The sequence below is a fragment of the Coffea arabica genome, chromosome 8c (assembly GCF_036785885.1).
Source record: "Coffea arabica cultivar ET-39 chromosome 8c, Coffea Arabica ET-39 HiFi, whole genome shotgun sequence".
In the NCBI taxonomy this organism is placed as follows: Eukaryota; Viridiplantae; Streptophyta; class Magnoliopsida; order Gentianales; family Rubiaceae; genus Coffea; species Coffea arabica.
Window position 1 is genome coordinate 6,579,508 of NC_092325.1, and position 135,702 is coordinate 6,715,209.

The window sequence follows — 135,702 nt, forward strand, 5'->3', positions numbered from 1 at the left end:
TAGTACGGGCAAATTTGTCAATGCATTTTATATTATTGTGTGAGGGTAAGGTTATTTAATTATGAAAATATAAATTTACATTATTTATAAGGATAAATTAGGCTAAAATTTTATCATCCTATCTCTTAGTCATTTTGGAATGACTAATACCACTTTCTCCATGATATTCGGTATGAATATCGTTTGCATTTGTCTAAAAGTATGGTTATATAATATTCAGTATGAATTTGTATCATTTGCAAGTACAAGTTAGTTCAAATATTGTTATGTTGGTAGTAGGGGTAAATTAGTCAAAAAATTTAAATTAATTAGTAGGGGCAAATTAGTCAACTCATTTTATATTATTGTGTGAGGATAAGGTTATTTAATTATGAAAATATAAATTTATATCATTTATAAGGATAAATTAGTATAAAAATTTCATTATCATATCTCTTAATCATATTCTAGGATGACTAATACCACTTTCTCCATGGATTATTTTATCTTATGAGCAGGGGATTAATTTGGTTAGTTGGCTGCAGCCCGGATGAGCAAGTGCTATTAGTTGATTGTTCATTGGGGCCGGGCGTACGGCAAAATTAGAAGCCTGTGTATGCTCTACCTGCTGCTTGGGTAGAACTAAACAATTGTGCTGTACCATGGCATCTGAAAATTTTGATTCAGCTTGAGAACTCCAGCCCGCTTTGTCAAGTAATCGTGGTTATGGGACTCGGGGCACGGACGGTTGCACACCAGGGCAATTTTGATCATTATCAACTGCGCGTAACTTTCTTTGTACATCGTGTAATTTTTTTTTCACAGGATGTATTTTCACAACAGATAGTAGTGGGCCCCACACTTGGCGCGGAAATCGAGTTACATGGTGTAATCTCAGCAGCCCAAAATTTTGAGGGCAAATCTTGGCCCTTAACCGTGCAGGGACGGTCATACTGATGACCGTCCCTGCCCCAAATCCGTGGTTATGGGCCTCTTGACAACTCTAAATTCGGAATGAAATTTTTTCGGTTGATATTGAAACGTTGTTCATGCACCATTTTGATTAGAAGGACGAAACACAAATTCGAAGTTGGGATATTATTCTAGACACCATTACACGCCCCAGATTGGATTTGAACTAGTTTTTGATATGCGATGTTCAGTGCCTGTTTGAAATCATGGTAAAAAAGTTTTTTTTTTTTTAACTAGCTTTTGATATGAGATCTTTGGTGCCTATTTGAAATTATGGTTAAAAAAAAATCCTTCATTTAGTAGAACTTAACTTTTGGTAAAAGTAATTTTTTTTTTTTAAAAATTTCAAACAGGAGAGGAGTGAGATTTAAAAAGCAATGAAGGGATAGAGGGATTTAGATCTAGAACCTCTAAAGTTTTATCTTAACCACTAGATCAACATCTCTTCGCCCCGATATAAGTACTTGTTAAATAATCATATCATTTGGATATATTTATATCTTTATTCAGTTCATAATTTCTAATAAATAGGTCAAATTTTTATTTTTTATTTTTTGAAACATGAACGTTAATTCAAAAGCACTAATATTGAGTTTATGCAAAAAGAGATTTTGAGACGAAAAACTCGCCATTTTTGAAAAACACAGCATTTCTAAATAGACTCTTACTTAATAAAGAACTGTTCTGTAAAGGTGAATTTTAGGTATAAAGGTATTTATGATGGAAAAAAAAAGTAAATCTATGACATAACACACAAGCATAAACAAATTAAATAGCCACTAATATGTGCCTTTAACTGCCTTTGTGGGGTAAGAGATCAAAGTTTCAAATCTCACTTCCCATCAATTGCCACTAATATGTGATTTCTTCTAAATTTAAAAGATGTACAATAGTACACCCTTTAATCTTGATGTGAGATCCACTCTCTCTAATCCTCATTAACTTGATTGGGCCTTTCCTTAGATAGGCTAGAGTAAAATTAGGAGTAAGATTAGTACAGGAGTTGTTGCTTAACAAAAAAAAAAAAAAAGAGGTAAGCAAATGAAATAGCACAAAGAATCACCAAATCGTGTTGAAGATGCATGAGGGAGGGATGAGTTGGATGATTGGGGAAGAGAGAATGTAAATGAGAGGTTCTGAGCTCGGGTCCTTTCGCTTGCACTAAAATAAAATTTAAAAATTCATGCTAAGGCAAGCAAATATGAAATTCAATAATCAAATATTTTGGAATTTTCTCCTAAAAATCGCATTAGAGGTTTGAGAGGATAGTAACGGATTCGGCACCTCTGCAATTCCCAATTCTAGTTATCCCTACAGTGCAAGCACTAATATAAAAAATGTAAAAACTAAAACAATAAATATGCAAAGACATTGAAAAAATAACTCACTAAAATTTGTATTCCAAAATCAATCTAATCTGTCCAATTTCGAATTCATCCATTCCGAACCATGAATTTCATAGTGCTATTACTGTTATAATTGCTGAGAGTCCCTTCAATATTAACTGCAAAAACACAGCCCACATATCATTGCCTCTAAGACCGGTTAAACCTCTATCAAACTGTTGCTTCATTGGTGACTTTTTTCTTGGAGTCCAAAACTCTTTCACTGTTGCAGTACTAATTTTTTAATTTCTGCTGCTGCATGACTTCAAGAGCTAAGAGAAAGCTGGAATGTCTTTGGAGCAATTCAAGTAAAAATTCATTCCAAGTATCAACAGGCCCTGGCAAGCACCAATGGAGGCAATCACTCAGTCCCTTGTTCCATCGGTTATCCCAATGTAATCCAGGATGGCCATCAGGCCTCATTAGCATAGCTTCAGTAACATCTATAACATCAAATGCTCTTCCCTTTTCCTCTCCCAATTTGCGGGCATTATCAATCTCCGCCAGTTGGGCGTTCCTGTAAACCAAATCCAGGCCACCGTTGTTAATCTCTTCTGGAGCAAATGGGCGTGTTCTCTTGCAAGTCCCTCCCGTGTTCCAAGTGCCGTTCTCGAATTGGGATGGTGAGAATGTTCTCAGTAAAGTTACTATCCTCGAGCAGCTGTTGCAATCGTTGATGGACTTAAGAGCAAGCCTAAAAGCTCCTTGTATGACAATGTCAGGGCCAAGGTGCGTCACGTTTGGGTCCGAGCAGTAAATACATCCAAGAAAATGACCACCCTCGTACACGTAGTTGGGTCGGAAGAACCAGTTGGTGGCTGAGAGAATGGCATAATCTAGGGCTGGTAGTTTTTGCACCCAACTCTCATCAATCTTGTCTAGGTGTAGATGAAAACCGCCGGTTTCGGTGCCGTTGACTGCCATCTCTGAGGCGGAGACGAGGAATGGGGACCACAGCACCATGATGGTGAAGTTGTTACGAGGCAAGTGCCATATTATGGTCTTCCCTTCCTCATCTTCCCTGTATACTTCGTGTGGGGTTTCCTCCTGCAAAATGGAGTTTCTTGTACTAAGTTTAACAAGTTTCTATCCATGAATGCAGCATGGTAACTGGCAAATCTAATAGTTGTTCTTTGGCTAATGAAATGGCATCAATTGAACAAATAGTGCAATCTTATTTAGAGTATTCTTATGGGTCGAACAATAAAGATTTGTCGAGAAATTAGCCAACATTCGGACGCCATGATAAAATTTGTTCGCATGTTAACACATACTAGAAAGTTCAGAAACATGTCACGATAAGTGCGGGAGTGTGGATTAATTTCAGGTGGAGACAAATATAATATCAGGCATTCTTTTTAATCTCTTGATACAATGATAATTTTACAATAGTGCTAACAAGAATTACATTAACTTTTTAAAGGATTTTGTAGGCGGCAAAGCACATAATTGATGAAGTTACAAATTCTCCAAAGGTAAACCAAATATAGCATAATAATCAATAAGAAAAATTTTTGTTTGGGGAGTGAGCCAAAAACTTAAACTATAAAAATACCAATAAAATCAAAAAAGTTTTCAAATTCTTAGAAAGGTGGAAGCAGCAGCTCCCCAGTGTTAATAAATATAAAACACCATAGTACATGAAATTAAAAAAAAAACTAATTAATAAACATATGCATTACTGTTCTTGAATTAGACGAGAATTATCAAGCTGACTCTTCATTGTTTTCAAACTTAGATGGACACTAATATGCAAATTGGTGAACTTAGAAATCAACTGAACTTCTTCTTATGAATTGGGGGTAAATTTGAAAATTAGAAGAGATGAGAGAAATGGAGTACAATTAGTGAAGAATATTTCACTTAATAGGTTTTTTTTTTTTTTTTTTTTTAACATTTGTTTTAGTATAAGTGTGAGGGTTTGAATCCAGGACCTCTCACTTATACTCCTTCCCTTCATACCACCCAACCATCCCTCCCGATACACTTAATAGGTTTTCTTTGATTTTTTTGAATCCCGATCTGCTAGGCATACTTGACATATGGACCTCTTATTTAATTTTTCCATAAATGTTTTCATGAATGGAGTATGAAGTAATCCAATTTACATCCAAAACATCTAAATGATAGAAACAACTTGGTTTTGAATCCTTCACTACTCGATTCCAATCAACTCACCAAATTAGTCATGCGTATCTTTACATTTTATTGACTTGTGGTGGGGCAATGTCAAATATTTACAAAACTACATAGCTAACAGCATAATTTTAATGCCCTTGTGACCCCGCTCAAAAAGTGATATGATAGAAGTTGGTGTGGGTACGACTTAAGGCTTTGTGGGAAACGCGGCCTCATAAGTTTCATTTTGTACGAGTTGGTATAAGTTTATAATTTACTCTCAATATACATTAAGTTGTCCTAAACTTACACTAAATGATACTAATCAACTTATACCAAATTGTACTTGATTTACACTAAATAATAACAAATCAACATACATTGAGCTGTACCTAATTTATATGAAACTGGACCTTATTAATACCAAAATCCTATTGATTTACACCAGAGGTTAACTTGTGCAAAATTATACGAAACATAGATTGTGAGGCCTTGGATCTAGGCTTTATTATACTATATTTTTTTCTCTCAATTGATAACATCTATACTACATTTTTTTTCTCTCAATTGGTAACATCTATACTATCAATACTCTATCATAGAAGAAAAATCCAACTAGATTGTATAAGGAATTAGGGGAAAAGCAGGCTCATATGGACCAAAGGGGTACACACCATTTGAATTTTTTTAACTGCATGTTATGAGTTTGAACTCCCGACCTACAGTGTAAAGAAGGATTTTAAATCCAATTTGGTCTTTAACTTACCTAAGGGTGTGCTTAATAAAACTGAAATTTAAAAACTGAAATTTGAAAACTGAAATTTGAAATTTGAAATCTAAAATCTAAATCCATTGAATTACAGAATTGTTAAGTACTAAATTTGATACATTTAAATGTTATCACATTAAGTGATAGGTGAATAGATTATCACTTATTTTGCTTAAAAAATTTGAGTTTTTTTTTTGCCAAAATAAGACTTTTTTAAAAAATATTCCTAATTTGATTCACTTTCAAATTTTATTCCTATAATGATGTTATTGTTGCCACCTAATTATCCTGATTGACATGTTGGATAACAAGAAAAGAAAGTTTTAATCTACTCTATAGTTTGTAACATGAACTAAAATTTTAAATTTTTTTTTCTTATAGAGGCACAAAAAGATAGCATAACTTTGATAATTTCCTTATAATTATTTAAAATAAATTCTACCATTATTGACCTTGCAATTATTGGTCTCTCCATTTTTTTTAAAATGAATCAAACCTATTGCATATATTTTTTTAAAAATAATTTTTAAAAAATACAAAAATTGCAATGAAAATTTCAACGAAAATTGTAAGCAATAACAAGAGAAGGTCACAAAAACTTTAAGGCTATGATATTTGTTTATGTTATCCTCTATGTTATCCTTCCTACTCCTTGAAAAAAACTTTTACAAAAAGTAATCAAGCTGAAATTTTCTTCTTTGGTTCCAATTGAATATTTTCCATCATTGTTCATGATGTTTTATCTTTATATATTTTTTTTCTGCCACTCTTACTTAATGATTTGTACAATTTCCTAGCTAGTCAGGAGCCATAATTTCAGAATATGAAAGAAAATCAAGATGGAATTATTTAATGGGGTTCTAAAAACTAGTTTCAAATAAGTTGGCAACCATTCAAATAGGTGACAAACCAAAAAAAATAACAAAAGGTTATACTTTATGAGAACCAAGAAGACAAATAAGTATACGTCTCTTCCTTATCTCTAAGTAGAGTAGGATAACTTGAAAAAATACTCAATCATAGTATAACTATAATAGATTTCCAAGAAGAAAAAAAAATTTCCAAGAGAGATAGGTGATCTAATTGCAAGTAGAGTTGAAATATTTGAACCAGTACTCTGCACTTCAAGCTTCACCAATCAAAAGTAACCACATTCTCGTCATTTTCTTTACTATTCATGGCCATTTTTTGAAGGCCATAGGAATGTTCCATAAACTTCACAATAGAAAAGACGAGAATAATGTTTGTTTATCTTGAGATTATCGATTTTAGAATAATATTTTCATCTGCCGAAACAATATTAAGTATGACACTAAAGTTTTAGATATTGTTAATATAAATATTGGCTTTTTAGAATTACGTTTGACAAGAGAAAGATAATGAAAGGAAAAGAAGTGTGGGAAGGTTCAAAGTAAGAAAGAATCATGAAAGATATTAGATAAAAAAGAGAAATAGAGTGCGTCTTTATCTATATCCTAGCACATATGCAACCTATGTGGTAAAAAAAGAATTATAATAGTAACAAATTTTAAAATTAAATTACTTTGGGTATATGTTTTTGAAGGAGAATTATTTTGGCAATAAACTCTAAAAAATTCAAAGCCATATCTATTTTTGGTTATCAAACATATTTAAATATGTTAAAATTTGAACCTAATAAATTTAAATATTAGATTTAGTTATCAAATAGGGTTGGTACTGTACGGTGTATACTCACGTACACTGTTGACCAAAAAGAAAAAAAATATAAAGTCATGTTTTTGTTAACCAAACTTTTCCTAGCTTTGTATCACCTTCTACACTTGCTAGTATTAGTCCCATGTTACACACATTGGTGCCCCTTGATCAATTGAATTTATATGAAGGAAAGAGTGGGTCTACCATCAAAAATCAGTACAACAACTACGGCATTGTCCATGCAGAACCAAACGCACCCATCCCAATTTGAGAAACATGAGACATCCGAATCCTATGTAAAAAGTTGATCTTTGTCACAAACATCTATAGTGGATTATACAAATAGCCAAAATTATGGAAAGACTTCTTGGTGGCTAGCTAGGGAATCGTGCAAGAGCCTGAGATAGTTCTTGGGTTCCTAGGAAAATAAGAAACAGGTAGGAAGTATCAACACTTTTTGTTGTTGAGCCGTGTGCGTTTGATTTGTAAACAAGCTGAAATCTCTTGAAGGAAAAAAGTTTCTTTCAATTAGAAAAGGTTCCAATAAACATTGATTCTTACTCATTTTCTTTCCATTTATTTTGTCAAACAAAGTAGAGAACTATACTTTAACTTTTGCTAAAAAAAAGGTCTACTTTAACTTTCTTTTATGTATCTTTTGATTCACTTTTTCATATAAATTCCTTTTATTCAAATGTAGCGTAATAAGTGGCTATGGCATTCTTTGGTTGGATGTGAAACGTTCTAAACCAAGAAATACTTTCTCAGTAAAATGTTTTGCATGAAATATAGAAGTTTTTCGAAGATTTTCAAGTTAAATGAATTTAAATGCTTTCATTTGTAATACTCTCGATGCAATATCTAATTCGCTTAATAAAACTATCATTTTAACATTTGACAAGTTATAGTTCTGACCAATATGTAGATGGACTAAAAGAGAAGACTAACTAAGTTATAAACAAAGTTTTAACAAAAGCATAAAGCATTGGTAATAAGCCTAAGATATGTGAATGGAAAGTCTACAAATAAATTCATTAACAGAGTTGCATCTTATCCAATTAGATCATATAATTAAAACGCGAGTAAACGTTTGGTTTCATATGTCTGAATATATTTAAGGGAAGGATTTCAAGAACAAACCTCAGATAATAAACAGAGAAGCGAATTCATGTGATTCCTGGCAAGTGAGTCACCTATGAAAGCCATCGTCTTTCCTTTAACAATGTTTAGAAAGCTCCTGGGATTGAAGACAGGAAGTTCGCATTCATCGGGCTTCCATCTCCATTGAAGGAAGTCCCTGTCCATCCTCCCATGCAAGAAACAGTTCCTCTGGTAAGGGAGTGTTTTACAGCTGAAATTTGTATACAAAGGCCCTCTAGCATCTTGAGTCCAACGACCCTTCGATAGGTCACACTTTTCAGTTTCTTCAAAACATCACAAAGAACAGAGTTCGATGTATTGTGAATGCATTTCAGAAACCAAATGGAGCAGGTTTAACAAATTGTAAGACGTTTTTGTCAACAAATGTAAATGTGCCAATGAAACGAGAGCCAATACCTGGCCTACCGTTGCCGGGCTGGTTTAAGGAGTTCCTTTGCTCGGGGTAGTCTGAGTCTCCATGTTCGAAGGTGGACTTGAGAGTGTTGGAAGCAAACAGGAAGCAGAAGCTGAGCCATATGGTAAAACATAATGAGTAGATCAACAAAGATGGTCGCCTAACCAAGTTGAGATATTCCACCTTGTTAGTGAGATTATGCTCATGCATACGTTTGCTTAATTTCAAAGTCGGATTCATTCTGAGTAATAGACTCTCTAGATTCTTTGGCTATTCCCTACCTGCATGATTGTGTTTTGTAGATGAGTGATATCAGATATGAGAAGCTAGGGGGGATCTCATACGACGTTTTCGTCTGCTTCGAGACTTGGCAAATGATCAAATGATACTGGCACAACCCCTATTTGAGCGTGGAAGGGAGCAACTTATCACAAAAATGACAAAAACTACTCATCTTAACTCTCAAGTGAAAATCTGATGTTATTTATAAAATATATAAAAAGAGATTAGGGAGTTTAGTGTAAACATTATTTGTCAATTTGTAAACTTCTATTTGTAAGGAGATTTTACTGTTTTTTTTGGATATCATACAACAAATAAAAATCGTCATTGAATTGTGAAAGAAGTGTTATTTAAAATTTAAACTAATATCTTTTTCGAGAGATACAAGTTAAGCGAATAATACTAAAAAGGAACTGTAAAATTTTCTCTATTTTTGTCCTTATGGAAACTACTTTAATTTTAACTATCTGAATACATATTTATGGTTAGTTATCTTGAAAAAAATATTTTGCTTCAACTATTTATTTTACAACATAACTAACCTAAGCATTGTAACTTCTGATATTACAATTATTATATGAAATACATTTAAGAGATTAAAATTTACTTTAACAATGAAAAATTTATATAAAATTCATTTACTATGACTATTATAAGTTTTCTTTTTTATTATTGTACACACATCAAGCGTGCAAAAAGTACTAGTTTTCTTTAATTTGATAGAGCTAAGTAATTTAGGGGCTCTGACAAGTCTTAAGTGAATCACTGCGCCTTTTAACATGGTTAATCTACCTACCTCGTTGATGGAACAATTTTGAATTCATTCTTCACCCTTTTCCACGGCGGCAATCTCGGATCCGTCCAGCCCGGTGAACACGCACGATGTTAATTTATGGCTAATTACACTAGCATCCTAAACTACTTCCAAATCTCACTATGCACCTTGAACTTTCCATTTCAGCATTTAACTACCTTGAACTACTAATAGTTTGCAGAACAATATCATTTACTAAAATCTGGCAATTGAAAACAGATCTCAGCAGGCCATGGAGTAATAAAACTCCAATTTCATCATTTGGTATTTTCTTCTCCTCAAAACGCCCTTGTTACATCAAAAAGAAAAAGAGCCAAAATCAAACTTTTTCCCCATCCATGGCCAAATAAAGGCCATAATCAGAGGACTTGGCAGGCGTAGCTAGCTACATTGAGCCCAGGTTGGGTCGACAAAATCCCTCGACTTTGTGAAAATCCCTCGACTCGAAATTTAATTTCATTAGAAGTTATATACTTAAGGAAGTGATAGTACTTTGGAATTCTTAGGTGTCTATTAAAGATTTTTTTAGAGTACTTTGGAAGTTCTACACTTAATTGAAGAAGGGCTCTAACATAATGGGCTAAAGAGTAGCTGGAAAGTGACATCCCAAATGATTGTAAATAGTAGTTAAAGAGTCCCAAGCTGACATGTACGTTTAGCTGTAATTGGCATTGCTAGTCATTAGAAAGTGATTGAATAGCCCTGGGGGACCATGAATTCAAAGATCAATGACTATTGTGAACCAAGTCAATATCAATTATTGAGTCTTGAGTTGGCATCCAATTTTGACTGATTTGGATTGACAACATTAGTTCGTAATCAAAAGATGTAGAATGCAATGAAATTCAAGACTACATGGTCTTGGTAAGATCATTTAGTCAATGTTTTTGAAAACCGAATCGAATCGAACCGATCAGTTCAATCAGTTGAACCGTGAACTGGTCATGCCTTCGGTCCGATTCAATTAAAAAATCAAAGAATTAATTGAACCGATAAAAATCGGGAGGTTCAACTGATTTTCATTAAGTTTTTATTTTATAAAATAAATATTTTAGTTTTATTCAAAATTCTTAATACTAATGAATAAAAAATTATTAACCTTTTGAACCGATTGAACCATGAACCGGAATGTTTTCCGGTTCACTCTCGTATACCTTCTGGTTCACTCTTGTATAACTACTTTGGACGTCACATATAATAAATGGTCTCATTTACTAATAAACTCATGCATGGATTACTTTCATTTTCTTATTTAAAGACAGACATTACGGTTGAAGCACAAGAATACTAGTTGTAGTCGACGTATCTATTGATATATCAGTCTATCTAACGGGTGTCATATCGTTAAGATATATTTCAGATGTTATATTTTTGAAAATATAAGATTAATTAAAAATAAATAAATACAAGAGGTAGGCAAGGTTAAATAGAAAAAAGTATATAAATGCAATAAAGGATAATAATTATTAGTATGCAATAAAGGATAATAATAGATAAATGCAATAGTATCGACCACAGCTTTTCTTAGGCCATTTGCCCGTCGTACAAGGTTTGCCTAGTGCGTCTTACCCCTCCTTATGGTTGGCGGGTTATTGCACAGGGTGGAGTTTACCCAATGCTTTGTGTTTGATCTCAAGTCTCTCAACTGCTTTATGGGTGGTTACACAACCGTATTTGACCATAGTTTTCATGATTTTAAGAGCAAAAGAATCCAATGTTCCATGGGTATTTTGAGCTCCAATGGTGTATAATTAACATGGAATTTATATAGGAAATTTATATCAATGATATTTTTCAAAGAATAGGAATTTTTCCGGAATGGAAACCTTCATTAGCCAGAATCCATTGGACCATGGTACAATTAATAATTCGTCTAATTTGTCTACCCCCATCCCCTATTACACATTTTGTGTCACATACCTTGTTACAATGTAGAGCAGCGCAACACACATTTTCTCACTTAATATAAGACAAAGGTTATTACACCATGCACTAGAGTGACTGATGTAAGAATTGGTGAATCATGAAACACAAGGTATCCAAATGCATGATTTAACAAGGTAACACCAAAAGTGTACCAAACGAAGTTTTATAGTGGTGCACATCTCTTTATTTAATATTCATTAATGGTTAATGGTTGATAAATCATGATCTAGATGTATTACTACTCTATCACACAGTGTAATAGTAATGTAATACCAAAAATATAACAAATGATTCAAAGATTGTTTCGTTGTCTATTCGAGGAATAATGTGTAAGCGATGTATTTTATATTCTGATACGTGATAGTGATGTTCGGATTCGAACCATCCAACCTTTTAAAAATCAAGATGATCCAAAGTTGGCTAAGTGGCTGCAGCCTGGATGAGGAAGGCTATTAGTCGCGCGTGCATTTGAGCGGGGCGTAGTGCAAAATTAGGAGCCTGTGTATGATATGCTCTCTCAATGTGCTTTTGGGGAACAACAGTGTTTTGAAAATCGGACTGGACCGGCCGGTTCGATCGGTTGGACCACGAACCGGCCATGGCTCCGGTCCGGTTCTATGCTATAGTTGATCAGGTTAGAAAATCGGTCAAAAATCGGTTAAACCGTGGAAACCGCCAGACCGGATTGAACCGGTGGTTTTCGGTTTTCGAGATTTCTTTTTTTTTTTTTTTTTTTTCATTTTGCAAAATGCAGCTATCAAGATTCGAACTCGAACTCAAGACCTTTGTAATAAAAAACCAATGTAGTAACCATTGCACCATCTCATCTTATTAGTTTTTTATTGATAACTTATTTATATAAAACAAAAACTCATATTTCTTTTTTTCATTTTTTTTACAAAATCTAATCATCTCATGGCTCTTTCTTTTTAATCTTCAACACACACACACACACACACACACACACACACTCTCTCTCTCTCTCTCCTCTTTTTTTTGTCACTCTCTTTTTAATCAAACCACTTTATTTTTAATTTATTGACGTTTTCTTCCATCTTTTAATTTTATTTTTGTCCATTAAATTGAAAAAGGTTAAAAAATAATTATTTTTCTTTAACCCAAATTATTTAATGCCACAACCACTCACTTTTATCTCATTTTTTATTTCTTATCAAGTTTGCATTTCTATTTTCGATTCTCTTGACTTCTTTCGAACTCCAAAATTCCTTTTTTAAATTGCAATCTCTAAATCCCAAAACGTAAATTAAAATTTAAGTTTACAAAATCTAAATTCTCATAGACATGAATTTTGTATAATTTTAAAATATTATGATATTTTTGGGTTAGATCTAAGATTTTTTTGGTAGATATAATTGAAATTGAAATGAAATTTATTTGTTTTAACTTATAATTTAAAAATTTTATTTTTAAAAAATCAAGTTATTCAAAAATAGTAAACTTTTCATCAATTAATCCATTACATGTCTTATTTTGTGCATAAATATTTATATAAATTATTTTTTTTAAAATTCATTGAATCGAGGTTGAATCGGTCCGACCGATTGAACCTCGACCCTTTCACGTCATCGGTTCAATTAACGGTCCGGTTTTTAAAACATTGGGGAACAACTAAACAGTATACTGTGTCATAGCATCTGAAAAATGTGAATCAATTTGGGAACTCCGGCCCACTTCTTCAAGTCAGTGTAGTGATGGGCCTCACGATAACTCTAGTTCTAAATAGAATTCTTTTATTGGAAAAGTCGATCAAAACGTTTGTCGCATTGTATGGAAAAGAATTCTAACACATTTTATTAAATTAATTTTTTTGTCATTCACTTTTAAAATATTAACTTTAAATTCATTACAAATTTAAGTTAGTAAAATTTGATCTCAACCTAAATTTTCAACCACTTTTTAGTCTGAAATCATCACACGACTCACATGCAGTGATTTTTTATGTATAAAAAAGATTAGATGCCATTTTTTTAGTTGCAAAAATGAATGTAAACTGAGTCAAATCTCACTATTTTAGAAAAGATAAATATGATTTGAGTCAGATCTTACTTTTTTAGAGATAAAAATGAATATGGATTGGATCATTTGTTTAATTGCAAACAGAATCTAACCATTTTGTCCCTAAAAAAATGATCATGTATGCATTACGTGATGGATTCAGGGTAAAAAGTGGTTAAAAATCTACACTCGAACAAAATTTTACCGACTTAATTTTGTAAGGGACGTAAAGTTATTATTCTAAAAGTGAAGGATGAAAAATTTACATGACAAAATATCAGGGACATTTTAAATGATTTTCCTTTTTTAATTTGACATAAAAAGTTGTACATGCGTCAATTTTTATTGGTGTTACGGAAATAATATAAAAAATTTGAAGTTGGGATATAATTCTAGACACATTTACACATTCTAGATTGGATTTGAACTGGTTTTGATGTGTCATTTTTAGTGCCTGTTTGATGTTGTGGTTAAAAATGTCATTTATTTAATAGAGCTTTTGATAAAAATACTTATTAAGTACTGAATTATATTATTATTTGATTGTATTTATGTCTTTATTCAATTCATAATTTATGATCAAATGGTTAGATTTTTATTTTCTATTTTTTGAAACATGAAAATTATTTCAAAAACACCAATTTTGAGTTTACACAAAAAGTGTTTTTGAGACGAAAATCTCCACCACTAAATTTACTAACGATATTTACCAAGCACCTAGAAATATTTCTATCACTCAAAAATATTTTCTTTATTAAAAGTGACGTAAATAGACTCTCAATGAATAAAGATTTGTTTTGTAAAGGTGAATTTTAGGTATAAAGTTATTCTATGACAGAAGAGAAGTAATACCTAAGACACAAGTATAAACAAATGATGATTACATTGAGAAAGCAAAGAATGGCCAAATCCACCTAAGGCAATCCAAAATGAAAATTGTAGAACGCAAATTTAGAGTTCTAATATTAATTATACGTTTGGGGTTACAGAATTAAAGGAGTAAAATAACCACTCAAAATATTTATGTGGCATAGAAGAAAATAAATAATTCACACTATTATTAAAATAACAAACAATGAAAGAAAGCCACATGCAATAAAACCTTGCAGTCTCTCCTGCACTCCCTTAAGAAGACACTCCAAGTAATGTCCTATTCCCTCCAAAAAAAAAATAATAATAACGTCCTATTTATAACATATCGGATTGAGTAAGAAACCACTTGCATAAAAAATTATTAAAAAAAAACACAAACTCCTAAATCACACGACTATATACTATATACCTAACTCCAATAAAACTAACAAATAAATAAATAGAAACTTATAAACTTGATTTATTTTGCCAACAAAAATCACTTAATCCGTGATCAAATTTTTGAGATTTTCTCCCAAATCTCACTTCAGCAGTTTGAGAGGGTATTAACAGGTTCGGCATCTCTACAATTATCAGTACCAGTTATGCCATACAATGCAAGCAGGAGCACAACAAATGTGAAAACTAAAACAAAAATATACACATGAATAAAACAATGTGCAAATATATATATAGAGAGAGAGAGAGCTTTTACTCATTAAAAATTGTATCTCTTTTTTTAAATTCTCTTTAAAGTGAAGAATTGAATTTAAACTCTTACTTACAATTCCTCCGCTTAAATTGCATCTCAAAATCAATCTAATCTGTCCAATTTCAAATGCATCCCATCCGAACCAAGAATTGTATAGTGCAATTGCTCTTATAATTGCAGAGAGTCTGTTCCCGGATATTAACCGCAGAAAGACAGCCCGCATTAGGATTGCCTCTCAAATGGGTTAGACCTCAACAAACAATGAGCTCCACTGGCGGCTTTTTTTGGAGTCCAAAACTGTTTCACTATTGAAGTATTTTAGTTTTTAACATCTTCTGATGCATGCCTTCTCAGTGTTTCAAGTAAAATTTCGTTCCAAGTATCAACCGGCCCCGGCAAGCACCAATGGATGCAATCGCTGGTTCCCTTAGCCCAGAAGGGATCCCAATGTACATCAGGGTGGCCATCAGGCCTCATTGACATAGCTCCAGTAACATCTATAACATCAAATGTTCTCCCCCTCTTCTCTCCCAATTTGTGTGCATTTTCAACCTCTGCTAATTGGACATTCCTGTTATCCCATTCCACGCCATTGTAGTTAATCTCTTCTGGAGCAAGTGGGCTTGTTCTATTGCAAGTCCCTCCCATGTTCCATGCGCCATTCTCGAAATGGGCTGGTGAAAATGTTCTCACTAAAGTTAGCATCCTCGAGCAGTTGTTGCAGTCGTTGATGGACTTAAGAGCAAGCCTAAAAACTCCTTGGATGGCAATGTCAGGGGTCAGGTACGTTGCGTTAGGATCGTGGGAGTAAATGCATCCAAGAAAACGACCACCCTCGGACACGTAGTTGGTTCTAAAGAACCAGTGGCCGGCGGAGATAATGGCATAATCCAGGGCCGGTAGTTTTTGCACCCAACTCTCATCAATTTTGTCTAGGTGCAAATGGAAACTGTCGGTTGCTGACCCGTTCACTACCATCTCCGAGGCGGAGACGAGGAATTGCGACCACAGCACCATGATGGTGAAGTTGTGGTGAGGAAAGTACCACGTTATGGTTTTGCCTCCCTCATCCCCCCTGTATACTTCTTGTGGGGTTTCTTCCTGCAAAATGGAGTTTCTTTGAACCAGTTTTAACCAAGTTTCTATCCATGCATGCAGCACGGTAACATATAAAAAGCAAAAAAAAAAAAAAAAAAAAAGAAAAGAAGAGGGTGTGGGGTTCCTTTTTATTTCTTGCTACAATGATATATTTCTTTGAAAAACATAAAAAGAAAAAAAAAACCTATCATAATTACTTTCTATGAATGGTGTTTATGTTTTGATAAACTGTACATAATGTTCTCGTTACCAACTCTGTGAAATACATTTTGCTTAACTGAACTATTATTGATCAATTGTCTACAAAATATGTTTTACAAATACTATTAGAAATATTTCATTAGTGAAAAAAAATGACTGAGTGCCTATTTGCGCATTAGCAAATTAACTCCAATTCACTTTGAAAGACAATAATATGCAATATGCCAACAATATGCAAATTGGTGAATACGAAGAAAGGAATTTGAACTTCTTCCCATAAATTGGGAGTTAATTTGAAAATTGGAAGAGTTGAAAGAAATTGCAATTAGTGAAGAATACTTCAGTTAACAGGTTTTCTCTGATTTTTTGAGTTGCAAGCTGCTAAACATACTTAACCGATAGACCTCTTTTCTTTTATTTTCCATCAAAGTTTATATGACTGGACTATGGAGTATTTGAGTAATCGAATTAACTTCCAAAGTGCCTACATAATAGAAACAAGTTGGTTTTCAATGGTTCAGTACTCAATTACAATCAATTCACCAAATTAGTCATGTGTATCTTGGCTTTTTATTCACTAGTGGGGGCAAAAATCCACCATTTCCAAAAGTGCCTAGATGACAGTGTAATTTAGTGCTTCAGCGCCCCAACTCTAAGAGTAACGTGATTAAAGTTGGTGTGGATATGATTTATGGATTTGTTATATTGTATGGTGTACTTTCACGTACATTGTTGACCAAAAATTTTTATTTATGTCCACCAAACTTTTGCTAGCTTTAAATAAGGTCCTGAATCAAGTCTACTTTATTTATGTATTCTCACCGTTCCAAATGTAAAACAAGTCTAATTTAACTTCCTTTTAACTCCCCATCTCTTGATTTACTTTTTTCATATAAATTTCCTTTGATTCAAATGCAGCCTATGGCTATGGCATCGTATGGTGGGATGTGAAATGTTTGAGATCAAGAAATATTTTCTCAGACAAATCACTACAACAAGAAAGGGCACTAGCGACAACAGTTTTAGCATGAAATACAAGGTTTGATGCTATTAAGTGGCTTATAGCAAGAAAAAGAATCAGGCCTCACCAAAAATTGGACCCAGCCTACACCCAGCGAGGGCTACAACTTTTCTTGCCTAATAGCCTCGCCAAAAGCAACGCGGGAAAGCTTCCCTCCAAATGCTAACAGTAGCGGGCCAAAGTTTTATGTTATTGGTGAGAAATGATGGGATTGCAACTGGTTTACCCTCTTTTGGGAGGATATGTGTTCGCTAGCTTGTTTAAGCAGCGGAGAGGATGTGGTGTTTTTCTTGCCAAAACCAAATTACCACCAACAAAGATCTTAATAGGATTTAAAACTAAAAAACCAAGAATATAAAAGTTGTCCGCAGGAGAGATAAAAGTCTCCACTTCCAAAATTTCCTTCTTTTTTCCTTCTTAGTATCTATCAATTCTCTCTGCAACAATCTCTAACCAGGTATGCTTTTTCATCCTTTGTAAGATCAACTCTAGAAGTAGAAAAGTCTTCTCATTTTTTTTTCAGAGGGTACTGGCTATTCATAGAGTGCAAGATTTGAACTGTAAACACCTTCATCTCATAGTTTCAAAGGAACAAAGACACAATTCAAAGTAACAAATGAGAAAATAACTCTGCTGCAAAAACATTTTTGTTTTTCTCTATAAAAATTTGACAAGGCCTAGAACTCTCAGGAAAATTATTTCTTTTTTTCCAGCCTCGGCAGCATCTCCAGCCTTTGTCTTCTTTACACCACGGATCTTCTTGGCCCTGTTCTTTCTTTCCTTGAGTTGTTTCCTAGACTTCTCTACCTTAGTATCCAGGCCATTCCTGATAAGCCGATATTTGGGCTCATATTTATTAGCATTCTCTATAGAACCATAGATCTATCCAAACCCAGTTGATTTGCCACCTCCACAATGCGTCCTGGACTTGAAAACAAAGATGGCATTTGGGTCCTTCACATCATACATCCTAGCCAATTTCTCCTTCAACTCAGCCTTGGAAAAATTAGGACTTCCAGGATGTGTTCTATCAATGACGAATTGTTTTCTGGAAAGAAGACGATTGGTCATGAACTTCCTAGTACGAATAGTCACTGCCTTGTCTGCCATTTTTTCTTGCCGCCGGCGCAGGCGCCGCTTCCGCTCTTTCTCCTCTGAATGGGCGGTTGGTCAGCAAGTTAATCTTGATGCCGCTGAATGGGCGGTTAAAGAGTGGGCGGTTAACCATGATGCCAAGTTAATCATGATTGCATGTTCTCCTCTGAATGGGCGGTTAACTTGATGCCGCTGCGTTCTAACTTGGTATCAAGATAAAGCTCAGCAATCTTGATGCCAAGTTAATCTCAGCAAGAAAACTCAGCAAGATTGATGCCAAGTTAATCGCAGAGCAATCTTGCTAAGTTTTCTTGGCCATGATTGCATGTTCACTATTTAAAAGATAGGGAGTGTAATTGATCAAATGGTTGAGCCAATAGCTTCAACGTCTTCAGTGTTAGAGAAATGGACAAATGCTGCTAGTCCTTTCAATGAATCAGTTGTGGCATTTTCATGAGCATTACCTTGTGTGAAAAACAAGACTTCTTTTTTCTCTCTATCTCTCGACTTAATTAGAACATTTCTTTAGATGTTTCACCACCGAGCTGGGTGAGGAATTGGTATGGTGCCATAACAGCACTGCTTTCTTGACGTTATATCACTGCTCTGTTTTTCCCCTGTTTCTAGCTGTGTTTCCAACAACTTCTTTGGAACTCTCTAGCTTTTACAGCTTGTGTTTCTGTCGGCCGTTTCCATGACTAGTTGCAGACGTAGCTTCTCTTCTCACAATCCAAAGCCCCAAAATCCAAACACCCCTCGCCCCCCACCTCCCAAAAAAAAATACTCCTGCATGTATGCATGCAGCTTGGTAGGTGGACAAGTGCATGAGCATGCATGACATCTTTCAGCAATAATAATGACTTTCCATCATTCATAATTTGCCCTCATCTGGGGTCCATAGCTAGCAACTCACCGTACCATGCACTTTTTGTCATACATCTCGCATGTAAATGAAGACATCTCTGTCGGTTTGTATTTGGTTTTTCCACAGTTAATAGGAAAGTTGTTTCATTTTGTTTATGATGGGATGTCTGGATTATTCTTTGAGAGTTTTTTTTTTCATTTCTTTGAGAGATTTATGTTAGCTTTGTTCCCAAAACGTCACAAATATATAACTGGTTTCATTTTTTTTCTAAAAGGTAATAAAGGGACCCATTCCAATGCTCTCAAGGCTTAGTACAATTATTGTTAATCAACATTTTATTCAATGACTAGGGACATTGGATGCAGGAAGCATAAAGAGTTCAAGTTCTAGCACTTTATTAATCTTCTTGAGCGGTCCTTCATGGTAAGTGCATTACAGTCCTCAAGTTTGATTTCTATTTGAAGTGAAACTGCCATTATTTGGATCTAACTTGTGATATTGTGAATGCATATGCTTTTGTTGGGTTATGGACATATTATGCTTTATTTAACTAGTTCTTTATAATTATCATCTTTTTGAATTTCAGTGCTATTTTTCCAACACAATTCCTCTGGGAAGGCTTGTTATCTAAACTTGCACCTTGGTATAGCATGTAGTTCATATATGCCAGGTGGAAAAATGGATAAGGGTTGGATGTTCCTGGCTGATAGATGGTGTGTTGAATACAGGAATGGGCTAGAGAAATTTTTGACAATGGCAAAACAGCACAAAGGTGATAAACCAAAGATTAGATGTCAATGCAGAAAATGCAGAAATGTGAAGTACTACTCTGTTCATGTTGTTGAGAGTCATCTGCTATATAAGAGGATGGATAGTACTTATACATATCGGAAATTTCATGGGGAAACTCTGCCTAATGAAAATTCAAATGTTCGTTCATGTTGTGATAATGAGCATGAAATTAATGCTAACAATGCAGAAGTAAATGATGACGAAATGCAAGAAATTTTAGAAGACATCTATTGGGGGACCTTTAATGAAGAAGAATTAAATGGTGGGAGCAATAAGGAGGTTTCTTTTAGAAAAGAAGATGAGTTAGAAAAATTTGATAGATTATTTAAAGATGCTAAGCGGGCCTTATATCCTGGCTGCAAAAAGTATTCAATATTACTTTTTGTTGTAAAATTGCTACACTTGAAGGTACTCAATCGATGGAGTAATAAATCTTTTACCATGCTTCTTCAACTATTGAAGGATTCCTACCCTGATGATAACTTACTTCCGCCCTCTTACTATGATTCAAGAAAGTTATTGGGGGGCATTGGGTTGCGGTGTGACCTGATTCATGCATGCAAGAATGACTGTATTCTCTTTTGGAAGGAATATGAAGGATTGGATCATTGTCCAAAATGCTTGCAATCTAGATGGAAAATAAATGATGGCAAAGGTAAAAAAGTTCCTCAGAAGATTCTTCGCTACTTTCCTTTGAAGCCAAGACTGCAGAGACTATTTATGTCAAGAAAAATAGCATCTTATATGAGATGGCACAAGGAAAAACAAGTTGAAGAAATAGGGGTCTTAAGTCATCCAGCAGATGGTGAATCATGGAAAGAGTTTGATAAGAAATTTCCATGGTTTGCTGAAGATGCTCGAAATGTTCGTCTTGCATTGTCAAGTGATGGTTTCAACCCTTTCAATAATATGTGTAACTCCTATAGTATGTGGCCAGTGGTGCTCATAAACTATAACATGCCACCTTGGGTATCAAAAAGGGAGCCTTATTTCTTCTTGTCACTACTTATTCCAGGTCGTCGGTCACTGGGAAAGGATATTGACGTGTTTTTGCAACCTTTGATTGATGAACTGTTAGAATTGTTCAAAGGTGTTATGACATATGATTCTGTGGCTGAACAATGCTTTCTTCTGCATGCTGCACTTATGTGGACTATAAATGACTTTCCAGCTTATGGGGACTTATCTGGTTGGGTGACCTAGGGAAAAATGGCATGCCCTTGCTGCAATGATAAAACGGACTATCAGTCATTGAGAAACAAGATTGGTTACTTGGGCCACCGTCGCTTTTTGCCTGATAATCATGTGTGGTGAAATGATGGCAAAAAATTTAATGGCAAGGTAGAGAGAAGGTTGAAACCACGGGAATTGTCAGGTGAAGAAATTCTTGAACAATTAAAAGTTGTTGAGGGTGTAACACTTGGAAAAAATCCAAATACTAAGAAAAGGAAGCGCAGTCTTGAAGAAAGAAACTGGACTAAGAAGAGCATATTTTACCAATTACCGTATTGGAAAGATATTCCACTAAAACACAACATTGATGTTATGCACACTGCTAAGAATTGGTGTGATAATATTATGGGAACTTTGCTTAATTTAGAAAACAAGTCAAAGGATACAGATAAAGCTCGGTGGGATTTGGAGGACGTGGACATTCGGCATGAGCTACACTTACATCGAAGAAATGGCAAGCTTGAAAAGCCACAAGCATGCTATAATCTGTTACCAAAAGAGCGACAAGGTTTTTGTGAATTTTTGAGTTCAGTGAAGTATCCTGATGGCTATGCAGCTAATATATCAAGATGTGTCAACATAAAAGATGGTACGATATCAGGATTAAAGAGCCATGATTGTCACATTCTTTTGCAACGAATGCTTCCTGTCGGATTGCGCGGATTCTTGTCAACATATGTGTATACATTAATATGTGAAGTAGCCAAGTTCTTTCAAGATCTGTGTTTAAAAAAGCTTAGATTGGAAGAGATTGAGAAATTAGAAAAGAACATAGTAATGATATTGTGCAAGTTGGAAATGATCTTTCCACCAGTTTTTTTCGATATTATGATCCATTTAGCTGTTCACTTACCCCGTGAAGCCAAACTTGGAGGGCCTGTCCAACATAGGTGGATGTACCCTTTTGAAAGGTAAGTACAATTCTTCTTAATATCACTTCCTAAAAATATATTAGCTAAGTTAGATCACTAACTGCTATATATGCTTATAACAGTCTTTTTACACATATAGGTACCTCGGAAGTCTCAAAGGAACTGTGAAAAATAAAGCCTATCCAGAAGGTTCAATTGCAGAAACATATATTGTCAATGAAAGTTTAACTTTCTGCTCCTTATATCTTGATGGGATTGAAACAAAATTCAATCGACCAGATAGGTATTATGATGGAGAAAATCCTGCTCATGACAGGTTATCCATATTTTCCCATAAAATTCGTCCAATTGGATCGCCTCTAGGTGCCACTTTGACAAGGGATCAATATAATTTGGTTCATTGGTATGTTCTTAACAATTGTGATGAATTGCGACCATTTTTGCTGTAAGTAAATCTTTTTCACCAATAATTTAGTTGAACAATTTGAGAAATGCAGTTTCTAATTATGCACTATGAACAGTGAGCATGAGGAAGAGCTAAAAAGAAGAAATCCGTCAAACCTCTTTGAGAGACAGAAAGTTGAATTTCCATTATGGTTTAGAAAAAAAGTAAGATATGCTCTTCTTATTAATAAGGAAAAGATTGCTTTAAGACTAAAATTTTGATGTTCACTAAGTGCTATTTATGCAGATGAAGAACTTGCATGATCAAGGAGACTGTCAAGTGAACAAAGATCTATATTCACTTGCAATGGGGCCAGATATTCGTACCACCATGTATCCAGGTTGTATAGTCAATGGAGTTAAGTTCCTAACTAAGGAGCGTGATAGTCGTCGAAAGACGCAAAATAGTGGTATACGTACTGAGGGAGAGCACAATAATGAAATTATAGACTTCTATGGAATTGTTACAGAAGTCATGCAGCTAAGATATAGGGGGAATTGCCAAGTTCTTTTATTTGGGTGTGAATGGTTTGATTCTAGGACAGCTCGCTGTGATAAGTATTTCACAAGTGTTAACTTTGGGAAAAAATAGTATGCAAATGAACCTTATGTTCTTGCTACTCAGGCCACCCAAGTTTTCTATGTTAAGGACACAAAATTGGGTGGAGATTGGCATGTAGCTCTTGTTGCATATCATAGACATATATGGGATCCATCACTTTTCCAACCTACTGATGAAAATGATCCTGAAGATGCATTTGGTAATCATGAAGCATACCAACAGAATGAGTGTTCAGAAATCATGTTTGAAGTTCAAGACTATGAAGCATTTTCATTGGACAGAGCTGATGTTGACCCAGAAACCATTGATTTAGAGGATACTGCATCGGGTGACAAAGCTGAGAATGAGTTGGATGATTTCATTAATGATGATATGATTGATGAAGAGTCAGGAAGCACAAGAGAAAGTGAAGAAGAACCTTATTTGAGCTTTAGTTCTGACAGTGACATAGAGTGACTTATGACATTTTTTTTGTAAAAATGAAGTGTATCTGTACCACTCTTGTTTCATGAAAAAGATCTATTTTGTGTATTACAATCATTATCAATTGCTTTTTGTGTCCTTTCATGATAGCTAAAAGTTATTTTGTTTCGCATGTTGGGTGCATCCTTTATACTTGTAATTTTATTTGAGATACTAATAGTGGTCTAATATAGATGCCAGGCAATGCGTTATGGGGAAGGCAATTTGAAAAAGTTGCAGCAAGCAAACAATCTAATCCGGCATCTAAAGCACCAAAGGTTTGCACTGGGGATCAGCTGATGCAAAAGTCTCTCACAGTGAGAACTAAAACCTTTCCTACAATTGCTTAGATTTTACTCACATTAGTGTAATAAATTTAATATGTTGTTTTTGTGTCTATAAAGCAGGTAGCTCCGAGAGAAACAAACTCTAACCACATCCCTCATGGAACATCAAACATGGAACCAGTCATGAATCTTTTCATAGACATGGAATCTGCTATAGTAAGTTTTTCATTTAACGCCTATATCTTAAGCAATTAAGATTGTTATTCTATTACTGAAGATCATAGCTAATGACATTATATCTCATCCTAGGAGGGGGCTAGAGTTCTACAATCTCAGCAAGTAACAAACAAGCCTCCAATTCAATCCTTCAGGACTTTCCAAACAATATCTTCTCCATCTACTAGTCTTTTTGCCTCTCAAAATTGCCCAGCTGGTGTAATGTTGCATTTATATTCATAATGTCAATATGATTATTTTGGCTAAGTTACATTTTTTTTTTCGAAGACGTCTGTTCATAGCTGACATGATCATTTGTTTGTTTGACAAAAGGAGCTATCAGCTAATGAAATTGAAGCACAAAATGAGTCTGCTAACCACAATGCAGCTTCACGAGTGGCAAACCAAATTACTCAATCCACAAATAATGAACATGATGCAGATCAGGTTCATAATGCATCCAATTCAACAGGAACAAATGCAGGTGATTTTAACCTTGTTGATATTATAAATATGTCCTAGTTTTGTAGATGTTAGCAGTTAGTATTATCCTAAATTGCTGCAAAATTTTAGTTTCTAGATACTCACCTTGTTCTTAGATTTATTAGCCCCTAGAAAGCGTGGACCCAATCGAAATATTAGGCTTGAGAAAGAAGCAAGGGCAAGAAGGGAGCAAGATCTAGAAGGTGAAAAATACAGACCACCAATATTAATACCTGAAGATGAGAATGCACCTGTTGGTGAATGGAGTGCATGCTTTGCAAGAGAGCTCGGTCTTATCCTTAGGCAAGATGCACCAGTACGAGTACAGAATTGGACAGCCATGGACAAGTCAGCCAAGGAGGATCTTTATGAACGTGCAGTGGTATGATATATTTAATTCATTTCGTATCATTTACAAGTTTCTAAACTTATTTTTGTAAATTTTACAGGGCACATTTAATTTGGACTGGACAAAGCTGCATGTTCAAGATGCTCTGTATGGAAATTTTAGGAACAAATGTCATCAACACTACAAAAAGTATGGGGGAGGTGCAAATGGAAGGGCCAATCCTCCTGTCCACTTTCTTGAGAGAAGGGATGATTGGGTTTGGATCTGTGACAATATCTTTGACAATGAGGATTGGAAGGTAAGTAAATATCTATGCATTATTTTTTGTTAAAATAATTCATGCATAGAGAATTAAGTTCTTGACAAGATCATACCTTGTATATTAGACTCGTTCAAGAACTAATGCACTTAATCGTGCAAATCTGGAGTATGTGCACAAGCTGGGATCTAAGTCTTTTCCACAAAAACGTCATGAAATGGTAAACTCGCATCCTATATTACCAGTTTGCTGTGACAATGGGGTCAGAAGTTCTTAAATCCAGTCAAAATGAAAATTTTCAAACATATTTGTGCATTCATATGTTGCCTATTTTGTCAGACCAATCCAGAGACAAATGAGAAACCTGGTCTTATTGATTTGTTTGATATCGCATACAGAAATAGAAAAGGATGGTCCTCTCGTCTTGCTGAAGAAAGGCATGTAAGTCATGCATATCAAGCAAATTTGTCAATAAAAAATATATTAAGTTGAGAGCTTATACTATGGTACAAATTTTATATCTTGCAGCAAGAAATGATTAATTTGAAAATTCAACCTATTTCTGAAAATGAGCCACCAATGTCTGAGGTTGAGATAGTTGAACAAGTTTGCCAAAAAAAAGTCCGGTTATATCTGTGGGAAACCTCGTGGAGTCAGACCTCCATCTCGAAGGCAATATATTAGGGGAACCAATGGCAGCAATGATAGACAAATGGAGAGCATTGTTGCTGAGCAAAAGTCACAACTGGAGGCTGCACATTCTAAAATTGAGGAACAGCAAGCTCAACTTCGGCACCTACAAGAGTCAATAGATTGGTTGATGGCAGAAGTAAAAAACAGGACTGTAGCTAATGCCAATAGCTAATTTTATAAATTAGCAAGGTAAGATATTCTAAATTTTGAATCCTGATTAGTAGCTAAAATATCTAGTTGTATCATCATTCTTTCAAACAATTTAGTTTGTGATGTCACCAATTTGTGCTTCTGTGTGATGATGTTAGTACGAATCTCAATTAATATGAATGCATAGAGTCAGTCCTCTGTTATTTCTAGTAATATACTATGACAAAATGATGAATGGATGTGATGCAAGTTATATGTGATTTTGGAAAGCAATATATGGGTAGCCAAATATATGGGAAGTTTTAGTGCTGAGAAATGCAGTTGAGGCACAATGGTTTTAGTAAAAAATTTCATTATGTTTGGAAAATCTCTTACATTAAATTTTTGTTTTGCAGGTTTATTTTGGAGATTTTGGATGGAAATAGGCTGTGCAATCTAGAAGGAGCCACTTGAGCTTGAATTGTTTTTGTAGTTTGGCTTGTTTTGGATGTGGTAGATGATAAAATATTTTTGAAGCTAGGCTTATTTTTGTTTAAAAGGTGTAATGGTATGTGTTTTTCTTGCTCTATGTGGCAATTTGTCTTCTTGACAAAAGTCCTGTAATTCAATTCTAAAAATGCTTGCAGTTAATTTTTTTTTTTGAATTTAGCTTGTTAATATGTGATTTTTCTGGTGCAGGTTAACATTGCAAATTTGGAAATAGGTTGCAATCTGGAAGGCACCGTGAAAGTGTTTAAAATGTTTAGGTGACAAGACCTTTTGGAAGCTCAAGTTTGTTTTAAACGGTGGTTATTTTGGAAGGGCACAATTGCTGTTCATGTATTTTTGAAGTAATGACTTCAACTTTTGGTCATGCATAGGTGCTGAATTATGATTAAATGTCACACGCCCCTTTTTCCATCCTAGTTTATGCTTATTGCTTTTTTAGTTTCAATTTTGCATTTTATTATTTTTTATTAATCCGTGTAATGAAAGTGGGAAAGTCTAACAATATGTAATACAACTGCCCAAGATTTTTGGAACTTGGAGAATCATATAGACCAAATACTTTAAATCAAGCGTATGTATGGATTTTGAATTTTATATCTACCAGCCAAACAATGCAGGCATGGAAAAAGTGTTACACATGGCTCATTAGCTTTCACAACTCTGTCAAGGAACTTCAAATTTCATGAAACGGTTGTTATGTACTTCCTTTGTCCATAGTTGTTATCATATTTTTACTTTATTGATGTTCCAAAATAAGAGTCGCTATTTCAAATTAAATACATACTTTTTAATTTTGCCATTTGAATTTTTTTTTTATTTTGATACACTTCTATTAAAACAATATTTTGAATTCAAAGGATAGATATGTAATTCATCAATGCCACCTCATCTAAATATAATGATTATCATATCTCCATATAAATTTGGATTCCCAAAAAATGACTCTAATATTAAGATTGAGGGAGTACTTTAGAATCTTGTCACTTAACATGGAAACAAGGGGAAATGATATCACAAATAATATTGAAAAATTAATTAATCTAAATATGCATTGGTATTTGACAAAATTGGAATATAGTTCAAAGTCACATTTATTATTTTGGTCTCAAAACAATAAAAATGGAGTTGTTTAAAATGATTAATACTCAATGAAACTTCTAAAGTGCTTTATTTCAATCAATTTTGTAATTAAGGAGAGATTAAGCTATTACACAAGACTTTTTTCTTAATAAATAAATTACATACTTTCGTAACAATTCAAGATAAATAAATTACTCTTTATGTGCATTTTATTCTGAATCATTTAATTTATGTTAAATACATATATGTTTGTAACTAAAATTGAAAAAGTGTTATATTAATATTTTTACGGAAGAGAGATTGGTGGGTTTTGTATTTAACAAAAATTAAATATTTGAAAGTAAATACAAATCTGTATTTGAGCATAAATATTTGTATTAAATTAAATATTTAAAAGTAAAATACCCTTAAAGAGCCGGTACTTTAAATAGTTACCGGCTCTTTATAGGCAAACATGTATTATTCATTTAAAGTACCGGCTTTTTACAGATATTTTATTTTCAAACATTTAATTTATGATAAATATATCAATGTTTGTAAGTAAAATTCAAAAAGTGTTACAGTAATATTCTTGCAAAAAGAAAATCGGTAGGTTATTTATTTAATATAAATTAAATATTTTTTTAAAAAGAAATGGCCCATAAAATATTAATTCTTTATGGCTTTCATCCATTACATGAGTAAAGTATTGGCTCTTTATGGGTATTTTATTCTGAATCATTTAATTTATGTTAAATACATAAATGTTTGTAACTAAAATTGAAAAAGTATTATATTAATATTTTTACGGAAGAGAGATTGGTAGTTTTTGTATTTAATAAAAATTAAATATTTGAAAGTAAATACAAATATGTATTTGAGCGTAAATATTTGTATTAAATTAAATGTTTGAAAGTAAAATACTCATAAAGAGCCGGTATTTTAAATAGGTAATACGTATTTGCCTATAAACTATATTCCTTAAAGTTTATTAATTGTTAATTAATTTGTAGTATTTTGTCATTCATTGGACATGTAGTACAAATGACAAATTTGGTAAAAAAGGGATAATTTCATAAACCTCCCCTGAGGTTTTATGAAATATCACCCAGCTCCCTTGAGATTTTGAAAATCTCACTTAACACTCTTCGAATTGACATTTTGGTAACATTAGAAGCCCTTTTAACCAAAAGTAATATTAAAAAATTCATGTTTGAGGAGAGAGATTATTTTAGTGCCTTTAATACCCTTAGGCTATAAAAAAATGAACATTTTACAAACCAAGAAAAAAAAGTACTAAATCAGAACCATCTTAAAAGTGAGAAGATGAAAATTGGTAAGATTTTATGTTACAGCTAATAGTCACTTCTACAGTAGGAAGAGATAGTAAAAGCAAATATTATTTTTTAAACCATTTCTACAAATAGAACACTTCATAGCGTTGAAAGTAATTAGCATGTAAAATCATACATTTGAGGAAAAAAAAAACTTAGTAATAGATGACATTCAACTTCAATATCATACAAAGAATTTACTCAAAATAGACAAACTTTTTTTATAGGTGTGAAATATGAAAATTTTATTATAGAAAAAGTCACAATTTGAAAAACTGTAGTTTGGAGTTTTAATTACTTTATTTCTCTTACGCTCTACATGAATAGCAATAAATAAATAAAGTTGTGAAACACCAAAAAAGGGAAAAAATAAAAAGAACCTGCAACTATTCTCTCCAAATGCGTTGAATATTTCATTGATTAAATCCTATATTTTATTGACATTTACAATTCAATTATACATACATATATGTATGTAGGTATGTATGTTTGTATAGATGTTTTTAAAGAAAAGTAGGAAATTTAGGAAAAGAAAAACAAGTTTAGAAAATTTAAATATGAGGGTATTATTGACAATTCATCACTTTGATATTAGTATATGGCCCTACTATCACTTCAAGGGTCCTAAGTGAGATTTTGAAAAGTTTAGGGGAGGTAGGTGATATTTCATGAAACCTCAAGGGAAGTTTCTGAAATTATCCCGGTAAAAAATTCTAATTTCACTCCCTAAAACAATATTTTAATCGTTTGGACTGAATTTGCAAAGGATTAGTAACCTCAGGGGAGGTTAATGTAATTTTTCAAACCACAGAGGAGGTCAGTGCAAATGTCAGAAACCTCAGGGGAGGTTTCTGCATTTATCCCTTATTAATACTCAATGAAACTTCTAAAGTACATTATCTCAATCAATTTTTTAATTGAGGAGAGGTTAAGCCTATTACACAAGACTTTCTTTTCTTAATAAAAGAATTACATACTTTTATAACAATTCAAAAAAATGGATAGGCAACATAAAGCGCTTGTTACACGAAATTCTTTTTTATAAATTATGATCAAAAGTTCATCATAGAAATATGAGTTTAGCAAAATAACACATAGTTCAAAGTCACGATACAAATAGATTTAAAAGTTGAGGAACTGGAATTACAAGCAGTTTACTATAATTTCATAGATTATAGTACATCCATATCAATTTTATTCTTTATCCTAGTATTTAAAACTTTAGAACAATTAAATTAAATCATCTAATTATTAACATTTATAAGTGTTTTATACAGTTCCTTGAAAAAAAATACTCATATATGAAATACATAAGAATTTTTGAATTATGCATATGGACATGTATTAGCACAAATATAATATAAATATTTATTGACTAGCACACTTGAAGGCATTCCTCTCATGCTATTTTATGCGTAGTTAAGTTCTTTGAAGTTTAGCAAAAATATAAGAGTGAGAAATAATTTCAAGAAATGGCAATTACATATCATACAACAAACCTCTATTTGAAAATTAAATGCAAATTTATCAAACTTAGTTAATTTGATTTGCTATATATTGAGAATATTTTGATTAGTTTCATTTTCTCATACATGATCTCTTTCAATTTTTATATACTTCTAACACTCAATATTCATTCTATATAATATACTCCAATTCTCCAATTCTTAAAAACTTTTAACTATAACACTTAAACCATCATGAATGTTTCAGAATTTAGGACACGCGCGCTTTATTCCCTCCAAGAATTTTATTTTTCCCGCAACGTCCTTCCGGCAAAATTTGAAGGCTCATTACAGCTGAGGGATAATACTATTATATATATACATAGAAAGGCCCGCCCTCACTTATCTCTCTCAATTGATCGAGCACTCATATGTTCTTCTCTCAAAGGCCAAGATTGGTGGTTTTTAGTCCAAAAATTGAAGAACAGATACGGGAATTGCTAAACGTGAAAGAGACCTCTGAGGAATTGCTAAAAAATGAAGGCCCACCTCCTGTCTATCTCCTAAGAATTGCAAAACGTGAAGGGGCTTAGGTTTTATTGCTGTAAGAAAACCTCAGAGCAACTTCAATACTTCTTCCATTTGCTTCAAATACTGTTAGATCTATATTTTGGTGCCATTTTGTGAGTCTACATTTCCTTCTTGTGCATTCTTATTACCATTATTTGTGTCAGATTTCTAAGATTACATTATTTTCCTCACAATTTTAGGAAAATTGAGTTCCAACCATTCTCTAGACTCTGTGAAGGTAAATTATGTGGGTTTGTGCTTAACATCAAAGATTGTATTTTTCGATTGGTTGAGGTTTAAGCTAACAACCTATGATTTTCATCTTGTTTCCTAGTTGGTTGAGGTTAACTTCTCTGCTTTTCCTAGTTGGTTCAAGCCCCTGTTTTTGTATGCAATCAGTAAATTTCTCCATCTAATCTAATCTTCCCTTTTTGTGCAGCTCAGCTACTCTGAATCTGTTGAGGGCATTTGCAATTGGAGGATATGCTGCTATGCAGAGGATTACACGGTGGAACCTGGATTTCACAGAGCACAGTGAACAAGGTGATAGATACCACGAACTAGCTCACCATGTAGACGAGGCTCTTGGATTTATGGCTGCTGCTGGACTTACAATTGACCATCCAATCATGACGACCACCCAGTTCTAGACATCGCATGAGTGCTTGCTCCTACCATATGAACAGTCTGTTACTAGATTGGATTCCACATCTGGCTTGTACTACGATTGTTCAGCCCATTTCCTTTGGGTTGGTGAGTGAACCCGGCGGTTGGATGGTGCTCATGTTGAGTTCCTGAGGGGAGTTGCTAATCCACTTGGGATTAAGGTAAGTGACAAGATGGATCCAAATGAGCTAGTCAACCTCATTGATATTTTGAATCCTCAGAACAAGCCAGGAAGGATCACCATCATCGCCAGAATGGGGGCAGAGAACATGAGAGTGAAGCTTCCTCATTTGATCAGAGCTGTCCGAACGGCAGGGCAAATTGTAACTCAGGTTAGTGATCCTATGCATGGAAACACCATCAAAGCTCCTTGTGGTCTAAAGACTCGGCCTTTTGATGCTATCAGGGCGGAAGTAAGAGCATTCTTTGATGTGCATGAACAAGAAGGCAGCCACCCTGAAGGAGTCCATCTGGAGATGACTGGCCAAAATGTGACAGAATGCATTGGTGGATCGCGTACTGTGACCCTTTGATGATCTAAGCTTGCGCTACCACACACACTGTGATCCTAGGCTTAATGCTCTCAATCACTTGAACTTGCATTTATCATCGTTGAGCGACTGAGAAAGAGGCGGCTTGGATCCCAAAAGTCAGTAGCATTTTAGGTATTCTAGAATGATTTTGAGGGCGTCAATTATGTCTGTACCATTCTGCAGCATATGTTTCTCTGTATCACTTTATTCAACATGTTTGTTTCTCTATTTAAAAGTATACCATGTATTACTCTGTCAATATTGGTAGAAACTGATGGTTTGAGATTTTGATGAGACAACAAATAAAGCAAAAGCTTTTCTCCCCTAAATAAAAAAAAAAAGCTATTTGCACCTAAATTTTCTAACAAAACCACTCCATAATTGGCTCAAGGAATTAAGATTAGCATATTAAAATGGGATTAAGAAATGTTCACAACAACATTGGAGGGGAACATTTTCCCACCGAATAGTTAGGCAAGAATCAACTATCGCTTTAGAGAGGAAATTTCCTGGCCAAAAATGTTTTACTGGTATGGGGGATTGTAGATTTGTCAAAAAGCTCCTGGCCAATTCTATATTATTGGTGAGGACACACTATTTTCCTCACAAAACACCTTGACTATTTGCAAGGAACCATTGGTTTTTGTGGGGAGTTTTTGATTTTAGTGGAGAGGAAAGTTTTTCTCTCTATAGCATTCTGTTAATTAGCGAGGAGGTCTGCCCCTTGCTATTGATTTGTTCCATTAGTGAGAAAGGCAGCAGCATTCTCGCTAATAACTTTTAGCAACGAGCATCTAGTGACAAACTTGGCGAGGAAGCATTTTCCTCGCTGAAATTCATTGGCGAGGAAGTCAAAACTTTTGGCGAGAACTTTTGTTCCTTGCCAAATCCCTCTTTTGTTGTAGTGAATGTTTTTCGTGAAATATAGTAGTTGTTCAAAGATTTTCAAGTTAAATGAATTTGAATTTGCTATTGCACTGTATGGCTACATCCCTTCCATTGGTAATATTGTCCGTCCAATATCTAATTAGATTAATAAAACTATGATTTTAACATTTGACAAGTAATAGTTCTGACTAATATGTAGTTGTTTTAAAGAAAAGCCTAAATAAATTATAAGAATTAATCTTCTTCAGCAAATTTTCTTTAGCTTTTCTTCTTAATAATGATATCAAGATTACTCTTCTTCGGCAAATTTTCTTTAACTTTTCTTTCAACTTCACTTGTGTTATCTTTTGTAAGATCAGTCCTGACATTGCCTCCCTTCCCTCATACTTTTGGCCCTTTCAAATTACCAAACAGTTTCACAATTGCATCTGCAGCCTTGTTAGTGAAGCACGTCACAGACTCCACCCGGACTTGAATTCCTCGCCTTTCCAACTCAGCTTTCAAAGCTGTGAATTTGCTACTAAGCGGGCATAAACACTAGTATTATATGAAAAATGTCAATCACGTAGTAGTAATACTTTACCCCTGTACTTAGTAGGTAGCTGAACTCTACTCTCTTCAATCTTAAATGCATACACTTTACCCCCATGAAAATTAGTCAAAATTAGAAATAAAAAAAATGAGATATGCTTAATTGATTCACTGTGATTATGCAGCTAAAGGTGAAATCAAACCAAACTCCACTAGTTTTTTAACCCAAAATGCTGTAACTTTATTGACATCTGTTTAAGACTTTTGATTGGTTGTACTAATATTTTTTTTGAGCACTAATATTTTATTCAATTCTACTAACTTAATTTTCTTTGTAATTGTTTAAGAAGATCCACTACTTTAGCTACATAGCTTAAGAATTTTTTATGTTTTAAATGGTTTGAAATGCAGCCAACTGATTTTTAACTAGGTGATATTGTATGGCCAAATCGAGAATCGGTAGGACATTGGCTAGATCAAAACTTTTGGGCATATTAATGGAAAAAGCAGGCACTTGTTACTTTCTTCTATACACACAAAAAAGTTATTTTGATTTACCTATAACTTTGAAGAATCAAATATCTCTTTTGCAGCTATTTCAACATCCCAGTACGACTCCCAGTAATTTTTACTATTTCCACAGTTTCTAACTTATCTATCATCATTGCTACCACCAAGGTTCCCAACCTGACTTATAACCAGCATGTAGTTCATCCGAATGTGGGTGCTTTTCAAGTCCACAAAGTTTAGTTTGTTATGACAATAGTGGTTGTGAACTCATTGATTGTGCCCTTACCAAATTTGTGGATAAGAGGAGACGCTATCCTTTTAGTCTATATCACTCTTATATTCTTATAGTATACAATTAGGATAGAATTAGTTTTTGTATTTCCATACAATAAAGATAGAATTAATTGTATGATAAGGATGGAATTAGCGTAGTATTCTAGTATGTTAAGCTAGAAGTCTACTATTTTGTTTAAATTCTCAGTTGTACATGACACTTATGTATTAATGAATTATTTTTTAAAATTATGAATAACATAAATTGAAAAAAAATATTCTTTTTTTGTCTAGAACTATCATGCATATAATTATTTAAATGGGTAGCTACTAAACTTTGAGAAAAATGAAGAAAAATAAATGCTATGTTACAGTCAATGATTATGGAAAAAAGTAAACTTTGAAGCAAAGCATATATTTTTCTTCCTTGATTGCTATACTACACATATTTTTCTTCTGTTTTCATAAAATTTAGGGTCTACCCACTTAAAGAGATTAATATTATGTGGAATAGGTTGAAGATTTATAATGTAATATTTATAATTTTCTCAAAACTGATGTATTTGCAAATCCTTCAAATTTGTTATTTTTGTAGCGTGTTTGATGTTGTATTTTCATTGGATGTATGACAATTAATCTTAATTCGAATTTAAAATCCAAATTTTACATACATGTTATATATTTAACTGTGATAGTGTATGTACTAATAATGTACTAGATTCGCTCAAATTATAGACAAAAGTATTAACAAAGCATAAAGCATTGGTTATAACTTAGAAGCCTAAGATATGGGAATGAAAATTCTACAAACAAATTCATTAAGGGTGGGATCTTATCCAACTGGATCATATAATTAAAATGCGAGGAAACCTTTTGGTTTCATATGTCTGAATATATTTGAGAGAAGGATTTCAAGGGCAAACCTCAGATAATAAACAGAGAAGCGAATCCACGTGATTCCTGGCCAGTGAGTCACCTATGAAACCCATCGTTTTTCCTTTAACAATGTTCAGCAAGCTCCTAGGATTGAAGACAGGAAGTTCGCATTGGTCAGGCTTCCATCTCCAGTGAAGGAAGTCCCTGTCCATCCTCCCGTGCAAGAAACAGTTCTTATGGTGTGGGAGTGTTTTACAGCTGAAATTTGTATCCAAAGGCTCTTTTACATCTCGAATCCATCGACCCTTCGATAGATCACATTTTTCATTATCTACAAAATAACATAAAGAACAGGGTTCAAATTCATTGCAAAAACCAAATCGAGCAGGTTTAATATATTGTAAGATGTTCTCGTGAATAAATCGAGTTGCACCGATGAAATGACAGATGACATACCCGGCTTACGGTTGCCGGGCTGATCTAAGGATTCTCTTTGAACATGGTAGTCTCCATGTTCGAAGGTGGACTTGAGACTGTTGGAATCACACAGGAAGTAGAAGCTAAGCAATAGGGTAAAACATACTGAGGAAATAAAAAAAGATGGTTGTTTAACCAAGTTGAGATATTCCTTGACAGGACAATGCTCATGAATATGTTCACTAAATTTGGAAGTCGGCTTCATTTTGAGTTTACACTCTCTAGTTTCTTTGGGTATAGCCTACCTACATAATTGCGTTTTTGTGTGTGTCTGTAGATGAGTGATATCATATATGAGCAACTTGGTGGATCTTGTACTACAAACAGCAATACTAAGGGGAAGGGATGGATTGGGAGAAAGAACGTAGATAAGAGATTCCGAATTAAAAAGCTCTTATTTATAAAATTTAAAATTAAAAAAAAAAACGATCCTAGATTAGAGGTTTTCGTCTACTTGAGGATGTGGCAAATGATATTGGCACAACTACTTTAGTATCAAATGATATTAACACAACCCCTATTCGAATGTGAGTAAATTTTCATGAAAAATAACAAAAACTACTCACCTCAAGTCAAACGTGATGTTGTTAAATTTGAGAAAGCTAAGCAATTTAGGCTCTCCCAAGTCAAAACTCAATCACTAAGCCTTTTAAAAATGTTAATCTACGTCGTTGATGGAACAATTTTAAATTTATTCTCCAACCTTTTCCACGGCGGTAAACTCGGATCCGCCCAGTCCTCTATGGTGGTGAACGTGCATGATGTTATTTTTATAGGTCGTTCCCCGTTAGGCATGCGGACCTACACGAGCCCGGGTTGGGGCAACAAAATCCCTCAATTTTGTGAAAATTTGAAGATGTTCTAAAGAGGCATGTTGCTTTTGCAAATTGCTACATATTCTGCATCCCTATATATATTACTACATGAGCCCTGGTTGGGGCAATATCATTTAGCAGATAGAAATTTAAATTCAATGCAATCAATGTTGGGACTAAAAACTTTTGGCAATACTATTTAGTATTTAAAATGTGAAATACAATGATAATCAATACTAGATTGTCTTGCAATTTTTGTTACTAATTACCGTCTCAAACTAGTCAATCAATAACTCTTGTATTTATGTAACTACGTTGGACATTAAATATAAATTATGTTCTTATTTACTAAAACACTCATGCATGCATCACTTTCATTTTCTTTCTTAAAGACGGACACTATGGTCGATGTATTTATTCATTTAGAGATAATTCTTTATTAACACATCCATGCAATCATGTAACACTGTAGACTAGTTATGCATGCCGGTACACAAAAATATGCATATAAAGTAGATAAATATGGTATTTATAACGAATAATCATCATATTGCAAGAAATCAAGCAGGTATACCCAATCTAAAAATTTTGTTGGAAACTGTCATGTATATATATGAGATAAAAAGGTAATTGGAAAGATAAAAAGTTATGTTGGAAATTATGTTTGTAATGCAAGTAAATAATTTGGAGCCAAATAATGGTTTGAAAATGATGTTCCCACTCTCTGTGCTTGCTTGAACTAAAAAATTTTTCTTAAATGTAGAGCCAAAGATTTGTGAAATTGCAGGAATTCAGGATTGGAAAATAAGAATCATAGGAAATGAAATTCTCCTAAAAGATTTAAGATAACACAATATAATCATGGACACATTAAACAAAGAATTTTGCTAATGGAAATTTTATTACGTTTAAACACTTTATGAGAAGTGTTTATTATATATGTTTATTAAGTAGCATTATGTGTTTATTTTTGGTATAAATTAGGATTTTTAAGGTAGAACTTGCTCACTAAATCTCTTAATTTTGCAAGTTTCGTTTGAGTTGGTTACATTTGTAGGATTTGAGACATGATATAAGCGTTGGATCGAGACAAATTCATTTAAATGCTACTAGTGCATGATTCAATGACAATATGAAAAGAAAATAGGGCATCAAATGCAAGTATTATTGGTGAAATATATGAACAACAACATGACCATCTTGCTTGTGATTTTAACGGTGAACTGGAGCAGAAAAGAAGCAAGAAAATGTACCTGAACTGAATATACGACCTCTAATACGCGAGCTCAGGTTGCGTATTCGAAGGTCACATATTGTCCTCTATTTCTCTGTAATTTGTTCTGCATCTTGCCCTATTTTCACACTATTTTCCAGCTCAATTCCAGACCATAATTTCGACTATACATGCTCAAGAATCTTTAGGGAAGAGAAAAGGAAGTTTTATGTCACTTTATTTACCACTTTTGACTCTCTTAACACTGTAAATGTAAAAATCATTGAAAAGAGTAGGAAAAAGAGTTATTATCAGTTTATAGCTCAAGAGCTTAGTTATAGCATTTTATTCTATCTAGCTAGAAACTTGTAAGAAGCACTTGGAAATTTCATTGTACAACTCATTTTGTTGAAGAAATAGAAGATTTGGGAGCTTGTTAATCACCTTGGTTAAGCTTTCTTGATCTATCTCTTTACTTATGATTCATTATGTGCTCATGCAATGAAGTTATGTTCTTTCCTGTCTTATATCACAGGAGTAGCCAAATTTCTAGATGTAGTGAGTAGATGAAACTTATGACTACTTGATATGAGTTGAATATGATTTATACTTGTTACCTCTTATATTAATTTGTCCATTTATGTATGTTTATCACTTATTGTTGTTTGATTACCAATAACAAGTTTTAAGTTGTTATTATTCAATGAAAATTGATAATAATGATGAACAATATAAATGGAACTTAAGGAGTAGACTCATGAGAATAGAAGTGCACTTGAGTGGATGATTTTTGCATTTCATGAAGAACAATAGGGTAGATCTAATCATTCACCATGAGAATAGGAAAGACTAGTCTAGACTAGGCCCTCACATCATGAGAGTGAGTTTTAGTAAATATGGAAATGAATCCTTAGTTAAACAAAAGTAGTAACAAGAGGTAAATAATTTTTACTTGTAACTTTAATGCCATAAGTGGATTCTACATCCCTAGACTCAAGTATTTAGTGAGTTTTCTCCATTGTTTTCTTGCAAGTTATTTAGTTAAGTTGGTTAGTTAGTAAATATTGTGATTTCTATTGCTTTTATTGATAATAAGTCTAAATAATAGAGTAAGGACCTAGTACTCACATTAGTTGCTTCTCATGGGATTGACCCGATATATGCCATAATCTACTAGTTGACCTGCATATTTGCAGTCAAACAGGTATATTTTGAATTTAAACTTGTACTTGTATAAAAAATCCGTCAAGTTTTTGGCGCCGTTGCCGGAGAGTGGTAATATTAGGGCCTAACAATCTTTATTGATTTAGACATTTTTCTTAGTTTAGTTGAATTTTGTGTTAATAGTTAGGATAGAATTTTAATTTATTTTTGTGATATATATATTACCTTATATCTTTTCTTCTTATTTTTATTATATCACTACAAGAAATTTAGTCATTAGTGACAACATTTCTTAGTGATGAAAAAAAAATCGTCACAGAATGGTGTCCTTTAACCACAATACAGCAAATTGTCACAATTGAGTCAAGGGAGCCAACACATCAGTGACAACCTTGCATTGTTGTCACAATTCGATTCCCGCCAGGAGTCATGGAGAGAGCGGGAACTACAATAGTGACGACTTTCTAAAAGTTGTCAGTATTAATAGCACTTTCTTTGACAACTTTGCAATTGTTGTCACTGATGACATTGTATAGCCTTTAGTGACAACCTAGTCTTGTCACTGTTTGATTTAAAATATTTATTACTTTTTTACAACTATTACTCCTAATTTTTTGTAATTATTGTGTGTTCTCTAATGATTTTTTATTGTTATATACTTATGAGCCTCCTTATTAGTTTAATTTTCTTGTATATGTAATAACTTCATTAGAATAAAAATAATTAAAAAATAAAAAATTCATTAGTGTAAATAAACTTGTGACTACTTAACTTAGAATGATTATTAGTTAATATGATATGAATATAAATAAGAGTTTTCAAATGGAACTAGTTATCGAAGTGGATAAATCCTAAACTCCATAGTTAATTAACTAGTACACATTATGTATTAGTTTAATTGTGCATTTTTTTTCTTATTTGAAGATAATGGATTAATAGTGAAGTTTTGTATTGGATGTTAATTGAATGGCCGCTATTTAAAATGTGCTTTGTTAATTGAATATGCTCTATTTAAAATCTACTAAAAATTAATGGCAACCTAGGTTTGTTTTGCAAATTAGTAGTACAATAACTTCAAACAAAATCAACCGATAACATACATGGCTCATCAGTATAAAATAACTAAAGAGTTCATTTACAATAACTGACTTTAAAAAACACTATATACAAACCAATAGACACAAATATATGGGAACTCCTAAAAATTAGGGGTGAACCATCTTTTAGTTTATATCGGTCATATAAGTCATATGTTATTTAAAGTAGAATTTTCCATAACTAAAGACCTATGGTGCTACTAGACTAAATTAAAAGAATGAAAGAGATTTAAGATATAATAATTTAGTTTTGCAATTTTGAGGAAGTGATATAAAGTTTAACACCTGTATGAATTATTTGAAGTTATTCAACAAAAAAATATTTGAAGTTATTACCAAAAAAATTGAACTATTTGATGTTGAACAAAAGTACATTTACCACTTGTATTAATTTAACAAAAACTTGACTCCCATTATGAAATTTTTTGACAAAAATGTTAAAAGGTAGCAATTAATAATATATTAGTAAAATTATACTTCAACTAAAAAAACTTGATTGAAATTTTGAGGAACTCAGTGAACCGATATTTCACTGAAACTAAATAAACAAAGTATGTGAAAAATATATAGTGTGGGTCAAATGTGAAAAACAAACATTTTGTAACCCAATAGAAAAGCTCTCTGCTTTACTCTCCGTTGGTCTCCCCTCTCTCACTTTACACCCTCAACAGAAACCATTAACAAAAAACAATTCTCCTTTCTCCTCTCCATAGATCGATCATGTCTTTGTGATGTTGAACAGAAGAAGTACTCCACCAACTCTTTGCAAGAAAAGGTATCTCATGTCTCTCCTTCTTCTCCTCGATTTTTCCCAATTTTTTTTGCCCTAATTATTTTTTTGGATAATTTTGAGTTACGGGTGAAATCATCTCCACTAGAATTATTTTAATTGTGAATATCATTACTTCATTCTTTTTTATTGTACAAGATAAAGGTTTCAGTGGGGGGGTGGTGGATACGGGTTTGAGGTTGAGCTTGGGGACGAAGGTGATTATAATGTAGAGGGGTTTGTTTCTTGGAATGGGATGGAAAACGGGGACAAGAAGATGGGAATAAAATGAAGGGGGGAATTAGAAGGGTGTGCGTAGGATAAAACAGGGAGCCCCCGACAAAGATTTTAGTAGTACGGACCAGACATCTCATTACTGGCACCCTCTTAATACCCTCTCACTCAAACCCATAAAGAATACCCATTTCCTGGTCACACTCCCTCTAGATTTAAGGGTTCCTTTGTTCTCTAGCTTCATCAGATTTGGGTCTAGCGAAACTTTCGGAATGTAAATATTCCTTAAATTATGGCAAGAGAATAATTTTATTGTAGTATAATCACTTTTGTATTCTTCCTGTCCGGCTTGGCGTTTGTTTGTTGAATGGGTTGGTACTTGTTAGCAGTTAGCAGCACTTGGGTTTTTGAAGAATTATATGATCCTTAAGATCGGTAGAAAATTCATTAATGTAAACCTCTCAATGTTAATGTTTACGTCTTTACGCGACGACAGGATAGTGATAGACTATGGGAATGAAACCTATATACTCATGTCTGGGATGAAAATGAATGGATTTACAAACAGTTTTTCTTTTTCATTTTTGTCTTTTAAAGTACTCTCCTGAAGCAGCCTTCATTTATTTAAAACACCCTTTTTAAGTTTTAACACAAAATTACTACTCTTCCAATTTCTAATTATAAACAATATTATATGAATTCACTTCTTCTTCATGCGGTTTTAAACAAAAAAAAATGAAACAAGAGTTGGCCAATCGCATCTTGGCAAATTTAGTGATTCGTTAAGTTAGGTATGTAAGGATCGGAAACAACCAAGTGAAAGAGATAAACAATGCAAAGATCATAAATGTAACAATAAGTAAAAGGAAAGAATTGCAAACCAATTAACTACCCAGCTCCTTTTGAACTTCAAACAAGCTATTTCAAATTGATGAATTACAATCACTCTTGTGTACAAAGGAAGGTTCACCTCCTCCTTGCCTCGAACTCCCTCGGTCAAGCCAGGACGTTTTACTATCCCTCAGGACAACCCTTACAGAGCTACACTCATGAAGTATTCACTCTCAAATGAAAAGCTTACAATGAATCTCACACCACTAAAACTACAAATCTTCTTTGAAGGGTATTTTCTCACTAAAATCTCTCTAGATCTTTTGTATCTTCAGTGTGCCAAAGTTGTTTGAAATATCTGACCAATCACTATTTATATAGGACCAAGAAAGAGCCTCATTAAAGCTTCCAACGGATATAAAGTAGCTGAAGAGTCAACTAGCCGTTGGAGTGTCGGACGTCCAATAGCCCTGTTTTATGCGTCCGACAGCAGGCAGTGAGTTTCAGAGATTTTCTTCAATTCTTTCAGACGTCCGGTGCAAGCTCTTTGTGCGTCCGACAGTAAAAAAACAGATTTGAGAAATTATCTTGTTTCTATCGGACGTCCGGTAGAGACATATTCAGCGTCCGATAGTTTCGTCGACTTCGAAGGATTCTATCGGACGTCCGAAGCATGCGTCTGAAGTTGTGCAATGATTATCGGACGTCCGATCCTGACTTCTTGAGCGTCCGACAGTTTCAGCATACTTTGTCATCTTTCAATTGTATTTGATCTTTGGAACTAATTTGCTTCATAACTGAATAGATCTTTTAAGAGACATTAGTAACATCCATTTGTTTTGTAAACATCAAAAGATAGGGATCAAGATCAACAATCTCCCCCTTTTTGATGATGACAAAACAATGGATGGAAAGAAACAAAAATAAGTATAAGCTCCCCCTCAATCACTGCAACCAAAACTTTTAAGAGCCAAACTCATAATCTCAGAATAACTCCCCCTTACACATTGCATCCATTTCTCCCCCTTTTTGTCATCATAAGAGTAAAAATCAACTACTATAATCTAGCAGCAATAACAGAGAATTCAATATTCCAAGAAAAAGTAGAGAAATGACAGCAATCACAGCAAATCATCATGAGATCAGCATTATTCTTTTATCTCTCTTTTTGACATCATATAGATTCAGTAGTATTCAAAGATATCAGCGAAAACTCAGATCAAAGTATCAAAAGAAAAAATATTATGAACAAGAATCACTGCAATGATTAAACAAAACCTCCTACTTGTTAAAATTAGTATCATGTCTAACTATCCACGTGCATTTCATGCCTCTTCTCATATTTTTTCTCACATAACAATCACTATTCATGTGACCTTTTTGACAACAAAAATTACACATAATCAAAGAGTTATTTACATGAACAGATTTAATAAATCTTACTTGTCTTCTCCTATGGATAGCAAACTCATTTGAATTAGAATTTAATCTATTCTTTTGAAAACAGACTTGTTTCTTGTGTTTAAACAACTCATTTAGACCATCCATTCTTTTTTTCAAATCACCTTGTTCCTTTTTGAACAAATCACAAAGCTTTGCTTTTCTATCAAGCTCAAAATGTAAAGCAGTCTCACTCTTTTTGAAGTAATCATTTTCAGCAATCAACTTTTTATTTTGTTGAAAAAGATTTGCATTATCTCGAAGCAAAAAACTAATTTTCTGTTTTAACTCCTTGTTTCTAGCATAAGATTCTTTCAAACTATCATGCAATTTTATAATGAAATGTTCAAGATCATCTTCAATTTCATCATTACAATCAGATTGAGAGTTAGAAGATGTTACCTCATCATTTCCAATGGCCATGAAAGCCAATTGAGCAGATTGATCTTCCTCCTCAATTTCACCATCGGAATTGCATTCATTCCATGTGAATTGAAATTTGTTTATTCTTGGTTTTCTTCCTTCTTTCTTCTTCATCACTGGACAGTCACTTGCATAGTGTCCAGGTTGGCCGCATTCAAAGCACTGATCAGTTTACTTTTTGTTGAACTCTAGCTTCCCTTTGTTTCTCGAGTTGTTGAATTGATTTGGAAATGAATTGCTAGATCCACCTTTTCTGAATCTCCTCTTGTTGAGTATTCGTTTGAAACTTCTTGTGATGAGAGCGATATCATTGTCATCACCTTCCACATCTTCTTCATCTAGGGAGGCAGAATCATCTTCATCTTGTGAGACTTTTAGAGCAATATTCTTTCGCACTTTTGTATCCTCTTCCTCTTGCACCTTAGTCTTAAGTTTCAGCTCATAAGAGGTAAGAGAATTAATAAGAGATTCAATAGGCATAGTATTCAAATCTCTAGCCTCCTCAATAGCAGTCACTCTATTTTCCCAATCATTGGACAAGATATTCAGGATCTTTCTATTTTTCTCACCAAGAGAATATTCTTTTTCCAGCACCTCTAAATCTTTAATGAGATCATTGAATCTACAATACATTTGATCAACATTTTCATGAGGTTCCATCTTGAAAGATTCATACTTTGTAACTAGAATGGATTTCTTTTGTTCTCTAACATTCTCACTACCTTCATGAATTTCTTTTAGTTTGTCCCAAATTTCTTTAGTTGACTTGCAACCCTTGACTCTAATGGATTCATTTGAGTCTAATACACAATATAACACATTCATGGCTTTTGCATTTAACGTGAGATGAGCTCTATCCATAGCAGTCAGTTCACTTCTTGTTTTCGGTCTAGATGCATGAGTATTTTCATCTATAAGAGAGGCATCATATGGACCTTCACTAATAATAAACCACAATTCGATATCAATAGATTGCAAAAAGATAATCATTCTTTCTTTCCAACTCATATAATTTGACCCATTAAATATAGGTGGTCTAATAACAGAATGTCCTTAAAAAAATATAGCATTATTGGTTGTCATTTTTACTCCCAAGCCGATTGAGCTTAATCTCTAGGAGACTAAACTCTGATACCAATTGTAAGGATCGAAAACAACCAAGTGAAAGAGATAAACAATACAAATATCATAAATGTAACAATAAGTAAAAGGAAAGAATTGCAAACCAATTAACTACCAAGCTCCTCTTGAGCTTCAAACAAGTTACTTCAAATTGATGAATTACAATCACTCTTATGTACAAAGGAAGGTTCATCTCCTCCTTGCCCCGAACTCCCTCGGTCAAGCCAGGACATTTTACTATCCCTCAGGACAACCCTCACAGATCTACACTCATGAAGTATTCACTCACAAATGAAAAGCTTACAATGAACCTCACATCACTAAGACTACAAATCTTCTTTGAAGAGTATTTTCTCACTAAAATCTCTCTAGATCTTTTGTATCTTCAGTGTGCCAAAGTTATTTGAAGTATCTGACCAATCACTATTTATATAGGACCAAGAAAGAGCCTCATTAAAGCTTCTAACGGATATAAAGTAGCTGAAGAGTCAACTAGCCGTTGGAGTGTCGGACGTCCGACAGCAGGCAGTGAGTTTCAGAGATTTTCTTCAATTCTTTTGGACGTCCGGTGCAAGCTCTTTGTGCGTCCGACAGCAGAAAAACAGATTTGAGAAATTATCTTGTTTCTATCGGACGTCCGGTAGAGACATATTCAGCGTCCGATAGTTTCGTCGACTTCGAAGGATCCTATCGGACGTCCGAAGCATGCGTCCAAAGTTGTGCAATGATTATCGGACGTCCGATCCTGACTTCTTGAGCGTCCGACAGTTTCAGCATACTTTGTCATCTTTCAATTGTACTTGATCTTTGGAACTAATTTGCTTCATAACTGAATAGATCTTTTAAGAGACATTAGTAACATCCATTTATTTTGTAAATATCAAAAGATAGGGATCAAGATCAACAAGGTAAATATCCAAAAAAAGCTTTACCATGACCAGTTGAAAGTGAAACTTTGTGAACTGTTGGATTCTTGTACGCTTTACATCCTAATTAGCTATAGTGATAGGAGTGGAAAAGATTTAAGAGGTGATTATGATGTAGATATGTCTATGAGTGGTTGCAAGTGAGAAAAATAGTGGGTTAAGTGGTGTTGGGTGGAGAGGGAATTGGGAAATCACAAGGTTTAGTGGAATTTTTTCTGATGTAAAAAATTCCCCTTTTTTCTTTTTTTTGTGTTGAAATTTGGTAAATTGTCATGGGAATTTCAAGAGAAAATCTCATCTCCATTCTCTACACCATCACCGACGTTATGTCCATTCAGTACTCCATCCAATAGAGATCAAGTTTTGGTACATGAATGAAATAATTTATTATTTTTTATGTTTATTAATAGTTCTTCAGTTTTGGAAGTGAAGTTCTGATTTCTTTACATTGCAAGAGAAAAGTTATATTGCCTTTTTAAAGTTAGGTAAGTTACATTTGAACTCCCAATGTGCAACTAATGAAGTCAATAAAAGTTCATGGCTGACTGTAATGCTAATTCTAGAGGCTTGCTTATGAACAACTTTTGGTTGCTGAAGTGGAGCATAATTCAAATATAATACAAAAGCCGCATGGGAAATTTGTATATATTGCACATCTTTTGCATTGGGAGTCGTAATTTTCTCAAGTTTTGTGGTTAGTTAAGGAGTATGGACTTTGTGATACTACTTTTAATTGCCTTGTATAGCTAACTATGTTACAAGCAGGTGTTTTTAGTTTTTGTGAGGAAATCATGATATTCAGATTATGGTATAAGCTGGAGACAGCATTTTCCTTGCCAAAGGTATACATCAAGCTTGATTTTCATTGTCCAAATTCTAGAGTTTATTTTGAATAAGTAGTTCTTTCCTACCATTTTTTTTAATATTTGGTGATGGACTACCTGAATGAATATGTAACTTTTGACGATTATGTAGTGTTCTTGGAATGTGTAGTTGTAACGTTATTAGGTACAAGTATAGATTAGTATCAAAATTAAAAGAAGGAAACATATGTTTTATATGCAAACATTTTCTTATAAGCACTATAGCTACCATTTTATTCATTGTCTTTGAGCTTATAATGCACAGTATCATTTCATAGCGACTTCATTGGTTTGTTATTGTCTTGCAGCTTATTATGCTGATGCTATTGGTCCTTACTATGGAATTTCCAAATATTGTGATGTTTTTTGGGTAAGTATGTACTCCTTTCTATCTATGTTAGACTTGTTTCAAATGGTTGGGTCTTGTCAACAAAGTTTATGTAAAAGTGACAATTATAACTTTGTTCTAGGAGACATTTGCATATAAACAAGCTACAGGTGGTGTCTAAGCTAACTAGTAGAAAAGAAATTTCATAATCTAGTATTTCATGACATCTTATGCAAACTTTTCTTGATAAATACTTACTTTTATGCTATTTAAGCTACTAGCATGTGATATTTGCTATTAGAACTTTTGAAAATTGAAAGTAGGTTGGTTAGTGAATGTACTGGTTCGCCTCATAGTCAGAAGCTTCGATTTATAGTGGAGCATCTTTTCCATTTTTTACACAGTTTCACTAAAATATTAGATGCATCATTTTATTATTAAAATCATTAAAATATTACCAATGGGCGCTAAGAATCTCTAGATATGTCGAATTTTATTTGTCATCAAAATTTGGTCTGGCGATAAACAATATGCATTTGCAATACCTGAAAAGTTGAAGTTGCTATGCATAATCTATAGAATGAACCATACAAATGGAGCCTATGAAGCCATAGAAGGAACACTGTTTGGTTCTTAATATGGTAGCATAAGCATATTAATTGTTTTGTGAGTTCTTAATAACGTAGTAAAAGTAAAAGAAGTGTTTCTTGAGCTCTAATGTTCTAAGTGTTTGTCTCTTACTTTACCTTTATTTAGTCATTGTCTAGATTATACTTAAAAGGAATGATTTAGCTTATTTTCTTGCAAATTCTTTAGTTATCTTTATTGTTTCAAGTTTTTCTTATGACCTACTAATAATTGCAGTACTTCACTGCAGATATGTTGCTCATTTTAGCTTTTTGGAAGATCAGCAGCAGGAGTTGCCAATTCACTCAAGGACGATAAAGAAAATCTTATACTTAGGAAATGTCATGACAACACATTTTTTTTGGGACTTGGATTTGTTTTGTAAAGCTACCTCGACTTATATGTGAAATTTAGGCCAAATACCACTTATCAAACTATTTGTAGGGTGTTGTTGAACTTCATTATGATATTTGAATGCTTGATATGATATTTTGGCATTTCGTAATGCAATGGATGCGTTCATTTGCTAATTGTCAAGCATTGTCATTTTTTTTCATTTATAGATATAATTGTAGTAGGAAAATCTGACAAATTTCATGGTGATAAAGTGTTATCACTGAATCAGAATTTTTCATTAATAACAACCTGTTGTCATAGAATTAAAAAGTGTTTAGTGACAACAAAAGTTGTCAGTAATTAGTCTATACCAATGACAATTACGGACCACTTTTAGTGACGACATTGCTTTGTATATCATTGACAAGATACTATGTCATCACTAAAATTACAACAATTACTGACGACACATGTTGTCACAAAACAGTCCCATTCACTGACGACTTTTATTGTCGTCACTATGTACTTTTACCGACGGACCTTCAGTGATGACCCTGTGACAATTAGAAAGTTGTCAATAAAAGTCATCAGTGACGACTTTTTATTTTTTTGTGACAAAAATAGCCTGTCACTGAAGACCAATTTTCTTGTAGTGTATGTATCGGACTTTACAAGTAGTTGCATCTTTTGATTCAGAAATTGAAAGGACACTACGTAGACAAAGAAGGCGTACACCACAAGAGAAGGAAGAACAACAACATATAGAGGGAATATCTATTGAGTTGCCTTTTGAAGAAGAAATGGTGGAAAATGAAACAAATAGGCGAGTTCTTAGATATTTTACTCTACCGGGCACACAAGGGTCACAAACAAGCATAGCAAGGCCTACGGTAAATGTTAACAATTTTGAAATTAAACCATCACTTATTCAAATGGTTCAACAATCTCAATTTTGAGGTAATGCCATAGAGGATCCAAATGCACATTTGGCCACATTCTCGAAAATTTGTGATACAATTAAAATGAATGGAGTGAGTGAGAATGCTATTAGGCTAAGGTTGTTTCCATTTTCTTTGCGTGATGAAGCCAAAGTTTGGTTGCATTCTCATGGTTCAAATACTTTCACTATCATCTTCAACTGATGGGGCAGAGTGAGAGATTAAACCATTGTGTAGAAGCTTATCTGAGGTGTATGATTGGAGAGCTGCCTACCAATTGAAGCAAATGGATCTCATTGGCAGAATGGTGGTACAATTCAATATATCACTCCAGTCTAAATCTCACCCCTATTGAGGCATTATATGGATATAAGTTAGTACCACTACTTATGGGACCTCATTTGGACTCTATGATTCCTGCAACAGCACAAATGTTACAGGAAAGGATCAGGATATCTGCAAGCATCAAGGAACACTGATGAAAGCTCAGCACAGGCTGAAACAAGCTGATCAACATAGAACAGAGAGAACATTTCATGTGAGGGACTGGATTTTTCTTAAATTGCAACCATACAAACAACAATCTGTGGTAGTTAGAAGGACTCATAAGTTGGCTGCCAAATTCTATGGTCCTCTTGAAATAGAAGAAAAGATTGGAGAGGTTGCATACAAGCTGAAATTACCATCAGGAGCTAAATTATATCCGGTGGTCCATGTATCCTTACTGAAGAGAAGAATGGAAGCATCACTACAGATTACACTTACATTACCAAAATTTAATTTGTAGGATTGGTGTTCACTTGAGCTAGAATTAGCTTTGAAGAGAAGAGTCATACTGAGAAATGGCCATCCAGTTGTCCAATATCTGATCAAATGGGAGCAACTAGACTTAGATGAAGCTCTGTGGAAGGATAAAGATTTCATTCAGCACCAGTTCCCAAATTTCCAGCCTCGAGGTCAAGGCTTATTTTGAAGCAGTAGTTAATGTCAGGATCAGAGCTATAAACACCATAGTTTAGATCATTATTCAGTGTAATAAATGGAATTTTTTTAATTTTGAGGGTTAATGGAGTTAGTTAAGTGCAATTCACAGAATTAGTTATAAGATGCTTGTATCCAATTGGTGGAATCATCCATGAAGTAACAACAGAATCATTTTTCTCTCATTTCTCTCCCTCTTGTTCTTCCTTATTTCTCATCTTCTTCTGTCCTTACCCTTCTTGATTCTCTCTTCTCTAATTCGTCTTCCTAATTTCCCAAATATACTCAATTACCTGACATGTTATTAGTTGAGCTTGTGTTTGCCATTTGGGCCGGCGGTACTGCAAAATTAAGAGCCTGTATAGTATGCTCCATGTGTTTTTGTAGGACTTAATAATGAGCCGTAATGTGATTCGGATTCAGTACTCCGGCCCGTAATTGCAGTGATGGGCCTCATGGCTACTCTCAATTCCAACTGGGATTTTTTGTTTGACATGAAAAGTTGTTCATGAATCGTTCTCATTACGACAAAAATAATATTACAGATTCGAAGTAGTTGTTCAATGCCTACAGTTAAAAAAAAGATCCCTTCATTTAATAAAACTTTCGGTAAAAGTACTTGATCATATTATGGGTACATTTATATTTTTATTTAGTTCATAATTTCTGATGAATAGATCAGATTCTTATTTTCTATTTTTTGAAACGTGAAAGTTATTTCAAAAGCACTAATTTTGAGTTTATGCAAAAAGCCAAAAAATGATTTTAATACCAAAACCTCTATTATTAATTTTTTTTTTTAAAACACCACATTTCTAAGTAGAGGTACACAATTCGAACCCTAATCCTAACGATTGGGAGAATTCCAAAAGCCTGTCGCTTAACCATTAGGGCAGCCCTAGTGAACATGCTATTACTTAGCAAAGATCTATTCGTGAAGGTGAATTTTAGGTATTAAGGTACTCCAAGATGGAAATAAAAGTAAATCTACAACACAGCACAAGTGTAAACAATTGAATAGCGCAAATAATGGACAAGGACTCAGAACAATTGTGTTTTGTACAGTTTCGTCCAATCGTTATATATGTTTAAATTTTTAGTGTACAAATTTATCATAATGTTGTACTGAATATATATCAAATATTTTATTCATATGCATCACTTTTATTTCGAATACAATAATGTCATGTAATTGTATATTAAATAATATGAAAAGTACAATTACTGGACTCAACCGTACCAAACCTCAACCGCACACTGGTCCTCTCCCACAAAGAATTGCCAAATCCTTTTAATAAATTGAAAATATATAGAATTATTAAATAAATTGGGTAAAAACTCGATTTGGGAACAATATTCCAATATATATATATATATATGTATGTGTATATATATATATATATATATATATATGAGTCAACTAATTTATGAAAACGCTCATCTTTCTTCTCTTAAAAACAAATACATCTTGCTTAGCATGCAAGTCCATCTTGCTTCCATTGCCACGCCATAATCAATTACCTAAAATAGAATTAAATAATTAATAAATAAGACTGAGCAAGGAACGAACTAATTAATTGAACTAATGTAAATTGGAAGAACTTACACATGCATTGTACATTCCCATGATTGAAACCTTAGATGTTCAAACGCTATCTTCGTGGTGCAAAATTAAACCTATATTAAAAAAAGGATCTGATAAATAAAGCAATTAAGAAGGTACAAAAAAAGTAGGAACCTACCATACATTCATATAGTCAACAAAAACATTGCGCAAACGCATTGTATTTTTAAAAATCATCTTATATACCTGAAAAACCTAAAAAGGTGGGCAAACATTTTTTTAAACGTATAGTAGAAATCATCACTAACTAATACATTTTATAAGTATGGTATAGGATTTCAAATTTGAGGTTAATCTGATATGAGAATAAGATTTTCAATTTTGATGATAAGGATTATTTTATATCTGAATGAATTTTGACAATAGATAATAGGTTTATCTATTCATTATCAAAAGAAGTGGAGACTAAATTCTCTTATAAAATAAGATAAATTCTATCTAATTACATATGAAGATAAAAGTTGGAGATTATGAAGAGAAAAATTAAAAAGATGAGGTGATTTTTTTTTTAAAAAACGTAGGATTTTGAAAGATGTGTGATTAAGTGGATAAAATATGTGTATTTTTGAAAGATATATGATTAAGTGGATAAAATAAGTCTATTTTAGAAGTTTGGAAAAAACAATATTATTAACACTAACCAATTAATTGGGTCAACCCAAAAGAAAACTGGACTCGTCAATACTGCTCAATTAAGCATGCCAACTAGGATGAGAAAGAGTCTAATTAAAATAGTTACTTTCATATATATATATATATATATATATATATATATATATATATATATATACGATAATTTTCTCCTCAATCTCAGATGAGAGGTTTGAGAGGATATTAACGGATCTGGCATCTCTACAATTCCCAATACTAGTAACTAGCATTTTGACCTGTGCCATGCACAGGCTTATATTTCAATTCAAAACAATACTAATATATATACTTATATATTACTGGATAGGGGCTTTATATTTCAATTCAAAACAATAATGTATATAGTTATATATTAGAGTATATGATAAAGTATATGAAAAAGGCAAAAAATTCAAAAAAGTGTAGGCTTAGCATGTTAGAAAAAAGTTTATTTCGTAAGTACAAAATGAACTTTCTTAATTTTAATATCTCAAATAAGTTGAAACCAAATTTTATTTGCCTATTGCCTGTCAATATATGATAATAATTTGCATAAAATAATTTAATTTATAATGATTTACATGAAAGAGCAATTGTAAACTTATTTATCAATATATCATGTTATGCCCATATATCAAAATTTTTAGCATAACATATATAAAGTATAACTAATTCATTTTTGTCAATTTTAGAAAATTTTTTCTCTCAATTTATAATCCTAAAAGTATTGAGTACTTATATAGAATAATTTTCTTCATAAACTTTAAAATAGATTTAAAACAATCTTTTGTATGATGTGTTTTTAAAATTTTTAAAATTATTAAAAATTATCACCCTTCCTATTCTCTCTTAAGTGCTAATTGGCTATTCACTATCTTCTATGACTTTCAGACATCTTGCCACGATGTCATCCTTCCTATCATATTCCCACAATTCCATTATTTCTTCTCCTCTCTCTCCGTCCAACCTTGTAGTAGTTCACCTTTTTTTCGACTTTTTCCGCCAGTCTTTAACTCGTCGTTATTCTCTTTCCCTTGCCTATAGTCAGCTTCTAGCTTCCTATTCTTGCCACCCAATTCCTATTCTTTTCCTTTCACCATTCTCCCAAAAGCCTTTAAATCCATAATTTGTGTTTTAGACTAGTAGTACTTTGTTTTTTATTTAGTGATTTCATAATTTAGGATTCACAAATGGTACCATTCCTGATTTTTTTAATCCATGACGAATGAATATTATTTTCTTTATAATTTGCCCTTTTAGTTAGGATTACTAAATTGAAAGGTAAATTATTATTTACTTTTTTATTTTTAGTAGGGTTGGTGATGTTTTCTCTTTATGTACCCTCACATTAATAGATTTCAAATCAAACTCTTATATAAGTGGGCCACTTCTTACTTTTTAAATTCAAAAGACATGAAAGGATATCTAATAATTAAAAAAATTCAAAATTTTTTAAAAAAAGAGTGAAAAGTTATATGTATGTGTATGTCTGTGTATTCATTCTGATTTAACCATTCTAAAAACCCTCCTTGTAATACATACATACATATACATATATATACACCATATTGTGCAAGCACTGCTACAAAAAATGTAAAAACTAAGACAATAAATATAAAAATGAATACAATAACGTGCAAAGACATAAATTAAAAAAAAAGGAAAATCATCCAAAAAGTCCCTCACGTTTTATAAAATGACTTTTTTCATCCATCACTTTTAAAAGTGTAATTTTATGTCCTTTACATATTCACATCTATCAAATTTAGTCCCTAACTAGGTTTCCGATCATTTTTTGGCCGGAATCCATCACGTGCAAGGCACGTGATCATTTTTGAAGGGTAAATTTGTCAAATTATATTTTACATAATCTAATTTATAGTTCTCCACATTTTATAAAACAAATTTTTTCGTCCCTTACATTTTATAAAATGATTTTTTCATCCCTCACACTTCACAAAATGAATTTCTCCATCCCTCACATTTCAAAAAATGAATATTTCCATCCCTCACTAATTATGTGTGTGAGGGAAACCCTAAATATATGTGTGTGTGTGTGTGTGTGTGTGTGTGTGTGTGAATACATTTTGTTTAAACACATGTATATGTCTATTTGATTTTGCTTAATAATACGAATAGCATAAATATATGTATGTGTCTATTTGATTTCACTTAACAATACGAATACCATATATTATACGTGATCATTTGATTTAATCTGGTATTAGCTAGTAAAAAATCTTGCATTCATTGTCAAGTTGGCCAATAAAGTTATTTTCGGTCAAAATATAATAAGAACATGCAAATTAAGGTTCTATTGGTAAATATTAGTCATAATCATACAAAAAGAGAAGATAGCCCACAAGTTGGGCCAATTACATACATGTGTTTATGCTATTATTATTAAGCAAAATCAAATAGACATATACATATGTTTAAAAAAATTTATTCACACACATAATTAGTGAGAAATGAAAAATTCATTTTTTGAAATGTGAGGGATGGAGAAATTCATTTTATGAAATGTGAGGGATGAAAAAAATCATTTTATAAAATGTGAGGGACGAAAAAATTTATTTTATAAAATGTGGAGGACTATAGATCAGATTATGTAAAATATAATTTGACAAATTTACTCTTCAAAAATGATCACGTGCCTTGCACATGATGGATTCCGGCCAAAAAATGATCGGAAACCTAATTAGGGACTAAATTTGACCGATGTGAATATGTAAGGGACATAAAATTATACTTTTAAAAGTGAGGGACGAAAAAAGTTATTTTACAAAATTTGAGGGACGTTTAGAACGATTTTCCCTAAAAAAAAACCCACTCACTAAAATTTGTATCCCAACATCAATCTAATCTGTCCAATTTCAAATTCATCCATTCCGAACCATGAATTGTGTAGTGCTATTACAGTTATAATTGCCAAGAGTCCCTTCAATATTAACTGCCAAAACACAGCCCACATTATCATAGCCTCTAGGACCGGCTCAACCTCAACAAACCGTTAAATCCATTGGTGACTTTGTTGGAGTTTAAAACTCTTTCATTGATCGAGTATTGATTTTTAACATCTTCTGATGCATGCCTTCTAGAGCTCAGAGGAAAGCTGGAATCTCTTCGGAGCAATTCAAGTAAAAATTCATTCCAAGTATCAACAGGCCCTGGCAAGCACCAATGGATGCAATCACTCAGTCCCTTGTTCAATCGGTTATCCCAATGGTTTCCATGGTGGCCATCAGGCCTCGTTAGCATAACTTCAGTAACATCTATAACATCAAATGTTCTTCCCCTTTCCTCTCCCAATTTGCGGGCATTATCAATCTCTGCCAGTTGGAGATTCCTGTAAACCCTGTGTTTTCAAACTCGGACCGGACCGGCCGGTCCGACAGATTGAACCAGGAACCGGCCAAGTGTCCGGTCCGAGTTGGTCATCAGAACCGGGAGATTCAAGACCCGGTCAACTCCGGTCAAAAACCGGGTTTGACCGGTACAAAATCGAAAAAACCGGTCCAACAGGAGCTTTTGTAAAAAAAGTTCAAACTTTTTTAATATTATGTTTTGGCCCCCTAAATTGTGAAAACTTATTAATATACCTCAAATATTTCATACTTTATAAATATTGTCCTAAAATTTGATGTTATTTTTCAATTAAATCCATAATTTTAATTCTAAACTTGTTAATGTTTATTAAATAATATAAATTGTTACTTGATTGTTCTAATTTCTTTGTATTTTCTTGTTAAATATATTTGAAACATCAAATATATATGAATATACCTTTATTAATATCAATATGTTATTGGATATTTTATATACAATAATTTAATTTTTAAATAATTTTTATTTATGACGTCATCCGGTTCGACCACTATCGACCCCTGGTCGAACCCATTGACCCCTGACCCCTGATCTCGGCCGAGTCGATATCCGGTCCGGTTCTGAAAACATAGCGTAAACCAAATCCAGGCCACTGTTGTTAATCTCTTCTGGAGCAAATGGGCGTGTTCTCATGCAAGTCCCTCCCGTGTTCCATGTGCCGTTCTCGAATTGGGGTGGTGAGAATGTTCTCAGTAAAGTTACTATCCTCGAGCAGTTGTTGCAGTCGTTGATGGACTTAAGAGCAAGCCTAAAAGCTCCTTGTATGACAATTTCAGGGCCAAGGTGCATCACGTTTGGGTCCGGGCAGTAAATACATCCAAGAAAATGACCACCCTCGTACACGTAGTTGGATCTGAAGAACTAGTTGGCGGTTGAGATAACTGCATAATCTAGGGCTGGTAGTTTTTGCACCCAACTCTCATCAATCTTGTCCAGGTGCAGATGAAAACTGCCGGTTTGTGTGCCATTGACTACTATCTCTGAGGCGGAGACAAGGAATTGGGACCACAGCACCATGATGGTGAAGTTGTTACGAGGCAAGTGCCATATTATGGTCTTCCCTTCCTCATCTTCCCTGTATACTTCGTGTGGGGTTTCTTCCTGCAAAATGGAGTTTCTTGAAAGTTTAACTAAGTTTCTATCCATGCATGCAGCATGGTAACAAAAGATTTTGTCAATTATTTGGCAAATCTAATAGTTGTTCTTTGACCAATGAAATAGCGTGAACAAATCGGGACCCCATAATCTTTTTTGAATTGTGTTTAATGTCAAATTAGGGAACTTCACAATCTTATTTAGAGTATTTTTATCGGTTGTACAATAAAGATTTGTCAAGTAATTAGCCGACGCCATGATAAAATTTGTTCGCATGTTAACACATACTAGAAATGTCAGAAACATGTCACGATCAGCGTGGGAGTGTGGATTAATTTCAGGTGGAGAGGAATATAATATCAGGCATTCTTTTTTATCTCTTGATACAATGATAATTTTTTTAACGGATGTCTTATAGATACTAGCTAATATATTTATATTCTACCCAATCTATCATGTATATATATACTAATAATTATTATTTTTTCTTATATTTATACACTTTTCCTAATTAATCACCTTATATTTATATGCTTTCTCAAATTAATTTTATATTTTTTAAAATCTAACACTTGAAATATATCTTAACAAGTGTCCATAAGATACCCATTAGACAGATAGTTAAAATAATATAAAAAGAAATTTTATTATTACTTTCTATTGGTGCATATGTTTTGATAGGCTTGTATACATTACTTCTCGTTACCACCAGCTCTTTGAAATATGTTTCTCTAGCGGAAGTATAATTGATATTTTGTCAACAAAATATGTTTTACAAACTATTTGAAACATTTCACAAATGAAAATAATGATAGAATGCCTTTTTGTTCATGAATAAATCAAGTCAAATAATTCACGTTACACAGTTGTTAGTGCTTTAAAGATATCTCAAAACGAAATGAGAATACCAACAAACATGGTGGAACCAACATTTAGACTATTGGGGGGCAAAAGTAATATGTATAACAATAGTGCTAACAACAATTACATTAACTTTTTAAAGGATTTTGTATTAGGCAAAGCACATAATTGATGAAAAAAAGCACATGATTGATGAAGTAACAATTTCTCCAAAAGTAAACCAAATATAGCATAATAATCAATAAAAAACATTTTGTTTGGGGAGTGGGGCAAAGACTTAAACTATAAAAATACCAATAATACCAAAAAAATTTTCAAATTCTTAGAAAGGCGGCAGCAGCCCCTCCCCAATGTTAATAAATATAAAACACCATAGTACTGGAAATAAAAAAAACTAATTAATAAACGTATACATTACTATACTTGAATTAGACGAGAATTATCAAGCTGACTCTTCATAGTTTTCAAACTTAGATGACAATAATATGCAAATTGGTGAATAAAAGACCTAGAAATCAACTGAACTTCTTCCTACAAATTGGGGGTAAATTTGAAAATTAGAAGAGATGAAAGAAATGGAGTGCAATTAGTGAAGAATATTTCACTTAATAGCTTTGCTTTGATTTTTTGAATCCCGATCTGCTAGGCATACTTAACATATGGACCTCTTATTTTATTTTTTCCATAAATGTTTACATGAATCGAGTATTAGGTAACCCAATTAACTTCCAAAACCAGTGTTGCTAGATCCAGGCTAGCCCGGATGGTCCGACTGATCCGACTGTGAACCGGCATTCTTTTCAATTTAGTTATTAACACAAAATCGCTTCAGTAAAAAATTAGTTAAAATTGTCAAAAATCGGCCAAACCAGTGACTCGGTTCAACTACTTGACCCGGTTTTTAAACTTTCTTTCTTATTTTTTTGAAATGTAATTTGAGTTATCTAACTTGTAAAAATTTCATTTATAAATAGGAATAAGAAAATGCCATTCATTTAGTGTGAACATCAAAATCACTTGCTTCCCTAAATAATCTCTAAATCAAGAAGTTTTCATCCCTCTCATCTTATCAATTTGTCATCAATGATTCCAACTTGCATTATAAAGCCATATTTCTAACAAAAAGATCTCAAATTGGGTATGATTTGTTTTAATTTAGTTTTTCAAGTAATTTTGGATAACATATATATTTTAGATATGAATTCACATTTTTATATATAAGTTTTAGGTGTATATTTGATTGCAAGTCTAATATATTTGTAACATTTTGTATAGTTAGTTGAATATAATCAAAAATTTAATTTCAATATTTCTAAAACTTATAAAATTATAAAATAATTATGACATTCTACTGACGTCAGTGAATTTTTGAGAACAATCTAACCAATCTGATCAGTTGATCCCTAGTAGTTTAGCCGAGTTGCTAGTCGATTTGAGTTTAACAACATTGTCCATATAAACCAAAAGGATATACACCATTTGGATTTTTTTAATTGCACGTTGTAGGTTTAAACTCCCAACTTACAGTCTAAAGAGGGGTTTTATATCTAATTTGGTGGTTAACTTACCTCAGGGTACGCTTAATAAAAATGAAGTCAGAAAACAGAAATCTGAAATCTAAATCCATTAAGTTACTAAACTGTTAAGTACTAAATCTGATACATTTGAATGTACATTATATTAAGTGATAAGTGAATAGAATATCACTTATTTTTTAGAGCAAGTTTTGATTAAAGAATTCAATGTCACTTAATTAATTCAGATGTTCTATTTTTAATTATCAAATATATCTAAACATGTTAAAATCTAAACCTATTAAATTTAAGTTCTAAATTGGGTTATCAAACAAGATTGGTACTGGTTCCATATGATGTACATTTACGTATACTGCTGACCAAAATTGAAAAATAAAGTCATGTTTCTGTTAACCAAACTTTTGCTAGCTTTGATATCATCTTCTACACTTGTCAGTGTTAGGCCCATCTTATACCATATTTTAGGATAACACTGATGCCCCTGAATCCATTGAATTTATATGAAGGGAATGTGTGGTACGCAATATTGTTAAAATCAAATTGGATAGTGACTCGATTAAACTATTGGGTCAGGGGTCAACTGGTCGGATCATTTGACCGTTATAAAAAATTTGCTAATGTCAATATGATGTCATAATTATTTATATTTTTATAAGTTTTAGAAATATTTAAATTATGTTCTTGGTTATATTTCGGACAACTATACAAAATGTTCCAAAATATTATATTTACAATCAAATATATATACACCTAACAATTATATATAAAAATGTGAATTCTTGTTTGAAATATGTCCATTCTCCAAAGCTGTTTGAAAAATTAAATGAAAACAAATCATACCCAATTTGAGATCTTTTTATTAGGAATATGACTTTGAAATATAAGTTTACTGATGATAATTTGACACGATGACAAGGATTAAACCTCTTAGTTTAGAGATCGTTTAGAGGTATGAGTGATTTTGGTAGTTATATTACATGGTGGCATTTTTTATTCTTATTAATAAATGAAAGTTTTATAATTTAGAAAACTCAAATTGCGTTTAAAAAAAAAAGAAAGAAAAGTTTGAGAACTAGGTCATGCAGTCGAATCGGGTCATTAATTTGACCAGTTTTTATGGCTTTAACTGATTTTTGGCCAAAATAATTTTGTGCTACTAACCATTTCTAGAAAAAAGTTGGTTCATGGTAAAATTGGTCGGCCGATTGATCTGATCTGGATCTAACAACACTGGTGGTACGTTGTAACATCTGTCTACAATCAAAAGTTAGTGTAGGAATTACAACACGGGAGACATCCGAATCCTATGTAAAAATTTGATCTTTGTCATCAAGATCTATAATGGATTATATAAGCAACCAAAATTAGGGGAAGACTTCTTGGTGGGTAGCTAGGGAATCGCGCAAGAACCTGAGATAGTTTTTGGGCCCCTAGGAAAATAATAAACAGGTACGAAGTATCAACACTTTTTTATAGTTGTGCCGTGTGCGTTTGATTTGTAAATAAGCTGCAATTTCTTGGAGGAAAATAATTTCCTCCAATTAGAAAAGGTTCCAAGAAGCATCGATACTTACTCATTTTCTTTCCATTTATTTTGTCAAACAAAGTAGACAACTCTACTTCAACTTTTGCTCAAAAAAAAATCTACTTTAAATTTCTTTTATGTGTCTTTTTATTCACTTTTTCATATAAATTTCCAATCTTTTGATTCACTTTTTCGTATATATATATTCCTTTTATTCAGATGTAGCGTAATAAGTGGCTATGGCATTGTTTGGTTGGATGTGAAATGTTCTAAACCAAGAAAAACTTTCTCAGAAAAATGTTTTACATCAAATATAAAGGTTTTTTTTTTTTTGAAGATTTTCAAGCTAAATGAATTTAAATACTCTCATCTGTAATACTGCCGGTGCAATATCTAATTGGCTTAATAAAACTATGATTTCAACATTTGACATTTGATAAGTTATTGTTCTGACTAAGATATGTGAATGAAAATTCAACAAATAAATTCATTAACAGAGTTCCATCTTATCCAACTAGATCGTATCATTAAAATGCGGGTAAACGTTTGGTTTCATATGTCTGAATATATTTGAGAGAAGGATTTCAAGAACAAACCTCAGATAATAAACAGAGAAGCGAATCCATGTGATTCCTGGCAAGTGAGTCACCTATAAAACCCATCGTCATTCCTGTAACAATGTTTAGAAAACTCTTGGGATGGAAGACAGGAAGTTCGCTTTGGTCGGGCTTCCATCTCCAATGAAGGAAGTCCCTGTCCATTCTCCCTTGCAAGAAACAGTTCCTCTGGTAAGGGAGTGTTTTACAGCCGAAATTTGTATACAAAGGCTCTTTTACATCTCGAATCCATCGACCCTTCGATAGATCACATTTTTCATTATCTACAAAATAACATAAATAACGGGTTCAAATTCATTTCAAAAACAAAATCGAGCAGGTTTAATATATTATAAGATGTTCTTGTGAATAAATCGGGTTGCACCGATGAAATGACAGATGACATACCCGGCCTACGGTTGCCGAGGTGGTCTAAGGATTCTCTTTGAACATGGTAGTCTCCATGTTCAAAGATGGACTTGAGAGTGTTGGATCCATACAGGAAGTAGAAGCTGAGCAATATGGTAAAACATAATGAAGAGATAAAAAAGGATGGTCGATTATCCAAGTTGAGATATTCCTTGATGGGACAATGCTCATGAATATGTTCGCTAAATTTGGAAGTCTGCTTCATTTTGAGTTTACACTCTAGTTTCTTTGGGTATAGCCTACATAATTGCGTTTTTGTGTGTGTTTGTAGATGAGTGATATCATATATAAGAAACTTGGTGGATCTCATACTGCAAACCCCAATCCTAAGGGGGAGGGATAGATTGGGTGAAAGAAGAGAGTGTAAATGAGGGATCTTGGATTCGAGATTTCATACTTGCATAAACAAAAAAAAAAAAAAAAACGATCCTAGGTGAGAGGTTTTTGTCTACTTTAGGGAGTGGCAAATGATATTGGCACAACTATTTTAGTATCAAATGATATTGACACAACTCCCGTTTGAGCGCTTCAAATCATTTATTCCGGATTTTGTCTCTGTTCCGTCTGTCCTGTCCTTGTTTAATTACTATGTATATTGACTAATAACTTTTAGGATCTTATTGTGAATAAATCCAGCAATCAATAATGCTTAGAATTTTATTAGGAAATAAGTCCAGCAATACAATACACAATGGCAATTAAGCAAAGACGAGACAGATGATTCGAAACGCTATTCGAATGAGGGCGTAAATTTTCATGAAAAATAACAAAAACTAATCATCTCAAGTCAAACGTGATGATGTTAAATTTGAGAAAGCTAAGTGATTTAGGCTCTTCCAAGTCAAAACTCAATCACTAAACTTTTTAAAAATGCTATTCTACCTCGTTGATGGAACAATTTTGAATTTATTCTCCAACTTTTTCCTCGGCGGTAAACTCGGATCTGCCCAGTCCTCTACGGTGGTGAGCGTGCATGATGTTATTTTTGTAGGCCGTTCCTCCTTAGGTTATAGAATCATGCATAAGGTGGCACTCACGCACTGTTTTGAGTACATTCATTCATCAATAAAAATTATCAGTCACGTGAGGGATCACGTGATTCCCTCAACCCCACGAGGTCTTTTTTTTTTTTGTCAACCCAAGAGTATTCCAGCTTTGCCGGACTAATCTCTTGGACTTGGAGTACCCCCCCCAAGAGCACCCAGGTGATATGTGAAGCCAGACTCGAACCGCGCCCCACGAGGTCAGTGGTGTGTAACTTTCATCAACTTTAATATTTGTCTCGAATCTCCATAGATGGTCATGGTACCCTGTCTTTTGTTCTAAAAAAAACAAATAAAAAGAAAAAATTCAAGAAACAAAGAATCATCTTACAATTATTGTGAAAAGCATTTTTTTTATTTAAAAAAGGCCCTAATTTAAAACGAAGGGGTCGATAGAATTTTGGTTTAAGGTATGCCAATTGCCAACCTAGATTTGCTTGTTTATATCCACTACTCGAGTTTCATTATAAGTGAATTAGTTGGATTGATTTTATGTATTTGATTCTTCTTTTTACTTTAGAAAAGTGAAAAGTGAGAAAAGTGAAAGGTAGAGTGAAAATTTGTTGTTAGTGCTGCAGGGAATTTTCTCTAAAGATATACTAGCATAAATCATTTGGCCAAGAATTGCATAAATCTTAATTAGAAGGGTAAATTACACCAACCTTCCCTCTAGTTTCCAAGTTTTTTTGATGGATAAATGATGTAAAGTAAGATGATGACACTTATTCTTTCAAAGCAACAATTGTTTCATCAATTCAAGAATGTAATCATAAACTAATTTTGCATTATGTGGAATTAATTACGAGATCAAATTTCAGGGTAAGGAAGACAAAGATGACCTAGTTGTTAGTGGGGTCAAAGTGCACCTATGATTTATATGACGAAATCTTCAACAGAATCACATATAAAGTAATGATAACATGAATGCTTGCTAATTTACAACACAGGTTAACATTAATTTACAAATTATATGTGAGCTGAGCTGCCATTTTTCCTCAAAAAACTAGAGGGAAAACCAAATGATTAAGGAGAAATTAATCTCACTTTTGACAAAATCGACATTTTTCTTTGTATGGAGAAATTCTAATTAGAACCCCTCAATATACCTCCTATGATCTCCACCAAAAGCTAGTCATTGGGGCTTTGCTTTATATGAATTGATTTTCTTGAAAAAGAAAGAACCTTAATTTGGGGCTACTGACAAATTCTAAAACAGATGAATTAACACTTTCAGTTTTCTCGTCCAAAGTCAACAAATTTTGGACCTATGCAGCCTTTCCTAAACAATTTAGCAAGTCTCTGTGTGAGTGTGTGTGGGGAGGGGCATGAGGTAAAGATATAGTATGCCACTTCTCATCCCATATTGAATATGGAGGATAAGATCAATCAGTCTATAAAGCCTAGTACTTGACCCAAAAAGGAGGGAATTGACATCACTAATGAACAATTTCTCAAGAACCTGGCTGTTCTTATGCATCATTTGATTAGAATAGAGACACCCTCTCATCTTTTGTCTCCAAAGCTTTAAGAACCACCAGCCCACCAACCAACGAACAGACTTAACTTTTTCTTCAATTTCTGTGTGTCTGTCTAGTGTCTATGCCTAACTAATGTTTTCATGCTGGAAGAGGATGACTTCTTAGCAATCCCACTTTCCCACTAACTCCAAGTTTTCTTAGGGGTAGGGGGGAGGGGGCCTTACACATAATACCCAAATACTATCTATCACTCTGTTGGGATCACGATTTTGTGTATTGTACATTTTCGAAACATACAAAAATTTTGATGCAACATATACCTTATCAGCCAAAAAGGCCCCAAAACCAGCCTTTTGCTTGAAATAATAACCTCAAAAAAAAACTTCAGATTCACAACTGCACAAGATTAGAAGCATCGACATCATATAGTAATAATAAGTACTAGATAGCCATTTCTGCTAATTGAAAGAATTTGAGACTCAGAATTTCTCAAATTTAGCAGTAGCAAGCATCAATACCTGCTAATTACACTAATAAATAATAGTAGCTAGCATTATATCACCACAGATGTTTTCCAACGTAACTAGTTAGTTTTACAAACCAGTAAATGTCTCCAAAAAAAAAGCTGCAAACACAGGTCGAAACAGGGATACCCCAATCTACAAATATCAAATGCACACCTTGCAAATAAAAGTAGCCAAAAGAAGCAGAGAATTTTGTTGCATCAACTTTTCTAGCAGCTGCTCTCTCTCCTCTTCTTGATGCTGCACCAAGTGAAACCCTGCAGAACATTGATGAAGCTTTGTTTAACGATTCAACAACTTGAAAAGTAAGTCAATTGTGACACGGAAAATGGAAAGCAAGGCAAGAAGATCACATGATTGCGAAACAAATAATCACGTCCAGAGGTCAACAGCAACTTCATCCTCCACGTCCAAATTAGGCTCCTTGGCATTCATAATCTTGGATACCATCAAATCATCGAATTCCATATCAATCCTCGAGTGCTGCTTCAACAGTTGTTGCTCCGACTCATCCTCGCTAACTGAATCATCTCCCATGAACTTTTTCCATAGTTTCTGATCAGCACTTTTTTTCGATTCTGCCATTGAAGTATTTGCCTCCTGATCATCTTGGTCCATGCCACAAGCTCCATCATCCATGGACTTTGTTGTGGTTTTAGAGCTTTGTGGTAGAATCACTCTTCTTCTCTTCATGGTCTGAAGGATTTCAAGTTCTGGTTCTTCCTCCACACGCTGAATTATCTTCTCAACCAAGGCAGGGCTGAATATTCTGGCTAAGACCTTGATCAATGCTTTTGACTTAGCTTCCATTTTTTTCACATTTTTCTTGAAGATGGCTATGCTACTCTCAAGTTTCCCCATATGATATTTTGATCTTGTGATGTCTTCCTTCAGTGCATTCATGTGATCCTCGAAAATTTCCAGCTTTGCCTCTATTGAAGGCCTTGCAGCCGTTACGTGTTGTTCCCTCGATTCTTGTCTTTTCCTGATTGTTGGATCTTCATCATTTCGCCTTCTAATGTTCATTAGCAAATGTTCCTGTCCTCTCTGAAACCATTTATTCTCGTATTCATATTGCCTCAGTCCAATCTTCCTGAATCCCTGTTAAGTTTAGAAAGCAAACAATCAGAAATTAGTAGGGGAGGATCCCAATTGCTGTTGAATTCGAGTCTCAACGAGGAATTTATTTGACATTCAAACTGCAAACACAAAGTATGAGCAAAAGTAGCAAGCATAAGTACAAGAAAAAGGCATTACCTAGGTCCATGAGTTGTGATAGACATAACAAATTCTTGCAGAGACTTTCTAATGATGATAAAAAAAATTATCTAAAGAATACGATAACCATGCTATGAAAAAGGATTTACTCTAAAAGGTATGCAATAATCTGAAATGCATCAACTCACATAGTTGTTGAGTTGGTAGATGAAGCTTGACAAATTGCTGTGCTTGAAATATTTTGGTAGAACCTCTGCAGCAAATTTGAGATGGTCCAGGATTATTAGGCTGGTACCTTCAAAATTCCAGGAAATCATGTTGTTTGTCTCTGTATCCTCCACCATTTGAAAGGTCTTCATCAAGAAGGGGGGCGGAGTGAAACCACGCACTCCTTTCATGAATCCCATCTTCTCTGAGACCTGCTTGGAGGGTAGCGAAGATGGCCTAACAATCCCACCATTTCCAGCTATTCCTCTACCGCGTACTTCCATTGTATCTTGACGAGTTGTTTTGCATTCCATGAGGTAGTAGTCAAGACTGTTTTAAGTTTAAAGATGTTCAGATGGGCTAAACAAACTACCCTTCCATGCAGTGGCTGTTCTTAAGTAAAATTCCATCAAAAAGGTTAGCCCCCCTCTGGTGAAATCATGACTCTCAATTCACTATCTTTCAATTACCAATCTTAGCAAGGACGAGTCTAATACTGTTCTATTACTGCCTTATTCACCAAGAATATATTCCTCTTGCAACTTATTTCGTAAACAAAGCACAATCTGATTTTTATCTCCATATTTCAGTGGCCTTGATTGTCCACCTAAGAATCAAAGTTGGGGGAGGACAACATCATTTTTAAAGCATGTTTCTTGTGTCCTTGTACTTCAAAATGAGTTGTTAATAGAAGCTGCATTTGTGTACTCTAGGCTTATATAGATCAGCAATCTACTTCGTCTACTTTTCTTTCCTTTCCAAGTATCATTCGAAAACAGGCGACTAGGATGTAGCTAAGTTTTGTGCCATAACCGGCCTTGTTCCTTAACATGTCATGTAAATTAACTTTGATGCAATTACAAGATTGAAGCATTTTGAAATCTGAGGGAAAACAAATTGAAGAAAAGAAAGGAGACATATGGTATGAATTTTGATCCATCTAGTCATTATTTAGTTTTAAGGATGAATTGGTTGTCTTTTTCATAATCCAAGGCACATCGATGTACAATTAAGACAAGGAGGAATGATGATAAGTGAAACTCCTGTTATTTTTTTTTTTGGCAAATGAGTACAACTTCTGTTAGTGTGACAGAAAAAACTGCGGAAGATTAACAACCATTTCTGTATAGGAAAAGAGATAAAATCATTTATCCATTTACAGTGATTACCTCCATTCCTAATTGATAATGAGAGATAATCACAGTTAACTTGAGAATTTGGCCCATTTCCTAGAAAATCTTGTTTCAGAATGTTTACTGCAGTGGGGAATAAACCTTGCATTTGGAACATTTCCTTGTTTGTCAAATGGGAGCTTTTACAACAGCAGTAAAGCAATAGATAGAAACATGAGAATTTCTCAATTCAAAACAACTTAGTTCCTCCAAAGAGAATAAGTGATAATTACAGTACAATACCTCTTTCCGCATAGGATACAAGTGCAAGCTTAGTAGCTTTAACACTTGAAGTAAAGTTCTGGTTTCATTTACTGGTGTTATTGTGGTGAAAAATAAAACCCAGACCAGATTGTAAACAGACTAATGGAAGCAAATTTGTTCCAAATAAAAGGCACTCGGAAACCATGTTTAGAGATCATTGCTAAGTTCAAACCTTTGCAGTAGCAAGGCATCCAAACAAACTAGAAAGAAATGTAGTTCAATTGATCAAGACATCTTTTACCTTTAAAACACACTAAAGTAATACAGGTCTCAAGAAGTCTGACAAAGTCAGTAGTGAATGAGTTGAAATAGTCTGATGGACAAAGAAAAAAAGAAAAAGAAAGATAGAATAAAAGTTGGACATCATCTGACATCCATAGAGGGAATTGCTCCTAAACTGGTTTTGCAAGAGCTATGGCAATCCCGTGAAACACCATGATGAGGTACCTGACATAGAATAGCAGATAAATGTGATTAAGAGAAACTGATATCTCAATTGTGCAAAAGAAATTACAGGTCTAGGTAATACCAGTAAAATCAACTCTTTGAACTCCTAACTCCTGGCTTTGTTACCTATCCCTTTAGCAAACTCATTCCAATCTGCCGGTCCTTCAATCAAATCCTCCAAAGGGATGACATCATTTTGCTGAAGATTTGCTCTTTTTTCTTCAGCCACATTCTCACAGCTTATATCATCCATTAGCTGCTTCTCTAGTGATGAGTATACTGCTGTATAGAAATTAGAAAATTTTCCCATGGAAACAGTACAATCCTCCTCCTCCTGAATAGCAGTGCTCAAGTCAACATTTGAAAATGTCTTTCCTGTACCTGATTGTGCCCTAGGAGAGTTTTTCTGGCTTCCGTGAGATGTTCCCCCTTCATACAGGAGCTCTACTGAGCTCTCAATGCTTTGTCGACCACCTGATCCTTGATCATTTGCAGCATCATTGCTCTGCATCTCCTTTTTTCTTATCAGAACTTCATGGATCATATACTTCAGCATATTTTGTTGCTTAGATGTAATACACTGGGCTTGTTTCTCAAGGGTTTCCATTTCTTTCACTAAATTTGCTTCCATGTCTTTTAGCTTCATCGTTTCCACCTTCAACGTATCATGTTCTTGCATTAGACTTTCAAATTTCTTTTGCTCTCTAGACAAACTCAATTGTCCTTCAATTTCTAATGGCTTACGTAGATGTGCATTTTGAGTTCCTTGAATTCTTCTCTTAATTTTCTTTAGCCAACTCTTCTTCCCTTTTTGAAACCACGCATTCTGGAATTCCAATCTATCCCAATTGATCTTTCTGAACCCCTAAAATCTCATAACAGCACCAATCAGTTATGTCTCAATCTTTTCTAATGTCAAAATTCTAGTTATTCATCCCATGTCAGTAAAGGAAAAATAGATTGACAAAGAAAGAACCATGATATCAGATCACACGGCAAGAGCAAAGAGGAGATTTTAGAAGATATGCAGAATATGATACCTCATAGACATCTATACTAATACTGGCGGGCAAGTTCATTTGGTATTCAAGTTTTCTTGCTTTGATTTGCAACTTATGTACTACAGTGCACATAAGAAGAGTGAGAACTCTTAATATAACAGTGCCACTTCAGAAGGAAACAATTCGCAAAAGTCGCATACACTAGGCAAAACATTATTAAATAATTAAAGAAGTCTACATGAAGATGGGAAAACAGGAGACAAAGCAAATGGCATGATTGAAGGATACTCACGTATGTGTTGAGTTGGCAAACGAAGCTTGAAAAGTTGTTGTGCCTGAAGTATTTTCCAAGAACCTCAGCAGCAAACCTGTGAGGATCCCACACAACGAAGCTGGTGCCACTGGAACTCCAGGATATGATGGAATCTATCTCAGGATTCTTCACTATGTCATAAACCTTGAGCAAGAAGGGAGGTGGGGCTCTCACCCGTGAGGATGCACCATTAGCATAACCTTCTTTTGCAAGAGGAGTTGTAGAAACTGCAACAGCAGCTGTAACAATAGCATTGCTACTGCTTTCACTAACATCAGTTCCCATTGGTATTGTTGGGTTCACTCTCTCTCCCTCGTTCTCACCATTTTTCAGCTCATATTTGGTAGAGTTTGTTACCTCACTTGTCTCCTGGTTTGTTGCTTTCATAATTGGCAAGCAGATTTCTTTGTTCTTTTGGGAAAAAAAATTACAAATATCTTTTGATAGTAAAAACTGTAGCAACTCGGCAACTTGACATTTGCTAATGGTAGCCAACCCAATTCTCCAGGATGAACCTCTGAAACAAAGCTTTTGTTTTGAATGCCAAACATGCACTAGTTACTATATCATTTTCTTATCCCTAATTCTATGTGAAATATTTTGATGCATCAGAAGACTGTAACTCACCTCATATTCCTTGTACACCACACAATCTTCACTTGTTACTCTATCTTGGTAAAGAAGCAGTACTATCTGTCCTTCATATTCCATTTTTGATTGTGATATTCCAAATGTACATAGATAATCAGTCCACTGTTTGGTTGTAAAAGCTACACTTTGTTCAATGATTATATATTAAAGCAACTCTATTTCTTCCGTGATCTAAACCGCCGAAAAGTTCTAAAATAAGTACACAGAATTTTGCTTTTTTTATAATTATTTATTTATGAAGTATTATTATTCTTTTTCTTTTAGTGGGGATGGAGGAAGGGGTGGTAGGGGCCAGACAGAAGCCCCATTCTTGACATACGGGATAGATTGTATATTTATTTAGTGCTATTACGTGTAACCCAAGAGGACAATATGATTAACCGAATTGAATTGACCAAAAACATTTTGTTTTCTGTTGGTGAACTTAATGCTTAATAGCCGCATTATCCCATTCTTTAACAATAGATACTAATACCCTGCGGGGAAAAATGTTTCTGGAGTAGAACGACATTCCCATCCAATTGTTGCAATTTCAACAAATTTATAGACGAACGGATGTCTTGACTTTTAACAACCTTCACCTTCACGAAGCTGAGGCTAACTTACGAGAGATGACTCGTTCAATTTTGCCCCAGTCCATAATCGCAGCCTTCTCTTATCTTTATTGTTTATGGTCATTTGAATTCTCCTGCATAGGCAGGTAATTAATCTCAACATGTATCTACAAGTCTCTTAAAAGTAAAAAAAAACAAAGAGAGAGAGGACTTGGACTTGGAAAAGCAACGCATCATGCATGCGTCGAGTATAATAAGCAAGCAAAAGCATGAAACCAATTAAACAGAAACAAGAACACCGCTTAGTCAATATATCTCTTGGTAAAAACGCCTGCTTTGTTGCCTTTTGGTTCCTCCGCTGCTTTTGTAACAAACCAAGGAGATTATGTACCCCTATAAACCAACATTTAGATTTAACACCACCAAACAAGCTGCAAAATTGTGATCTCTAATGCCTTTGTTCCAAAACAATTGACACCAAGTTGCTCAAGACAATTGGGAGAAAAATTTGAGATAGATTAATAGCAAAATTTCCGGGTTGGGGCAACAAAATCCCTTGTGAAAATATGAAGATGTTCTAAAGAAACATGTTGCTTTTGCAAATTGATACATATTTTGCATCCCTGTATATAGACATGTCAATAGACAAGGTTTGAGTTGCATCCCTTTGATCCAGTTCTGGACCCATTAAATTTAGTTAGGTCTAGACCCAAATCCAAACCCTTATTGGTTTAAAAAAGTAAATCTCGACCTGGATCCTCATAGGTTTGGGTATTCGTGGATATTTTTCTGAACATACACTGAAGAACTAAAGTAAAAATATTTTGAAAATATATAGAGTTAAAAAATAACATCAATGTCATCCAATGTTTATTTTCCAATAATAAAATTAGCATTCAAGATGTTGAATTTAATATTATAAACTCAAAGAAAGAACTATTATCAACTAAAACTATTTATTTTCAAAGTTTCATCTACATCTACATTCAATCTTTCATTTACTTGTTTTTATTTTTTCTCTTTTTCCTAAAAACATTTGTATTAATTACTATGACATACAATATTAGGTTAATTTATAAATTTACTTTATATATATATATTTATAAGTGGGTCTGGGAAGGGTCTTGTTTGGATTTGGATTTGGATCATCCAAAACCAAACCCTACCCAGATCCATGACTCTTTTACAAGGATTGGGTTTAGGTAGGATCTAGATTTGATGAATTAAATTCAAACTCTTTCCAAATATATTAGGTTTGAATTGAATTTGGATAAAACCCAACCCATTGACATGCCTACCTATATATGTTACTGCATGAGCCCTGGTTGGGGCAATATCATTTAGCAGATAGAAATTGAAATTCAATGCAATCAATGTTGGGACTAAAAACTTTTGGCAATACTATTTAGTAATTAAAATGTGAAATACAATGATAATCAATTTTAAGACTAGATTGTCTTGGCAAGATTTGTATGTAAGTAATTACAGCGTCAAACTAGTCAATCAATAACTCTTGTATTTATGTAAGTACGTTGGGCATTAACTATAAAGTACGTTCTTATTTACTAATATGCTCATGCATGCATCACTTTCATTTTCTTTCTTAAAGATGGACACTATGATTGAAGCACAAGAATGGTTTGTTATGGTCAATGTATTTAGGGAAAAAAAAGTCTCAGTAGTCTTCCAACTTTAGCCCTTCAACTTTTAATCGGATGAACTTTTGACCCTCTAACAATTAAAAGTAAACTTTTGGCCTCCGGTCTATCAAAAGTGTAAATTCTTGGTCTTTCTATCAAGTTCAACAATTACGAGTGATGGAAACGATTATTACGTGTGATGCATGAGGAAATATGAAGCGTATTTTAGTCCACCCTAAAAGCTAGAAACCAACACATCACTTTGCAGATCAGTTAGACTCATGAATATCATCTACTCTGCCAATATTTTTAATCAATAGGGATAGATGGGAAATCGAAATCTCTCCTTATACACAACCTCTTTAGGTTTCCCTCCCTCTAGATTAAGATAGATTAGGTTGTAGATACGTTATCGTTGCCGTAAAAAAAAGATGGGAAATTGAGTCAAATGAAAGCTGCTTCAATCTCTCACCAAGCCCATTTAAATTGGCTTTTGCCAAAACAAGAAGTTGTGATGGTTCAGGAAGCTTTAAGGATTTCAAGATGTTAGAGATTGATTGATGATGACTCCATGAAAGAAGAATCAATGCCCTAGATTGATATACAAGCAATCATGAGTACCAGCAGAAGTGAAATAGACTGAAATTTTATGAAGAACCAAGGTCTTGCTTTCATCATATCATTGTCAATTCCATTAGACATACAACAACTATTAGGTGAACTGACGGATTTCGCTTCATCTATTCCTTGTGCAATTCCTTCACACATGTCTTGGCTAATGGTTTCTTTAAAGGTCTTTGGTTCCTCTTTTTCTTCAATAATACCTTTGAATGATTCCTCTGTAATGGGGTCACTGATGGTTGGCACTGGAACTTTTTTGCCTAAAAATTATAGTGAAGAAGAAAAACCAGAAAAATGAAGATATTTTGAATAGGGAGAAAAAGGAAAAAGAGGGGGCTAGTACTAAGTCGTATTAGCAACAATTAGTTACAGATCTAAAACTACCTTATCTTTCAATGTGTGGATGATGTCTAAGAAACAGAGGTTTAAAATTTCCCAAAAAAAAATAAAAAGGAAATAAAGAAATTCAACTGGTAATTAACCTGTCAATGGGTCGAATCCGAGTCGGAATTCAATATTTCGGACTCGGACCCGGACCCGCTATACTATACCGGTTCCGTATCCAGCCCGTCTACCCAACGGGTCTTCAACTCTATGTTTTGGACCCGGATCTACCCGAAAAAATGGCTGAAACCTGTTTTACAACAAAATTAGAAAAAGTACTACTTTTTATTAAGAAAGGTCAATTTAATTTTGTCCAACAAGTGTTTTTTCAATGTTATCACTTGGTTAAAGTCTTTGCTAGGCTATATTGCATGTGTTAATTAACATCTTCTAGATATAATGTTTAGCATTGATAAATACTTTTTGCAAGATTCAAATCCATGCTTTTGCAACAAGTGTTGTATATGCCAAAGGCTCTGCATGTCCGTGGATAATATTTAGTTGTTTGGACCTTTGAGGTATAGAAATTTGGGGTATATTATTGGTATATATATATATATATATTAATCTATTTTATATCTGAATACGGGCCGGAATGCTATATTTCGTATCCGACCCATTTTTATTTGACAAAACGGATCCGAATCCGAGTTTGGGTAACGGAATTATATCCCTACCCAAACCCATAAAAAAATGACGGATCCGGATCTAGACCCGGACCGTTGACAGGCCTAGGCTAGAGGTGGATCTCCGATGGCAGCGACAAGAGCGCATCTGTTGAGATTGGTGGAGACAGCAACAAAGATCTATTGAGTGGGCAAGTAACCTAACCGAAATCAACCATTTATCTAGGCAATCTCAGTGGAAGACATGAGTGCACCTGGAAAGCTACCTCACCTTGAGCTTCAAATCTATGTGGTCTAGGCAAATGGTGCACATCTTCTATGGAAGACAATCATCTTCTTAGTTCGACGATGGTGGTGATGATTCTGCTTCTTCTTCTCGTTCTCCTCGTTGGAATTTTCGGCAGAATCTCATGGACAAACAAGAATGCCCCTGCTAATTCGTTGTGCATCACATGTGAGGTTGTTTTCTGTCATTCTTAACCGATGGAATTGATGGAATGACCAATATTTTGCACTTTTGATAGATCGGGGACCAAATGTTTACTTCTAATTGTTGGAGGACTAAAAGTTCAAGGACCACTAAGACTTATTTTCCATATATTTATTCATTTACAGACGCATCTTTATTAACACATCCATGCAATCATGTAACATTGTAGACTAGTTAAACATGCTGGTACACAAAAATATGCATATAAAGTAGATAAGTATGGTATTTATAACGAATAATCATCATATTGCAAGAAATCAAGCAAATATACACAGTCTAAAAATTTTGGTTCCTTCAAATAAATTTACTTTGATTAAATTCTACATGATTAGAAGTAGTTAAGAAGATTACATTTAAAGGCCGGAGATCTTCTTAATTTGCAACAGATGATGTGTGAAGTACAAGCTATCTACTTAAAATTATCCATGAATCCAACTTCTAATAGTCAGCCATACAAGCCTCTGTGTAACCAGCCATAATAGTCTGAAGTGTTAACCTTGTACCAAGTTCTCACCATGCACAAGTTGATAGAAGAATAGAAGAAGAAGACCCTAATTTGTGAGAACCTATATAGTTTTACCAAATAGAATAGAGAGAGAGAGAGAGAGAGAGAGAGAGAGAGAGAGAGAGAGAGAGAGAGAGAGGATTTTTGCTCTCTTTCTTAGGCCCAATTTTCTCTACTTTCTCTCTCTAGGTTTTTACTAAAATCTCACATAATTTGAATTGGTACTATGTCTTTCTAGATTAAATTATGAGTACGAGATTATATATAAACAAATTAGGTGTTCCAGTTCCTGTAGAAAATGCCTATCAATTTTCAAAAGAATTTAGTTTCTATTTTCTAATACTACTCTTGTTTTAGAAGAATTACTCTCATTTACACAATAAATTTTTTAGGTTTAATTTGTTTCACAAATTAAATTATAAATTTTAAAAACTTATCGTTCAAGCCTCTACATGAATATCTTTTAATCTTGTATATGAAACTTTTAATGTGTATAACCCAATAACTTCTCTACAATGTTCAAGCCTTTATAATTTTTTATCTCTCAGTTTTAAAATGGTGCATTTTTGAAAAAATGGAATAATTTGATTCTTCACATATGTGAAATGCACCATTTTCATCCCCATTCTATTTTAGTTATATTTGCATCTACAATTCTAATTTTGACCTAAATTGAACCTAAGTTCAAAAAAAAGTATTATGGAGATACCTAAATTTGTTCTATGAATTCTAGATTATTATTTTAAGAATTGAAAGTTCTTAAGATCAAGTGTAAACTAGGGATAATTTCAAAAAGCTCCCCTTAGGTTTATGACTATTTCACTGGCTACCCTTCAGGTTTTAAAAACTACACTAACCTCCCTTGAAGTTTATTATCTTATAATATCTAGGTCTAACCAATAATTAAAAAATGATATTAGGAGAGAGAAGATGATATGATTCCACCATTGCCCCTCATCTACTAAATTGTTTAATTAATCTAATATCAATCCAAACATTAAAGAAAACACTAAATTGGTTGTTTATCATCAAGGAATAAATGACATATGGAAACAAAAATAGTATATCATTCTATATATTTCACTTAATGTAAAATCTAAATTACTCTTTTCAATTACAAACCCATTATCAAACATGATTAACAACAAATAATAAAAAAATTTTGTAGCCAAAATATTACAAAGAGCGATTAATAACATAAAATCTCAATAACTAACCTTAATATGCTGACAAGAATAGTTATGATGTTAACGTTTGTTCTGTGTAATATTTGGTTGCAAATTTTTTAATTATTTGTTGTTGATCATGTTTAACAATGACATATAAATGAAAGAAGTAATTTGGTTCTTGTATCAAGTGAAAATTATAAATTGATATACTATTTTTTAATATTATACATGATTTGATCTCTAATGATGAACAACAAATTTTAGTGTTTTTCTTTCATGTGTGGGTTGATATGCAATTAATTAAATAATGTAGTAGATGAGAGCAATGATGAAATCATATTATTTTCTCTCTCATAATATTACTTTTTAAATATTGAATGGGATTAAATGTTACAAGATAATTAATCTCAAGGGAGGTTAGTGTAATTTTTGAAACTTGGAGAGAGGCTAGTGAAATAGTTAGAAACCTCAGGAGAGGTTTTTGAAATTATCCCTTTAAACTAAGCAAAGGTAAAATATTTAATTTAGTATTTAAAATTTATTTGAGGTGTTTTCAAGGCACAACAAGAAAATTTCTTCAAAATAACAAATTATGAGTGATTTTCAAGAGTTTTCTAATTTATTTTCTTTTCTTTTTAAATATTTTGAAGTTTTTGTCTAAATGTAGTACTTAAACTAAGGTGGTTCCTACTGCAATTAGCTTCAAATGGTACTAGTACTAGTTTTTGTGATTTTTTTGGTGATTTTACACATATAATAACAACATTTTGGCATATTGGTTTTTGTTATTTCAAGTGAAAATTTTATCAAAATTGATTTTTGGGATGAAAATAGTATATTTTTGTGTATGTAAGGGGAAGGGACTAAGGCCGTCATTTTAAAAGTGAGGCATTAAAAATATACAAAATTAAAATATAAGAGATACATTCCTGTTGCTTTAAAAGTAAGGAATTAAAAAGTACAAGCTCAAATGTGAGGGCTATTTCTGCTGTTTTCCTGTAGCAAAGTGGAAGAATCTTCCTTACAGTTGAATGTAAGGTTAAGATTTTACACTTATTAAGCAGTGCAGCAGCACGGGGAGTAGGGCAGGAACAGTTGTCATTACAACTATTCACGAATAATATAACACTTTTTGAACAACTTGTAAGTTTACGTGAATCACTTGTAAAATTTCATAAAAGACACGTAATTATTATCTATGGCACCCATATGAATAGTAACAAAATATTATATCATAATTATATTGTAAGATTGTGCAAATAGTTAAAAAGGTGTTTCACTGTTCATCAAGAATGAGTGCCCTAGTCTAGGTGTCTGATAATGATGATCGATATTCAAGTAAACGTTGCTGTCCTGTTAGTTATCCTGTAATGCCTCCTTGCCTATTGCGTATTTGGTTTTAGCTGTTCTAGTGGTGAGGTGCACAATGCATGCCTTTTGGACAGAAATTTTCCTGCTTGTCATGTATATTTGACTTATAAGTAACGCTTCTACAAGTGGGGTACATAACGTTTGGATTGTATTTTTTAGAAGTAAACTCTTAACACTTTCTTAAGATGTGATGGGTATAATATAAAAGGATAGTTAAAAATTGTGTTTAAGAAATATTTTCAAAAAACTCAAAAAAATTATAAAAAGAGCAACAATCCAAATTTTTTTTTGAAATGTTTCTAAGCACAGGTGCATTTTGATAGCAACTGCAATTGGATAATTGGATGATGATCACTTTTCTAATTCTACTCTCAAGTCCTCTTTGTCCCTTTCTCTCTCCCTTTTTCTTTATAAGATTTAGAATCTCCTTAAACTTTAACACTCTAAAGAAGAACATAAACATTGAGTACATGGAATTATTGAATTCCATAAATTCAAGAGTATTGAGTTGAGATATTTGGATGAAATTATCTAAACTTAGATTCACTTATTTCTTTCTCAAAATATTGATTTGAGCAATAAAAAGTTGCGGATTAGATTGTTAATCAATTGAGTGGCCAAGAGTTCGGCTAGAGGGCAAACTTTTTTTGGGTTAATTACACCAAAACTCTAACCTATTGAAAGAATTTTCTTTGAATGTGTAATAAGAATTCTTAAATTCGTCTACTTGGTTCTTCATATGCCCCATGTCTGCTTATTTCTTGAATCAGCAAGGCCTCAATTTGGTTGGTGCAATGTCTGATCAGAGAAAATCTCCCCTTTCTCTTTCTTTCTTCTAAAACTTGAAGTCTTGTCGATCTCTCTAGTTGGAAGGGCTACAAATGAGACTAATTAAGCCAAGCACCCTACTGTCTAAACATATTTGATTATTTTAACAAATCTAAAATTTTATTTAAATTTGACTTGTTTATTTGTCGAACTGAATTTGAACGAACTTTTATCGAATTTGAATGCTATTGAACATAAAATGCTTTTCAAATATAACTTGACTAATTTACGAATCAATTTCGAACGAACTCTTATCAAATCAAGATCGATTCGAGTATCGAATAGATTGATTCATTTTCAATCCTCCTAGTTGGATACTTCTTTGTCTGATCGATAATACTAGATTGGTCAGAGACCAATTACTAGACTTGCGCTTGCTAGTCCAGTCCAGTAGGTAGTTTGGATCGAGATAAATTTCTTGTGATTTAACATAAATAAACATAGTTTGTGTCTCCCTTCAAGCCAGAAAAATAACATAAATAAACACCACTATGTGATAATTTCAATAAATTTCAACATAAAGTTAAGTTTGACCAAAGAAACATAAATCCGACTGAGGATGAAGAAACCCAATTGAATACACTGATCATTTTATATCCCATTACTTTAATCTTAAAAATTGATAAACAAAAAATTAGCATAAAGTTAAATTTGACCAAAGAAACATAAATCTAACAGAGGACGAAGATACCTAATTGAGTACATCGAACATTTTATATCCCATTACTTTAATCTTAAAAATAAAAAAAAAAGAAAAAAAATAGTTTGAAAGCACAAACACAATAAATAAATAAGAATCTGTACTGGACATTTTTTTAGAGCCATCACTTAGAACATAGGCCCTTGGGACCCAGTCGTTGCAGGCTCAGACACGTTACTTGCTTATTTTCATTATTTTCCTTTTTTTCTTCTGTTAAAAGAATTGTGACAGGTTCAACGCTTCGAACCAACTCTTGGGCCTCACGCAACGTTCCGCAACTTGCTCCCCAAGAAAAACTCAATCCGGCATTCTTTTGAGCTTTTTTTTTATTAAAGAAATATTTCTTGCTCTCCTAGAAACTTCGGAATATTCCTAAATACTCCCCAGCTTATCTTTTCTGAATTATTCTAGTCAAAATAAGTTACGGATTAAGATGATAACAAAAAAAGTCCACCTAATGTATGACATTCTATGTTTAAGATATTTACTCTCTCTTTAGTCCAAATTCCAAATGCATTAAAAAAAAAGGTCCATGATATTGATTTTATTTACTTTGCATTTTCAACTAGGTTATATTTTCGTGCAAATATTTTTTTTTTTGTTCAAATTCAAAGTAGAAACTTTTTAATTGATGTCAAGTCATTTATACACCCTAATTTCCGTATAATTTATCATTTGATTATAAAAACTCATACATAAGCTTTTCCAAATCTAGTTTTATATTTTCAAAAAAATTCAACACGAGAGGATTCTCAAGTGTCCAATGTACATCTGTTAGACAACACTAGATACACGGAGAGTTTCATGAGATTTTTTTTATTATTATTTTATTATTTTCTCCTTTTTAGAGGACAGATTTTACTAGTATCCAAAGTCAAAATTGATCTCATATTGTGATACATTTCTAGAGAGAAGTTCTAGAAGTTTTGGTCATCATAAATTAAAAGACCATTTTGACCTTTACCATACCCTCTTTGTGATGATATACATATGTTAACCCTCAAAACCTTCTAGGCACTTTAGTCCTTTGATGCTTCTCTAGACTATAGTCAAAGAGGGTAGACAATTAAATATATGGTCATTTTCCATAGATAAAAAGGAGAAAAAGAAAACAATAATAGCAACAAAATAATACCACCATTTTCCACCGCCATACAAATTACCATAAACCAACTCATGCACGTGACCCATAGAACCATACTATAAAATCCCCCTTCATCACACAGGGAGGGAAAAAACAAGAAAATTCTACGCCTCAGAAATTTCTTTCCAAAGATCTCGTAAACCTTAAAAACACCAAGAAATCTTGTTCTTCTCTCTTGAAAGGAAGATGATGAGCCGTGGTGCAACAAGGGTTGCCCGGTCGGTGATCGGCCACATGGGGCCGCGTTATTTTTCCGGTGCAGCCATGGGTCCGCACGACACCAGCTTAGGGAAACTTTTTGCATGTGGAACCACGGGTTTCTTGCATGGCAATCCAGCTAAGCCGTCGGAGAACGTGATGGTGGCGTGGTTTGGGTATGGAGGAATTGGTTCACGCCAGGCGAGCACGTTGGCTTTGGGTGATAAGAAGGTGGAGGATGAGGAAGAGGTGAAGGCGGTGAAAAGTGGTGCAGCTGGTGGTGCCACCACCACGGCAGGTGACGGTGGAAATCGGAATAAGGTGGTTGTGAGTTACTGGGGTGTTGAACCACCTAAAGTTACCAAAGAAGATGGTTCTGAGTGGAGCTGGAATTGCTTTAGGGTATGTATGAAAAGAAAATTTTTAACAAGGGATGAATTTGACTTTTTATTTATATATTTTTATTCTTTGGGTTTTTTATGTTGGATTTATTTTGATTTTTGATTGAAAATAATATTTGTATGAAGCCCTGGGAGACCTACAAGGCAGACCTGACAATAGATCTGGAGAAAAAACATGTGCCAGTGACATTCTTGGACAAGTTTGCACTTTGGACCGTCAAGAGCCTTAGGTGGCCTACCGATTTATTCTTTCAGGTATTTTCTGATAAATTTTTGAATTTTTTTTAGCTTGAATTTCTTATTTTTCTCTTAACTGTTCCAAGAAATTTGTAAATCTCAATTGCTAATCTAGATCTAATTCCCTTATTGAACTAAGAAAAAAAAAAAGATTAGAAGAAAAAGGAAATATGTTTCGTTATTCTCATATATTTTTCTAAGGGACTTTTTGTATATCTTTCACAACATAGAAAAAAAATGAAGAATCTTGCAAGAAATACATAAAGAGTGTCTCTGTGTGTGTGTGTGTGTCATAAAGTGTCATAATTGTTGGGAGATTGGATCTTCAAAAACCAGAATTTTGAATTGATGGCATGTTAATCAGTTGCAATTGTCCAAGTCAGGAACTGTACATAACCAGGAATTAGTAGTCAAATGGCATACAATTGATAGTTCAGAATTGCAGTGGTAACAATTACATGCAAATTCTTGATGGAAGTAATTGTTTGATTGTTTCTTGATGGTCTACCATAATACAAACAAAGAAATTGAAAAGTATGAAAGGGGAAAAAAAAAGATCAAGACATTAGGCATGGATGGAGGGACCTGCAATAATCTCAGAGTTGGACCTAACTTGTTGCAAATTGAAACAGAGGAGGTATGGATGTCGAGCAATGATGTTGGAGACTGTGGCAGCAGTCCCCGGCATGGTTGGAGGGATGCTGCTTCACTGCAAGTCATTGAGGCGATTTGAACATAGTGGAGGCTGGATCAAGGCTCTACTTGAAGAAGCCGAGAATGAAAGGATGCACCTCATGACCTTCATGGAGGTTTCAAAGCCAAGATGGTACGAACGTGCACTCGTTTTCGCGGTCCAGGGAGTTTTCTTCAATGCATACTTTTTGACATACATTCTCTCACCCAAATTGGCTCATCGCATCGTGGGGTACTTGGAAGAGGAAGCAATTCATTCCTATACTGAATTCCTCAAGGAATTGGATAAGGGCACCATTGAAAATGTACCTGCGCCTGCTATTGCTATTGATTACTGGCGCATGCCTCCTGACTCGACTTTGCGCGATGTTGTTATGGTTGTCAGGGCTGATGAGGCTCATCACCGCGATGTTAACCACTTTGCATCGGTAAGGGCAGTCAGCATTGTGCTATTTCATGATCCGTCATAGTCATGCTCGTCAGATTTTGTTGCCTGCAGGGCAGTGTTAGGCCTTTTCTTGATGCTTGATTTTGAATTGGATTTTGACGCAGGACATTCATTATCAAGGACATGAGCTGAGGAAGGCTCCAGCACCACTTGGTTATCACTGAAGGAAGAGCAGGTCTGGTGATATTACACAAGCAGATGGTGTTTGTCTTGCGGCATAAAAGGCTGAGAAATAATGATATAGTTAACTATTATACTGAACTAGAATCCTGACTTTGTTTTCTAGAAGTATATATTACAATACAGCACGAGCCCGAGTCTGACTTGTTTGATAACTTCTTTTCCCTGTTGGATTCAAGTTTTTTTGTGCAGTAAAGTTGTTATAAAAAGTGTACTATTGTGGTTTTGCTATTATTTTCAGTTTTATGCTAATATGGTGGTGTATTACTATTGGATGCTAATATGGAGTTCCATTGTTCCTCTTGTCTCCAAATGGCAGGGTGATGCCCTGCTCACAATTTCAAAATGTTTGGAAAACTACAGAGGCTCAGTATGTTTCCAAACAATTAACATCAATTTCTGCTGCTTCCGCCGGTAATTGTATCTGGTAAGAGAACTGGAAGGAAGCTCGCCGGCAATATATGTCACTTTTCAAGGCACAGAAGATTTGCAAAATTGGCAGACTTTTTCCACAAGGAAGATTCTTGAATGTGAGGTTGTTTGACCAATTTGTGCACAAATTTAGGAAGAAAACTTGAGCACGTTATATGGAATTTCAATAGGATTATCATTAAAAAAAATGTTGCAAAGAACTGTTCAAGCTTCCTGATAAGTTCTGAGGGGAGACAAAGTTGACGACTGGACAGAATAGTTCTGTCTTACATCTATCAGATAACTCGTCTCTATTAACCTGAGCCTAAACCATGAGGATCTTGCATGACACACTTGACATATTGGAATCTTGCTTGTTGATAAAGATCAGGGGCTTGGTCAAGTCATGCAGACTGGTTTTTTTGCAATATACCAAGGGAAGTGAAAGGATGTTATAACGTCCTGTCTTGGCATATGTGAATCTTGTTTGGTGATGCATATTAGGAGCTTGATTTCTGGGGCTACGTTTGGATTTGCAATTTTTTTTTTAGTATAAACTGTTTTTGTCTTTGTGGGACACAAATACCATGAACTAATAACAAGTTAGTGCACCGTCTTTGTTTCGCATGTGCTCCTTTTATTTAGTTAATAGAGATCTTAATCATATTAATAACAGGATTAGCGTTTATGCATTAGATATTATTCGCATGAGGAATTTTGGATTTCTCAGTGCTTCAAAGTCCTCTCAAGTCATTACTTGAAATTGTAAGGGGTTTGGATATCTATAAAAACAAATATTATTTCAAAAAAAAAAAAAAATTAGTGTACAGTGAAACCGAGGCTAACCTACGTCGTTTTTGAACAAAGTCCCAAATGTGTTGAATTAGGCTGTACTGACTACTCAGCCCTAAAACAGAAACCATTCCCAATTTGTGCTCGGACCGCTGCTTCAATCCCTACGCTGCACCTCCTACTGTCGGAGATCTAAAGAAGGCTCTCATCCTGATCGAGTGCATTTCCGCCGCTCCTCACAATTAGACAGACATTTGCTCTTCAGCGGCTCATTGCGAGAGTTCGAGAGGAGGACAGGAACTCCTCACCCATTTAGACAAGGTTAGCCGACCCACTCCTCACCCATTGCGAGAGTTCGAGGTATCTGGAAATTTTTTTGCCTTTCCTTTTCTCCATTTTCTGATTTCTTTCTTCTTTCCCCTTTTAAAACTGTTTAAAGGACTCTAGTGAAAGTTTCAGCCACCCGTACCCCGGCTGCTCCCATCTGAGCCCTGGTTCCCCCGACCTCTCCAGCCTCCTCGTCGCCGTCGATACGACATTTCCTCCTGCAAGTCGCCGTCAATGACCTAAGGCCTCCACATCGCCTGCTCTTGGTTCCGTTTTTGTCCTGGCTCAGGTTTGTTTCTTAATTTTTTGTTCATCAAAATTAAAGCTTTTTATTTAAATTGAAATAGTCAGGGCTTTGTTACAGTTTATTGCCTGTTGATTTCTTTAGCACATGGAGTCAGGGATTAGCTTTCTTGCTTTTGTTATGAATTTGCCATGAAATCTTGCTGACACTTTCCTTTGAACTTGCTGTGTGACATCTGCAGCTTATTTATGTTTGTCCTGTGGAGCTATTTTTATATTGAAGGATTTTTGTAATTTTAAAGCCAAACAACGAAAAATCGATACTTTTATCTGATTTACATGAGAATAGGAATGGGTTTCTTAAAAATCGACTTCACTGTGGATTTCCAAGAATTTGCTTGATCTAGTAAGTCTCCCTTTGTTTACTGGGCTACAAATAGTTCCTTTCGGCTTTCATTTTTTTTTTCTTTTCCGTTAAAGAAACGGTTTAAATAACAATTGACCTTTGCTATTTTTTTTTGGGTATAATGTATTCTACTATTAAATATGAGAGCAATTCATCCACCATGTTTGCTGCTTCTTAGTAGAAATTCAACACCCCAATGTTTAAGGTTTGCTGATTCTTAACTTGCTGACCTTATTGAATCTCAATCAATTAGGAAGAAATACTTCAAATCAGTCGTTACTAGTATTGAAGTTGAAGTAACAAAACAAGCCTGTCATATTTCTATGGCGGGAGATTCTGCAAAATCATAGTACAATGGGAGGTTGAATATAGTATTTGGATAGGAGGTGGATGTCTAGCTCAAGTTGGTGCTTTCTACTGTGGTTTTCTACTTGGATTTTGTCTTGCCTTGTTTAATTGCAACCTGAACTCCATTTGCCATAATATTCTTCTACTACTGTGTTGTTTCCGAGATGGCATGGTGTATGCTATTTAAGGCATGTAATTTTCTGAAACCAACTTCTTATACACGTTGTAGGCTGTCTAAATTCGAACTTCCTTGGGTCTCTAAAAAACCGGTGAATCTGACTTAAACCATTGCCGCCTTTTAAGGCTACATGCCTCCTATTACCCGCCGTGCTGCCAAAGGTATATTTCTTGCTTTTATCCCCTTTGCTCAATGCCTTGCCTACTGAAAGTAACAATTTTTTTCCTTATCAAACCAGCAATGAAACTAAATAGCATCCAGACTACTCATTCATCCATTTCTTCTTGGGGGGAAAACGATTTAACGCAGTGCATTTCTAACTACTACAAGGTAATTCTTGCTCCTCCTATTCCTGCTTGGTTATTATTAAGTATGTCCTAGCTGTATCTCTAATTCTCATGCCTGTCAATGCATTTATTTTGTTGTTTCTGGATTTGTCTATGGGTTAATTAAGATGAGAAAACAAAGGCGCAATACATCGGAGCGTGTGCATTTCTCTGAGGATCACTTGATGGAAAATGATCATGATGCACATGGTGGGGAAATTTCTGACGAATCGGACGAGGAAGAGGTCCTTTTGATCTATGCCATGGTTGTTCTTCTAGGATTTGCCTTATTCAACCCGTACCTAAACCCTTTGCAGCAACGACGAATCCGAGATGGTGCACAGTCAGGTGCTCAAAGGGTGGTAGAGCTAATAAATGGCTATCGAGCCAGAATTTTTGACAACCTTCGCATGGAAGCTCCCCTTTTCCTGCAATTATGTGACTTGTTGCTTGAGCGGGGCTATTGGGAGCCGCACCCTACACAACGGGTGGGAATTCATGAGTCTGTTGCCATTTGCCTTTTGTGCTTGAGTCATAATGAGCGACATAGGGTGCTGGCTGAGAGATTCCAACAATTTTCCGAGACAGTGGATCTTCATCTACGACGCTGCCTTCGATCTCTCGTTCGATTGGGACGCGACTTTGTCAAGCCAATAGATTATCACATAATTCATCCAAGAATACAGAACAGTGCGTTGTTCTGGCCATGGTTTAAGGTTAGGGTTTCTTCCTTTAGTTAGTCATTATGAAAACTGGTTCAATATGTAACGCTAGCCCATATAATTAGGATTGCGTTGGAGCTATTGATGGAACACACGTATCAGCTTGGTGTAGAGCCGAGGACAGGGATCATTACCGGAATAGGCTTGGTGGCTTATCACACAAAATTCTAGCTGCGTGTGACCATAATATGAGATTCACTTATGTCAGGGTAGGATGGGAGGGTAGTGCCCGTGATTCTAGGATCTTACGAGATGTTTTACTTGATCCTAATTGTGCCTTTCCAATGCCACCAGCAGGTGCGTGAGATCTTCAATCATAAAACCTGGCCTAGTTGAGTTTTCTTATAACTAAATTTGAGTTGCCATAATGAACATAACTATCTATACATGATATGTAGGCAAATATTATGCGGTGGGCGCGACATACACAAATATGTCAGGATTTATGGCTCCCTTTAGGGGTGCACGGGGAACCCCACAAGAGCGGGCAACAAAAGCACTTTTCAACAGACGTCATGCATCGTTAAGAAATATTACAGAACGCACATTTGGTGTCTTGAAAAAGCGATTTCCAATACTGCAGGGGCCTATGCAGAATTATTTGATGGCAACGCAAAATAACATTGTCCTTGCTTGTTGTGCCTTGCACAACTTTATGCGCGATCATGTTCCCAATGACGCATATTTTGTTGAAGAAGAAGCTGATGCAGCATTGGCAGATAATTTAGATCAGGGCAACCAAATGTTTGGACCACAACCAGTCGATATGTCAGCACAAGGAATTGCTGGCTGGAATGAAGATAGGAGAGCAATAGCTGATCATATGTGCTATCACCAATATGCTTGAGAACATGGTGATCTCTTAATCGTGGGATTTTTAACTATAAGGGGGATTGTTGTTTCTTATTTGTAGTAATTAATGTTTCCACAGACAAATTAAAAACCCATGTAGTCTTATGCAACCACCTATTTGCTTATCTTTAAATATACCGCTCCCAAATTAAGTATTTTAGGAAGGATATGCAAATAAGATTGATTAAAAATTGAACTACTGTTTTTCAAAAACAGTGAATCCAAACACATTTATTTATCAAAAATAATCTGTTCATTTCTCAAAAATAATCTATTTGTGAACGACAGTAATCTAAAAAACATTCGTCTTTTTTGAGAAAATGAACAGCAAATTTTTTGAAAAACATTCCAATAAATAACTAATCCAAACGCAGCCTGGGCTTTTTATAGGCAACTGAGCTTATGCCTGGAGGAGAGAAAACAGGGTACACCATGCACGAACAACAGTGTATATTGGAGCAATTACAGTCTAGATTTTGATCATTATATTAGGCAGCAAGTCCATAGCAGGGGAACAGCTTTAACATATGAAGACATGAGAGGTTGAATTTCCAAAGGAAGAGGAACAGCTGACAGGAAAATAGCCCCTAATTCAATTGACTCTTCCCAAAATGAAGAAGCAATGGCTTGAGCTGAAAGGGGAATCAGAAAATGATGATGGTTGGTTGTTTCTCAAATTTTTTATTAGGCTATTGGTGTAAGATCAAATAATGGGCTTATATTCTGACCTTGTGAGGGAGAGTCAAGGCTAAAAAGTTACAGACTTCTAGTCCAAGAATTGGTCGAGAGGTCGGCCTAGCTGTAACCCAGAGTAGTGAATACAATTTTGATCATAGTTATTAAAGACGACAAGGAACCGAGAGAAGGATTGGGTCAACAACTTATTAAATCAACTAGTAGGTCACTAATTGAACGCATGGGTATTAATTTAATATTTCAAATATAAAATAGTAATTTTAATATATGTAAAATATCTAATAAAGTGCTTTTACATACTAATTATTTTACTCAGACAGATATATAGCGGACATATAAATATTAATAAAAGATGATTTCATTTATCATACTTTTACATAAATAATATAGTCGAATATAAAATAAAATTGCGTCACTTGTTTTCAAAGATATACCATCATTTTTATTATTTTATTTTTGTTTAGGAACAAAATAATTTTCTAACTACTCAAATATTCTCAATTTGAAAGTTAAAATGATTAACCATATAATAAAATAAGTAAACAAGTTTATTTAGAAAAACATTTAGTTATCAAATAAAAATAGGGTAAAAAACAAAAAAAAAAAAACCCCTATGGTAAGTCTAATACACAGAAAAGCCCCCTATGGTTTCAAAATATACAATACGACATCTCATACTTTGAACTAAATTATAAAGGTGATGGAATCCGTTAAACTTAACGGAAATGACTTGTTGGAACCTAAAAAAAAATTTGTATGGCTATTTTTTATCAAATATACCTATTCTACCCCTTAACCCTCAACTCTCTCTACTTAGAGAAAAAAATAAATGATTTTTTTGAGCTGTCTTTTGCTTAATTATATCAGTGCATTTTGGTCATTTCGTCCATTTCCGTTAAGTTTAACGGATTCCGTCACCTTTACAATTTAGTTCAAAGCATGAGAGATCGTGTTGTATATTTTGAAATCATGGGGAACTTTTCTGTGTATTAGGTTAACCACAGGGGGCTTTATTGTTTTTTACCCATAAAAATAAAACAAGTGATAAAGTTTTATGCACATTTAAATGAAGATCCAATGCACAAATCTTGACAAAAGTATATTTAAGCTTTGTTTCAAAAATAAAGACCCATAATCATTTAAAAAAAAATAAGATCAACTAAAAAATCAAATGGGTTTCCGATTGAAATAGTGGGTCAGATGGATTTGACCAAATTTAATTGAATCAACTCCTTGTCCAGTTCAATTAGAGTCATGACCCGAGTCAGTGGCCCAACCGGTTCAACCAATAGATGAGATAGGGTTTAATAACTATGGATTTAGACAACCTCCACATTGAGACTGGATATATTTATAGAAAAAAGACTTTTGGTAGCACCAAATTGCTCTAAAATAATTAGCTTAAAAAGAAAAAAGGTTTGGATGACTAGAATGCAAAACAAGCCAACAAAATTGGATTAGATAAACATCTTATAATCAAGAATCACTTAGCACCTACTAAAGATTACATTTGGTTTCTTTTAATCTTTTTTTCATTTAATTGAATAATCTGATTTCATAAATTTTTTTCTCTTGGGATTAGTCTTACACTTAATGCCAGTGCAAGACTTTGTTCAACAAACTTAGAGAGGATATAGACACGTGCCATGAATTCTTTTGGGTCTCCTATTAACTATGCAATTAAGATAGAGGGATCAAAATGGAAAGCATTTACTATCAATTTATGTGGTACACTATATTTCTAGTTAGACAAGAATTTTTTTTTCTTTTTTGAGTTGCTAAATAAAACAGCTACTCGCAAACACGAGAAGATGAAATTCATAGCATAGTAGCGTACCACTCAGTTTCATGGACAGTTGATAATAGTGGCCGGTTTATCATCCTCCAGCACAAATCTTTCTTCTCAATTTTCAGTCAAATTCCGTTTTTCCTCCCTCAAAACAAAGCCACATGAACCAAATTTATTTCTAACTTCTAGTCCTTTATATGATTAATTCAAGGAAAGAACAAGAATGAGATGAACTGGATAAATCAAAAGTATTTGAAGCATACTTCTAGACTTCTAGTCCGAGAATTGGCCTAGGGATCAGCCTAGCTGAAGCCTAGATTAGTGAATACAATTTTGACCGTAGTTATTAAACTTGAGTCGACAAGGAACCCCGCACAGAGATGAGGTCAATGAGGTCACTAGTTGGTTCAACCTGTGGACTTTAATTTAATATTTATAAATATAAAACAGTAATTTTAATATGCGTGAAATATCTAATAAAGTGCTTTTAGATACTACTAAGAAAGACATATAATGAACATATAAATATTAATGCAAGATTTAATTTCATCTTATTATAAGTTTACATAAATAAATAACATAATCAAATATAAAATAAAAGTGTGTCACTTGGTTTCAAAGATATAGCATCCTTTTTTATTATTTTATTTTTTATTTAAAGATAAAATTTTTTTTTCAACTACTCAAATATTGTAATTTTGAAAATTAAAAGGATTAATCTATAATAAAAGGTAAACAAGTTTATTTAAAAATTGTTTAGTTATCAAATGAAAAATAAGCAAGTGGCAAAGTCTTATGCACATTTAAATGAAGATCCAATGTACGAGTCTTGCCAAAAATATATATATACATATTGTTTCAAAAATAAAGACCCATAATTGTATGCATTAACCTTTTGTATACTGACAATATGGTTATTTTTTTACACTACTTGTTTTGGACAAATGCCACATGTGTATGATTTAAATTTTAAACTTGAATTCATGTTATATGGCATGATCTAAACCTGCAAATGTAATAAAAATTATACACTAATAGTGTATAAGAAAGTTATCCTAATTGTATTTAAAAAAAGGGTCAATTTGAAAACTGAATTAGTTTTCAAATAAATCAGCAGGTCAAACGGATTTGACCAAATTTAATCGGATCAACTCCTTGTCTGATCAACTAGAGACCCAACCAAGCCTGATGCTTAGGTCATCGGGCCGACAAGTTCAACCATCATATGGGTTGGGTTTAATAACTATGGTTTTGATAGCCTCCACGTTCAGTTTGGATTTATTTATAGAACTGAACTTATTTATAGAAAAAAGACTTTTAGTAGGACCAAATTATTTTAAAATAATTTGCTTAAAAAGAGAAAAGGATTGGATGACTAGAATGCAAAATAGGCAACAAATTTAGGTTAGATAAACATCTTATAATCAAGAATAACTTAGCACCTACTAAAGACCAAATTTGCTTTCTTTTAATACCTTTTTTTTCATTGAATTGAATACTCTAATTTGATAAATTTTTTCTCCTGGGATTAGTCTTTCAGTTAATGCCAGTGTAAGATTTTGTTCAACAAACTTAGAGGTTATATACATGCCGTGAATTCCTTTGGTTCTCCTAATTATTATGTAATTAAAATAGAGGGATCGAAATGGAAAACATTTACTATCAGTTTATATGGTACAATATATTTCTAGTCAGACAAGATTTTTCTTTTTTTCTTTTTTTAAGTTTCTAAACTGCTAGTCGTAAACATGAGAAGATGAAATCCATAGCATAGAACTCATTATCATTTGTCAACCTTCTTAGCAATTATTTTTCTGGCGGGAAAGTTTATTAAGCATCTTACACGGAGAGTTGATAACAGTGATCTGTTTATCATGCTCCAGCATAAATCTTTCTTCTCAATTTTCAGTCAAATTCCAAGCCACATTAACAAAATATATTTCTAACTTCTACTTGTTCTTTATTTGATCAATTCAAGGAAAGAACAAGAAATGAGATGAACTCGATAAAATCATAAGTATTTGAAGCATACTTCCATAAAAAACTTCAAGTAAAGGAATATTGTTGAATTTCTTTTGTTACTAAACATGCGTGAAAGGTGGTGCTGTCAAAATTATTTGCATCCAAAGCTATCAGAATGGCGTCCAGAAACTACATTTTGTTGGGAGTACTACTCAAAAAGTTCAAATGAGGATTGGTAAGTTATACACGAGAAATAACAATACAGCTACTACTCTTAGGTATCCTTCAGAAAACATGCCATGAAGGGCTGGCAAGAAAAACAGCAAAAAGCAGTACAAGAGGTTCATCTCATATTCATGTCTATCTCTCTCACGGTATACTGTACCACTGTCTTGGAAAAATCCAAGAGAAGGTAGATAAATACTGGAAAAATATATGACCAGGATAAGAACAAGAGGTTTGTTGATGCATATTAGGGGCCTGATTTTGAATTTTTAGACCTCTGGAGAAAAGGAATCAGAGAACACCATACAGGAACAGAGTCTATTATCATAGAAAGCAGAAGTCCACAGCGGAGGAAGAGAGTAACACATGATGAAATGAGAGGTTGAATTCCAAATGAAGAGGAATAGCTAGCATGAAAATACAGAAAGAAATAGCCCTTCAATCTACTCTTTTCCAAAATGACAAAGCAATGGCTTGAGCCTGAAAAGGAGAAATATAAATCTAGTGTTAAACATTTAACAGACTTTGGAAGGGAAAGAATCAAAAGATGCTGGTTGTTTTTTTTTCATTTCCCCTATTAGGCCAACTTTGGAAGTGTGTGGGTTTTTTTGGTCATTTCGCACATTTTATGGTGGGTGGCACGTATTTTTGGCTACAATTGGTTGGTGTCTTTTCGCTGACCCTCCTACCCATGAATTCATTTCTGCCTCGGATGGAGTAATTACCCGCAACAAATGCAGTTGGCTTTGTGGTCTCTTGCCTTGGCCCACGCTGTATTATGACATGACTCAAGTTCCAATTCAAAGACTTGGCTGGATCTATAATGATTAAGTATACAATATACTATATTAAATCTATTACTTACACATTAAACATATTTGCACTTTTCCATCTCTGTGTATATATTACTTTACTCTTATTGCTTTAAATTTTGTATATATTTTTAGTGCACTTGTCACTGATTACTTAGATCTTGAATGAGAATATCTACCTACCTATTGAAGTTGTCATGGTTTCTGGCTCTTCATGTTCCAATTTCTTATTTATGTCATCCACCTATGAATAAAACTTGACTTTATATACAGTTATAGGCACAATATTGGTGAAAAGTAGTAATTTCCGGAGTCTTCTTGACTTTTATGATTCTTAATCTCTGAGTTAACATTTAGCTGAATTGATCTTTTTCTTGTCCATCCTTAAAAAAAAAAAAAAATCATACTACCACACTCTATTCTACTGACATTCTATTGCAGAATTATGACCTTCCTGTAATTTGGATTGTGATTTTCTATATGAAAAAAATTTACGTTTTTCATGAACATATTTTTCAATTACCTTTTTACCACATATACATCAAATCGCTACAATATATTTTCCTATAAAAATTCTAAACATAGCAATCAAAATAGAAAATTTATTGCTACTAAATTCTTTGGAAAGGCAGTGTCCTTACTTTGTCAAAGTAGTTATAATTGTGTCTCGATTTATGCCATATTGATGTATACATTGGGGATTATGGAGTATCATTATATAGGTCTTAAATCATTGCATGTACGGTGTGAAAGTTTTGCACTTTGGTTGTGTAAGCTATGATTGTATTATCATCCTTTAGATTACCATGTGCAAAGGGTTTGACTGCTTGCAAGCTAATTTAAATACTTTGGTGCTGGGTCATAATTTGTTGCTAAATTTATAATTCTTTTTCCCTTGATTTTAGCCAAATATTGTTTTAATTGTCGGATTCTACTTATATTTGGTGTTTTATGTTAATTGTAGGGCATTGGAGTAAAAAGTGCTAAAAATGGGTAATTTTCTTGGAGTTGATTGTCAAGCGCAAGTTTTCCAAATCAAGATGGAGTCTACGTGGAGTATTGGTTGAAGATTAGGAAACTTTCACTTTTTAATAGATGTTTTATTAGGAAACAATTGGCATTATTCTTGGAGTTACCTTAGTCAATTAGAATTCTAGTCTCGGTTGACCAAGGAAGAAACAGAATTGGTAGTACTTATAGTAGGGGAAGCCGGCATCCCGCAAGATGGATACCTAGAAGGGAGCCGCAAGGCTCTTTCTTTTAATCTTTTGTTTCTCTAGTATTTCTCTTATCAAAGACTTATGTGGCTGACTTTGGAAAACTGGTATGAATTGCTTCAATTGTCCATGCGCAACTAAGTTTCTTTTCTAGTCAAGGAACACCAAGGATTTGGTTCAGCTATCACTGTGAAATCTAATTGATTTTATTTATTTCCTCTATTCTTTAATATTTGTACATTTTCTGCTTTATAGAGTATGATTAGTGTGTGTGATTGAATAGGTGCGTAATATTTAATTATACACGTAATCTATTTGCTAATTGGAATAGTTGAATCCGTAATTGTTTGACTGTTCTAATCCTAGTAGCAACTGACATAATTGGGTTTGTGTCGGGGAAACATACAATCTAATTTAAATAAGTTCTCGTAGCGTGTTTATTGATTAGAACAAAGTTTATCTAGTTTCTAATGCAATTGAACAATTAAATCCTATGGTCGTAACTAGGGTCATTCCTAAATTAGGGAAATGGTCAATGATCGTACCTTGATTATCGAAGCAATAAGGATAAACTGACTATCAGATTGTATCGGCAGTTAAAAACCTGTTTATTAATGAATATTGGAATTATAATTGCATCAAGGATCAGTTACTTGAACCATCTCTGAAGTGTAACTTTGGCTAGAGTTTTCCCCATTAATTGTCCTACTCAATCTCTTCTGGATGTTTTATTATCTTTGTGATATTTTCCTAGTCGTTAAATCTTGAGAATGCCCCCACTCCGCTTTAACTTGAAAAAAGAACATTTTTCCAGTCCCTATGGAATCGACCCTGCTTACTACTATATGCAAATCTATGGGCCTGTTTGGAACCGAGTTTTTGGCCAAGTTTTTTAGCTACTAGTTTTTTAACAACTTTAACTACAGGAACCTAAAAAAACTTATCAAATTTTCTAATCTACACACTTCAAAATATCTAATACACAAAAAACTTCATCTTTTCTTCTTTTGTCTCCCCCAACCCTATCCACCACACCTTCATCGCCGGCCACCCCTCCGCCACCTGCCACCACCACCTCCGCCGCTGTTTCCGGCGCCAGCCACCTATTCCAGCACCGGTTTACCCCTTTTTTTTTCCTTCTCCCTCTCCCTCTCCCCCTCCCCCTCCCCTCCCCTTCCCTGGCCATCCTCCCACTTCCTTAGCTGCGATCTGGTCGAACGATCGGATTGGGCAAAAGGGGAGGGGAGTAGGAAAGGGGAGGAGAATGGGAGAGGGAGATAGAGAAATGGGGAAGAGAAAAAGCAAAAAAAAAAAATTGTAGGTGCCATGGCTGCTGGTTCTCTGCTTCGAGAGGGAGAAGGAGATGGTGGAGGGGAGTAGAGGGGGAGAGGGGAGCAGAGAGGGAGAAGAAGGGAAGAGAAAAAGAAAAAAAAATTGGGGAGAGGGGCTGCTGGTTCGTCTGGTACCATGAAGGAAGAGGGAGGGGAAAGGAAGAAAGAAGAAGAAGAAGAAGAAGAGAGGAAAGAAAAGAAAAGGGAAAGAAAGAAAGAAAAAGAAAGAGAAAAAGAAAAAGAAAGAAAAGAAAAAAAATGGTAGGGCTATGGCTGCTGGGAACTGGGAAGGTAGAGGTAACGGGGGAGGGAAGGGGGAGGGAGAAGGAAGAAGAAGAAGAAGAGAGAAAAGAAAAGAAAAAAGAAAGAAACAAAAAGAAGAAAAAAAGAAAGAAAAAAAAAGAAAAGGAAAAAAAATTTTCACGTTACAAAAACTTCTACAAAATTTTTTCAAAAACTTCTACAGTGCACTACAGTAAAGTTTTAGACAAATTCTCAAAATACTCAAGTTCCAAACAGGCCCTATATTTTCGTTGAGTAGATCTTTATTATTGCACAGGCTCGACACCTGTCATTTGGTGTGATTAAATTTGCCTTTTAGTGGGTATAAACTTTAAAGTTAAGAAAGGAAAAAAAAAAATCTCTGTTTTCATTAGGATCTGATTTCCTAGAAAAAATGGTTTTTGGTGTGTACAAACTAAGCTATTTCGAATCTTATTTTTTAACCACTTTATTTTGTACTACTTTTACATCCTTATACTCTATAAGAATGAGTTTGGGTCAAAGAATAGCTTTGAATTTCAACCGTAAGAGTAGGGGTATTTTGGGATTGTAAGGTTGTTTTGAGTATAGTTATAACGTTAGGTACTACTTAAAATAGCATGCATATTTTTTATATTTACTTAAATGTTGTGATTTGTTCAAAGATTTTGGTATTTTGGGAATGTGTGATTATGTGGTTGTCTTTTCTACAATGGGTATAACCCACGATAGCTTCTTTATTGGTGTAATTACATAAATGTCCTTATAGAGGCATTGATTGGCTTGTGTTAGTTAAATTATAAGTAGTATCAATTATTATCATTGCTTTACTATTATAACCTCAAGACATTGAAATGCCATGTTCATCTCAATTAAAGCATTTATTAAGGAATTTATGACTAAGCATCAGTTTCATCTTTATTCCTTCAAATGTCTTCCCCTTCATATTCTTCCGTTACATTCCTTTCATCTTCCAGTAAATATTTATTTGTATTGCCATTGTACTCTAGATTTCAATATGGTTTTATGTTGAAACTATTCTTGGTGGTTTAGCTTGAGGTGAGCTTTTATTATTTTTTTTATGGTATGATTTGCTTTGTAAAATCATAGTTTCTATTGTGAGCTAAATGCTTCTATTCTGAAATTAGATATTCTGTTAGCGTAATTTAGTTTTAATATTATTGCTTCCCACAAATTTGGTTGTTGTGTACAATTTAAACGATGTGATTTTGTTGGAATAGGTTTGGAGCAACTATGAGAAAAAAGTTTTGCAAGGAGTATTTGGAACAAGGTAAGCCAAAAAACTACTGCAATTGATGCATTATGGTGTGGTTTATACTGCAATTGAATTGTTTGAATGGTGTGATTTCTTATCTAATTGTTTGCTTTGGTAATAAGGTGATTCATTTATGCAATTGATTTTGGTGATAGTTAGATTCCAAGTCATTTTGAATTGGTAGTTAATATTTTGTCCTACTAATTTGACTTTGTATCAAAGTTTATTCTTTCATGTATTCGTTTGTATATTTGCTTAACTATTCATCAAAGTACTTGACTTGAATGTGGATGATTGGAAGGTTGAAACCAATAAAGAATAACTACCAATAAGAATTGAAATCCCAAGTAAATCCACCTCTAATAATCAAACAAGTAGTTGGCTAAAGTCCTCTCCCTCTTAGTTGCAATTTTCACACTGATGATCAAATCCTGAATGTTGTGAGCATGTTGTCCCGTAGACCTTTAAGTATATTTGAAATTCTCCTAACTTTTGGAAACTTGGTGGAGCTCCTATTATTTTAGATTGTCTGTTTAGACCGTTAAATTATTGTCATGCACACAATTTTCTCATAATTATTTTCCTGTTCAGTTCTTTTTCTTAGTTTCCTGTTTGGAGATGAAAGTTCCTATAGACATTTAAACAACAATATAATTTATTCTACTACCTTTATGACTTTATAAGTGCATTTTTTATGTAACGTTTGTCCAGGAAAAGAGTTTCCTCAAGATGATAAAACACGAAAACTCAAGCTTTATGCTGGTGCTAAACACGTTTTACATAAGGTTTCAAATTCTAACTTCTTTCATTCCAAACTTTTTTTGTTGTATTTGATGATTATTTCTTTTTAAAATGTACTATTATTTGTTTGTTGGTAGTAGTAGCTTGCGAACCTTGATTTTCACCAGTATGATTTGATTATATTCTTAGTATCATTTTGTTGTGTACAAGAATCAGGTAGTACCATCCAATGTCATCTATTGTTAAGCACAAGCACTTCTATGTATTATTTCTTCCTGTTAAAATACTTTTTTTTTCCTGTATGTATAGTCTTATGCTTCTCATTTCTAAGCTGGGGATATTCCTTTTCTGTTTGCTCAAAGTCTGCAGGAAGTTGCAATAGTCAAGTTTTATTGTTCATTGTCTGATTCACAATATCTTTTGCGAAAGTGAAGGTTTTGCTCTGGGAAAAGGCCGAGAATGATTTGGACAAATTAAAACTGAGATTTTAATATAATAATATATCTAGCAATTTTGCAGTTCTCAACCTATCTACGAGATAACAAAGACAATGCAAGGAAAGCTACTACTACTACAACAGACAACTACCATGTGCAATACAAGCTAAATGCAACAGCCTACTACTTTACTTTCACGTAAATATGAGTACCCGTTATAGAATGAAATTTATGGATTCCCTTTTTACTCAATCTTCCATTCTTATGAAGTTTAATATATAGTTATCCTTAATCTTTTCATGGTTATCTTTCTCTTATTAAAAATTAGTTTTCCATGTTGTTACATCAAATAACAAATTAAAAACTATTTTATACCATATGCACCAAACTCCCGCGCATTGCGCAGGCTATCTTCCTCTAGTATTTGTAATCACAACAACATCGTAGTTCAACGGGCAATGTCATGGAATATCCGGACAACCTCGCGCGTCGCGCGAGGGCCAAATGAAAAATCAACTAGTTGATTTGGCTTTTATAAAAAGCTGTAGTAGTTTATTTTTTCACTAATTATGTCTAATTCTCTTTCATTTTCATCCTTAATTTCAACAATCACAAATGGCCGAGCCTATTGTATCATATCTTATCGAAACCATCGGCAAATTGTTGGTTGAAGAAGGATATTCTTAAATGGGTTGACCGAAGAAGGTGAGCAGCTTCATTCAGAGCTAAAGATTTTGCGGTCTCTGTTAAAAGATAATGATGAAAAGCAAGATGACGCTGCAATTGTTAAAGAATGGCTTTCACAATGCAGAGATCTAGCTTATGAAGCTGAAAACGTGCTTGAGGCTCACGCTTTCAAGCTTGCATCAGGACACAGCGTAAGAGACACAAGGAATGTCATTCGAAGATACGCTTGTATTTTGATGAATATTGTATTCGTCACAGAGTTGGATTAGAGATTCAAAGTCTTAATACCAGAATCTCTAATCCAACTCGACGTTTTCAAGAATATGGAATAAGGGATTTGGCAGAAAGAGAAGGATCAAGTTCTCTGCAGCAACAACTGAGGATGGCATACTCGTATGTTGCTGATAATGAAGATTTTGTTGGATTTGGACCTGATGTTGAGGTGCTAGTGCAGATCTTGGTAAATGAACATGCATTTCTTGGCTCTTATGGAATTGTTTCCATCTATGGCATGGGAGGCTTAGGCTAGACAAGAAAGCTACACAATCATCCTAATGTGAAGCATCATTTTAGTAGTTTTACATGGGTTTGTATATCCCAACAATGGCAGACAAAAGAGATCTTGCAAGGGAGTTTGTTCAGTTTTCTTCCGAACAGGAGGGGAGATTTAGAAATGGAGAGATGATGAGCTAGTCAAGCAACTTCTTCGAGTTCAGCAAAATCAGAAATGCCTAGTCGTTCTTGATGATATCTGTTCCACAAGTTGCATTTCCAATTGGAAGGAAGAGCAACAAGATATTGCTTACAACTCGGAACAAAAATGTGGCAATGCGCATTGGTCCAAATGGCTTCCACTACGAACCAAGATTGTTAACCAATGCTGAAAGCTACGAGCTTCTGCAGAGTAAGGCATTGAGATGCCAACCTAACCAAGGTTAGTTTTTCCTTAACCAATATTCTTGCACCCCAACAATGAGCTGTAATTTTTATTGTCATCATCGTTCATCAGGCTATTAAAATCATAAACTTTCTAGGCTGTCTGGATTTACATTTCCGAATAGAGGGATTTAGGGAAAATGACTAAAACGGGTGAAAGAGTACTAGTGATATGGTTCATACAATTGAACAATCTTGCAGTATGGTCATACTTGGTCCGAACAACCTAAATGTGCCTTATGGTTCATATAAATCAACAAACATGGACCAATTAACTTGAACTAATATCTACGGCAGTCATTAAACTCATGTTGCTTAAAAATGGATCAATTTTTAGATGGAATATTGATCACCTAGATATGCTAAGATTTGAACTTAACTTCGGTTTAAGTCTCACTGCTAGCAATTTGTTAAGTTTTTATTTTCATGATTATTACTAGATCTTGAAAAGGTGAAGATTTAACAAATATAGTGATGATCTTCTTGACCATTTCTCGTGAGAAGTACATACGAATCCTATCTAGTCTTTCAGACAGATCTAAATGCGGAACAAATGACTATTGATAAATCAAATACACAATAATTTAATGACAAATAAGTCACAAGTATAAAAGATAAATGAGACACTATTTAATGTGGTTTGACTCCACAATTAAACCTACGTCCACGGAGAGAAACCCGTTTTTTATTATGAGAGGAAAACCTTTTATAAGAATAAAATTTGAATACAAATCCAACCTCTTGTATATCATTTCTCGTCTTCCAAGAGCTCTCTCTCATCCCCATGTATAAGGCTACTTATTGCCTCTTGTGTGCCTTTGTGTATCTCTTTGTAGTATGCTAACCCACCAATTTATAGAGAATATTATTTGGTCAAAAACCAAATAACAATAGAAAACTAATGCTAATATCTAGACTTGTATAAAATGAGAAATAACTTCTAAATTCTAAACAAAATAAGAAATTTCTTGGTTACTATTTCAAGTAACTAAAATCAATTAGAAAACTAGTTATTTCTACACAAAATAAAAAATTTGGCTAAAAGAAATTAAGCCAATTTCCTAACAAATCTCCACCTTAACAAATATTTCTTTTAACAACCATTTGCCTTCAACTATTAAATAATATGGTACTGAACTGCACATCTGAATCAATATAGTTTTGATATCCAATTGATTTAATTGGCAAATGGACATATGTAGTTACCTCAAGTCTAAATTCCAGTTGACTCGCAAGAAAGTGTTTCAATTCACCATCTCCCTTTGTAAGATTTCTTCTCACTACTATTTGCAATTCGAGATCCCCTTCGGTGAATTCTATTTCTAACCATTGAAGCAATCAAAGTAGTAAAATCATCATATTTCTTCTCATCTTCAGAATTGTTTTGTCACGTGTGATTTTCAAGATTCCACTTACAACATAAAACTCGTAGCCATCAGAGTTTTCTGACGTTTGAAAATTAGATTCCTTTATTTCTTTAAGACACATGCCACACCACCTAAAGAATATAATCTGAATCTAAAAACTATCCGAGAAGAAATATTAACTGTTAGAGTTATGAGAATATCTCCACCAGTTCATATTCAAAATCAACATTGGACTCCACATTTTCTTGACCCTTGAATCACCTGTCTATATTCACCGTCAAGTATCTTTATGCTTTTCAGTTTCTCATCCTTTACCTTCAATGCTTCTTGTCAATTCCTTTAAAAAAGAATACCACCTATTAAATTATTCAATTGGTAATAGCCACCAACTTACTTGATCTCAGTAGTTAATCAGGATCTAACCATGAACACCGCTCTGATACTAGTTTGTTGGGATCCAAACGCGCGTGAGCAGTCTAATCTCGTAACCAAGTTGTGATACCACTTATTAGAAGAAACATCTCGAGAGAACTCATCAAAGAACCCAATATGTAAGTCATGAATCCAATTTTGACCCAAAAGTTCAATATGTAAGTCAAGAACCAACTCTGACCAAAAAACTTAAGTTTTTGGATCAGAGTTGGATTCCTAACTTACATACTGAAGTTTTTATGCCAGAGTTGGGTTCCTGACTTATATATTGGACTCTTTGACGGGCTCTGTTGAAATGCTTCTCCTCTAACAAGTGGTATTAGAGTTTTAGGTTGCGAAACTGAGCTACTCATAGGCAAGTGAATTTTTTTGGGAGTTGGACTGACGAAAATTTGAATATTAAAGAAGAGTGGGCCCATGATTGGAAGAAGAGGTAGCCTTAGGTGTTAAGGTGGGTTTGCATTGAGTATTAAAAATGGGCTCAAAAAAGGGCTTGAGTAAAGGACTATATCCCACATTGATTCGAGAGATGGAGAAAGATCACTTAATATATAAGTAAGGACTCGAAATCTAATTGCTTAAATTTTTGGATCAAAGTTGAGTTCCTGACTTATATTTTGAGTTCTTTTGAGATGTTTCTCCCCTAACAGTATCGTAGGCTATGTTTGGTTCACTGTTTCTCAATTTTGTGTCATAGAGACTGGGTTTTTGAAGTCCCTGTTATATCCCTGTGGACGTATCCAACAAAAATTAATTTGCTAAAAAATGGAAAAAAAAGTGACAGCATAGAAAAGGATTACTTATTTCAGCTTTAAGTCTTTAAGCTACTTAACAGGGTTCTAAATTAACCTGTTCCTGAACCCCAAAGCCTTCAAATCGTTTGATTTATTAGACAGATTAATCTTGTCCTTGGCACTTCTAAACTGAAAAATGAGTATTAAAAGGTTTCCCTACTCTTGTAGAAAAATAGAAAACATTTTAGTATTTGCCTATATGTCATTGGGTTGGATGTTTCGAGCAATGCCCGACTCAAATGTACGAGTAATTTACAAAATTTTCATAGTTTGCTTCACAGGAAGTGGAGATATGCCTAACCTGGAAATGTTAGGCAAGGAAATGGTCAAATTCTGTAGAGGTCTTCCCTTAGCTGTGGTCGTTGTTGGGGGAAACACAACTTCAATGAGGTTGGAATGTGGTGTATACAAATTTCAAGTCTTACCTAGGAAAAGGAATGTTAAGAGAATATAAGTATTCTTGTAGATAATAAATTAGTAAGGGTATTCTTGTAAATAGTTTGTTAGGTTTGTACTCCTATAAATATTAGTTTGTCACTCATAATATGGTGACTAGATGTTTTCCTCCTAAGATACCTGTTAACATGGTATCAGAGCAAAAGTCCTAGGGTTCAGGTTAAACATCTAGCAAAAGTACTGTTCACGCGCGCACTGTTCATCGCGGTACTGTTCACGCCATTACTGTTCACGGGGGCACTGTTCACGCAGGTACTATTCACGGCGCACTGTTCACGCGTACTGTTCACACGTCACTGTCATCTTGAGTTTTGACCCTGTCTTTGGTTTGACGTGCTATTCGTCATGGTTAAAAGGTTTGTTAATGCGGTTACTACTGATCAAATTGAATCGAGTTTTTCAGCACATGGGTCCCAGAAGACTGTTACTATATCTGACGAAGATTATGTTAAATTCCTACAGTATCAAGCTATAAATCACGCATCTCTTCCCTCTGCTTCTTTAGCACAAAAAGGTAATGACTCATGGATTATTGATTCCGGGGCTACTGATCATATGTCAGGTATCTTTAAAATTTTTTCTAATTTTCAAGAGTCTACTCCCTTTCCTCATGTTACTTTAGCTGATGGATCTACCACTAAAGTTAAAGAACTAGGCACTGTAGAAATTAATCCATCACTTCCGCTGTCTTCTGTTCTTTACGTACCCAATTTGCCCTTTAATCTAATGTCTGTTAGTAAGCTCACTAAATTTCTACACTGTACAGTTACTTTTTCTCCTGATTCTATTGTCATTCAGGATTTGAAGACAAAGAGGACGATTGGTGGAGGGCATGAGCATAATGATTTTTACTTTCTCAATTTCAATGGTCCGATAGCATGTCCTGCTACTGTTTCTCCTCTTGAAATTCACTGTCGTTTAGGTCATCCGTCTTTACAAAATTTGAAAAAATTGGTTCCTATTTTGAGTCAATTATTTTCGTTAGAATGTGAGTCCTGTCAGTTAGGAAAGCATCATCGTATTTCTTTTGTTCCTAGAGTCAATAAACGGGTTTCTGAACCCTTTTTGTTAGTTCATTCTGATGTTTGGGGTTCTAATCGAGTCACTTCAAAGTTAGATTTTAAATATTTTGTAGTCTTTGTTGATGATTTTTCCAGAGTTACATAACTTTATTTAATGAAAGATCGTTCAGAATTATATTCCATTTTTTTGTGCATTTGTTACAGAAATAAAGAATCAATTTGGTGTGCTTGTACGTATACTTCGCAGTGATAATGCGAAAGAATATTTTTTCACTCCTTTTAATACCTTTATGACTAAGTCTGGTATTATTCATCAGTTCTCTTGTCCTCACACTCTACAACAGAATGGAGTTGCTGAAAGAAAAATTGGACATTTAATCGAAATTGCTCGAACACTGTTGTTGCACATGAATGTGCCCAAACAATTTTGGAGTGATGCAGTTCTAACTGCATGTTATTTAATTAATCGCATACCATCTAATATTCTTGGAGGTCAATTACCTCACTCCATTCTTTTTTCTCATGAACCTGTGTTTAAATTGCCTCCTCGTATTTTTGGATGTGTGTGTTTTGTTCACCAGCTTGCTCCCGGGGTGGATAAATTAGATTCTCGTGCTATTAAGTGTATTTTCTTAGGATACGCACAAGCGCAAAAAGGGTATAGATGTTACAGTCCAATTTTAAATCGATTTTTTACTTGTACTGATGTTACTTTCTTTGAATCAACTCCATATTTTATCAAACAAAGTATGTCTTGTGAGTTAGACCAGTGTCCTTCTTTTTTCTCTCCTGTTTTACCAGTCCCTTCCCCTTTATTACTTGAGTTATCTAGTCCACCAGATTCCATAGCTAATTATCTCGTCCTCATCTTCAAGTTTACTCTCGTCGTTCCATGGTTGAGAAAGTTCCTGATATGCCACGCACTTCACCAATTAACTCTCAATCTTCAAATACAGGTATGACGCCCTCCTCTGAGTTAGATCTTCCTATTGCTTTACGCAAAGGTAAGAAACATTGTACTTCACATCCTATTTCTAATTTTGTTTCTTATTCTCGTCTCTCTATGTCATATTCTTCTTTTGTTGCTTCCCTTGATTCTATCTCCATTCCTAAGTCTATTACCTATACTCTTAATCATCCTGGTTGGAGATTAGCTATGCAAGAAGAGATGTCTGCTTTGGAACAAAATGGTACTTGGGATCTTGTCCCTCATCCTTCAGGTAAGCCTGTTGTTGGTTGTAAATGGGTGTACACTATAAAAGTGCAACCTAATGGTTCTATTGATAGATTGAAGGCTCGTCTGGTAGCTAGAGGATTTACTCAGGTGTATGGAGTAGACTACTTAGAAACATTTTCTCCTGTTGCAAAGATTACCTCTGTTCGTCTTCTTATCTCTTTGGCAGCAACTTATAATTGGCCATTGCATCAGTTGGATGTGAAAAATACATTTCTGCATGGAGATTTGGAAGAAGAGGTATATATGGAACAATCTCCTGGATTTGTTGTTCAGGGGGAGAATCCGCAGTTGGTTTGTCGTTTGAAAAAATCCTTATATGGATTGAAACAGTCTCCAAGGGCTTGGTTTGGCAGGTTTAGTAGTGTTGTCATGGAGTTCGGTCTGACAAGATGTGGAGTAGATCACTCTGTATTTTATCGGCATTCTAATGCTGGTAAAATTTTATTAGTTGTTTATGTGGATGACATTATGATTACAGGTGATGATGTTGTGGGGATCCAGAAACTTAAATTCAATCTGCAGGCAAACTTTCAGACAAAGGATTTAGGTCATATACAGTATTTTCTGGGTATTGAGGTAGTTCGGTCTAAATATGAGATTTATTTATGTCAAAGAAAATATGTACTCGATATGTTGAGTGAAGTTGGGATGTTAGGTTGCCGACCTGTGGATACTCCTATGGATCCCAATGTGAAATTAGCAGGAGATCAAGGTGCATTACTTGATGATCCTAAGCAATATCGCAGATTTGTTGGTAAATTAAATTATCTCACTGTAACGAGACCTGACATTTCGTTTGCAGTGAGTGTTGTGAGTCAATTTCTTGACACCACTCGTACTAGTCATTGGGATGCTGTTATACGGATTCTCAGATATCTTAAGAGTGCTCCTGGAAAAGGGTTGCTGTATCAAAATCATGGACACACTGATATTGAAGGATATAGTGATACAGATTGGATTGGTTCTACCTCAGATCGAAAATCGACTACAGGATATTGTGTGTTTGTTGGTGGTAATTTAGTGTCGTGAAAGAGTAAGAAGCAAACAATTGTATCCAGATCAAGTGCAGAATCTGAATACCGTGCTATGACTCACACTGTGTGTGAGTTGGTTTGGTTGAAGAGCATGTTACTGGAACTTGGGTTTGAGCATAAATAACCTATGAATTTAGTGTGTGATAATCAGGCGGCTGTTCATATTGCGTCTAATCTAGTGTTTCATGAAAGGACAAAACATATTGAAGTTGATTGTCATTTCATTCGAGAGAAATTGCTTGACGGGGTCATCAAGACATCTCATGTACCGTCTGTAGATCAATTAGTTGATGTGTTTACCAAGAGTTTAGGGGGTTCTAGGGTGAAATACATTTGTAACAAGTTGGGTGCTTATGATATATATGCTCCAACTTGAGGGGGAGTGTTAAGAGAATATAAGTATTCTTGTAGATAATAAATTAGTAAGGGTATTCTTGTAAATAGTTTGTACTCCTATAAATACTAGTTGGTCACTCATAATATGGTGACTAAATGTTTTCCTCCCAAGATACCTGTTAACAAGGAGAAAATATTGAACAACATGAAGGTGAAGTGCAAAAGGTTTTGGCCTTGAGTGACAATGACTTGCCATACAAACTAAAGCCTTGTTTTCTTTACTTGAGTGGATTCTCTGAAGATGAAGATATAGAGACAGAGACATTGTATCTGTTGTGGATTGCTGAAGGAATGACCTTTGCTGAAGACTGAATAGGCGAGGAGTCGCTGGTGGATGTTGCTGAACGCTATTTGGGAGAGTTGGCAAAACGGTGCATAGTCTATGTGAAGGAAACAAAATATTGGTATCCATCCAGGAAAAGTTTGAATCATGCCGCCTTCACAACCTCATGAGAGAGACGTGTTTGGCGAAGGCAAGTGAAGAAAATTTTTTAAAGGTCCTAGATTATCGCCATGGAATGAAATTGGTGATTTTGGAGTAGGTTCCACTTCAAAATCAACGGGTAATATTCATGGACTCATGATTTCCTTGGGATGAGGATGCCCAAAATGTACGCTCCCCATGAAAGGAAAGTAACGGAGCATCTCCACACACTTTCAATTCCTGCTAGACGGCCTGCTCATTTGACTGCATATTGGCAGAGTCCCAATTGAATAGGTTCAAGATGCTAAGATCTTTGACAATCCAAGGCATGATCACTCCAGGGCTAGAAAACGGTGTTTTACAAGGTGAAAACGTTGAGTAGGGCATTTTATGTTTAATCAGTCGGGGTGAAAGCCCCACAAATTTTTATTTTTAAATATTTTAAAAATATAAAAATACAATATATATATATATATATATGCATGTGTGTATGTGTGTGTGTGTATATATATATATATGTATCATATTAAAAATGCCAAAAAATGATTAGATAAAATAAAAAATATATAACCTTATGTCTGCATAAGAAAAGTAAAACTTGTTTGTATGACTAAAAGTAAAACCTGCTTGTGTGACTAATGTTATTCCATGAGTGGAAATCCAACAAACCACTGTAAATTTCGATGATTATATGCATAAAAGATTTGATGTCATCCCATAAACTAATTATCACAATTGCCAAAACTCTTTTCCAAGCCACTAGCAAATGATATTTGTGAGTTTTAACTATCAAAGTGAGTGTCTTCCCCCTATTTCTTTAGAGAATCCTCAATGTAAAGCACAAAATTTTGAAATTTCACCTCCTTTGTATCATTAAATTCCAAACTAACATCTATGTTTTGCCAACTTCAATTTGTAGGCTGATATATGAAAAGTTTTTCAAAAATTGCAAGTTCACCATGAGGTCTCAACTTCCTTAAACAAGTGAAGAGAAAATACAGTTTAGATGTTCTTTTGGAGCTTAAAAAAAGGGAAAAATTGCTGAAATTTTGAAAGCATACGTTTTTACGCCTCAAAGAAAAAATTTGCCCGAACGCCCGGGTGTTTGCCCCAAGGGTCGGGGCGAATGCCTCATGACACTAATGCCCCATTTGACCTCCCAGGGGCAATTGAGGAACATCATGCCTCAGGGCTCGCCTTGAACTTGGACTTGCCCCAAATACGCCTTTCAAAACACTGCTAGAAAACATCAACGGTAACATGAATAGCATCCTAGATTATGTTTTCGAGTTACCAATAGGTAATCTTATTCACATGAGATACCCAAGGCATTCCAAATTGGTCATCTCACCCTCGTCCATAAACAGCCTGGAACACTTGGAAATTCTAGAATTCACCAGCTGGTGAATATCTCAATCGCCGCATCCTTAATGGCACATTTCTTGGAAATTCACCAGCTATATGCATACATGGGAGGTGTTGGTGACATTTCTGAGGTAACAGGCCTAGAAGAAATCATCAACTGCATATCACATTCGCACAAGCTAAATCATGTAAATTTTTGGAGTAATGCTGCTCAATTATTTGGCCCTGTAAATGGACTAGCAATTCTCCGGCAATTGTTCTGCAGCAATATCTGATTCTTGTTGCTACAAGGACATATATACAAGTTACCGGAGTATGATACCCGCTTCTTTGGGTACTGCGATTAGGAGAATCCAGACTTGAAGAAGATCCCATGGTAGTGCTAGAAAAACTTCCAAAGTTACAAAGGCTCACGCTTTTCAACAGGGCTTTCATGGGAAAAGAAATGGTTTGCCATTCAACTGGTTTTCCTCAGCTCAGATTCCTTTTGCTCCACGAGTTCTATCTGTTAGAGAAGTGGACGGTGGAGAAAGGAGCCATGGCTAATCTTCTCGTCTTGAGATTCAGTCCTGTGAAAGATTAAGAATGATTCCGGATGGATTGAGGTTCATTGAACCATTCAAAGAATTGATGATAGGCAGAATGCCTGAAGAATTTCAGAACAGGATTCGATTGGTAAATGTCGAAAAGGAAAGGATGTCGACAAAATTTGCCATATTCCTTCAGTAATTATCAATGCGCCTCCACTTCATCTCCAAATCCCCAAAATCTGCCCATTGTGGCCATTCTGGACACCTTTCATTATGTCATGTAATATTTTTACGTGCCCTTCCGTTTCAGCTTCATTTTTGACTAACTTGCGGCAACTATGTTTGGGATTTTCGTATAATTATCCAATTGGTATATTTCTTTTACACAATATGTTGTACGCTTATATAACTTTGTCAATTAATAGTTTTACGTGTTGTTCCATTTCAGCTTCATTTTAGACCAACTTGGGGCAACTGTGGTTGGAATTTTCATATAATTATTCAAGTATTATATTTGTTTTACACAATATATTGTACACTTGTATAACTTTGTTATACTTATAAATTTTATTAGTGTTTGCTATTTCAATATATAAATACAACTGTAATTGTAAAACAAATACAACAATCATACTCAACTATATCAAACCTGATCGTGCCTATCTTGATCCCATTTTAGATCACCACTATTCATCGTTCCCTACTTCTTTTGCTCCTACTCTAACCAAAGAAGAAAAAATCCTGAAAAGGCCAGACACTGTGAACTGGGTTGGGTTTTGGGAACGTTCGTGTAATATTTTTATAAAACAAGCTAGTCTACGCAGTTTGTTGTTGTATTTGTCTTAAGTTTGTTGCACTTTTGAATAGGGGTGGGCAAAATTATCCGCTAACCCGAAAATCCGTCATATCCGATCCGATCCAATCCGAAAATTAGAATATCCGATTTTTATTATTTGATTGGGTCAAAAGAGGGTCGGGTACCGGCTAAGATGCGGGGCGGGTTAGGGTCACATAATTAAAAACCCGCGGGTACTCGATCCGCCCTGCATATATATTTTTATTTTATTTTTATTTTTATACATAGAATATAAAATAATAAGAACTAAATAAGTAATTTTATTGAATAAATTGCATTACAAATATAAGAGACTATAGTTTATTTAGAAGATTCATTTGTAGAGGCCATGATCTTATATTTTATAGAAAAAAGTTTAATTAATGTGGAACATATATATTAAAAATTGTGCTACTTATTTCAAACTTTTATTGATTTCGAATTCTTTTAATTTTTTTTCTTTATCTTATATTTTCTTCACATGCTTGTTTCTTGGTGGGAAACCCTTTTTTAGAAAAAAAAAATATTTCTTAAATCTTAGATGAATGTGTAAAATATAAAATTAAATTGGTATAAATCATTTTTCTTAATTAAATGATAAATGGGGCGGGGCGGGTACCCGTTGACCTGACCATATCTCAGCGGATACCCGATTATAGAGTACCCGCTGATATGCGGGGCGGATAAGGGTAAAAAAATGGCTGACCCGCAAGGTGCGGGTCGGGTCAGCCAAATGGTGAATGGGGCGGGTACCCGACCCGCGCCCACCCTTACTTTTGAAGGAGCACGATTGATCTCTATTTTATAAAGGGTTAATTTTAGAAACCTTTCTTGAGGTTTATCCTAATATCATCTAGTACCTCTGAAATTTCAAAAATCTCACATAGTTCTCTTTGAATGACAATTTATGTAACATCGTTGCCCTTGGAGGAAAGAGATTATATATTATCCTTTCACTTTTATCGTTATACAATTTGATTTATGAATTTTCAAATATGAACAAAAGACAAATAAGGTGGAGTATTAAATTTAGAATATGAGAAATGTAAGTATAATAATTAATAAATTTAGTTGTTTCTTAACTAGAGAAAACCATTGTGTACAAGGGTAACTTTTGAAACTATTTTAATATTATAAAAAGGAAAAAACTTTAAGAGATTGGTTGGAACAAGGAGGAATAAGAGCAAAGAGACACATAAGTTTTGCCACAAAGACGGAAATTAGAGTGAAAATTTCAAATGATCGATTATAGCAAAGACAGACATTAAACATAGAAATTTTTGCAACAAAGAGGGAGAAAAATATTTTAGATGGCATTCTTGTTATTTGTTGTTAGATATTTTAGCTTGTAGGATTTTTTTTCTCAACCTTTTGCTACTTGAAAAAGTAGGAAAATATTGGGGGTAAGAATGTCATTTCACAGCTCTAATTGGAACATCTAGTCACATTATAGTGATAGCAAAGGTAAGTGAGATTTTTGAAATTTTGAAAGTGCTAGCTGATGTTAGGATGAGTCTTGGGGGAGGTTTCCAAAATTAACCCTTCTATAAATTATTTTTAGTACATAGTGATGAAGTTTTTAACCTGCTGGGAACATAATCTATCAAATGAATTTTCATAAAATTTTGTGGATTCTTCTAGACAAATATCTCAACAATAATCCGTATGGTCGTATTATGAAATTAAGTCAATGATCAACATCATAAACACTGCAACACAACTAAGAAGACAAATTTTAATTGAATTAAATTTCTACACGTTGATATTATATATATTTTTATCATTAGATTTATGATATCTAATTTAAATTTGAATTTAAATCTAAAAAACAATAATGAAGAAAAGAGACAAATAACAAGAGCTTGAATGAATCTAATTATTAAACTCCCTTTTTAAAGATTGTCGTAGACATCGTAGTTGGAAGTTGGAACCATCGAGCTAGTTCCGTAGGATTGACTCTTTAGCATCATAGTCAATCCGGGAATCTGGGTCCCATGGCTCTTTAACAAGCTGGCCACGTCAACATAAATCTGGTTTATTTGGCTTCCCATTATGCGGCTACGGCTTCCATTCTACTTCTCCGGCTCCTGTCTACTTTCATTGAGTGGGAGCCAGCTGACTGAATCGGCACAGCCTCGGCTCCGGCCGGGTCAAATTTCTTACCAAACACTCCAATCCGTTAGAGAAACTCGTGGGCCATGTAACCGGCTAGAAGCCGATTATATGCAAAGCTGATTCGTCCAGCCCTTGTAACGATGTTGCTGGATTAGCGCCTGTTACTTCACGTGATAGTTTTATGGTTAATGATGTATTTTAAGAATCGAATCCTTAAAAAAAAAAAGAATCGGATCGGATCGATCCGATTGAACCGCGAATTAGTCATGATATCAATCTAATTCTACGAGAAAGTCGAAAAGTTAAAAAAATTAATGAAAATCAGTTCAATAAATGAAACCGATCAAGTTCTATTTTGAATTTCGGTTTAAGACTTGGACCCATTTTATGGGCTACCCACTTTTTTGAACTTTTGGGTTTTATCAAAAGTCAACAACTACAGTTAATTGTCTGCTACTACAATTATTGATCAGTCATTTTTTTTTTAAAATTGGGAGGAAAAAACTTTAGGTGGCCCAGCTTAAAAACAAAACAACTAATCCAATTTAAAACTAAAGAAATCCTCTTCCTTCAAGAATCCTTATCTCCGGAAACGCTCTAAAAGTTTCACTCATCTCCTCTTTTATTTTATTTTCTTTTTTCCCTTCTTTTCTATCTTTTCTTTTACATTATTGATTTTTGTGAAAGTGATAATGAAATTGAACTTGGTAGATAAAGAAGCACACTTGTTTTTCCCTTTCTTCTTCTATCTTTGGTTTTCATATTCATGATTTTTTCTACCATTTTTTTGGAGTTAATTTTACAAATCCTATCAGATTTGTTTTTGAGTTGGGAAAGTTAAGCTCGACTTTGTTTAATTTAAGATATTAGATAGATTTGTTCATAATTTTGTTGTTTCTTTATTTTTTATGAAATACTTTTTCTTTTATTTGGTAAATGAATTAGAAGGTACTAGATCAATAAATCTTCTACAGAAGATATTACAAATTTTGGGATTTTGTGTTGATTTTACATGTTTCTACTTATTTTTTATTTTCTTATTTTTTTTTAAAAAAAAAATCAATGAACTGGGGTTGAACCGGTTAAATTTTGACCTGACCACTTTACCCATTCAATCATCGATCTGAATTTCCAAACATTGGGTTAATGAGAAAAAACTAACATGTTCTTTCTCTCTCTCTTTTGGTCATTCAAACTCATCTTAGTCGTGGGCATTCATTAAAGCACTATGAAAAGGCCACATCAGCCAAAGATCCTTCTTCTTCTTTTTTCTTTTTTGAGAGTAAAGCAAAGTTTTCATTCGTTCAAATAATAAATTACAACTTTGATTAATGAAACGGGATGTCATCCTACCAGATAGTTCTACATTCCAAACAAGAGAAAGTTTTGCTAAAATATGGGTTGGCAAATTTCTAGTTCTACGTACATGGAAGATTTTACGTCCTTGAAACATTTTACAGAGCATTCGGTCTTGTGACTCTTGTCTAACATATTGTCAAAATAAATTTAAAAAAAAAAAATCCACTTCAGTAGAATTCACATTCTAAACAGCATTAATAGGATCACTTTCAAGAATTAAAGTCTCAATTCCCACTTCTTTTGCCCATTCCAACCCTTTGATGATAGCTACAATCTCACCAAATTCTGGAGATGTAGCTTTACCACTTCTTTCCGCAAAAGGCTGCCATAAGTTGTCCCTCACTATCTCTAACAAGAACACCAATTCCTGCTTCCTCTGAAGTCTATGTTGCATTTACATTAACCTTCAAAAAACCTTACTCTAGAGGATGCTACCATTTGTGCTAGCCATCTTACTAGTTTCTTGGCCTTGGATAAACTCTAGCAAATATGATTTTTCCCATTCGACTATCATGCAGAGTTTCACTACGTACCTTTCCTTCAAATATTATGATGCTATTTCTTGCATATTAGATCATCCACATGATGATGACAAAGAGTTCTTTCTCCTGCTCTTCGCCACTTCGCAATATCGCCTGCAATTTGTCTTTAAGACATGAAGCATTAACTACTCTAACATCCAAACTTTTAGATCGGCTAGGTCCCAAATCTGTACAGCAAAACCATGTTTATTAGGTTGAGAGAATGAATACCAAAACCAATTTTAAGTTTGGATTCTTGAGGGCCAAGGAAGCCTTGGTGTAGTAGTTAAAATTGAAAACTTAAAAATTAAAGGTCTTGGATTCAAATTGACAACTTAAATCTCACATTTTCCCTATCAAAAAAAAATTAAAAGGAAAAAAGTCTTGATGCTTGACAACATAAATTGATTCTCGCTATTCCGCCAGTATTTATCTTACTCATTTGCTTTTTCTTTTGTCCCCTGCTTCGCTAGTTTCATATTCATCTGCTTTGATACTTTTTCTCAAAAAAAGAATCTTGTTTAATTTTTCTAATTCAAAATCTGATTTTGTTGTGAATTTTATGCAAATAGGTAAGGGAATGACTGAACTTAATATCATGGAAAAATAGGAAAGGAATAAGAGAGAGAAAGAAGAAGACGTTTGAGTTGATTGTCAAGGACAATTTTGTCATAATTGCTTACACATCAGCAGCGGCTGATTACTTTTTTTTTTTTTTTTTTCCGGAGACGATAAACCTAATATATTATACACTAACGGGAAAGGGGCGGACCTAAGGAGGTCTAGGGATAATTCGGAGGGGACTGAACCACCACCGGACCAAATGGGTACATAACACACCCACCTGAATTTTTTTGGAAACAAGCCACTTAAATGTGACATTTTAGTGAAAGGCAATGTTTGAACCCCTGCCTCCCACCCGCCAACTAGGTGGTGGCCACTGTGCCAATGGCCCAGTGGTTAGCAGTGGCTGATTACAGACAATTCAAAAAGGTCAAATTAGGAAATAGGGGTGAAAAGGTAAATTCATATTATGGATTTTTTAAAAACTAGCTCAAAAGCAAACGAAGAAAGATTGGGAAATGTTAGAGGGCAGAACTTTGATTAAGATCTGTAAACTAGGGAAAAAATTCATCTTAAGGTATATTCAAATGAATGATTTTTGATTTGTCAAAGAGGTCTTGATCTCCTAGTTAATATTTAATATTGAGACCTCAAAATTTTTAGAGATTTGAGTTCAAATTCCTTCTTTCCTCTTCTTCGCTTTTTAAATTTTATTTTTCCTCCACTAGAATTTTTTTTTTTTTTTTTAAGCTCTCAACAGCTCTAGTCCAAGAATTGAGCAGAGATGCCTTGCTGAAGCCCAGAGAGTAGAGTAGCGAGTATAAATATAACATCCACTGCTCTAAGACTGGATATATTTATGCAACACACTTTAGGTAGCACCAAATAATTTCAATCACTTTGCTTAAACGGAAACACAAGTCAACAAAATTAGACTTTGGTTCTCCTATATACCATGTAATTAAGATAGAGGCATCGAGCTGGAAAGAATTTATAATCAGTACTTTTTTCTGGTACAATACATTTCTAGTCAACCAAGAAAAAAAAACTGAAAGAAAAAAAAAAAAGAATTGAGTTCTCGAGTCTCAACCTTTTTGACACTTATTTTTCTGCCGGGAAAGTTTATTAAGCTCCCTCCTTTCATGAAATTGTAGAGTTGATATTAATCATCAATTTATCATCCTCCAGCACAAATCTTTCTTCTGAATTTTCGCATTGCCTTTTTTTCCCCCTCAAAGCCAAGCCATATTTACCAAATTTATTTCTAACTTCGAGTTCTTTATAGCGATTCAAGGATAGAACAAGAAATTAAAGAACCCGAAAAAAATAAACGGTGTGGGGCATATTTTCATGAAAAGTGTTTAGTGAAGAAATCCTGCTGAATTTGTTTAGTTACTAAACATACGTGAAAGGTGGTGCTGTCAAAATCTTCTTCATCCAAAGCTATGAGAAAGGAGTAAAAAATTACATTTTATTGAAGTACCAATCATAAAGTTTCTAATGAGGTATTAATCAATGTGATGAACCAAGTTATACAGGAGAAAGAGCAACACAGCTACTAGTACAAGGCCCCATTGGCTAAATCCTTCAGAAAACATTCCATGAAGGGAAAGAAAAGCAGCAAAAAGAAGTATACTTCCCCATCCATATTCATCTCTATCTCTTTCATGGTATACTTGACCACTTCCTCGAAATAATTCAAAAGAAGGTAGATAAATACTAGAAAAATATATGACCAGTATGAGAACAAGAGGGCCAAGAAACATCTTTGTTACTGCATAAATGATCAGAACAATTGCAAGAGGTAGCACTAATGATTGTGTGATTTGATAAACCAGAAGAAGAACTGCAACAGGGATGACCAATAGCACAGTGAAGGCCGAGTTTTCAGCATCTGAGGCTAGTGAAATATCGTCCATCAGAGCGCGACCATGCAGGAGGATTCCAAGAGTTGCCACTAGGAGAAATGGGATCCATGGCGATGGCCCTGTGGCCATCTAGTTGCGATACAAAGATTAGTGATGGTATTAGAAAAAAATTCGCGAAGTCTTGATAACCCTTGTATGTTTAGAAAATTTCCTTGGGATATAGATAGCACAGTTTGCAATTCTTGATATGGAGCAGAAGGAAGCAATTTGCAGTTGCTTTGGAGGCAAGATCTCTTAAGATCCATGCGTGTTGTAGGAAAATTTAAGTTGAGTATGTGAGGTAGTTAGTGGAAAGTGACATTTATGTCTTTAGATAGAAGGGTTGATCTGAGTTGCTTATTCAGCTGAACAACTTGGTTATGGTTTGGTGGTGCTAGTTTTCAATAGTTATGTTGCTTGTATAACTTCAGCTAAAGATGTAATCTGTTAAATGCAGATGGCATGGTGACTTAATTCAAGGAAAGAAGTACATGATTATGAAGCTGAGAAATAAAACAAGAAACAAGTTAAACATTTCTCACCTCAAAACTACGCAAGTTTTAGGATTTAAAGTGAAGCAAATCAATCTTAAGCAACGCCTCCCTTACAAGAAAAGTAGTTAACCAAAAAATGCAGCAAACAAAGAGGGATAAGAGCTATTTGAAGCCTTTCTTGTAAGACAAGTAGATTAAGTTTACCTACAATACTGATTTTGATTGTGCCTCACATGTCCAGTGAGGTCAAAAAGAGTCAAAGAAAGGAAGAAAAATGAAATCATACTGAGGTTCATGCTGCAAAATTTTTCGATTTCATTAGGTAAACATATGAGCTTTGTAAGGCATAAACTATACATATATCTTTTCAATGGATTGCATGAAGAAAATAAACTAGACGTGGCAATTACGCCCAAAACCCAATAATCCACCCAACCCACCCACTAATTTGAGAGGTTGGGTTGGGTAAGTTGGGTATTGGGTTAATTTTGGGTTGGGTAATAAAAATCCACAAATATTTTAGGCGGTTTGGATATTTGTGTTGGGCACCCATTACCCAACTTATACTAATTGAATCAAGTGAATAATCAACACAATCTTAAAAGGGTAAATAGTTACTCAAAAGCATCAACTGTAGACTTTTTTTTATTATTTTTTGCTATAAACATCTTTTGTGATTATAACATAATTCGCCAAGCAAGTTAAAATTTTTTTACTTGGCCCATTTTTAATTCCTTGGTTACATACTTAATAGGGTATTACCCTAGATATGGAAAAGGCCAGATGTGTTAGAATAATTGCCAGATTCATCGTGGCTGTGTGAGTTCGAATGTGACTTTTTTTCATTCATATTATTGTCATCAAAATGTGCAGTATGAAGAATTTGAACATTATTAAATTCGAAATTAATTTTGAGACGTTAATGTCAACTTATAACTACTCGTGCCCTCAGTGCTTAATAACTACCATATAACTCATTCATGCTAAAAGACTTTTGTTTTTATAAACCGTATTCTCAATATGTAAAAACTACATAAATCCAAAATTACCATACTTTCTTTATGAAAATATTAGCATAAAATCTTTTTTTGGACGATTTGGGTATTTGTGTTGGACATCCACTTAAATTTTTTTTTGTACGTGAAAATATATTTGAGAGAATTTATGTATCAAAATCTATTAATTAATATATTGGATCATATTTGGGTCATGGATTTGAGATGACCCAATATGATCCAACCCAAGATTAATCCAATCTAAAGTTAGGCGGGTTGGGTGTAACCCATTTAAATAAAAATCCAATATTAACCCGCCCAAAATCCGTCTAATTGCCAGGTATAGAATAAACCCAAAGTCAAGAAATAATTTAAGTGATATTGTTCAACCAGGCTATTTTTTTTTTTTTTTGTCAACAACGATACATTTGTATAACCTACTCTATCCTAATCTAGGGGGGAGGGGGAGCCTAAGGAGGCTGTTGTAGGGGCTAGTGGGTATACAGACCCAACTAGACTAAGGAAGTGCTATGGCACAACCCTTAGATTTTTTTCGCTGCAGATGAAGTTCGAACCCTCAACTACAGCCCAAGAAGGGACTTAAGTCCCTCCCTGGTGGCCACTGAACCATTGGCCCAGTGGTTGTTCAACCAGGCTATGTACAAGATCAATCTTTTGAGTTGAGGTATAATGCAACAGGAAAGATTGTGGAAACTTTATAAGAACTCCAGTAAAAATTCCCTAGCCTGTAAAAAGTTGATGCAGTCTTTAGCAATAATAGTTTTAGTTTTTTTTTTCCCCATTTTAATCTCTCTTGAAGTAGCCACTTGGGCATGTCTTGCGGGGCATAGACATAAAAGCATAGTTATTAAACCCAACCCGGCCCGGCGGTTCGACCGGTCAACCCGGCCCGGCGGTTCGACCGGTCAACCCGGCCCGGCGGTTCGACCGGTCAACCCGGCGAACCGGCCACTAAACCGGGCCGGTTCTTCAATTGGATCGTTTCTGCATATGAACCATTGACTTTTCAACGGACCAGCGGTTCAACCGGATTAAACTGGAAACCCAGCCGGTTTTGTGGGCAGACCGGGTTTGAGGAAAAAATGTTTTTCCAAGCCTTTGCTTGGATTCGAACTTCAGACCTTCGGTATTGTTTGTGCGTAGCTCACCACCAGGCCACTTTATCATTTGTTCAATAATGGCCATTCTTATGCTATATGAATGTTTTGTTAATTTCATCTTTATTTTTTTAAACTCTCCAAAACAAATGTATTTGGAATCTTTTAATAAAACTTTGACCCCTATATTCTATAAATTATAAAATAGATTTCAAAAATAACATATTACATAATTTATTTTAAAGACAAATATTGTTTTTTAAATATTTTTTGCATTTAAATTTTGTAAATAACCTAGATAATTATAGTAAACATCTACACTTGAAGTTTGGTGGATTACTAATTAAATTTATGTTTTGCTGATTCTTATATGAATTAAAAACTCTATAGCAAATTAAATTAAATGAATATTTGTTATGACATTATTTATTACAATTTATCTCATATATCCTATATCAAAATTTATAAAATATAATATTTAAATATATGTAGTGACCCACTGGTTCAACCACTCATCCACTGGTTGAACCAGTGACCCGTTGACCCACCTCCTTCGCCGGTCTCCTCTCCGGGGTGGGTTTAATAACTATGCATAAAAGTACCAAGTTCGGCTAGTGTTGCAATTCTCATTGAACCGGTTATTGCTGTAATATTGATCAATTTGAGGGGTGTTTGGTTAGGGGTGGGATCGGTTTTATGGTAATTTTGAGGAATTTGCGTGGCTTTTATTAGGAGTATGGTCTGGCGGCATTTGTTTGCCGAATGGTTTTTGCATTTTTGGGCAGATACGTGACAAGTAGGCATGAATCCTCCGGTGTACACCAATCAAAAAAGAAGCAGTCTACTTTCTTCTTTTTTTTTTTTTCCAACGATAATATTTTTATAACATAATCTATCCTATTCTATATAAAAAGGGAGTCTAAAGAGGCGCAATGATAACATTCACCAACCAAAAAAAATAATTTAAAATTTAATCTATTATAATCTATCTTATTCCACAGAAAAGGAGAGTCTAAAGAGGCGTGACGATAACATTCACTGACTAGAAAAGAAACAGTTTAAAATTTAATCTATCCTATTGTACAAGGAAAGGGAGTTGAAAGAGGTTGTATAAGGAATTAATAGATATACAGATTTAACTAGACCAAAGATGTGTTCTGACACCTCCTTTGAAATTTTTTTATTACAGATGGATTTCGAACCTCCGATCTATAATTCAAAGAAGGACTTAATCCCTTTTTGGTGACCAGTGGGCTTTACTCACTTTTTCATCTTTCTTTCTCTCTTCTTTCTCCACTCCTCACCTCTCCACCGATTACTTGGACCACAAAATCGCCTTGTGAGTTGCAACATCGTCCTCCTCTCTCCCTTTCCCCTTTTCCTCTCCGTCTCTTTCCTTCTCCACTTTTTGTCCATTGCCCTGGGAAGAGGGGCAGAAACGGTTGTAGGAAGTAACCGTTCTGAAAGGTTGATAGCCAAGATTTGGTCAAAAAAAAAAATGTAAGGTTCAGATTGCATCTTGTACATCGTTTTTTACACTATGTGGGACCCACAAAATTTTGTTCTATAGTTACACGTTGTTGAAAGTGAGTTACACTATGTGCATACAAAGTTACATCTTGTGCATTTTACACAAAACCAATCAGAATAGTTTTTTCTGATAACTGTTCAAGCCTCGTGTCCCTTGCCTTGCTTCAACACAATTTGGCCCCCACCCTACCTTTCGGTGCACTGCTGGACAAGGGGCCAGAATGGTTACCAGGAAAATCATTCGGGACGGTTTTGTGCAAAAATACATACGGCGTAATTCTGTCTGCACATGACATAACTCACTTTCAACAACGTGTAACTATAGAGCAAAATTTTATAGGCCCCACACATGGTATGAAAAACGAGGTACCAGATAAAATTTAGACCTTATATTTTTTTTTTTGGCCAAATCTTGGCCATGAACTTTCAAGAACAGTTGCAAAGGAACGGTTGCCTAACCCTCTTCCGTCCACTGCTCTGCTTCAACACAATTTGGCCCCCACCCCACCATTCTCTAATTCTTAACCTAATCTTTTCCTCCACTCTCACTCCTACTCCAGAGCATTTTATTAGCCATGACAGGCTTTCTCTGAGGGACGAAGCAAAGACCCCACATTAAGTGTGGTCAAATTTTAGTACAGTAAAACTAATTTTTTTTAAAAAAATAAAAACTATTAACCCTACATACAAGTTAAAATTGTACCATGCGAGCACTCATTTTTTTTTAAAACGCTACAAAATCAATTCATTATCAATTTTGTTAAATATATCTTTTTCAATGGAACTAAATGAACCTCTTGATTTTTTTAAAAATAATTTACGAATCTTAATCTTCTACGAATTTGTTTTAAGAAATTCATCGTTACTGTATTATAAATAAAAATTGTAATTACTTAATTTCTTATTATAAATAAAAAATTTATCATCCACTTGAAAAATTCTTGTTTGTGGAAACTTTGAAGTTCAAAGTATTGGTTTTCTCGCTCCACTCAAGAAAGTTAACCCCGTCGAAACTTTGAATAAATTTATTCTTAAACTAACTTCCATAAATAACTTGAAATAAATTCAAAATTATTGTTTGGGGTAGATGTATATAGAAAGGCTAATTGCTTTGATTATTGCAGGAAAAAAAAAGTCGGAACTGTAGACACCAATTTTTTGTCAATTTTTAATGTTTTATTGGATTTTATCTATTGGATAAGTTATTTATTTTTTTTATTTTATTTTATTTTTTTTTACATTTTAATGTGTAATTTTCTCATTTTTACAAGTTTATTTTAGAAAAAAAAAACAACAACAACAAAGCAAAATAAAAAAAATAAAAAAAATGAGAACAAGACTCCACCTTTTTGGCTCAATTTCCTCTCTCGGCTCTCTCCCTCATCAGACAAGAGGGACAAAAAAAAAACACAATCCCTCATTTCACTCTCTCGGAGGGGGGCTCAAAAAGACAAGAATAAACGGCACTTTGGGGCTCAAAATATGTACTCTTTCGGCTCTGCCAACACTCAACATTTTGCAGAGGGAAAAAAGACACAAAAAAAAAAGAGGCTCTCGGCTCTCTCTGGGCTGGACCGAAAAGAAGAAGGAAAAAAAAAAAGAGAAAAACTCCTCTCTCCCTCTCGGCTCTCCTATCTCCCAAATTTTTTCCAACACATAACTTGAAACATCAAAAGAGAGGCAGCAACCAGTTGGATAATTGGAGCTTTGCATCAGGAACTTCAATCAAGGAATTGGCATCTACATTGAGGTAATTTTTTTTTTTGTTTAGCACATTAAATCCATCCTTCATTGTCTAGTTTTCTTTCGCTTTTGCTGGTTTCCTTGGTTGTTGGGTTGCTGAAATTTGGGAATGGCATAACTAGATTAGGGAGCAAGGAAATACGGTTGGTGTATGCATTACTTGTGTTTGATAAAATGCCAAAATAAAAAAAATGAATTTTAGGGACTGTGTTGCCTCAATGTAGTCTCTTGTTGTTGTGTTCTTGTTAACTAAGATCATAGTTGTATTGTAGAGGTTGTAAGGAGTATTGTAGTATAAATTTTGTGATTTTTAGTGGTGATTATAGTGCTTTTAAAAATGAAAAACTGGGCACTTTTTTTTTTGCATTTTGACCACTTTTGGGTCATCTTTTGTAAAAACTAACTCCGGAAACAGAGTTTGCACGAAAAATCGAGTGAGGGGGTGTATTTTGAGAATTTTTGGTGACCAGAGAGGTCACCGGCGGTGGCGGTCGGCGGCGCCACCGGCAGACGCCATGGCCACCAGCTGAAGTTTTCTTCAGCTGGCCGAACAAGAAGAAGAGGAAACGGAAGGGGTGAAGGAGAAAGAAAAGAAAGGAAAGAAGAGAAAGGAAAGAAAAGAAAGAAAAGGAAAGTGGGTTGGGCTAAGTTAATTTTTTTTTAGTGGGCTTGTTTCTTATTTTTGGTTGGGCTAGAAGGTCGGAGCCCATGCTTTTTTTGGTTGGGTTTGAGGGATAAAAAGACGGGCTGGCATGCTCGTTTCTTTTGGGTTCGGTTGGGCTTAGGTAGTATCCGGCCCAAATAAAAAAAATAACGGCCCGATGGCCTTTCTTCTCCCAAATCAGAAACCGAATTTTTCACTTTGGCCCCTGATCTTTGGAGTAGTTTTACTACGGCCCATAACATTTTAGATTCTTTTCAACTCGGTCCTTATAGTAATTGCACTTTGGTCCCTGAATTTTATCTTTTATTTAATTTTGACCTCTAAACTTTGGAAAAATATAATTTTTGTCCCCAAAAGTTTTTTTCAATTTCTGCAATTCAGTCCCTAGTGAATTTTGACTCTCTTTATTATGATTGCTTCTTTTTTAATAGCTAATTATGTTACTTTTGAGTATGTTTAACTTGTATTTTTTAAATATTCTTAAATTTATTTACGTTTGACATGTTAGTGTGAATTTAGTACTTTTATTATTATTATTTTTTCAATTAAATTGGTGCCATGATTCTTTTGTTCATTGTGAGTATAAATAGGATAATTTGACTCCACTTAGTCACCACTTCAAACGGGAGGTACTCCTATTTTATTATTTCAATGTCAATTACGTGCTCTTATGTGCTCCTATGTGTTCCTATGTGTTTATATATTTTTATATGCTTTATTTATTTGATTTAAATATTCATTCAAATTTTCTTATATATGTTTTAGTTAATTTTTATAATGATTCGAGAGGCATTTAAATACCTCAAAAATGTAATAGATAGGATGATTAGATTTGTTTTATTATATTTTTCCCTTCTAGATTGTAGTTAGGCGCTCCCCGATGTAATAGATAGGTTGCGTGTTTATGTGGCATATGTGTTATGTGTTTTATCCGCTTTCCTTAGGATTTTCGCATCTAGATATTATGTTTACGTGTTATGTGCTACGTGCTCTTATGTGTTTATTTGTTTTAATTTATACTTTATTTGTTTCACTATGAATTGTTAATGCATGACGTCACCACACTAGTCCAACGCTAGTTGTGGCTTCTCCCTCCGCTTACTTACTAGTCCAACGCTAGTAAGGATTTTTAGAAATGGGCTAGTCCAACGTTAGACCCTTTAGGTCGTCTTGCGCTAGATTCATTTTTTGTGTGCTATTCACTACATTTTCATGCATATTTTTATTTTTAGGATTTCTCTCATTTGCATGATATTCCCTATTATATTATCCCCTACCCGCTATAGGTGCTAATCATATCATTTAGAATTGCATCTCATTTAAGCTAGTTCATTTGCTTGTTCATGTTAGGATAATTATTTTTCAAACATGGGAAATGGGTGATTATAACTTTCTAGTTTAAATACCCTATTAATCCATGTATAAGAAAATTATGTCACGAGTTTTTTCGCCTCCCGTACCCTTTATGTTGCATTTCCTTTTTCTTTGATCACTTATATATATGTATATAATTTAATTTCTTTTCTTTTACTTTATTTTCTTTTTTCGTCATTTGCATACTCGTGACACCTTCAAGGATTCATTTTGGCCTTCGCAATAAATGTGATTGGTTCAATTAAACCATTGGATGAACATTTTGTTCCTTTCGATATTTTATTTTTGCATTCATGTAGAAAACATTCAAATATGATAAAATTAAGGGTTAGATTAGGAAAATTTTGGGCTAAACCTCGCAACTAACTTAGACTAGGTTGAAAGGGTGCCTTAGGTTTGAGTTAATCGAACCTTTGCCTTCCCTTTCTTCAACCGTGACTCCCGAATCCATTTTCTCTTGTTTTTCAAAGACCTGGAGTTGTCGAAAAGGGTTTTATTTTATTTTATTTAAATACACTTTTTGGGTGACTTGGTACACCCAAACTCGATACCAAGTGGCGACTCCTAATTTTTCTTCAAAACCCTTTTTGACTAAATTTTGGACCCAAATCGTCGCATTTTTCAAAGTCCCATTTTAGGTCCTTTTTCATTTATTATTAATAAATCACATTCTTTTATAAAACCTTTTATTTTCCATCGTGAAAAATGGGGCGCGACAACTTGGCGACTCCACTGGGGACGTTAGAGAGTCCAAGCACTTGGTTTAGTCGTCTTTTCTCTTTTTAACCCTTATATTTATCATATTTGGATGTTTTATGTTGCATTTTTCTTTTTTTAGGATGTTTTGCATTTCACACTCGTAATTGTTCCTCGTCTTACGTGTATGTGATGAATAATTTATTTATTTACTTTTGTTTCGCGTTTTGCATTTGGGGGGTGGGGAATATTACCCTAGAGCCTCGCATTGGTTCTCGATCCTTCCCCTCCAAACCGAGCACTAGCATACGTGCATACGTTTTATCTTTTGTCCCTCATTTATTTTTCTTTTAGTGGCTTGTCACGCCACTCTTCCCTGTTAGGGTTAGGCGACCCACTTGGACGTGTGATCGCGACACGACGTGTGCGTAGCATGATCCGAGGGGTCACTCAATCTTCCATTTTAAGCTTTGGGTTGATTGCCTTTAGCTTTTAGTCGAAGATTGAGGATTTTTGATAGATTCACTTGGACATGTGGCCGTGGCACGACGTGCGCGTAGCAATGTCTGGGGAATCGCTCGAGCCACCGACAAAGAACCTTGGGGTTGATGACCTTTGGTTTCCAAGTCTGAAGGCTCGGGGACCTAAAACCTATCGAGTCTAGATGCATTAGTGAGCCGATACCTCATGCATCCATGATAGTTTACCTAAGGTAGAATCTGTCTTACCCTATTAGTGACACTATTCACGAGGGGAGGGATCCAACCCCTCTTTTCCTTTTATTGCTTTCTCTCTTTGTATTGTTTTGCTACAATGTGTTGTGTATTTGTCTGATTGAACTAACTTTTCTTGGTTTTTGTCTCCATTGCATTCATAAGCCCTAGAAAATAAGAGTCCTGGCATGGTACTCTCTAGGAGCCTACCCTATTTGATATGACACGTTTAAATTCAATGCTTCGCATTTAAAGCATGAATACATTTCATTTTAGGCTCACCCCGGCATACAAAAGGGGGTTCTTTCAGATCATGTTTCATTTGTATACTGCATACTTAGTCGCTTTGATAAATTGGCAACATACATAAACCTTAGAGGGAATGCCATTTAGGGGATCCCATGATAGTAATAAGCCGCCTTGTGTCTCGGACATGTAATCCAATGAGACTTGCACGTTTATATTTTTTGTACCATCCAAAGGGGTAGTGCACAAGGTAAGGTAGGATTCGATCCCTTCCGTTTGACGACATTGAGGATGATGGAACAGTTTTTATGCATTAGAATATGAGCATCTAACAATCATTTTTTGGTCATTTTATCAGAATTGGTAAAAATCCCTTGCGTAAAGGACATTAAGTTGAAGAAATTCACAAATTGCTCATTGTTGAGATGATAAGTGTGTTAAGGCCAAATCTTGATTTCTGAAGGCTCATAGACTAATGAATCACAATGAATTTTTTGAAACTATCAATGGGCAGACAATTCTATCGATTTTGATAAATTATCAATTTTATTCATTCCATTTTTACATCTAAGGTGATTGAGTCGATTTTTTTTATATATAGATCATTCGATCCATAAAATTTTGCTCATTTTTAATTTCATTTTTCATTCAATTTCATTTTGGATAAATCATCAATTTCATTCTGTTCATTTGGCCAGTGATCCAGTCAATTTTTGAATAAATCATCAATTTCATCCAATCCATTTTGATCAATTTATTCACTTTAAGTCAATCCAGTTAATTTTGAATAAATCGTTAATTTCATCCAATCAATTTTACCAACTTATTCAATTTTTAGGACAATCTAATCAATTGCGACTAAATCATCAATTTCATCCAATTCATTATTTTTTAGGATAATTCAGTCAATTTTTTTAATAAATTTTCAATTTCATCCAATCCATTTGATCAGTTTTATTCACTTTTAGGATAATCCAATCAATTTTTGAACTAACCATCAATTTCATTCGATTCATCTAACCCATTTATTCTTTTTTTAAAGTTTCGATCTATGGTTCGCCGAAGAAACTAGTCGAGACATTTCAATCATTTCAAAAATAAGTTTATCACACTAAATTGATTTTTAATAGGTCAATCAGAGCAATCAATCCATTTGGACTGTGTCCTCATTTTATTATGACAAATTGTCTTTTGTCACTCTAATTGGCCAAATTTTTCGAAATTGTCTTTTATTCGAATCTTAATGAATTGATCGGATCCAGCAGGTATTGTATGGTGCCCACCCTAGAGGATTGCATTTTTCATACTAGAGTAACCCTTGGCATAAAAGGGTTTCCCCCATAGGTCATGCATCCGAATTTTTTGGATATTTACTAACTCTTATCTTTTTCTTTTTTTCTTTTCTTTTCTTTATTTTATTGGAAAATCTAAGTGAGAGCTAAATCTAAAAGGCAATTCCTTTCAACATTCTCAGGTAATATTTAGACATAACTTCTCGTCGAAACCCCATCATAACACGATCCCGTAGTCAAGCCCAGAGGAATCGTGTAAACATGAGTTCACAACCGGAACCGTCGGATAGGTCCATTACTACAGCTCAACCTGAAATTACAAATTTGGGGGTCCAGCTAACCGAGATGCTTGCTAAGTTTAGCGAAATGACTACTGAGATGGCGGCCCAAAGGAAATTGATTGACGAGCTTATCAGCAGCGGAGTTCAACTCGAGCCTGTACCCGTCAGACAACCTGAGCAAGAACCATTTGTCATACCTTCGACTCAAACTACCTTTATTCCGTCTTTCCCTATTCCACCCGAAGAAACTTTCACCTATGCCACCACAAATTTGCCATACACTTACCCTCCTAATCCTTCATTTCTTCCTACTCACATGCGAGGTTCACACCCCCAAGTCACTTCGAATATACCCCCTGAACCACATGCTTTTTATCACACTACCGCAGAGCCCTTACTGCCAGACCATACTGTCCAAGCTAAACCAGAGGTAGGAGAATCTTCTGCTCTTGTTGATATGAAATTGCTCAAGCGCCTAGACCGTTTCGACAAATTTATGAGGAAAAGTCAAGGGCTAAACAAGCAAGGAGTGCTGGACTACGATGAACTTTGTCTCTTCCCCAATGTGCAGTTGCCTGTGGGGTTCAAGACCCCAAAATTTAACAAGTACGATGGAACGGGCAATCCTAAGACACACCTCCGACTGTTTGCTAACAAGTTGGGAAGGCGCATAGATGACGAGAATCTGCCTCTAAGGCTGTTCCCAGAAAGTCTGGAGGGGGATGCACTGGACTGGTATTCCAATCTGAAACCCGAGAAAGTAAAGACCTGGCTTGACTTGTCCAATGCTTTTGTGAGGCAGTACGAGTACAACTGTGAGTTGGCTCCTACACGAACCACGTTGGAAGGAACGAAAAGAAAACCCTCTGAGGACCACAAAACCTATGCTAAGAGATGGAGGAAAATAGCTGCAAAGGTTGAGCCACCAATGACTGAAAATGAAATTATCCGCACTTTCATTAAGGCACATGATCCACCGTACTTTGAAGAAATTTTCCGCATGACTGGATGTTCGTTTGCTGCTATTGTCAATAAGCTTGAAGAGTACGATGACTTCGTAAGAGCTGGGAAGATCGTTAATGTCTCTATCCTCAAATCGCAGTTGGATGCTTTGCAAGGACAAGGGAGCAGTGGGCAAAAGCCGCAGTTTAAAAAGGAAGAGGGGGAAGCTGTCTTCATCTGGGATCAAAACCCTACACCAAGACCCAGATTTCAACATAAACCAACATATTCACCGCCTTATCCCTGCTATCCAAGTCTTTACCCTGTCTACAATACCAATATCTCCCACCCCCGACCTCGCCTAAATTACGCCAAATCGCCCACAATCCCTTTTCCAATATCTCAACCAAATCTTCAACAAACTCGTCCTCGACTTCCTTACAACCAGAGATTTTCCCCACCAAACGGACCCACCTATAACTATCCCCAACCCACTGAAACCTACAATCAAAGCCGTACCCGAACCTTCACCAACCTAGGCAGGCCTTTGGACCGAGTGTATGAGCAGTTAAGGAATGCGGTAAAATAGGTGTGATTCCCCCTCCAACTTACCTTTATGGCATGCCTGCCGGATACAATCCACAGTCCACTTGTGCCTATCATTCGGGAGCACCTGGCCACTCAACCGCTGATTGTAAAGCCCTTAAGCACAAATTCCAAGACATGATCGAGGCAGGGGAAATAGTACTAAGGAAAAAGGGTGAACAAAGACCGAGCATAAGTACAAATCCTTTTCCTGAACACAAAGACACCTTTGAGGCATCCACCTCCAATGAAGAAATTTGAAAATCTTGAAGGAGTTTTGCACAATTGGACTGCCGAGTGTCTTCCCTCTCGAAGGGAATTTCGATAAAATTTGGGGGTTGTCATTTGCTAAAATTCATAAAAATTGTCACTGGTTTTGTGTAAATAGTTTTGGTTAAAACAATTTTCGCATTATCAAGCTCCTGTGTTGCTTTTTGAATTTTTCAACGGAGTGCATAGTTACATCTTTTCATTATTCTTGTTTGTTCGATACCATTTTGTTTATATTGGTTGATTGTGTATTGTTTTAATTTTTTTTTTACATTCTTTTAGATAGCCAAAAATAAAATTATTTGACCTTTGGATATCACTGTTCTGGAATCCGGTGACGGCAATCTCGATATCACTCGCGACTTTGACATTATGGAACCTGAAATTCAAAACGAGAGTGATAATGAGAAAAGTATCTGATTTTTTCAAAAGGTTTGAACAATATGAAGAGAAATCTAAACCGAACCTAGAAGAAACAGAAATTGTTAACATTGGCACTGAGACTGAGGTCAAAGAAATAAGGATAAGTATACATCTGAATGAAGAGCAGAAAAGAAATCCCCTTCATTGCGTATTCTAATGGAAGCCAAGTTAGAAGAAGCCGATTGGTTGAAATAGAGATTTTTAACAATTGGCTCTGATTGATGAAAAGCGTCTGAATGCTATATGTCGCGGCAAGTGCTACCAAAAACGCATGTCCCGTGCTTACAACAAAAATGTCCACCGGCGATCCTCCGAAGAAGAAGACAAAGTGCTAAAGCGAATTTTGCCAATACAAGATCAAGCCAGACAAATTTGCTCCAAACTGGCAAGGCCCATTTGTCGTTCAAAAGGTGCTACCGGGCGGAGCACTTGTTTTAGCAGAGATGGATGGACAGACATTCCCTCAACCTATCGACTCAGACATGTGTAAGAAGTTCTTTATTTGATTATGCGAATTTCTTTTAGAAATCACGCAAGGGACGAGACAAAAGTCAGGCCATCTTCTTTTCCAATCAAAACATTTCATCCCTAGTCATCCCCTTTGAGCTATCAGAATAATAATTTTCGTTTGACAGCCCCTGAGAATTGCAAACCCCACACTGGGGCAAATTTATTTTGAAAAAGATGATCCAAAAGAGGAAAAGTAAAAGAAAAGCCCCACACTGGGGCAAATTTATTTTGAAAAAGATGATCAGAAAGAAAAGGAAGACTCCACACTGGGGCAAATTTAGTTTTTGAAGAAAAATGCAAAAGTGAGAAAAATGCAAGAAAATGCAAAGAGAGAAAAATCCAATCAAACTGGGGCAAAATTTTCTCGGTTTCATTCAAAAATTGGAGATTATTTCAAAATGATGCAATCTCAGGTTATTTCACACCTCTCATAAAAAAAATTTTGCTTTCAAGCCTCAATTTTTCTTGAAAAATACCCCACCTGATCTCATTACAAAAATCCAAAGTCCTGACTTTCGTCACTTGCTGTATTTCTATTAGGAAGTTCGCTAATCAATTGGCAAGTGATGTCCATTATGCCTTCGCCTAACCTTATAGGGGAAGCGCATTTTACTGATGCCAGCTATCTTCAACTCACATTCCGAAGTTGATCATGGTCGACATTTTCTATTGTTCCTTAGGTGAAAACTCGAAAGGACACCTCAAAAAAAAAAAGGGAAAAGAAAAAAAGAAAAGAGAAAAGAAAAGGAAAAACAAAAAAATAAAAAAATAAAAAAAAAGGTGGGGGCAACCTTGGTGAAAACCCGAAAAGGCGCCAAGGTAGGGTTCTGCAGTAAGCGAGCACGAGGAGAAACAGCTGGTGACTTTGGTTCATTTGAATTTCTCTTCGTTTTGTTATACTTCTGCCAATGTTGAATTCCGAAACAAAGATATCCAGAGATTCGAATATGACATCCGTTGGCCAAAAGTTGTGTCACGTTGTAAAAATGTTCTTTTGCAATACATTCTTATGAAACTCATCTTTTCTCAATTGCTTGTATTCATGGCATTTTGTAGGTTTAAAGCCCAATTAGTTGCATTTGCATTCTTTTGCATATCCATTTCTGCATGATATGTGAAATTACCTTGCATATTCATTTATTTATTTTTTTTTATTTTATCATTGAATTTTGGTGAATGACAATCTCTATGATTTATTCGAAGCATATTTAGATTCAGTCATCTTTTGGAAATGGTTGAGATTCAGCAAAGCTGGCTACGCAGGTTTCACAATATGACAAAATGCATACCTGGTCAGTCTGAAAAATGCCACAGCATAAGTGGATGAAGGCATCAAAAGACTCATGTTTACACGATTCTCAAAGGGAAACGGATCAAATGATGGTGGCAATTTCTTTGTTCTTTCTCTTTTGCAGAAAAATTTCATGCATAGATGAAAACAATCACAACTTGCACTGGAGTCGGTATCGGAAAGAATTCTCCAGTGAACAAAGACGGATCGAAAAATGTTGCAAGCAAGTTTGATCAAAAGGTGCAACAACATGGCAATGCAGAATCAACTATTGGCTTAGGTGCATAAACTTAACCTCTACTGGGGCAAAAAAAAAAAATTTTGGGCTATTTTCAGGTAAGTATACTTAAATTTCTCGTTCGGGTCAGTCCCGTGTTTAATTTCTTATTCGGGTCAGTCCCGTGTTTAATTTCTTATTCGGGTCAGTCCCATGTTTAAATTCTCATTCGGGTCAGTCCCATGATAAATTCTGGTTCGGGTCAGTCCCGTGTTTAAATTCTTGTTCGGGTCAGTCCCATGTTTAAATTCTCATTCGAATCAGTCCCATGGTAAATTCTCGTTCGGGTCAGTCCCATGTTTAAATTCTTGTTCGGGTCAGTCCCATGATAAATTCTCATTCGGGTCAGTCCCGTGTTTAAATTTCTTGTTCGGGTCAGTCCCATGTTTAAATTCTCATTCGGGTCAGTCCCATGTTTAAATTTCTTGTTCGAATCAGTCCCATGTTTAATTTCCTGCTCGGGACAGTCCCATGTTTAAATTCTCATTCGGGTCAGTCCCATGGTAAATTCTCGTTCGGGTTAGTCCCGTGTTTAAATTTCTTATTCGGGTCAGTCCCATATTTAAATTCTTGCTCGGGTCAGCCCCATGTTTAATTTGTCGTTCGGGTCAGTCCCATGTTTAAATTCTTGTTCTGGTCAGTTCCATGTTTAAATTCTCGTTCGGGTCAGTCCCATGATAAATTCTCGTTCGGATCAGTTCCATGTTTAAATTTCTCGTTCGGGTCAGTCCCATTTTAAATTTTTTTTGTTTGGGTCAGTCCATTTTAAAATTTTGGCCTCATTTCAAAAGAGTCAGTTGTTCGAATAGCTTGCATTTGAACTACGTTTGACCTGATTCCCATGACGAGATACGTAGGCAACTCTACATGAGTTCGGTCACGTTTTTGTAATTTCATTGCATTATTTTTCTCAATAATTATAGCCAAGTGTTGATTTTTTATTTTAGCTCAGGTGCAGTTAAAAGAAACAGGTAAGCAATTTGGTGTCTACGTCTTTGTCTTGAGTTTCTTTGAAACTCTAGACAAAGATGGGCAAGTTGTAGACACCAATTTTTTGTCAATTTTTAATGTTTTATTGGATTTTATCTATTGGATAAGTTATTTATTTTTTTATTTTATTTTATTTTTTTTTACATTTTAATGTGTAATTTTCTCATTTTTACAAGTTTATTTTAGAAAAAAAAAAAACAACAACAACAAAGCAAAATAAAAAAAATAAAAAAAAATGAGAACAAGACTCCACCTTTTTGGCTCAATTTCCTCTCTCGGCTCTCTCCCTCAGCAGACAAGGGGGACAAAAAAAAAACACAATCCCTCATTTCACTCTCTCGGAGGGGGGCTCAAAAAGACAAGAATAAACGGCACTTTGGGGTTCAAAATATGTACTCTTTCGGCTCTGCCAACACTCAACATTTTGCAGAGGGAAAAAAGACACAAAAAAAAAAGAGGCTCTCGGCTCTCTCTGGGCTGGACCGAAAAGAAGAAGGAAAAAAAAAAAAGAGAAAAACTCCTCTCTCCCTCTCGGCTCTCCTATCTCCCAAATTTTTTCCAACACATAACTTGAAACATCAAAAGAGAGGCAGCAACCAGTTGGATAATTGGAGCTTTGCATCAGGAACTTCAATCAAGGAATTGGCATCTACATTGAGGTAATTTTTTTTTTTTTGTTTAGCACATTAAATCCATCCTTCATTGTCTAGTTTTCTTTCGCTTTTGCTGGTTTCCTTGGTTGTTGGGTTGCTGAAATTTGGGAATGGCATAACTAGATTAGGGAGCAAGGAAATACGGTTGGTGTATGCATTACTTGTGTTTGATAAAATGCCAAAATAAAAAAAATGAATTTTAGGGACTGTGTTGCCTCAATGTAGTCTCTTGTTGTTGTGTTCTTGTTAACTAAGATCATAGTTGTATTGTAGAGGTTGTAAGGAGTATTGTAGTATAAATTTTGTGATTTTTAGTGGTGATTATAGTGCTTTTAAAAATGAAAAACTGGGCACTTTTTTTTTGCATTTTGACCACTTTTTGGTCATCTTTTGTAAAAACTAACTCCGGAAACGGAGTCTGCACGAAAAATCGAGTGAGGGGGTGTATTTTGAGAATTTTTGGTGACCAGAGAGGTCACCGGCGGTGGCGGTCGGCGGCGCCACCGGCAGACGCCATGGCCACCAGCTGAAGTTTTCTTCAGCTGGCCGAACAAGAAGAAGAGGAAACGGAAGGGGTGAAGGAGAAAGAAAAGAAAGGAAAGAAGAGAAAGGAAAGAAAAGAAAGAAAAGGAAAGTGGGTTGAGCTAAGTTAATTTTTTTTTTAGTGGGCTTGTTTCTTATTTTTGGTTGGGCTAGAAGGTCGGAGCCCATGCTTTTTTTGGTTGGGTTTGAGGGATAAAAAGACGGGCTGGCATGCTCGTTTCTTTTGGGTTTCGGTTGGGCTTAGGTAGTATCCGGCCCAAATAAAAAAAATAACGGCCCGATGGCCTTTCTTCTCCCAAATCAGAAACCGAATTTTTCACTTTGGCCCCTGATCTTTGGAGTAGTTTTACTACGGCCCATAACATTTTAGATTCTTTTCAACTCGGTCCTTATAGTAATTGCACTTTGGTCCCTGAATTTTATCTTTTATTTAATTTTGACCTCTAAACTTTGGAAAAATATAATTTTTGTCCCCAAAAGTTTTTTTCAATTTCTGCAATTCAGTCCCTAGTGAATTTTGACTCTCTTTATTATGATTGCTTCTTTTTTAATAGCTAATTATGTTACTTTTGAGTATGTTTAACTTGTATTTTTTAAATATTCTTAAATTTATTTACGTTTGACATGTTAGTGTGAATTTAGTACTTTTATTATTATTATTTTTTCAATTAAATTGGTGCCATGATTCTTTTGTTCATTGTGAGTATAAATAGGATAATTTGACTCCACTTAGTCACCACTTCAAACGGGAGGTACTCCTATTTTATTATTTCAATGTCAATTACGTGCTCTTATGTGCTCCTATGTGTTCCTATGTGTTTATATATTTTTATATGCTTTATTTATTTGATTTAAATATTCATTCAAATTTTCTTATATATGTTTTAGTTAATTTTTATAATGATTCGAGAGGCATTTAAATACCTCAAAAATGTAATAGATAGGATGATTAGATTTGTTTTATTATATTTTTCCCTTCTAGATTGTAGTTAGGCGCTCCCCGATGTAATAGATAGGTTGCGTGTTTATGTGGCTTATGTGTTATGTGTTTTATCCGCTTTCCTTAGGATTTTCGCATCTAGATATTATGTTTACGTGTTATGTGCTACGTGCTCTTATGTGTTTATTTGTTTTAATTTATACTTTATTTGTTTCACTATGAATTGTTAATGCATGACGTCACCACACTAGTCCAACGCTAGTTGTGGCTTCTCCCTCCGCTTACTTACTAGTCCAACGCTAGTAAGGATTTTTAGAAATGGGCTAGTCCAACGCTAGACCCTTTAGGTCGTCTTGCGCTAGATTCATTTTTTGTGTGCTATTCACTACATTTTCATGCATATTTTTATTTTTAGGATTTCTCTCATTTGCATGATATTCCCTATTATATTATCCCCTACCCGCTATAGGTGCTAATCATATCATTTAAAATTGCATCTCATTTAAGCTAGTTCATTTGCTTGTTCATGTTTGGATAATTATTTTTCAAACATGGGAAATGGGTGATTATAACTTTCTAGTTTAAATACCCTATTAATCCATGTATAAGAAAATTATGTCACGAGTTTTTTCGCCTCCCGTACCCTTTATGTTGCATTTCCTTTTTCTTTGATCACTTATATATATGTATATAATTTAATTTCTTTTCTTTTACTTTATTTTCTTTTTTCGTCATTTGCATACTCGTGACACCTTCAAGGATTCATTTTGGCCTTCGCAATAAATGTGATTGGTTCAATTAAACCATTGGATGAACATTTTGTTCCTTTTGATATTTTATTTTTGCATTCATGTAGAAAAAATTCAAATATGATAAAATTAAGGGTTAGATTAGGAAAATTTTCGGCTAAACCTCGCAACTAGCTTAGACTAGGTTGAAAGGGTGCCTTAGGTTTGAGTTAATCGAACCTTTGCCTTCCCTTTCTTCAACCGTGACTCCCGAATCCATTTTCTCTTGTTTTTCAAAGACCTGGAGTTGTCGAAAAGGGTTTTATTTTATTTTATTTAAATACACTTTTTGGGTGACTTGGTACACCCAAACTCGATACCAAGTGGCGACTCCTAATTTTTCTTCAAAACCCTTTTTGACTAAATTTTGAACCCAAATCGTCGCATTTTTCAAAGTCCCATTTTAGGTCCTTTTTCATTTATTATTAATAAATCACATTCTTTTATAAAACCTTTGATTTTCCATCGTGAAAAATGGGGCGCGACAGGAACAATGTTGTTCTGACAATATAGCGGTATAAAACTATGCCTACTGGGTTGACTCAACCCGGTAGGCAAGAGAATTCTTTTTTTTTTTTTTTTTTTTTTTAGTTTTGGCTGCCGGGCTGACTTGGCCGGCTGCTACTGGAAATTTGTTAAGAAAACCCGATAGCCTGTAGCTAAATTTTTTTAAATTAAAAACTTATAAGCCCGGTAGCCTTTGTGGTTAATTTTTTTTAAAGTCCAAACGTAAGAAAAAGGTCCAAATAAATTTGCTAAATCAATTATTTTTATTTTATGTTAAACCCTAAAAAAAGTTTTTAGATAAAAAAAATCTCATTCAATTTACAAGAAGATGCATTTCCTAAATCTTTGAAAAATAATCATTGAAATTATTATGTATAAGATTTGGTTTTATAATTTTTTATAAAATATATAGAAAATT

General features: G+C 34.4%; 6 protein-coding genes, 2 long non-coding RNA genes and 2 pseudogenes across 9 annotated transcripts; 6 read left to right on the plus strand and 4 right to left on the minus strand.

Annotated features, from left to right (window-relative positions):
- Window positions 1-2,322: 2,322 nt before the first annotated feature.
- On the minus strand, window positions 2,323-8,854 carry LOC113705734 (xyloglucan O-acetyltransferase 3-like). Its single transcript, XM_027227652.2, has 3 exons — window positions 8,458-8,854; window positions 8,041-8,324; window positions 2,323-3,383 (listed from the first exon to the last, which is right to left on the minus strand). The coding sequence occupies exons 1-3, from the start codon at window positions 8,693-8,695 to the stop codon at window positions 2,571-2,573; spliced, it is 1,335 nt and encodes a 444-aa protein (XP_027083453.2). The 5' UTR covers window positions 8,696-8,854; the 3' UTR covers window positions 2,323-2,570.
- Window positions 8,855-15,375: 6,521 nt separating this feature from the next.
- On the minus strand, window positions 15,376-16,074 carry LOC140013350 (xyloglucan O-acetyltransferase 3-like). The gene has a single exon (XM_072062611.1). The coding sequence runs from the start codon at window positions 16,072-16,074 to the stop codon at window positions 15,376-15,378; it is 699 nt and encodes a 232-aa protein (XP_071918712.1).
- Window positions 16,075-17,950: 1,876 nt separating this feature from the next.
- Window positions 17,951-18,542, minus strand: LOC113706292 (small ribosomal subunit protein eS24z-like; annotated as a pseudogene).
- A 4,213-nt stretch (window positions 18,543-22,755) lies between these two features.
- On the plus strand, window positions 22,756-23,780 carry LOC140013202 (uncharacterized). Its single transcript, XR_011820265.1, has 2 exons — window positions 22,756-22,843; window positions 22,926-23,780. It is a non-coding gene; the product is annotated as an uncharacterized lncRNA (long non-coding RNA).
- A 528-nt stretch (window positions 23,781-24,308) lies between these two features.
- Window positions 24,309-27,044, plus strand: LOC113706291 (uncharacterized). Its single transcript, XR_011820729.1, has 7 exons — window positions 24,309-24,424; window positions 24,539-25,335; window positions 25,424-25,516; window positions 25,636-25,737; window positions 25,825-26,178; window positions 26,535-26,686; window positions 26,818-27,044. It is a non-coding gene; the product is annotated as an uncharacterized lncRNA (long non-coding RNA).
- Window positions 27,045-30,897: 3,853 nt separating this feature from the next.
- On the plus strand, window positions 30,898-32,494 carry LOC113705735 (phospho-2-dehydro-3-deoxyheptonate aldolase 1, chloroplastic-like; annotated as a pseudogene).
- An 8,203-nt stretch (window positions 32,495-40,697) lies between these two features.
- On the plus strand, window positions 40,698-48,139 carry LOC113706649 (uncharacterized). Its single transcript, XM_072063876.1, has 4 exons — window positions 40,698-40,854; window positions 46,571-46,666; window positions 46,996-47,057; window positions 47,893-48,139. Exons 2-4 carry the CDS (start codon window positions 46,577-46,579, stop codon window positions 48,047-48,049), a joined length of 309 nt encoding a protein of 102 aa, XP_071919977.1. The 5' UTR covers window positions 40,698-40,854; window positions 46,571-46,576; the 3' UTR covers window positions 48,050-48,139.
- A 19,899-nt stretch (window positions 48,140-68,038) lies between these two features.
- LOC113705736 (heat stress transcription factor A-7a-like) lies at window positions 68,039-69,531 on the minus strand. The gene is made up of 2 exons (XM_027227653.1): window positions 69,289-69,531; window positions 68,039-68,797 (listed from the first exon to the last, which is right to left on the minus strand). The coding sequence occupies exons 1-2, from the start codon at window positions 69,529-69,531 to the stop codon at window positions 68,039-68,041; spliced, it is 1,002 nt and encodes a 333-aa protein (XP_027083454.1).
- Window positions 69,532-80,005: 10,474 nt separating this feature from the next.
- On the plus strand, window positions 80,006-83,124 carry LOC113707269 (ubiquinol oxidase 2, mitochondrial). 2 transcript variants are annotated; one of them, XM_027229510.2, is made up of 5 exons: window positions 80,006-80,529; window positions 80,655-80,783; window positions 81,398-81,886; window positions 82,011-82,081; window positions 82,406-83,124. In XM_027229510.2, exons 1-4 carry the CDS (start codon window positions 80,116-80,118, stop codon window positions 82,068-82,070), a joined length of 1,092 nt encoding a protein of 363 aa, XP_027085311.1. In that variant the 5' UTR covers window positions 80,006-80,115; the 3' UTR covers window positions 82,071-82,081; window positions 82,406-83,124. The 2 variants fall into 2 exon arrangements, with proteins under 2 accessions (XP_027085311.1, XP_071919532.1); XM_072063431.1 differs by lacking the exon at window positions 82,406-83,124 and having other exon boundaries at window positions 80,007-80,529; window positions 82,011-82,320.
- Window positions 82,482-86,851, plus strand: LOC113707267 (protein ANTAGONIST OF LIKE HETEROCHROMATIN PROTEIN 1-like). Its single transcript, XM_027229507.2, has 8 exons — window positions 82,482-82,621; window positions 83,414-83,610; window positions 83,729-83,905; window positions 84,843-84,952; window positions 85,030-85,121; window positions 85,246-85,833; window positions 85,905-86,136; window positions 86,238-86,851. Exons 4-8 carry the CDS (start codon window positions 84,922-84,924, stop codon window positions 86,684-86,686), a joined length of 1,392 nt encoding a protein of 463 aa, XP_027085308.1. The 5' UTR covers window positions 82,482-82,621; window positions 83,414-83,610; window positions 83,729-83,905; window positions 84,843-84,921; the 3' UTR covers window positions 86,687-86,851.
- Window positions 86,852-135,702: the final 48,851 nt, after the last annotated feature.

What these genes read in the sequence shown, in the direction of transcription:
- LOC113705734 (XM_027227652.2), bottom strand. Translation starts at nt 8,695, where the DNA reads ATGAATCCGACTTTGAAATTAAGCAAACGTATGCATGAGCATAATCTC. An exon ending in GCCCGGCAACGGTAGGCCAG is followed by an intron (nt 8,325 to 8,457) that starts GTATTGGCTCTC and finishes GATGTTTTGAAG; the next exon opens with AAACTGAAAAGTGTGACCTA. An exon ending in TTCTCTGTTTATTATCTGAG is followed by an intron (nt 3,384 to 8,040) that starts GTTTGTTCTTGA and finishes TCCATTTTGCAG; the next exon opens with GAGGAAACCCCACACGAAGT.
- LOC140013350 (XM_072062611.1), bottom strand. Translation starts at nt 16,074, where the DNA reads ATGGTGCTGTGGTCGCAATTCCTCGTCTCCGCCTCGGAGATGGTAGTG.
- LOC113706649 (XM_072063876.1), top strand. Translation starts at nt 46,577, where the DNA reads ATGTTACAAGCAGGTGTTTTTAGTTTTTGTGAGGAAATCATGATATTC. An exon ending in CAGCATTTTCCTTGCCAAAG is followed by an intron (nt 46,667 to 46,995) that starts GTATACATCAAG and finishes ATTGTCTTGCAG; the next exon opens with CTTATTATGCTGATGCTATT. An exon ending in AATATTGTGATGTTTTTTGG is followed by an intron (nt 47,058 to 47,892) that starts GTAAGTATGTAC and finishes ACTTCACTGCAG; the next exon opens with ATATGTTGCTCATTTTAGCT.
- LOC113705736 (XM_027227653.1), bottom strand. Translation starts at nt 69,531, where the DNA reads ATGGGAACTGATGTTAGTGAAAGCAGTAGCAATGCTATTGTTACAGCT. An exon ending in CTCACAGGTTTGCTGCTGAG is followed by an intron (nt 68,798 to 69,288) that starts GTTCTTGGAAAA and finishes ATGAGATTTTAG; the next exon opens with GGGTTCAGAAAGATCAATTG.
- LOC113707269 (XM_027229510.2), top strand. Translation starts at nt 80,116, where the DNA reads ATGATGAGCCGTGGTGCAACAAGGGTTGCCCGGTCGGTGATCGGCCAC. An exon ending in GGAGCTGGAATTGCTTTAGG is followed by an intron (nt 80,530 to 80,654) that starts GTATGTATGAAA and finishes ATTTGTATGAAG; the next exon opens with CCCTGGGAGACCTACAAGGC. An exon ending in CTACCGATTTATTCTTTCAG is followed by an intron (nt 80,784 to 81,397) that starts GTATTTTCTGAT and finishes AAATTGAAACAG; the next exon opens with AGGAGGTATGGATGTCGAGC.
- LOC113707267 (XM_027229507.2), top strand. Translation starts at nt 84,922, where the DNA reads ATGCCTCCTATTACCCGCCGTGCTGCCAAAG. An exon ending in TACCCGCCGTGCTGCCAAAG is followed by an intron (nt 84,953 to 85,029) that starts GTATATTTCTTG and finishes TTATCAAACCAG; the next exon opens with CAATGAAACTAAATAGCATC. An exon ending in CTTTCCAATGCCACCAGCAG is followed by an intron (nt 86,137 to 86,237) that starts GTGCGTGAGATC and finishes CATGATATGTAG; the next exon opens with GCAAATATTATGCGGTGGGC.